Consider the following 144,179-nt stretch of genomic DNA (forward strand, 5'->3'; position numbering starts at 1 on the left):
AAAACAAGAGCTGACTGCAATGCTGAGGACTTGAGGAAATGGGAAAAGAATGCTAAGGCCAAGAAATGGTTTGTGTCTGGACTTGGTCTAGACGAGTATAGTAGAATTCAAAATTGTACCACTGCTAAGGAAATCTGAGACACTTTGCTAGTTTCTCATGAAGGAACACCTCAAGTGAAGAGGTCTAGAGGAACACTGTTGTATTCTCAATATGAGAATTTCACTTTGAAGGAAGGAGAAACCATCTAGGAGATGTATTCAAGGTTCACCACACTGACAAATGAACTTAAGTCTCTTGGAAGGGTTATTCTTGAGTAAGACAAAGTTGAGAAGATTTTGACAAGGGTTCTGCCAGCTCTTGGGAAAGAAAAATCACTGCTACTCAGGAATCAAAGAACATTCTCACTCTTAAGTTGGATGAGCTAATTGGAAATCTCATTGCCTATGAACTTAGAAGGCAAACCATGAAGATGGATGCACCCAAGAAAGAAAGGAGCCTAGCACTCAGAATCATTGAAGGTGTTGATCTAGAGGAAGATGAAATGACCATAATCACAAAGGACTTCAAGAAGTACCTAATGAGAGAAAAGAGTCCTTCAAGAAGTGGAAGCTACAGAAAACCAAGGGTTCTTGAAAAACAAACCAATGAGGGTGTTACAAGTGTGGGAAGATTGATCACCACATCAAAAACTGCCCTCAGTGGAAAATTTAATGGAAGAAGGAAAGAGCTAAATGAAGGAACAAGAAGAAGGAACAGGTTTAACCCAAGAAGAACAAAGGATCAACAAAGGCTATGATTGCTTCCTGGGAGAAAGCTCAGATGAGGACTAAGAGGGTGAAAATGGAGATGTACAAGCACTTATGGAAATTGGAGAATCCTATGAGAAATCTGAGGTAGGTATAATTCATCTCAAAAACAATATTAAATTTTTGTCTAAAGAAAGGTTAACTGAGTTACTCCTCGATTTCATTGATTAATCTGAGGATCTAAATAATGAAAAGGAACAGTTGTCTAAGGAGTGTGTGATTTTGAAAGCTAAATGCAAAAATGTGGAACTTAGGGCCAGTGAAAATGATAGTAAAAATATTGAGTTAAAGAACTAGGTTCATGAATTTGACACCGCTGTCCTAGTGCTAAGATCTGAAAATCTAAAACTGAAATTAGGAATAGGTAAAAAGAAAGCTAATCACACACAACTCACATTAGAAGAAGACCTAGGGAAAATGAAAGACGAGTTGTATAAAAGAGATGAGCAGATAAGAGTCCTTAAGGAAGATCTAAGCAAGGTTAAGCACGAGCTAGACAGAACCTGTAACTGGAATAGGTCCTCCGATGCACTTTCATGACTACACGAATACCATAGTAGCAACAAGAGAGGACTTGGCTATGGGACCCATGCACCTAGGTGGGATCCCAAAAGCAAGTACCTCACACTTCTTGAGAACAAAATTTGCATATATTGTGGTAAAATTGGTCACTATAAAAGTGAATATATTGCAAAAAAAAAAGGCTAGTCAAAAGAATAAATAATTTGTTCAAGGAAAAAATAGGCTACCAGGTTGGGCTAAAAAGAATCTGATTCACCCTTCTGTCTATAGAAAGGGACCCAAACTAGTTTGGGTTCCTAAGACTAACCCCCGATTTCCTTTTGCGGATCCAAGTGAAGGGGAGCATCCAAATATGGTACATGGATAATGGTTGCTCAAAGCATATGACAGGAAGCAATAATCAGTTCCTTTCACTTGAGGACCTCAAAAAAGGAGGTAATGTCTCCTTTGGAAATGGAAAGAAAAGTGAGATCATTGGGGTCGGAAAGGTAGGTAAGACTGATTCTCACTCTAATGAGAATGTTCACTTGATAGATGGACTAAAGTACAGCCTAATCAGTGTATCACAATTGTGTGATAGAGGTAAATTGGTAGCATTCACCTCTACCAAATGTTTTGTCATAAATCTTACCATTGACAAGATTATTTTGCAGGAAAAAAGAGTAAACAATATTTACATTGTAGATATGTCCACTCTCTCATAAAATAAACTCACTTTCTTGAGTGTGTTGGATAATCCCTCCTTTGGCACAAAAGACTTGGACACGCCAGTCTAAGTCAACTCAATAAACTAGTCTCCAAGGACTTGGTGATAGAACTGCCTAAAATTAAGTTCAAGGAAGACAAATTTTGTGAGGCTTGTGCAAGGGGGAAGCAGGTAAGATCCTCTTTGAAAAGCAAGAAAATGTAAGTACTACCAGAATGATGGAACTAATCCATATGTATCTTTGTGGACCAATGAGAACTCTGAGCAGAGGTGGTAAGAGATATGTTATGGTGATTGTTGAAGATTACTCTTTGTTTACTTGAACACTATTTCTGACATCTAAAAATGAACATTCGATATGTTCACTTCCTTTTTTAGAAAAACTCAAAAACAACTACGTACTCAACTTGCATCAATTAGGTCTGATCATGGTACTAAATTTGAAAATGCTAAATTTTCTGAATTTTGTGATGTGCATGGCATAGATCATAACTTTTTTGCACCTAGGACTCCACAACAAAATGGTGTAGTTGAAAGAAAGAATAGGACATTGGAATAAATGGCTAGGACTATGCTTCTTTCTAGTAAACTGCCTCATAGTTTCTGGGCAGAAGCTGTGAACACTGCATGTTACATCATAAATAGGTGCATGACCAGACCTCTTATTAAGAAGATTCCTTATGAGTCACTTAAAGGGATAAAGCTAAATATATCCCATCTTAGGGCATTTAGATGCAAGTTCTTTGTGCACAATAATGGCAAAGACTCTATAGGTAAGTATGATCCCAGAAGTAATGAGGAAGTATTCTTGGGATATTCTTCACATAGTAAAGCTTATAAGATATACAGTAAAAGAACTATGTGTGTAGCAAAAAGTGTATATGTTATTTTTTTAAAACTAACATTCTTTTTGAGAGGCAGGAACAAGATAATGAAGAGATTGGACTGATAAGAAATTCAAATGGTGAAAACCACAGTCCAGCCTTAAGATGCATCATAGGAAGGAACATGTGATGGAACAGGTCCTTCTACCCAAGGAAACATGACAGGGGGAACTGACTAGAGAGAAGCTGATCCTCAAACCTCGAGGGAACCTGTCCATGAACCTATTCCTCAGTAACAAAATCAGGAAGGAACATCCAAAAAAATGGACACTCCTGTTGCAATATCCACGAAATTGGATATAGATGAACCTGGTTCATCTATTGATCAAAAGTTGTATAGGGGAATGATTAGTTCTCTTTTATATCTCACTGCTAGCAAACCTGACATTGTGTGCAGTGTAGGTCTTTGTGCTCGATTTCAGAAAAATCCAAAGGAGTCCCACTTGACTACTGTAAAAAGAATATTGAGATACTTGAAAGTCACCACTGACCTTTGCCTTTGTTATCCAAAAGGTAGTACTTTTAACCTAGTCGAATATGTTGACACTGATTATGCAGGTTTCCTTGTGGATAAAAAGAGCACCTCAGGTATGGCATACTTCCTTGGTTCATGTCTTATGTCATGGGCTACCAAAAATCAAAATTCAGTGGCCCTATCTAGCAATCAGAGTATGTTGTTACTGCTTTATGTTGTGCTCAATTGATGTGGATCAAATAGCAATTATTGGACTTTGGAGTTGATGTTGCTTGCATCCCTATTTTTTGTGATAAAACTAGTGCCATTAGTATGATAAAGAACCCGGGTCATCATAAGAGAACTAAGCACATAGATGTTAGGCATCATTTTTTGAGGGACAACTATGAGAAAGGCTTGATTATTGTGGAGTTTTGTGCTACTGATAAGCAAATTGCTGACAGCTTCACTAAAGTCTTAAGTAGAGATTACTTTGAGAGGAACATGTTGGAATTAGGGATGATTAAGATCACCTAAAAGGACCAGTTCAAGCTTAAATGGAAAAAAAATTGAAACAAATTGGTTAAAAAGTCTGTAAATTGTGTATAATTAGATTAAATCTTGCACAGTCTCATACTTTCAATAGTATGCTCTTATGCCATGTGTTAAAATGACCCATTAATCTCTAATGGTATTTTCTCTATTTTGGCAAATTTAGACTTACATAAGAGAATTATCAGTGAAGAACCTAGTTCATCAGGATAACACTGTATGTTTTCGACACTCTACATAATTTGGAATAATAATATTTGGATCATGAGTAGAGTCCTACCTAAGCCAAAATTTCTTTTGAACTTATCTGTTACAAGTGAACCAATTACGTTCAAGACTCCTGACCGTATTAAACTACCTAGATTCTTTTAAGTTTGCTATTGAGGGGGAAGAAAGTGGTTCTTCCGAAACTGAACAGGTATCTTCTGATTCTAAAGTTTCTCCTGATATAATTTCTGAAGTTGCTGCAAATTTGGAGAATAGATTTGTAGGATCTATAGTAGGTGTTGAGACTACAGAATCTAGAGAAGTTGGTGGTAAAAATGAAAAAGAAAAAAAAAAGAGCAAGGGTGCTAGGAGTAATGTGAGGGGAAATGGGACAAGAGTGGCTGATTCTTCACCCACTCTTGTGAGTTTAACCAAAGACACATGTGCAATGGCTGTTTGGGGAGATGAACCTGGTTCATCTGTAGAGGAAACCCATGCAGTTCTGCTGAAGAAAGTGACTGAAAGCTATAATCCAGCTTCTTGATAGAATTATCAATGGCACCAAAACTCATACCATTCCATATAGCTTCATTCTCACAATTGTGCTTGCACATTTCAATGTACCTATGAAAAAGTGGGAGGCTAGTACAAGCATGGATCATTTTTGGGTTAATACTCTGCTTGCTTGCGATTATGAAGTCAATGTCACTCCTAAAGAATCTAGTTCATCCAAAAGGTACCAATGAATAGCAAGGTCAGAGCCTTGGTGCAATAAAGTGTGGCTAAAGATGCTGAGATTGAAAGGCTGAATAAGAGGTTGGTTGAGGTGGAGACTAAGAAAGATGCTCTCAGAACTGAGCTGGCAAGAGAAAAAGAGAAGAATGATGGCATTCTTCAAGGTATGTTGAAACTCCTTCAAGTCAAAAACCAAGCACATAGTTCTTCCCAGCCTTAAGCTTCCTAGCCTAGTGTAGATTAGCCAGTGATCCAGTTCGAGACTTTTTGTTTCTTTTTCTCATGTTTTTAGTATTTATATTTCTTCTTATGCTTTGTAGTAGAATCTTATCAATCATCAATGAAATTCACTATTTTTGCTCTAACTGTTTGTTTATATTTCTTTGATGGTTAAAATTCTTAGTTTGATCTATGATGATTAATCCATATTTGCATTTGAAGTAGCCCCAGTGGCCATGAGTAAGTTTTAAAATCTGCTTATCTCACATTTTTATGCAACTCTTCGATGATGCCAAAAGGGGAAAAAGTTGTGCTTTAAACAAGTGATGTTTACACTTTGAACAGTGATGTTTATAACCTAATGTACCTGGTCCTTGATAATAAGTGATAAAAAGGAAAAAAAATTCTAACATTGTGTTGATGTTGAGCTGAGTTGAAACAGGGTTTGTCATCATCAAAAAAGGCGAATTTGTTGGCCCAAGTAAAGGTTTGTTTTGAAGATTGACAAAGGAAGCTCACGCATGAACCAGGTCCATCTCTCAGGTTCATAAAAACGAGCAGATATGAGCATGTAGGATGCATGTGAAGGAGATAAGCTTAACTTGGTGTGTTTAATATTTCCTGATTGAAAAGGTTGCATAATTAATAAGGAGAAGGACTCCTTAATCAAAGAGAACACTATCCAAGATAAGGAAGGAGTTAGAAGTTGAAATCAACTAGAACTCTTCCACCTAGGAAGAGTAGCATTAGAACTCTAGTTATTTCTTCATCTACCAACTCTATAAATTGCAGGAGGTTCTCACATTACAGGTGTTGCACAAATGCAGAAGTTAAACACGAATTGAGAGCAAAATAGCAAGGCAATTTTGCAAGCATTTCGTGTGTGATTCAAGTGTGCAAACCTGAAGCTACATGAACCAGATTGAAGAACCAGCTCCATAAAGAGTTTTATGTGTCTTTCTTTATTTCTAGTTCAATTGTAGTAGGCGTTTTTATGTTGTACCCTTCAACTTTATCTAGAAGCAATTGTAATAGGTACCTTGAGTATTCAAGTTAGAGTTAACTTGAAGTTGTCGCAACAGTTAGAGGTTGATTGCTACAACGGGATTAGAGGTAATCCTTAGATTTACAAAGAGTTTTGTAAATACTGCTTTAGCTTAGTGATTTAGTGAAGGGTTTGGAAAAATCCTACTGGGAAGTGGGTCGTGGTTTTTTCACCTTTTGAGCCAAGTGTTTTCCAAGTAAAAATACTTGTGTTCTTTACTTTCTGCATTTATTATTCTACAACAGTAGTATAAGGAACACATAGAAGAACCAGGACCTTCCATAATCAGTTTAAGCGAAAAATTGGTCAACACACAAATCACCCACTCTTGTGTGGTATTGAAGTATAAAACATCAACAAATGATGTGAAATTTTAGAGACCAACTTTTGCCTTTGGATGACAATACTTTGAAGAATCTAAAGAAACAAAAAGTATTTAAAGATGAACTTTATGCACAAAAAATAATTATATTTTCTGATGCATTTTCATATGCTTCTTTCGGCATAATTAATTACTTAGTTATTTTAAAAGTATTTTATTGTTTTGCCATTCCCATGTGTTTGGATTCGTTTTTTCGAATGATGTGTTATCCAACAAGCTAGCTAGTCGGTAAAACTTTTGTCGAAAAATGAGTAAGTTACTTAAAACATAAAATAATATGAAATAAACCACTCTTTTGTAGAAAACGAGAATAGAGATATATAAGCGTCACAGGAAATAGTTATTAATTCATAGTTTAATAGATCTTATAATTATTTATTTTCGACTATGGGGCTTGGGGGATGATTCTCCTGTTCTCTTATGTCACTACTTGCTAGATATATACACGCGAACATGCATAAGCAACATGGGTAGTGATAGATTGATAAGTACTCCTTCATTCTTAAATTGAAGGTCGAGCTCTGCCTGTGAAGTCATGCTCCAATACGAATATTGATTGAGTTGAGGTTGCAGTCTAATTATTACAATTTTATTGTGTTGTTAACATTTTACTAAGGATATTACTACAAACTTGTTTTCTTTGGGAGAGACAACCCCGTCATTTTCAAATTGTCTCCTTTTCATCATTTGAGAATCTTAGATTTAAAGCTCACACATGATAGATGCATCATTTTTTATTCATAATGTGTTATCGTCTTTAGATTCCTATTTCTTTTTTGTTTCTTTGTCGTCTCATTGGATTAAAAAAAAATTCAAGAAATGAACAATATAAAAAGCGGAAGTTACACAATTAATGAATATGTACAGTCAGACCTTTCTATGATAACATCCATATATAATAGTTATTCATTATAAAAGCTGAGTTTTTCTCGGAACCTATTATTATATTATGTTATAATATATGTCCTCTATCACAATACTTCACTATAGCAATAAAAAAAAATTTGGACAAACAAAACTATTATAGAAAGGTTTGACTAGGGGTGTGCATTCGAATCGGTTTATCGATAAATCGAAACGATTATTTGTTATCGAAATCGAAATCAAAAAAATGGAAAAAATCGAAACCTTATTGAAACGATAATGATAAGCATATGTACAAATTGATAATCGATAAGTAATTATCGCTAAGGGTCAAAACCGAATCGATAAATCGAATGCACACCCCTAGTGTAGACACTTGTAAAATGAGTAATTACCTATTTGTGTAGATTAATTAATTTATCACAAATATCGTATAGCTAATCTATAGGGGTATTATCACTTTTAGTCTACGCCAGATATTTGGTAGCAGAAAAAGTGTATAAAATTTATACTATAATTTTTTAATATAACATACAGAATGTATATATATTCCGCTACTATTTTGAAAGCGGCTATACAATATTATTTTCCCTAATCTATATAGAATGCGTCACCGATAAGATATACTAAAAAGACAAAAAAAAATATTACTTTTTTACCCTTATTCTATAATACTCTTTCCTTTATCCTAAGTCCCCAATCCTATTATTTTCTCTACCACATTTAAGGAATGATCATATTTAAAGATCAAGAGAATGAAATTCAAATTAATGGAAAACAGAATTAGCCGTGATGATGTATTTTGTTTTGTTTTGTTTTTTTTTATACCGTTGGAGTGTTGGTGGCATACATTTGATCGCTTACTTTAGTTTTGTTGCATGTGTTTGTTGACACAATTTTTATGTTATAAACGGTGTTCGTCTTATTTTAACTTCTTTTTGTCCATATTAGTTAGGCGCGTTTATAGCGATGTACTTTCCATGGAATCCCGCAAATTTTCTTATTGGTGTAATCGATAACCGAATCGATAAGGCCCCAAAATCGATAAATCGAAATCGAAAAAATCAAAATCTTATTGAAAAGATAACGATAAGCATATGTACAAATTGATAATCGATAAGTAATTATCGATAAGGATCAAAATCGAATCGATAAATCGAATGCACACCCCTAAGTTTGACAGTACTCGTATTCAAGAATGTCGAGAGGCAAAACTCAAACTTATCTTCTACAACAGATTGCAATAACTTATGTGATGGTTTCTTCATAGTCTCACTTACTTGCTTTGTCACTACAGAAGGCAATTTTCTCAGAAGAAACAAAGAGTGAAGGCCCGCAATAAGAGGCAGAGTCAGAATTTAAAGTTTATGGGTTTGGGAATCTAGTACGTTTAGGTTACTGGGTTGTAAATTAATAATTTATACATATTTAATATATTTCATAAGACAAATATAGGATTTGTATTAAAGTTACTAGGTTTGGCCAAACCCGTAACTTATATTCTAGCTCCGCCCCTATGTAACGACCCGACCGGTCGTTTTGAGCTTTTGCACTTTGCTCTCCAGTTCTCGGGCATGACTTGCTCCGTGTAATGTATTATGACTTATGTAAATCGTTGGTTTTGGTTTTCAGGGTAATCAGAATGAATTTAGAAGAACAGTTCTCAGTTTGATGCTTGAAATTTGAAAGGTTTGACCAAGATTTGACTTGTTTGTATATGATCTCGGATCAAAACATTTATGATTTGGTTAGCTCCATTAGGTGATTTGAGACTTAGGAGCGTGATCGGAATGCATTTTGGAAGTCCGTAGAAGGTTTAGGCTTGAATTGGCGAAATTTAGATTTTGGCGTTTTCCGGTTGATAGGTAAAATTTTGATATACGGGTCGGAATGGAATTCCGAAAGTTGCAGTAGCTCCGTTGTATTATTTGTGATGTGTGTGCAAAATTTTAGGTCATTCGGACATGGTTTGATTGGGTTTTTGATCAAAGGCATAGTTTTGAAGTTCTTGGAATTCTTAGGCTTGAATCCGATGCAATTTTGGTGTTTTGATGTTGCTTTGAGCGTTCCGAAGGTTGGAACAAGTTTTAATGAGGTTATGGGATATGTTGTCATGTTTGTTTGAGGTTCCGAGGGCCTCGGGTGAGTTTCGGATGGTCAATCGGACCATTGCATGTTGTTGGGATGCAGAAAATTGTTGATCAGTGTTGCAGAGAAATGGCCTTCGCGTTCACGAAGGGTTAGCTGGTAAAGGCTGGAATTTTAGCCTTCGCATTTGTGAGGAAGGCTCCGCGTTCGCAAAGGGCTGATTGTTTGGGTATCGCATTCGCGCGTGAAGCTCCGCGTTCGCGTAGAGGAAATTGGTCAGCTGACCTTGAGGTGTTTTATTCACCATGTTCGCGAGAGAGGTAACACGATCGCGAAGGGTCAAGCTGAGGAGCCATCACATTCGCGAGTGGCTGGTCGCGATCGCGAAGAGTAATTTTAGTTCAAAGTTATTTTGTGCTTCGCGAACGCGAGGCGTTGACCGCGTTCACGAAGATGGTTTTTGATGCCGGGGCAGAATGTTTAAATAGCCATTATCCGCAATTTTGGGGCTAACTTTCACCATTTTTGGGCGATTTTGGAGCTTTTTGAGATAATTTGAAGAGGGATTCAAGAGATAGCACATGGAGGTAAGATTTTTGAACTCAATACTCGATCCTATGTTGATTCTTACTTGTTTAGTCATGAAAAATGTGGAAATTAAAGCCTAAAAATTGGCGAACTAGGGCTTGAATTTGGAGAGTGTAAATTGGGAATTTGAAGGGGCAATTGAGGTCTGATTTTGATGTTCTTGGTATGTATAGACTTGTGAGAGGATGAGGATTCTATTGATGTAACTTTTATCAGATTTCGAGATGTAGGCCCGGGGGCCGAGTTTGAGCAATTTCAGGATTTTTGATGTAAATTGGATATTTTCGAGTGGGCTTTGTTCCCTTAGCATATTTTAATAGTTATGCATTGATTGTGGTTAGATTTGGAGCATCCGTAGGCCGATTCCTAAGGGCAAATGTATCGCAGGCTAAAGTTTGGACTAGATCGAGGTAAGTAATGATTATAAATACTGTCCTAAGGGTTTGAAACCCCAGATTTCACATCGTTATGCTACTTTGAGGTGATGCACACGCTAGATGACGAGCGTGGAGTCATGCACCCTTGAGGATTGTGACTTGGTCCATCCCGTACAACTGTTAAGTCGCGTATTTGATTTGAAATCTTATGATATTCCATATTTTAGAGATTGATATTATATTTTGGGTTGTACGCCATGTTTGGGGCTTTGTGTCGACCTGTTGAGACCCTTAGGGGAACTTTCATTATTTTTCCTCAATCTATTTGTTTTGAAAGCATATTCTCAATCATGTTTTACCTGTTTATTGTTTAAATATGTTTTTATCACTTTACTTCTTAAAATGTGAAAACTGTTTGGATTGAGTTTCCTGTTTTACTGATGGTCCGAGTGATAGGAGCCTTTGGGCTATAGGAGCCCCTCCGGAGTCTGCACACCCCCAGAGAGCGAAGTCGACTATATATATGGATCGGGCTACACACCGCAGCAATATATGGATCGGACTGTATGTCGCAACGGTTACTATATGGTACCTATTGAGTATGGGTGCTGAGTGTGAGCACTGATTGGTAAGAGTTGAGTCACGAGTGACTGAGAGGCTTGCCCGAGGGGCTATCTATATACATGTACACGAGTGATGCTTGCCTGAGGGGCCTGGTTATGAGCTTAGTGTTTTTCACTCCTCCTTAAAGTGAGTTTCTATCGAATATGTTGATTTAATTATTGCTTTCACTCATCTTTAGACCGAGCCTCTATTGAAAATGTTGAACACATGTTTTAAACAACTTTCATTTAAACTGAAGTTTTAAGTTATGAAATGGGTATGAATTTCTGTTTTGCCGAGAAACTGTATACGAACTATGTTTCGCCCAAGGGGCCGATTATGATTTTCATCACTTTCACTTTATATATATATATATATATATATATATATATATATATATATATATATATATATATATATATATATATATATATATATATATTTAATTAAACTTATATTGAAAAGGTTAGAAAGATAAAAAATTTTAAGGATTTTACTGAAGTAGGAGTTTAATGAAATGATTTGAGTGGTATTCTGATTTGGAAATAGGTTGTAATCACTGTGGTGCTATGACGTGATTGATGCCTTTTCTTACTGCTCAATCTTTATTTACTCTTATTTCTTACTGGGTTGGAGTATTCACATTACTCCCTGCACCTCGTGTGCAGATTCAGGTATTTCGAAACCCCGTAGTGGGTGTTGATTGCTTAGAGGTGGAGTCATCGGAGTTAGCAAGGTGGTTGCACGATGTTCGCAGCACTGCCTTCCTTCCCCTCATTTTCATTACTGTATTTAGAACATTTTTAGACTCTTGTTGTATTCAGACCTTGGTAGATGCTCATGACTAGTGACACCCCGATGTCGGGCTTGTGTAATTATTCTGTATTTTTCTTTTTATTTTTTTAAATTTCATTATGAGGTTATTGATTAATAAATGGTATAAAAGTAACTTTTATAGAATAATGGTTGATTCGGGAGTTGCGTCGACTGGCCTAGTTTCACGATAGGCGCCATTATGACCAGGTCACTTTTTGGGTCGTGACAAATTGGTGTCAGAGCCTAGGTTACATAGGTCTCATGAGTCATGAGCAGGTTTAGTAGAGTCTCGCGGATCATTACAGAGACGTTTGTACTTATCCTCGGGAGGCTGTAGAACCTTTAGAAAAAACTTCACATTCTTGAATTCTTATCGAGCGCCCTTGATTCAGCTTGGAATGTAACTGTTTGAATTCCTTCCATGCATTCATATGCGCGCATGAGCGCTCAGTATCAGATATGCATCGATGGCTTGTGATTCCCTGATCGAGGGCGAGATGTGATCTCTGTGTTGATATTGGGCTAGTCTGGAAGACTTGGGGCCGGATTTTTGCCTATAGTTTGATCCCTGGGCTGTTGATTGCGTGAGCACGTGTTTCTGGATCTATACGTTCTGTGGTATCCCTATTAAGGGAAGTAAGGACTGGATAGCTACGTGATGAGGGTAAAGTGACTACGAGATGTTTTCATATGAATCAAATGAGGCGAGAAGTGTCTGCTTTGGGGTAGCAAGAAATATTAGTTACTTGATTTTCATCTCGATTTGAGGTATAGCCCTGAGTTATGGGCGTATGAATAATCTTTTCATATTTCCTAGCTGGGAGTGAGGTAAATCTCATGTTGCGGTATGAGTTCAGACTCAGGGAGATCAAGCGACTGTGTAATGTCTATGATGGTGGAAGGTATACAGAAATGTTAGTTTGAGACAAGGCAGGTGGGTTACCTCCTGTGGAGTGTTCTGAAGTTGTGTGATCCTTATGTTGTCTGCTAGAAGATCTCATTTACAAGTGAATTATATGTGTTGAAATTTGAATTTGGGTCGCTAAAGAGGGTGGGCATGACTGTTACGAGGGTGAACGCGAGATTTGCAAAAGGTTTAAAGTACTAGATGGTCTGTTTTTCACGAGCCATGAAGTATGGAGTTTAATCTCACTTTGGTACTATGGCAGCAATAGAGTATATGTTTATGAGTTATCATATATGTGTTTTGATCTATGGCTTCGAGCCAAGGAGTCTGCTATTGATTAGTTGACTGCACGGTTATGTGCTATATTAGTACCAGTTGAGGCGTACATAAGAATCGGTTATGGCCTACGGAGTTTGAGATTGAAGATGGCTCGAGTAAAGAAAAATTCTTGACAAAGGTTATAATATGCTTCATAGGTGTGTAAGAATCACGGAATGTCTTGAGTTTTTGTTGGTAAAGGATGCTCGGTGTATAGAGCAGGAAGCTGCTTGGTTGTTTTAGGATGAGGTTACACTCTGCGGTGTCGGAGTGCTATTGAGGCACGGGTTATTTGGTTCGTTTGATCAAGCTAATTGCAGTTTGAGTAGAGTGAATGACTCTCGAGAATGGTTCTAATGTGTCCAAGATTTTACATGGGATAATTGGATATTTTCAAGTTGTATATGTGGCTAGAAACCGAGTTTTCATTGGAGGATGTCAAGACTTGTGGCATTTTTATATCAATTATGGGAGTTTATATATCATTATCAGGAAGGTGAAGGTAATGGCTTGGGATTCGTAGGAAGTCTCTTCAGGGTAGGATTTTGAACGTAGTGCTTTTGGGAATATTTAAGAGAGTATTCGGCGGCTTATGAGACTTAGACGGTGTGGTGTTTTGCTCGAGTCTCATGTGGCGAGTCTGGGCTGAGGATTGTGATATGATAACATGAATAAGTATCAAGACGAAGGTAAATTTAGAGGGACTTGTATACATGGGATAGCTTGGTAGTAGGTCGGCTCAGTAGGGGAAAGGATATGATGAGTTCTCTGGGTACTTATGAGGTAATGGGTTTCTACATGTGTTTCATGACAATTCCCTTGGGTTTAGTGACCTACGTAGCTCGGTTGAGTTAGAATGGTTTAGTCTTGATGATTTAGTGTTGTGCAAATGGAATTCGGAGAGCTCTAGATGGTTTCCACCACAGTTAGAGAGGTATATTTTTCCTATTAGCGTGAGGAGCATGGGATGTATAGTGATTTTCTTCTACATGGGATCAATGGGAAGTTCTTGGTTGGTTGAGTAAGTAGCTGCTGGTAGCTCGGAGTGGTTTGCAAAGTTCTCGTAATTATTATTTGGGTGGTATAGTATATGCGATATATTGTATGGGGTTGAGGTTTGCATGTGTAAGGTCACGGTTCAGTTTTGAAAGAAAGGTCATAAATTCTTAGATAGCATAGGCAGCTTTAGGTGACTAGATAAATGAGATCACTAATTGGTGTGGCTTGATGAAGGTATACATTTCAGAAGGGGCGATGTGTTTGAGTTATGGATGCTTTATTGGTATTGTGGTACTATCTCGTCTGATCGACTGATGATATTCGAGTTTTTTTTGTGGCACAGAAGAATTATGGGTGTACCCCTCATGGGATGATTGAGTATTAGAGGTATGTTGTATATTCGAGCGGCAAAATTAGGATCAGATATGGTAATTCGTGTGTCTTATGGACGTGGAGACTGAAAGTTCTCATAAATAGGTTAACTTGTGGTTGTGGACGGTAAAGATGTGGTCAAGTTAGTCAGATGATAGTATGTACTATGATTCAGTCATTGTGAACTTTCGGAGGGTTATTTATCTGTTGTGGGTGACTAGAGTTGATATGTGGTTCATTGGTAGACCTATATGGATGTGTGTTCTGCATTGAGACGGCTTTATTGACTTCGAGTTGCTATTGGTGAGGGATGTGTTGATTCGGTTGTTATGGAGCTGTTAGTAATCACGGGGATATATGAGTTATCTTCCGTGTTGCGAGACGTTAGGATTTGTTGGTTATAGGCACATGTGGTGCGGTGTTATTGGGGCCTCTCAGTGGAATTCGAGCGGGAAGAGCACTGGGTATCGCTCGGTGGATGGCGTATTGGTTATGTCCTTTCGATTTGTGTGGTGTTATGTAATTGCCTCGCGGTGGTTATGATGATTGCTTTAGTTTAGACATCATATTGCGCACAGTTGTCGATTTTGAGCATAGTAACTTAAGGTGTCTCATGAGTACTAGTGTTTGGATGAGGTCGCGCATTGGAGAGAAGCTATGTGGAAGTATGATCTTGTGGGTTAGATTCGTATGTTCTATTTCTACAATGTGTGGCGGGTTATCAGCCTTGTGTTGTGGTGGTGCTAGTGAGCTTGCGGTACAGCTCTTTCATTTGAGTCACTTTCATGATTTGAGTAAGTTCAGATTATGGCTTATTGGTGTACGGATTGCACAAGTCCTAGCTCTAGTCTGTATTGATGTGAAAATGTCACCAGAGTAGCTGTGTTGGATTAGATGAGATCGTCGGGATCTTTAATGACTGCAAACTGATTTGATTTCAGCATGTTGGAAGGATAACATCGAGGTTCGGTGCAGAAATTTATTATAGTCTTTGCCAAAGGAGAAGTGGCTTCATGAATGGTTGATCTGAGAAAACGGTTATGGCTTACTGCGTGTTTCATTTTTTATTGGCAGCATATGAAAGTGTTGGAATGAGACTTTAGTTGATAAGAGGTTTCCTATCGATATTCGGTTGTTGTGTGCAGTTGTTGTGATTAGAAGTTATCGCTGCAAGCGTTTGAGTTATGTGGTATATCATGTAATTGTACCGAGGTTACGGGTATGGGTTATTATAGCTTGTTCGGGCTTAGTCAGAGTATAGATGTGAGATTTTGATCTTGTGGATGATTTCAGAAGTGGAAATGTGGTTCTAAGGTTCATGGGCTAGGTTGGACTGTGAAATTTCAGTTACATTGTGTTATCGGACCTATACGAGATAGGGTGACGTGGTATCACCCCTGGGTATGTGCATGGTAAGGTTATTCAGCGATTAGTTGGCTTTTGGAACAACTCTGGGCACGTTCGAGGACGAACGTATGTTTAAGTAGGGGAGGATGTAACGACCCGACTAGTCGTTTTGAGCTTTTGCACTTTGCTCGTCAGTTCTCGGGCATGACTTGCTCCGTGCGATGTATTATGACTTATGTAAATTGTTGGTTTTGGTTTTCAGGGTAATCAGAATGAATTTGGAAGAACAGTTCTCAGTTTGAAGCTTGAAATTTGAAAGGTTTGACCAAGATTTGACTTGTTTGAATATGAACTTGGATCGGAATTTTTATGACTTAGTTAGCTCCGTTAGGTGATTTGAGACTTAGGAGCGTGATCGGAATGCATTTTGGAAGTCCGTGGAAGGTTTAGGCTTCAATTGACGAAATTTAGATTTTGGCATTTTCCGGTTGATAGGTGAGATTTTGATATAGGAGTCAGAATGGAATTCTGAAAGTTGCATTAGCTCCGTTGTGTCATTTGTGACGTGTGTACAAAATTTTTAGGTCATTCGGACGTGGTTTGTTTGGGTTTTTGATCAAAAGCGTAATTTGGAAATTCTTAGAATTCTTAGGCTTGAATCCGATGTGATTTTGGTGTTTTAAAGTAGCTTTGAGCGTTCTGAAGGTCGGAACAAGTTTGAATGAGGTTATGGGATATGTTGGCATGTTTGGTTGAGGTATCGAGGGCCTCGGGTGAGTTTCGGGTGGTCAATCGGGCCATTGCATGTTGTTTGGAATTGCAGAAAATTGCTAATCAGTGTTGCAGAGAAATGGCCTTCGTGTTCGAGAAGGGTTAGCTAGTAGAGGCTGGAATTTTAGCCTTCGCGTTCGCGAGGAAGGCTCCGTGTTCGCGAAGAGCTGATTATTTGGGCATCGCGTTCGCGGGTGAAGCTCCGCTTTCGCGTAAAGGAAATTGGCCAGCTGGGCTTGATGCGTTTTATTCATCGCATTCGCGAGAGAGGTAACGCGATCGCGAAGGGTCAAACTGAGGAGCCATCGTGTTCGCAAGTGGGTGGTCGCGATCGCGAAGAGTAATTTTGGGTCAAAGTTATTTTGTGCTTCGCGAACGTGAGGCGTTGACCGCATTCACGAAGAAGGTTTTTTACGCCTGGGCAGAATGTTTAAATAGCCATTGTCCGCGATTTTGGGGCTAACTTTCACCATTTTTGGGACATTTTGGAGCTTTTTGAGAGGATTTAAACAGGGATTCAAGAGATAACACCTGGAGGTAAGATTTTTGAACTCAATACTCGATCCTATGTTGATTCTTACTTGTTTAATCATGAAAAATGTGGAAATTAAAGCCTAAAAATTGGGGAATTAGGGCTTGTATTTGGAGAGTGTAAATTGGGAATTTGAAGGGGCAATTGAGGTCCGATTTTGATGTTCTTGGTATGTATAGACCATGAGAGGATGAGGATTCTGTTGATGTTACTTTTATCAGATTGCGAGACGTAGGACCGGGGGCCGGGTTTGAGCAATTTCAGAATTTTTTATGTAAATTGGATATTTTTGAGTGGGCTTTATTCTCTTAACATATTTTAATAGTTATGCACTGATTGTGGCAAGATTTGGAGCATCCTGAGGCCGATTCCTGAAGGCAAAGGTATCGCGGGCTAGAGTTTGGACCGGATCGAGGTAAGTAATGATTATAAATACTGTCCTAAGGGTTTGAAATCCCAGATTTCACATCGTTCTGCTACTTTGAGGTGATGCACATGCTAGATGACGAGCGTAGAGTCGTGCACCGTTGGGGATTGTGACTTGGTCCGTCCCGTACGACTGTTAAGTCACGTATTTGATTTGAAATCTTATGGTATTCCATATTTTAGAGATTGATATTATATTTTGGATTGTACGTCATGTTTGGGGCCTTGTGTCGAACTGTTGAGACCCTTAGGGGTACATTCACTATTTTTCCTCACTCTATTTGTTTTGAAATCATATCCTCAGTCATGTTTTACCTGTTTATTGTTTAAATATGGTTTTATCACTTTACTTCTTAAAATGTAAAAACTGTTTGGACTGAGTTCCTTGTTTTACTGATGGTCCGAGTGATCATGAGGTTGATGACTGAGATAGACCGAGGGTCTGATTCTGAGGATAATGGTTGAGAGAGGTCGAGGGACTGGTTGTGAGGATTATACATTTATGGATCGGGCTGCACGCCGCAGTGATCCATAAATGTGTGTGAGTGTGTGTGTGTATATATATATATATGGATCGGGCTGCACGCCATAGCGAAATAGTGCTTGGGCTGTAGGAGCCCCTCCGGAGTCTGCACACCCCCAGTGAGCGTAGTCGACTATATATATGGATCGGGCTGCATGCCGCAGCGGTTACTATATGATCGGGTTGTACGCTGCAACGGTTATTATATGGTACCTATTGAGTGTGGGTGCTGAGTGTGAGCGTTGATTGGTAAGAGTTGAGTCACGAATGACTGAGAGACTTGCCCAAGGGGCTATCTATATACATGTATACGAGTGATGCTTGCCTGAGGGGCCTGATTATGAGCTTAGTGTTTTTCACTCCTCCTTAAAGTGAGTTTCTATCGAATATGTTGATTTAATTATTGCTTTCACTCATCTTTAGACCGAGCCTCTATTGAAAATGTTGAACAAATGCTTTAAATAACTTTTATTTAAACTGAAGTTTTAAGTTATGATATGGGTATGAATTTCTGTTTTGCCGAGAGGCTGTATACGAACTATGTTTCGCCCGAGGTGCCGATTATGATTTTTATCACTTTCACTTTATATATGTATTTCATTAAACTTATATTGAAAAGGTTAGAAAGATAATTTTTTTTAAGGATTTTACTGAAGTAGGAGTTTAACGAAATGATTTGAGTGGTATCCTGATTTGGAAACAGGTTGTAATCACTGTGGTGCTATGACGTGGTTGACGCCTTTTCTTACTGCTCAATATTTATTTACTCTTATTACTTACTGGGTTGGAGTACTCACATTACTCCCTGCACCTCGTGTGCAGATTCAGATATTTCGGAACCCGGTAGCGGGTGTTGATATATTGCTCAGAGGCGGAGTCATCAGAGTTAGCAAGGTGGCTGCACGACGTTCGCAGCACTGTTTTCCTTCCCCTCATTTTCATTACTGTAGTTAGTACATTTTTAGACTCTTGTTGTATTCAGACCTTGGTAGATTCTCATGACTAATGACACCCCGATGTCAGGCTTGTGTAATTATTCCGCCTTTTTTTTTTAAATTTCATTATGAGATTATTGATTTATAAATGGTATAAAAATAACTTTTATTGGAAAATGATTAATTCGGAAGTTGCATCGGCTGGCCTAGTTTCACGATAGACGCCATCACTAGTGTTTGATTTTGGGTCGTGACACCCCACCTACAATTGGACCTGATGTTGTTGAGAAGTAATATTAAGAAGCCTAACAATATGCCACTCGGATATATTATAGTTTTACGAGAACATAATGCATTTTGGAGGTCTTTTTTTCTTTTTCCTTTTTTTTGGGCGGGGGGGGGGGGGTTAGCTAGGTTGAAGTTTTTCCCCCAAATTCTGACCTATTTTGTTTTCGAAAAAGGGCCAAATATATCCCTAACCTAATGGAAATGGCTCAAAAAAAATCCCTGTTAATATTTGGGACCGGAAATACCCTCAACGATTTTTTAGGCTCAAGTCTGCCCATGAGATTTAATAGACCGGCCATGGTCAAATTTACACTTTAAAGTTCCACGTGGCACGTTATAAGTGTGCCACGTGTATTAAACATTAAACAAAATTAAAATCCATCTTTAAAAAATACTCAAACCAACCCGCTACCCATAATACTTATAACCCATTTAACTAAAACCTAAAAACGAGCGGTAAGTCAGATTAAACACCCCCTCCCCCCAAACCAATTCCTTCTTCCACATTTTTACTTCTTTAATTAGGTAAATTTTCTTCTTCCTCTTCTTTCTACCAATTTCGTTAATAATAATCTCCCGTTATCTTTGTATAAAAAATTATTCTTTTGGGATAGAATGTCCAAGAATTCGGTTTCCTCTCAAAGCTCAACCCAATCGAGTAGATGTAATTGAGGATAGGTTACGAGTCAATTTACGGCCAAAACTCCTATTAATTTATGGAGTAATTAAGTAATATTTTGCCGAGAAACTTGTAAGTTTGTATTTTAATGTTCTGGATGATTTTACTGAAATTTTATTTTGATAAGGTTGCCTCTTGTGGCTATTGGGAATGGTGCGACGAAGAATTTTCCCCTCTTGTGGCTATTGGGAATGGTGCAACGAAGAATTTTCACAATATGTGGCATTGGGGATCAATAATTTGAGAGTTTCATTGGATGTTGTTCGTCATGAAAGAATAATTTGTAGAAAACGATGTCTAAAATGTGGTGAAATTGTATATATTGGAGAAGAAAGTGTAGAGAATGAAGATTTCCTGCTATTGTCGTGGTGTATATTTGTTGGTGTAGCTGCTAACGTGATGTAATGGTGATTAATAGCTATGTAATGTCCAGATTTAAAGCTATGTAAAACTGCAGATTTAAAGTAATAATTTTTATGTAATACTGCGGATTTGAAGCTAAGTAGTTAGTATGTTAATGGAGGTATCTTAAAATACAAGAGGACTATATCCATTTGTTTTTTACCAAGCTATTTTGGTATGAAATAGACATTTTCGTGCAATGCAAAACTACAAAATAGTTGTGCAGCTATTCTCAACTATCTAAAACTATAAATATATTTTTGTTTAGAACCAGTAAAAGCATTGGCATAACTAATTCATCACAAAGACAACAAAAGATAATCACTTTACATGTCTATTGATATTACATAACATCATGGTACGTAACCAGCAAAATAATTTAACTTCTAATTGTCTTGTACATGGCCCTTTTAGCTTTCAGTTTGCCCGGTAACTAACAACGGCTTCACCTCACTAAACCTTAGCTCTTTCCTTATATTCTTGACAAATATTAATATATGACATTAGGTCGGCATTACACCTTTTCTACATGTGTATTAATTTTTTTATATAAACCAATTGAGGTTCTCGGACCCAAATACCCTCGTAATTAAAAATCAGGTCCACGTTTTCTTGACTTCTTCAGAGCCAGCACATGCAAGCTAAAAAAGAAAGTAAATATGGACCACATCAAAAACATAAAATTAGAAGGACAAGATTGTAGATACCCCAATCCAATAGTTTAATAACCCTAAATTTCTGACAAGACAAATCGACAAGGGACCACAAGTGAAAAAAAATGAGTAAATAACGCCATTAAAATCTTCAACAAACATAAATAAAGTAAAAAAAAAAAAAAGGCGTTAGAAGGACAAGGTTTTAATTTTGTTAACTGTTTAATACACATGACACACTTATAACGTGCTACGTGAAAATTTAAAGTGTAAATTTGACTTTGACTTGTCTGTTAAATCTCATGGACAAACTTGAGCCTAAAAATAACGTTGAGGATATATATATACATTCTGAATGTATATATATACAAAAAAATAATAATAATTTTTGTGTGATAAACCTTTACTCGGATGATAACAGAATGAATTTTTCCCCACAGGCATGGCAACTTTTTTTGTATACTATGAGTGTAACTTCTTGTACTATTTCTGCTATTAATATTTTAATTTTCTTGTCTTTAGTATTTTTATCTTAGGTTTTTTACTTTTGTATTTTTCTAAATTTGTTATGAAAACGTTTTTCTTGAGCCGAGGTTCCATCAGTAACATATCTACCTCACACAAGGTAGGGATAAGGCTGTGTATACCCTACTCTTCCTAGAGCCGATTTGTGGGATCACGCTGGGTATGTAATGGTTGTTGTTGTTGGGTGTAACTTGTTGTAATAACTTGCCTTATTTTCAGGTTGTTATGAATAGTAGTAAGTAATAGGTAAAATGACATTTTATAGCCGTTCTCAAACTAATAGCAAAAAAATATTTTTTTTTTGTATATATATGCATTCTGTATGTTATATATAAACATTATATAAATTTTATATATTTTTTCGACTATCAAATATAAATAATTTCTGACGCGAGTTAAAAGTGATAATACCGCATAGTAATACGTAGTTATGTTATAAGTGACATGATACTACGAACGGATTAGTGCACATTCAATGCGGGACTTTTTCGCGAATTCAGATTTTGTCGTTCCTATGTGGATATTAAATACACCTACCTAATAAAAAGCAAAACAAACAAAAAAAAAGACGACAAAGAAAATTTCTCAATTATTAAATACTCCTACCTAATAAGTGCTCACTCTCTATCAGCTTCTATCATCGGACAACATAAAGAAAAGACTTGAGGAATTTCTCATTGGCCAACAATATTTTGTGTTAAAAGGCCAAAACAAGGTCACATATATATCAGATATTTTCAATTATCTGTATTATATAATACGAATATTTGATTTGATTCCTCTTATAAATTTGCAGGCCAGCTCTGATCATTCAGGAGAAGCAAAAGATCCAACGAAAGAAGACACAGCCAAAACAAAAAAGGTTTTTTTTTTGCAATTTTCTCATTATATGCTAAACATATAAATATATTGTTTGGTCAAGTTTTCTAAAGGCCAAAAGTATTTTTTTATTAATTTAAAAAAACACTTACTTTAGAGAATGAAAGTATTTGGCCAAGTTTATGGCAAATAAATAAGTATGTTTAAGTAGTAACAAATTATTTTTAGTTTCTAAGCAGAAGCGAAAATAGCTTCTCCAAAATAAAGTGTTTTTTTTATTTATTTATTTTGAACAAGATTACCCATATGAAAAATTCAACATTACTAAATTAATTAGTATATAGTAACTTCCTTTTTCATAATTTCGGGCTGCCCTTTTCCTTTTCATAATTTGGCGATTAAAGAGACTTTTTGAATTTATTTGCCAAACACATACTACTAATGAAAGTATTTCTAAAATGATTTATCCAAATACAAGCTACTCCTCTCAAATCACTTCTTTGACAAGCAATTTTGATTAAAAATACTTCTCAAAATAAATTGTTTGACAGCTTAGCCAAACAAGCCACCGATGGATATATTTCGTCTAATAATTTTATTTTGGATTTTAGACTCTTATTCATCGTTATTCATCGCTCGATTTGAGACTTCCTGATGTTTTTTATTTCATAGAACAATTAAGGACACGTTTGACCAAAAGAAAATTTTCACTTTTTCGATTTTTTGTTACTTTTTCAGAATTAGTTAGTGTTTGTCCATACAAATTTCACATTTGATTTGAAGTTGGATTTCGAAATTTTCGAAAATTTAATAATTTCAAAAAACTGTTTTTCAAAATTTTCACTTCAAATCACTCACAAAAATTTAAAAACAACTCCAAATTATATTCATGTCCAAACACAACTATAATTTTCAAATACTATTTTAAAAAATAATTTTACTTTTTTCTGAAATTTTACAATTCTTATGTCCGAAGGCCCACGTAGTTCTTTCAATCCAAAAATTAAAATTTCTAACATGTTATGGCAAGTCATGTAGGACGAGAGTTGATGTGTTTTTTATTTTTTTATTTTTGGGCTTTTCAAATCGAATTCTGCAATGAATTGGATTTAACAATAATACCCGATCATTTTGACTAGTTATTAAAAGAATTTGGTACCAGATCATTTTAACCCGATTTGTCATGTGTAAGAATTGGGGCCTTTGTATTTATACCCGATTTTAGGGTCACAATTGAAGCTATACCTACTTCACAAAAAATTGCAAACCTACCCACTTTACGATTAACTTCAGACTTATCGGGTCTGAAGTTAAAAAAAATAATCTGAAGTGCAAAGATTAAGGTCAATTAAGTCTAAAGTGCAAATTTTACGTTTAAGATGCACTTAAGGCCAAATACGTCTGAAGTGCATACATATTTTCATGCACTTAAGGTTAGAGAGCTCTGAAGTGAAAAAATTGCACTTCATATGCACTTAAGGCCAAATAAGTATAAATTGCAACCAATGGTTTTATGCACTTAAGACCAAATAGATGTGAAGTGCAACCAATGGTTTCATGCACTTAAGGCGAAAAAGTCTAAAGTGAAATATTTGCACTCCAGACTTAAGGCCAAATAGGTCAGTAGTGCAACCAATAGTTTTATATACTTAAGGCCAATAAGTCTGAAGTGAAAAAATTACACTTTAGATGCACTTAAGGCTAAATAGGTCTGAAGTGCCACCTACGTTTTCATATACTTAAGGCCACATAGGCCTGAAGTCTTTGGCCTTAAGTGCATATTTATCACGCCCCGACCTCGGGGAGCGCGACCAGCGCTCAACCGAGATAATCCGACCGAGAAAGCCTGTACAATAACTCCTACCCGAACTCCCCCATGATTAAGGAGAAGATCTATATCATTAGTTAAACAATGAAGAGGATCATGCAAACAACATCAATTCATTAACATTAGTTACACCGCTTTAAGTCTCAAAATACATACACTTACATAGTTTGAAGTGGTACATGTGGTACAAACACAACATTACTAGTTTGACCTTCCCAATGCCAATATACAACCACGCTATGTCTACGAAGCCTTTAATATATACAAAGGAGTATAATGATAGTGTCGACAACAAGGCCTCGGCTATACCTCAAAACTAAATGTACAAGGAGCAAAAGATGTACGATCGCGAAATGAAGTGGGGCTCACCAAATCAGCCGAAAAAAGGGTACACCGCTATCACTGATCAAAGCCACCTGTTGTGGAACCACCTGCATCTATTAAAGATGCAGCGTCCCCGACAAAAGAGGTGTTAGTACATGTCGAATAGTACTAGTATGAAAACCAAACACCCCCTTCAAGGATTGGAGGCACAACATGATATGTCGAATCATGGAAGCAATAAAAAAGCTTAAACAACCGTAAAAACCATAGCAAAATAATTCAAAGCTTTCAAAAATATTTATAAATTTCAAGTTGAGAATCCTCAACATGTCCTGTACCATAATGCCACAACTCTACACAAAGAGGCCCCTCCGCCTCCCTCCAATGTGTGCGGGTAAAGGTGTAATCACATTCACAATATCTATACAAAGCGACCCCACCACCTCACCTCAATGTGTACAGGTGGAGGTATAATTACAATCACAATCTCTACAAAAAGTGGCCCCGCTGCCTCACCCCAATGTGTGCGGGTGGAGGTGTATTCACAATGGCACACTTCAGATTCCCAAAATGATAATAGTTTGTACAAAAGATTTATGTTTCGGTCATTAGCACCTTTGGCCTTAACAAGTGTAAGATCATAAGATTTCATCATATGAGAAATAAGTATTTGATCACATTAATTTCATACAAGATTTTCTTCTTAAGTCAAATAGAAAAATCTTTAACATACGAGGGTTCAGACACGTTATGCAATTTGAGAATCATTTTACTAGCTTGAACATCCCACCTCAATAGTGTTTCAAGTTCGACTACACATGATGGAGTTTTGCAAGGGTTTGGGAATTTCGATACTACAAGAAAAGTTTAGCCTTCATACCTCGAAAGAGCTTTTTGCGGTGTAACAATAGCATCCCGACACTCCTAACGATGCCAATCTATAGAAGAGGAGAGAGTTTACGAGCACGGTTAGAGGAATTCGTATGGCAAGAGCTGCTACAATGACAACCCAATCTTTCATCAACAACTCAACAACAAAAAGTCACCCAAGGTTGTCCAACAACTTTCCCACAACCCTTATTAGCTCATTCATGCGATACATCTACCCTCATTACCCACAACAACAACAACATCCCAGTATAATCCCACCAGTGGGGTCTGGGAGGGTAGTATGTACGCAGACCTTACCCCTAACCCGAAGGGCAGAAAGGCTATTTCCAGGAGACCCTCAGCTCAAGAGAGCAACAAAGAGACAATATATTAGTACTATCAATAGAAATTGGAGAATTTGGAGAATTTAGGAAAGAAATTCTTACCTTTTAGAAACCCTAGCAAGCTCCTTTTGATGGAATTTCAAGGTTTGATCAAAGTAGAGTAGTGAAATCCGTCCTTCCTTTTATCTCTCTATAATAGCTCTCTCATCTCTCTAAAATGTCAGGTAATCCACCAAAAATGATCCCTATGGCTAAATAAAACGAAATGAGGTCGGGTCATAACATTAGAAAAATGAAGCCTTGATGCAGATCTCTACGGTCCGCAAAATGGATCGCATAATGACCCTCCAGAACTGGGCATTTTTGCTTCACTCTACGACAGGTCTGCGGTCCGCAGACCAATTCTGCGGTCGCATAATGCGTCGCAGAACTCCCCTCCGGAAATTTTTATGTTGGATCTGCAATGGATTGTGTGGCCTACAAAATGAATATGCGGATGCATAATGGTCCCTAAATTAGCTCACGTTTCTGCTTCAGTCTACAGCAGCTCTGCGGTCCGCAGATCAGTTTTGCAATTGCAGAATGGGCCATAGAAACGCCATGCACTGTAAAAAAAATTTCTTCAACTCCCCAGCACACTGTTCAACCCAAAAAGTCAGTACCGCGACGAGCTTGCCTCTACAATTATCAACACCTAAGTCTGTCTAGGCACCACAAAATCTCCGGATTTTAGGTAAAATTTTACGGTGCCTTACAAAATTGCCCAAAAATAAAAATTTGTTCTTCGAATTTTAACGATCCAATACACGATTTAACACCCTACTCTAAATGAGAAAAATAAAGTGCTGCAACAGTCCACCACTGTAAAACATCATAAATTACCTTAAAATATGTTCATAAAATACCATATAAAATCACTATAGAAAAATAAGAAGATGAAGAAGAAGAAAGAGGAGAAAAAACCCGAAGGTTTTTAAACTTTGGGTACTACTTAAAAAATTTAAAATGTGGGTAGACGTGCAATTTTAACGTAGGAATTACAGGTCAAGAAAGTTAAGTAAGAGGGATGGCACCAGAGGCGGATCTAGGACTTGAAGGTGGTTGGTGCCACAATTTTCTTTAATGTACACATTGTAATGATTAATATAGAGTTTGTTCGGAACATTTATTCAATTCATTTTTTTAGTTTGTCGGGGTAATTTAAGAAGCATTTTTTATTTACAAATATAAAAATCCAAAATTCCTATCAAGAGCCAAGTTTTCTAATTTTGAAAGGAAAAAAACTAAAAGATTCGAGATTATAAGAAATGCTTATTTTATGGAATTTTTAAATTTTGGAGGTTCTTTTTTGAGTGTTCTTGCTAAAGATCACAGACAAAATAATAAAATAGAGGAAAAAAATATAAAAATAATAAATAACAAATAAAAAATTGGGATTTAGCCAAAAAGGAAAATGACTAGAACAAAAGAAATAAAAAGCACAACGAACATGGAAAGTCAGATATGTTTCAAGATAATTCGAATTTGAATTTTACATATGAGAAGAGAAAAGCTTTCAAAAAGATCTACCTATCATGACACCTTTGTCTAGTTTGCGACTGTTGTGGATTGTAGAATCAAATATTTAACTTAGTCTAATAAAATTTATATATAAATATATAAGAATTTTATCAACCTAGCGAGTGCCATATACCACTCACCCTAAAGGGTGGATCAGGATGGCACACTCTATTGACGTTAACCCAATAAATCACCAAACTCCACTGCTTCATCAAACTACAGAATATGGGGTCTCCCTCCCTCCCTCAGTCTCTCTCTCACTCTATCTCCCTCTTTCTCCCTCAACACGTACAAACAATACCTTTTCGTTTTACTTTATATTTGTGAAAGGGGAACCTTCAAGCAATTGTAAAGTTATCTTTATATGACATGTCACGGGTTCGAGCTGTAGAAGCATCCACTACGATTAATATTAGGGTTGACTGTCTACATCACACTCCTTAGGGTGCGGTCATTTCCCGTACCTGTATGAGCGCGAAATACCTTATGCACTGGAATGCCCTTTTTGTTTTTGTATGTATCAAAAAGAAACAAAGGTAGGAAGTGTTTAGGAATTTGATTTTTTGTTTTTTGATTCGGTTTATAGATATAGCAAACAGATATAATACGTTTTGTTTGATAAATGAAAAACTTAACCAAACGGCCTATGTACACCATCCTTTGTCCTATTGTTATCATGAAGTTTTGCTTATGCTTCCTTTTCAAGCAGTTTCGTAGCCTTTTTGGTCAAGCTGCAAAAATTAACTTTTGAGAAGTGTTTTTTTCAAAAGTATTTTTGGTAAGAAGTAGTTGGTGTTTGGCTAATTAATTAAAAAACACTTCTGAGTAGCAATTAGTGTTTGCGCAAGCTTTTAAAAGTTACTTCTAAGTGTATTTTTCTTTAAAATCTTTTTCAAAAAGTGCTTTTGGAGAGAAGCTATTCTTTTCTGCTACTCCAACACTACTTTTGCTTCTCCTCAAAAGTACTTTTTTTCTTCTAAAAACTTGGCCAAACACTTCAACTGTAAAAAAAAATGCTTTTAGGATTAAAGAAGCTTGGCCAAACAAGCTATCTGTCTCAAACTTTTGTAATTTAGCTTGAAACTCCTATTGCAAAAAATTATGACTCTTTTTCACTAATTATAGTTAGAAGAAGGGAGGAATGCGGATCAATTAATCGAGACAAATCAAATTCTTGATTAAATATATTTAGATTTGTACCATTCATCTACCAAATCTTGTACCATATTTAGAGTAAGTGTGGGGCTAAGTGAATCAAATTCACATGCTTATAAGCTAATGTTGGTTTCTATTGGTCCTTACCATAAGAAGAATTCATAACTATGCCCGATGGAGAATTATAAATTGCGTTACCTACGGCGGTTTCTGAAAACGTGCATTTGTGAATTGGAGAAATTGAAAAATGAGGCGCTAAAGTGTTATGATGATATAGAGGATATTTATAGTGACAACAATACAGGTCAAGTCCATGCCATTATCATGAATTTGTGGGTCTATCAGAAATGACATAATGAACAATAGTGTATGTTTCTCGTTTTTGGCACTTTAGAGCCATAAAACATGAATCCGGGATAATTTTTAATTTTTTGTGTGCTAAATCCACGCCATCATCAAGAATTCGAGAGACGAGCTCCGAATCGCCTAAAATTTTGTGGCCTATAGAAGAAGACATTATTATTACCTACAGTTGCATAGATGGTCAAGTACGTCGAGATTTGTTATTACTAGAAAACCGACTTCCTTTCTTTGTCCTTACTAAGCTTCAAGACATGACTATATATGGATCCAATAGTACCATTCATAAAATTGGTGAAGGAGACCTTTAATTCTTCCCTCCTGAAAATAAGCCCTGCATCCTTTCTTGAGACTGACACTGAAGCCAAAAACATGAAACATTTACTTCAACTAATACACATTTCATGTCACCCTTTGGAGAAGAAAACTAGCCTTACTCTTGAAACCCCTAGTTTTGAAATGGAACAGTTTAGGAAAATCTTATGTTGGAATCCTTTACAAATGCTAACACGCCGAATGCAACAGAGCTTCGCGAAGCTGGAGTTACATTTTTAAAAGTTGGAAAAAGTTATAGAAGATTGGAGGAAGATCACGACCTTGGAGATAACACAAGTTTATTTGACATTAAATTTGAGAATGGAGCTATGACAATTCCTCGTTTTGAAGTCTTTGACTGTACGGAGACCATCCTGAGAAATTAAATCTTATAGTATACGAGCAACAATCATCTGATGTACATCCTAGATAATTCAGTGATTTTTCTATTTTCATGGATTATCTTATCGACTCAGACAAAATTAGGAAAGGGGTTGCGATTTCATATGACTTCTATTACGAAGAAGAATACATGATGTTAGTTCAGCTGCAATTATGTGCCCTGCAATCCCAAGATAACTAGAATCAACTATATAAATCGTCACTATCTATTATGACATGTCAATCCTTTTAATTTGTTTCCATTTCTTAAAATGTATTGTATTTTATTTTTTTATTTTTTGGCAAAAGAGTAGAAGTTAATACAGCTGAAAATTGTAATTACTTTGGGTTGATACAATAACGTCTTAACCCTTATCTCTCTCTCTATTGTAGGAATTGCAGTTTCAAGAAGAATGGCACATCATATTGAGACTACCCAAATGGATCATCAAATTCCACTTCTTGATCAAACTTATGTAAATGAGGTCTCTCTCTCTATCTCTCTCACATCCTACGCTATACATCTTTAATTCAAAAATAATTGAAGTCATATATGGTGTCCGTCACTTTATGCTATCCTTTAAAAGATACTCCTTCGGTCCACAATAAGTGACTTTTTGGCTTTTTATTTTGGTTCAAAATAAGTGTCCTTTTTACATAATCAAGAATAAATTAACTATAGTTTTTTAAATTTTTCCCTATTTACATATCACAATGCTTCACGTTAACAATATGCAAAGTTTAATTAAGGGTAATTCAATCAAAATACTTATTTATTTTCTAAGAGTTTCTATTTTATTAAAGGGTGTGCCAAAATACTTATTTGTTTTTCTTTTTTTTTAGTTGTTGACTTTGATATAACTTAATCTAAGTGAAAAGTTGAGAAAATAAAAAACTAGAATTTTATATGCGTGTAGACTTCTGGAACTCACCCACGCATTTTTTCTTTATTTAAGCATTAATAATTAATAGAATAAGTAAAAAAGAAAAAGAGTAGTAAAAGATGTTTATAAAATTAACTAAACAAAAGAGAATATTAGTAAGGGAAAGTTAGTCATTAATGATTTATATTAATGATAAATGGGTTAAAAATATAGAAAAATCAAAGCGAGAGAGGTAATCGAAATATCGTAAAATACAGGGACGCAAGCGTAATATAGCAAAATGTGAGGAGAAATCTTTTAAATAATTTCAATTGTTATTTTGGACAATTTTCAGTCTTGATTAGAAGAAGATGAGCCTTGGCGTAACTAATAAAGTTGTTGTCATGTGACCAGAAGATCACGGGTTCGAGCCGTGGAAACAACTTCTTGTAGAAATGTAGGGTAAGATTGCGTATGATAGATCCTTGTGGTCTGGCCCTTCCTCCAACCTCGCGCATAGCGGGAGCTTAGTGCATCAGGATCGAAAAACAAGGAGAAAATATTTCTTTTACCATAAACACAATCCTGAACTTCGCTCCATGGAAAAGTACAAACTGTGTTACCTACGATGGTTCCTTCGCAGGAAAGAGGGGATTGATGTGGAAAGTTGCATTAAGGAATTGGAGGATGAAGTATTAAAGTGTTATGACAATATAGAGAACCTTGAAAGTGATGTTGTTGGCAATTTTTCAAAAATATTGTTACTTGATGGTTGTTTTCTAGTTGAATTCATTTGAGAGTGGTGTGGAATGTGTCCAGAAGAAGAAGAAGAAACGATTATCCCCGGAAATTCCATACAAGCTCAAGTACATCGAGATTTATTATTACTAGAAAATCAACTTCCTTTCTTTATCCTCACAAAACTTCATCACATGACTATGGATGAGGAAGATGAAATACTACACAAAAATGGTGGAGACATGTTTACCTGTATTATCGAAGATGACCCCTGCATCATATCTTGAGAGTGAAGGTAATGATATTGCTGCAGAAATCAAACATTTACTTCAACTAGTACACATGTCATGTCACCCTTCCGAGATAAAATGTACTAGCCTAACCCATGAGAATCCTAGTTTGGAAATGGAACAATATTGCAGTAAGAGCTTATGTTGTAATCCTTTGCAAATAATCAGGTCAAAAGATAAGCCAATAGATAAGGACCACCTAACGAGGCATAATGTCATGGCAAATGCAACGGAGCTTTCCGAAGCTGGAGTTAGCTTCGTAAAAGTCGGACATATTTATGACAAGTTGGAGAAAGAAAATTCTGGAGATAACACAAGTTTATTTGATATCAAATTTGAGAATGGGTTAATGAAAATTCCTAGTTTTAGAGTCACTGATGAGACGGAGACTCTTCTACTGAATCTGATAACGTACGAGTGTTACGACCCGAAATTTGCACCTTTGGGGCCGTGATGACGCCTAATATTTCACTGGCTAGGCAAGCCAACGTTAGAGTAATTTTTAAGCCAATTTTAAAATAGTTCAAATAATTAAACCAATTAAACTAAAATGAAACAAAAATAAAGTACGAAGTAGCATAATAACCAGTATATCTAAATACAACCCGGATTTGGAGTCACAAGTACACGAGCTTCTAGAGGTTCTACAAATAGGGTCTGGAATAAATATAACTGTTTGGAATGAAATGAATAGTAAATGAGGAAAGAGGAAGGGGACTTCAAGGTCTGCAGACGCCAGCAGATCTACCTCGAGTCTCCAAATATGCTAATCCGAGCTGATGCACCTCATGTACTGCTGGGATCAATACCAGAATCTGCACAAGAAGTGTAGAGTGTAGTATGAGTACAACCGACCCAATGTACTCCGTAAGTGTCGAGCCTAACCTCGACAAGGTAGTGACGAGGCTATGACATGACACCCACATAATTAAACCTGTACAAATGAAGATATACGTTCAACATAATATCAAATAAAGATTAAATACGTACGATTGGGAGGGAACATGCAAAAGAGGGTACAAGATACAGTAACTACAACAGGTATGACAACATAAGACAGTCAAATAAATCCTCAACCAAAGAATATGGATAAACATAATGAATAAAAACGACACTACATCACCCATCGTGCTTTAATCTCAACCTCACCATAAAACAATAATAATGGAACGACATCACCTTTCGTGCTTTTACTCTCAATCTCTCCATGAAATGACAAATACGACACAACATCACCCTTCGTGCTTTAACTCTCTTCCTCACTATGTATTAATCAGTATAAGAATAAGCAAGAGTAAACCTTTTGTCAATAATGGTTCCAAGATACCAATCCTCAATTTCAAAGAATACTCAACTATCACAATTAAATTCTGTCACGACCCCAGTTCGCCCTCCGTGAACTATCGTGATGGCACCTAGTCTCTACGACTAGGTAAGCCTGATAATGCGGAATAAATTGTCGAAAAGCCATAAAAAACTGAAGGAAAACAATATTTAAATGCCGCTCGAAACATACACACAACTCCTCAATAATCTGACACACAATCCCAAAACCCAGAAACTCACGGATCCATAAGTTGAGAACAACGCTACATAGCTCTAAATCTCTGGAATGTCTAACAAGAACAAAAGTACAGAAGGGCTAATACTAAAATGCAGAAATAGAAGGAGACTTCCAGGTCCGCGAACGCGACATATCTACCTCGAAGTCTCTACAACAATCGCCTCTCTGAAGGATAGTAGGCCTGATCAGCGGTACCTGGATCTGCACATGAAAACACATGCGCAGAAGGGGCATGAGTACACTAAAACGGTACTCAGTAAGTGCCAAGCCTAACCTCGGTTGGGTAGTGACGAGGTAGGTCAGGGCCCTACTGAGATCGAATAAATATAAAGATGATAGGATAAGATAAGCAACACAATTGAGAATCTACAGTAAGAATCTACACAGGATAATAAGAGTATAATAACGGAAAAACAAGGATGAAAGCAAACAACAATGAACGTAACCGGGGATCTCTCAGTATCCCGAGGATCTCTCAGTATCCTCAACTTGTACTAGGGATCTCTTGGTATCCTGAGGATCTCTTGATATCCTCAATATACGCCAGAGATCTCTTGGTATCCCGAGGATCTCTCAGTATCCTCAATATATGCCAGGGATCTCTTGGTATCCCGAGGATCTCTTGGTATCGTCAATTTATGCTAGGGATATCTTGGTATCCTGAGGATCTCTTGGTATCCTCAATATATACCAGGGATTTCTTGGAATCCCGCACCTCAGTCCAGATCATAAATACATACATGGGATCTCCCAGGATGCCGTCCCATAGTCCCAAATTAAAAACACACAAAAGCAACACAAGAATACTCAATTAAATACTAAATTCATACCAAGTAAGCAATTGATTCTAGCCTAACATGCTTCATGTAATGCAATTAAATCAGTTTAAGCAAATAGGTAATTAAGTCAACTAAGCATGCTTTTCTAAACTACAACAGGATGAATTCGCAAGTACAATAAAACAGGAAAAATGAACTCAATTGAAACACTTGAAGGAAAAACCGGATTTGCAACAATTAGCTCAAGTATGCGCTCGTCACCTCGTGTACAAGGCATTTCAATTATCAAATATATCATTTCCTAAGGAGAAGGTCCCCCACACAAGGTTAGATAAGCCACTTACCTCGAACCAGCTCAAAATCAACTCGAAACCACACTTTTGCCACGAGTATCCAATTCCAAATGGCCCAAATCTATTCAATTCAATTGCATATTATAAATAACACTTCAAGTAACTGATTCTACAATTAAAGTCTAAGCTAATACGTGAAATTATGTAAAATGACCAAAATGCCCCTCAGGCCAACATCTCAGAATCTGGTGAAATTAACATTTTCAGAATCCTCGTACTCTCACGAGTCTAACCATATAAACATCTCTCAAATTGGATGTCAAAAACCCATTCAAAACTCAATAATTCGGTCTATGAAGTTTTATAAATTTTTCATTCAAAATCCGAAATTAAAGGAGAAATTCATGCTTAGATTAATGTGTTACAGGCAAAAAGGAGTTTACAATCGTTACCCAATCGAAATCTCTGAAAATCCCTCGAAATCTCGCTCAAATCCGAGCTCTCAAGCTTAAGTTTTGGTAAAAATGGCTAAACCCTCTTTTTTGAAATGTTATATCTACCCAGGTAATTTGTTCAATGCGATCGAAGGAAATCATCTGCGATCGCGAAGAGTAAAATTTAAAGGTTCTAGAAATGGCCTATGTGAATGCAACCTAAGGTTTGCGATCGCAGAAGAGAAAGAAACAGGCTTATGCGATCGCAAACAGGGCCACGCGATCGCGAAGAGGAAAATGAGATGAAGTACCCGCTCCAATTTTCTACTATGCGAACGCGGAAAAACAATTGCAAACGCGAAGAAGGAAAAACTTGACTTCCGCGATCGCGAACCAGATAATGCGATCGCGAACCAGATAATGCGATCAAGTAGAACAAAATTATCCCCCTCTGGAATTACTCTATGCTAACGCGGAGGGATGGATGCGATCGCACTGAAGGAAGGTCTGCAACACCTGAACCTAAATTTTTCTGCAACTCTTTAACAACACAAAATGGCCCGTTGAGCATCCGAAACACACCCGAGGCCCCGGGACCTCAACCAAACCTACGGACATATCCCATAACATCATTCAAACTCATTTAAACCTTGGGAATGCCATAAACAACATCAAAACACCTATTTTTCATTGAATCCAACCTTAAAAATTTTCAAAAACTCTAAAAACACATTTTTGATCAAAAAGTGTATCAAACAGCGTCCGAATGACCTGAAATTTTACACACACATTCCAAATGGCATGACAGAACTACTGCAACTTCCGGAATTCCATTCCGACACTCGAATCAAAATCTCACTATTGGACCGGAAACTTTAAAAATTCAAACTTCGGCATTCAAACCTAAATTAGCTACGGACCTCCAAAATACATTCCGGACACGCTCCTAACCCCGAAATCACCTAACGGAGCTAACGTAACCATCAGATTTCCATTCCGAGTTCATCTTCACACTTTTCTGACTACAGACATCTTTCCAACACTTAAGCTCTCATTTAGGGACTAAGTGTCCCAAAACTCTCCGAAACTCAAAACCGAACATCCCGGCAAATCACATTAGCAGAAATAAACTTAAGGAAAAAGGTTAATAGGGGATCGGGGCATTAATTCTTAAGACGACCGGCTGGGTCGTCACATCCTCCTATACTTAAACATTCGTTCGTCCTCGAACGAGCATAGAGACATACTTGAAGTAGTGAAAAGACGAGGGTAACGGCTGCACATATCTTGCTCGGTCTCCCAGGTCGCCTCCTCGCCCGGCTGGCCCTGCCACTGAACCTTTACCGAAGCAATTTTCTTTGACCTCAGCTTTCTAACCTGCATTTTCAATATTGCCACTAGCTCCTTAACATAGGATAGATCCTTATCCAACTGGACTGAACTGAAATTCAACACGTGCGATGGGTCACCGTGATACCTCTGGAGCATCGAAACATGAAATACCGGATGAACTCCTGCCGGGCTGGGAGGTAAGGCCAGCTCATAAGCGACCTCCCCAACACGCCTCAATATCTCAAAAGGGCCAATAAACCTTGGACTCAACTTCCCTTTCTTCCCAAATCTCATAACACCCTTCATAGGCGAGACCCGAAGCAGAACTGGCTCTCCAACCATATAGGAAACATCACGAACCTTCCGGTCTGCAAAACTCTTCTATTTGGACTAGGCTATACGGAGTCTATCCTAAATCACCTTAACCTTCTCCAAAGCATCCTAAACTACGTGTGCGCCCAATAATCTAGCCTCACCCAGCTCAAACTAACCCACCAGGGATCTACACCGTCTACCATGTAAAGCCTCAAACGGCGCCATCTGAATGTTGGACTGATAGCTGTGGTTGTAAGCAAACTCCGCCAATGGCAAGAACTGATCCCAAGACCCTCCAAATTCAATCACACACACACGGAGCATATCCTCAAGAATATAAATAGTGCACTCGGACTGTCCATCCGTCTGAGGGTGAAATGTTGTACTCAACTCCACCCGAGTACCCAACTCATGCTGAACGGCTCTCTAGAACCATGATATGAATTGGGTACCTCTATCTGAAATGATGGACACTGTAATACCATACAGACGAACAATCTCTCGGATATAAATCTCCGCCAACCGCTCCGAAGAATAAGTAGTGCATACAGGAATAAAATGAGCAGACTTGGTCAGCCGATCCACAATCACCCAAATAGCATCGAACTTCCTCAAAGTCCGTGGGAGTCCAACTACAAAGTCCATGGTGATTTGCTCCCACTTCCACTCCGGAATCTCTATCTGTTGAAGCAACCCACCAGGTCTCTGGTGCTCATACCTCACCTGCTGACAGTTGAGACATCGAGCTACGAATCTAACTATATCTTTCTTCATCCGCCTTTACCAATAGTGCTGTCTCAAATCCTGATACATCTTCGCGGCACCCGGATGGATGGAATACCGCGAACTTTGGGCCTCCTCTAGTATCAACTCTCTAAGCCCATCAACATTAGGTACACAAATTCGACCCTGCATCCTCAATACCCCATCATCGCCAATAGTACATCTCTGGCATCACCATACTGAACCTTGTCCTTGAGGACAAGCAAATGAGGGTCATCATACTGTCGCTCTCTGATACGGTCAAATAAGGAAGACCGAGAAACCAGGCAAGCTAGAACCCAGCTAGGCTCCGAAAGATCCAATCTCACAAACTGGCTAGCTAAGGCCTGAATATCCATCACCATAGGCCTCTTCGATGCTGGTAAATAAGCCAAACTCCGCAAACTCTCCGCTCGGCGACTCAAAGCATCGGCCACCACATTGGACTTGCCTAGGGTGATATAAAATAGTAATTTCATAGTCCTTCAGTAACTCTAACCACCTTCTCTGGCGCAAATTTAGATCCTTTTGCTTGAAAAGTCTTGCAAGCTCCGATCGTCAGTATAAATCTCGTAGGGAACCCCGTATAAGTAATGACGCCAAATCTTCAGGGCGTGAACTATGGAAGCTAACTCAAGGTTATGAACAAGGTAGTTCTTCTCATGTATTTTCAACTGTCTGGATGTGTAGGCAATCACCCTACCATCCTGCATCAACACCGCTCTGAGGCCAACCCTCGAGGCATCACAATAGACCATATAAGACCTCGAACCTGTAGGCAGTATCAAAATTGGGGCTGTGGTCAAAGTTGTATTGAGCTACTGAAATCTCACCTCACACTCCTCCGTCCATTGGATTGGATCACCCTTCTAGGTCAATCTGGTCATGAGGGATGCAGTCGATGAAAACCCCTTCACAAAACGACAGTAGTAGCCAGCCAAACTAAGGAAACTGCAGATCTCGGTAGCTGAGGATGGTCTGGGCCAACTCTGTACGACCTCTATCTTCTTCGAATCCACCTGAATACCCTCACTCGATACCATGTGGCCTAAGAATGCCACTGAATCCAACCAAAACTCACATTTTGAGAACTTAGCATATAACGTCTTCTCTCTCAGAGTCTGAAGCACAGTCCTCAGGTGCTGCTCAGGATCTTTTCGACTCCGGGAATACACCAAAATATCATTAATAAAGACAATGACAAACGAGTCAAGATATGGCCGGAACACACTGTGCATCAAATGCATAAAAGCTGCTGGGGCATTGGTCAGCCCAAATGACATAACAAGGAACTCGTAATGACCATACCGAGTCCTGAAAGCAGTCTTCGAGATATTTGGCTCCCGAATCTTTAACTGATGGTAACCTGAGCGCAAGTCAATCTTAGAAAACACCCGTGCACCCTGAAGCTGGTCAAACAGATCATCAATATGAGGAAAAGGATAACGGTTCTTCACTGTAGCCTTGTTCAACTGACGATAATCAATATACATACGCATAGAACCATCCTTTTTCTTCATAAACAAGACAAGAGCAACCCAAGGTGATACACTGGGCCGAATAAAACCCTTATCAAGCAATTCCTGTAACCGATCCTTCAACTTAGGAGGAGCCATACGATACGGAGGAATAGAAATAGGCTGAGTGCCCGCCAACAGATCAATGCCGAAATCAATATCTCTATCAGGCAGCATGTTTGGGAGATCAGCTGGAAACACATCGGGAAAATCCCGTACTGCTAGGACTGAATCAACTGAAGGGGTATCAATACTGACATCTCTTATATAAGCTAAATATGCGTCACACCCCTTCTTAACCATACGTTGAGCTGTAAGAAAAGAAATAACTCTACTGGGAGTGTGATATAAAGTACCCTTCCACTCAACACGTGGCACACTTGGCATAGCCAACGTCACGATTTTGGTGTGACAATCAAGAATAGCATAATGGGGCGAAAACTAGTCTATGCCCAAGATAATATCAAAATTAACCATGTTGAGTAATAATAGATTGGAGAAACCACTAAGAGAAACCAAAAACGACCGATAAACGAGGTCTACAACAAGAGAATCTCCCACAGAAGTAGAAACATAAACATGGGAACTCAAAGAATCCCGAGATACACCCAAATGCGGAGCAAAATAAGAAGACACATAAGAGTAATTAGAGCCTGAATCGAATAGAACTGATGCATATCTGTGGCAAACCAATATAATACCTATGATGAAAGAATCGGAGGCAACAACCTCGGTACGGGTAGGAATGGCATAGTATCTGGCTTGGCCTCCCCCTCTAGGGAAACCTCTACCTCCCCACCTCCACCTCTAGCTGGATGAGCAAGTGGGGTAGCAACTGGAGCTGTAACCATAGCCTGAGAACTCTGCGGGGCACGTTGTGGCTGAGAAGTCTATGGAGGTGCACCCCTCCTAAGTCTAGGGCAATCCCTCACCACGTGGCGTGTGTTACTATACTCAAAACAAGCTCTGGGAGGACGTGGTGGCTGTGATGAGCTAGCGCCAAGTTTGCTGGACTGACCTCTGAAAGCACACCGCGCAGGAGGTACACTAGAAACTGGAGGTGCATAATAAGGTTCCTAAGGCCTAGGAGGAGCTGGAGTATTGCTGGCTGCTGGAAGAGCTGAATGAACAGGGCGACTCATATAACCCCTACCATGACAACCTGTAGCTGGGGTACGGGCACCAGAATAATGGCCCGCCTCTCGAGACCTCTTGGCCTCCCTCTCCTCTCTCTCCCTAGAATACATACCCTCAATCCTCCTAGCAATGCTCACTACCTGATGATAAGAAATATCCAAATCCAACTCACTAGGCATGCTAGACCTGATGCTGGGATAAGGCCCTCAATAAACCGGTGAACCCTCTTGCGAACAGTAGAAACCAAGGCTCGTGCATGCCTAGCCAAACTAGTGTAACAGACAACATACTGTGAGACAGTCATAGCACCCTAGCACAAATGCTCAAATTCTGCACACCATGCGTCCCTGAGGCTCTGAAGAACATACTCTCTTAGGAACATATCTGAACACTAAGTCCAAGTTAGTGAAGTAGCCTCATTCGGACTATCTAACTCATAGGTGCGCCACCACTCATAGGCGGCTCCTCGAAGCTGGAAGGTAGTGAAGGAAACCCCGCTCGATCCTGATATACCCATGGTACAGAGAATGCGGTAACTCTTATCTAGAAATCCCAGAGCATCCTCCGATGCTAGACCACTAAACTCAGGAGGCTTATACCTCTTGAACCTCTCAAGCCTTAACTGCTCCTGCTTGGAAGCCGCTACCATACCCTCGGGCTGAACTGGCACTGCAAGCGGTATAGGAATAATCTCAGGGACCTGCTCAACATGCACTTGCTGCTCAGGAGTGCGGGCGGCGGGAGTCTGTGCTCCTCCCCCAGCCTGAGATGTGGCTGCAGCAAGGGGAAGCAACCCTGCCTGAGCCAAGGTGGTGTACATGCTCATGAACTGCGCCAAAGTCTCTTGAAAGGCTAGAGTAGTAGTAGCAGTAGGCATATCAGGTGCCTGGACTCTGGCTGGAACTGCTGGTGGTACCTCGGCGGCAGCTTGCGTAGGTGCTCTGGCTGCACCACGTGCGCGTCCTCGGCCTCTACCCTGGCCCTGGCCTCTGACGGCTGCAGTAGGGGGTGCAGGTGCCTGATCGTCTCGGGTAGCATAGGTCCTCACCATCTGTTAGAGAATAGAAGACAAAAGTTTAGAATTGTGATGTCGAAATATCGCACGACAAGGAAATTAAATGAAGTGGAATTTTTCAAACAGTTACATAGCCTCTCGTAGATAAGTACATGTGTCTCCGTACCGATCAGCGAGACTCCAATAAACCGGCTTGTGATCTATGACTCCTATGAACCTAGAGCTCTAATACCAACTTGTCACGACCCCAGTTTGCCCTCCGTGAACTATCGTGATGGCACCTAGTCTCTATGACTAGGTAAGCTAACAATATGGAAAATAACTAAACTTGCGGAATAAACAGTCGAAAAGCCATAAATAACTGAAGGAAAATAATATTTAAATGCTGCTCGGCACATACACACAACTCTTCAATAATCTGACACACTATCCCAAAACCCAGAAACTTACGGATCCACAAGCTGAGAATAACGGTACATAGCTCTAAATCTCTGGAATGTCTAACAAGAACAAAAGTACAGAAGGGCTAATACTAAAATGCAGAAATAGAAGGAGACTCCTAGGTTTGCAAACGCGGCAAATATACCTCGAAGTATCTACAACAATCGCCTCTCTCAAGGATAGTAGGCTTGATCAGCGGTACCTGGATCTGCACATGAAAACACATGCGCAGAAGGGGCATGAGTACACTAAAGCGGTACTCAGTAAGTGCTAAGCCTAACCTCGGTTGGGTAGTGACGAGGTAGGTCAGGGCCCTACTGAGATCGAATAAATATAAAGATGATAGGATAAGATAAGCAGCACAATTGAGAATCTATAGTAAGAATCTACACAGGATAATAAGAGTATAATAACGGAAAAACAGGGATGAAAGCAAACCACAATGAACGTAACCGGGGATCTCTCAGTATCCTCAACTTGTTCTAGGGATCTCTTGGTATCCCGAGGTTATCTTGGTATCTTTAATATACGCCAGGGATCTCTTGGTATCCCGAGGATCTCTCGGTATCCTCAATATATGCCAGGGATCTCTTGGTATCGTCAATTTATGCCAGGGATCTCTTGGTATCCCGAGAATCTCTTGGTATCCTCAATATATGCCAGAGATTTCTTGGTATCCCGCACCTCAGTCCAGATCATAAATACGTACAAAGGATCTCCCGGGATGCCGTCCCATAGTCCCAAATTAAAAACACACAAAAGCAACACAAGAATACTCAATTAAATACTAAATTCATACCAAGTAAACAATTGATTCTAGCTTAACATGCTTCACGTAATGCAATTAAATCAGTTTAAGTAAATAGGCAATTAAGTTAACTAAACATGCTTTTCTAAACTACAACAGGCTGAATTCGCAAGTAGAATAAAATAGGAAAAAGGAACTCAATTGAAATACTTGAAGGAAAAACCAGATCTGAAGTACGCGCTTGTTACCTCATGTACAAGGCATTTTAATTATCAAATATATCATATCCTAAGGGAAAGGTCCCCCGCATAAGGTTAGACAAGCCACTTACCTCGAACCAACTCAAAATCAACTCGAAACCACACTTTTGCCACGAGTATCTGACTCCAAATGGCCCAAATTTATTCAATTCAATTTTATATTGTAAATAACACTTCAAGTAACTGATTCTACAATTAAATTCTAAGCTAATATGCGAAATTATGTAAAATGACAAAAATGCCCCTCAGGCCAACGTCTCGGAATCGGGTGAAATTAATATTTTCAGAATCCTCATACTCTCACAAGTCTAACCATATAAAAATCTCTCAAATCGGATGTCAAAAACCCATTAAAAACTCAATAATTCGGTCTATGAAGTTTTATAAATTTTTCATTGAAAATCCAAAATTAAAGGAGGAATTAACGCTTAGATTAATGGGTTACAAGTAAAAAGGAGTTTAGAATCGTTACCCAATCGGAATCTCCGAAAATCCCTCGAAATCTCGCTCAAATTCGAGCTCTCAGGCTTAAGTTTTGGTAAAAATGGCTAAACCCTCATTCTTTGAAATGTTATATCTGCCCAGGTAATTTGTTCAATGCGATCGCAGGAAATCGTCCGCGATCGCGAAGAGTAAAATTTAAAGGTTCCAAAAATGGCCTATGCGAATGTAGCCTAAGGCATGCGGTCATAAAATTTAAAGAAACAGGCTTATGCGATCGCGAAGAGGAAAAGCGATGAAGTACCAGCTCCAATTTTCTGCTATGCGAATGCGGAAAAACAATTGCGAATGCGAAGAAGGAAAAGTTTGACTTCCGCAATCACGAACCAGATAATGCGATCGCGTAGAAAAAATCATCCCCCTCCAGAATTACTCTTTGTGAACACGGAGGGATGGATGCAATCGCAGTGAAGGAAGGTCTGCAACACCTGAACCTCAAATTTTCTGCAACTCTTTAACAACACAAAATGGCATGTTGAGCATCCGAAACATACCCGAGGCCCCCAGGACCTCAACCAAACCTACAGACATATCCCATATCATCATTCAAACTCATTACAACCTTGGGAATGCCATAAACAACATCAAAACATCTATTTTTCATTGAATCCAACCTTAAAAGTTTCCAAAAACTCTAAAAACATATTTTCGATCAAAAGGTCTATCAAACCTCGTCCAAATGACCTGAAATTTTACACACACATCCCAAATGACATGATGGAACTACTGCAACTTACGGAATTCCATTTCGACCCTCAGATCAAAATCTCACTATCGGATCGAAAACTTCAAAAATTCAAACTTCGGCATTTCAAGCCTAAATTAGCTACGGACCTCCAAAACACATTCCGGACACGCTCCTAACCACAAAATCACCTGACGCAGCTAACAGAACCATCAGATTTCCATTCTGAGGCCGTCTTCGTACTGTTCTGACTACGGACAGCTTTCCACCACTTAAGCTCTCATTATGGGACTAAGTGTTCCAAAACTCTCCGAAACTCAAAACCAAACATCCCGGCAAATCACATTAGCAGAAATAAACTTGGGAAAAACAGTTAATAGGGGATCGAGACGTTAATTCTTAAGACGACCGGCTGGGTCGTCACAAATTCATAAATGCGAAAAGAATGATCAAATAAGGAATAAACTAATCTAAGCATGGATATCATAAGTAAAGAAGGCAATAAATTACAAGCTACAAGTTCCACCCACATGCTTTAACCCAACAACAATGCATAATTACTTCTTATCTCGCATATACGTTGTACCTAAACATTTAAACATGTAGCAATTAGGCAAGCAAGTCCTAATCCCTCAAGTCAAGGTTAACCACGATACTTACCTTGCTCCGAAATCGACTCAAAGTCCAACCACGACCTTGCCTTTCGAACCAACCAAATCTAGGAATTTATTAACCAAATGATTCAACATAAGCCTTAAGAACTATCCATGAATAAAAGAGGTTCAATTTAAGTCATTATTAAAAAAGTTAACAAAAGTCAAACCCAGGTCCGCTTGGTCAAAACTCAAAATTAAGACCAAAACCTGATTACTCAATCACCTCCGAGCCCGGTTATGTAATTTATTTCAAAATCCGACCTCAATTCGAGGTCTAATCTAATTTTACAAAAATCCCTAATTCTATCCAAATCTCCAATTTTTACCATGAAAATCCAAGATTTAAGGTTGAAATCTTATGAAATGTAAGGGGTAATTGAAAGGAGGTAGGTTAAAGTCACTTACCAATGAATCGAGGAAGAAAATCTCTTGGAAAAATCGCCTCTAAGGTTTTTAGGGTTGAGAATTTAAAAGAATGAGCTAAGATCCTATATTTCCCTTCTTAAGTCTAGGCGCAGATGTCGCAATTGCGACCTGGGGTTCGCAATTGCAAACCCCGCAAATGCGAAGTCTTCACACTTCTTCTTCCATCTCAATTGCGATGGTTTTTTCGCAAATGTGAACATGGACTTCTCGCAACTACGACCATTTTGATCGCAAATGTGAACTATGTTGACCCAGCCCCACTTCGCAATTGTGAAGTAATTGTTCGCAATTGCGAACCTGACAGAGGCACTATAACAACGCAAATGCGAAACCAGACCTCGCAAATGCAAGGTCTGAGGCCTGCACCAGAAATAGATTTGCACCGGCTATTTTCTTAAGTCCAAAACCACTCCGAAGCCTATTCAAAACTCACCCGAGCTCTCGGCGTTCCAAATCAAATATGCAAACAAGTCCAAAATCATTATATGAACTTGCTCACACGATCAAAATACCTAAATAACACCTACAACTACGAATCAGACACTAAAAGGAATGAATTTTTCAAAAAAAAAAACTTAAGAACTTCCATTTAAACAACTGGATGTCCGAATCACATCAAATCAACTCCGTTTTACACCAAATTTTGTAAAAAAGTTGTAAATACAGTAAAGAACCTATACCAAGCTCCGGAACAAAAATTCGGATCCGGTAGCAATAAAGTCAAACTTTGATCAAATTAAATTCTTTAAACCTTTAAACTTTAAATTTTTGACAAAATGCGATAAGTCGAGTTAGGGACCTCCGAATTCAATTCTGAACATACGCCCAAGTTCTAAATTACGATACGGACCCACGAAACAGTAAAAATACGGATCCTGATCCGTTTGCTCGAAACATTGACCGGAGTCAACTCAAATAAAATTTTACGGCACAAATTCATATTTTTATCAGTTTTTTACATAAAAGCCTTCCGAAAAAAGACACAGACTGTGCACACAAACCGAGAAAGGATAAAGGAACTATTTGAGGTTTCTAAATACAAAAGTAATGTTTAAAACTCTAGATGACCTATTGGGTCATCACAACGAGCAACAGTCGTCTAATGTACATACTAGATATTTCAGTGATTTTGTAATTTTCATGGATTATCTTATCGACTCGGAGAAAGATGTGAATTTATTTTGCCACAAAGGAATTATCAGGAATAGGATACGGGAGGACAAAGAAATAGCTACCCTTTTTAACAAGACCGGGAAAGGTGTCATCGTTTCATCTGAGAACTTCTATTACAAAGAAGAATGCAGAAAATTAGTTCAGCATTGTGAATAACCATGGAACCTAATGAAGGCAAGTTTGAGGCGCAATATTGGAAAACTAATTCAAAGTTATAGTAGAAAACTTTAATTATTTAGGATTTAGTTTATTTAATTCATTCTCAATAGGATTTGTAGTCAGAATTAATATAAGAATATGCTTTCCTATTTCTAGTTAACATAGGTTTCATACTATTATAAATAATGGTATTACTTGTTTATTTTAATACGTGGATATTTGTGAGAATCATAGAGAGCTTTCAGATATTTAATAACAACATATTTTACTTCATATTGGTATCGGATTTTCTACGATCTTGGGAGAGAATCAAGTAGTTTTCGCTGCCGACGGACGGCACTAGCCTATGTGTGTCGCCCGTCTGGCCAAACATTATATTGACAAACCCTGACCAATGATTATATTGGCAAAAGCTGAGTCAATGATACATGTATGGAAAACAACCATGCTAAGAAGCATTGAGCAAAAAGATTGCAAGCATAAACATGTGCAAGCAAATATGGCACACGAGGAAGAGGCTCTTCTAAGAAATTAGATAAATGGCCAAGAAAAAATAAAATTGATTGTTGGTGATAAAGTGCATCAACGGGAGTTGGAGACAAGTGCTTCAACAAAATTGGATGTTAACGACAAAGTGCTTCAATAAAATTAGGTGTTGGTGGCAAAGTGTATCAACGGGCATTCGAGACAAGTGCTTCTACAAAATTGGGTGTTGGTGACAAAGTGCATCAACGGGATTGAAGATAGGTGCTTCAACAAAATTGAGTGTTGGTAACAGAGTGCATCAATGGGAATTGAAGACAGGTGCTTCAACAAAATCGGGTGTTAGTGACAAAGTTCATCTACGGGAGTTGGAGACAGGTGCTTCAACAAAATCGGGTGTTGGTGACAAAGTGTATCTACGGGAGTTGGGGACATGTGCTTCAACAAAATTGATTGTTGTTGACAAAGTGAATCAACGGGAATTGAAGACAGGTGCTTCAACAAAATTGGTTGTTGGCGGCAAAGTACATTAGCGAGGGATTGAGACATGTGCTTCAGCAAAAGTAGAAGTTGAAGAGACGTGCTTCAACACACAACATACAACTTTGAATTACGGGAGAATGTTGGAAAACTAATTTAAAGTTGTAGTAGAAAACCTTAATTGTTTAGGATTTAGTTTATTTAATTTATGTCTCAATGACATTTGTAGTCATAATTAATATAAGAATATTTTTCTATTTCTAGTTAAAATATGTTTCGTACTATTATAAATAGAAGTATTACTAGCTTATTTAATGCGTGGAGATTTGTGAGAATTGTAGAGAGCTTTCAGAGAGTTATAATAAAATATTTTTCTTCACACAATTATTTTAATAGTCCGTGGGTAGGAGCTTCAGCTATGGGAGCTGTCATACTCCTCATACTCACAGCTATGCAGATTGTTCTAGCCAGTGGTGGAGCCAGAATTTTCTTTAAGGGGTGTAAAAATATATAAAAGTAAATATACCAGGAAATTAAGGGGAGTCAAAACATAAATACATATAATTTATTTTTTTACTTACCTACACAGTGTATTTTTCCCGCGAAGGGGTGTCATTTGACACCCCTTCCTATAAGGTGGCTCCGCCACTGATTCTAGCTTTCACATGTGATGTTTAAATAGTCATTGTTCTAATTATACACAATGGTTGTTTGATTTTGTTAATCCTTTCAGTCTGGTTTTCCTTACTATTATTTGTGTATCCAATCCAAGTTTAAAATGTCTTCTACATATACTATGAGGAGTCTTCTAAATCATCAGGTGTACAAATTAAATGGAGGTGGAATGAATAATGAAAATTAACCTAACAAGTTTTTCAAGTTGGAAGTAATCTACAAGAAAGGGCTATTTTACATCTAGTCAATGTCTCAAGGGAATCCACTCTTCCCATCTCTTTTTGTTTTAGGGGCAGAGGTGCTTTTCAAACTCCTCCACAAATTAAAGGACAATGACAACTTCATACGTACCCTTTAGCATGAATACGACCTACATCACAATTAGTCATTTGGTTTATGCAAATAAGAGAGTGATTTTCACCGGAGGCAATAATAACTCTGATCCATCAAACTTATTGTTTAACCAAAAAATAGATTTATCGGTCAAAGTCTAAATTTAGAAGAAAACGGGTTACTAATAAGCAAATTTTATTTCACTTTCCCAATATTATTTATGAAAAAAATAAGAAGAATGGTAAAGAAAATATACTGAAAGAAATAAAGAAAATATTGATGAACAATTTATAAAATCAAGGTTGAGAACTTCGATAAAGCAGAGAAGTAAATAGTATATTTCAATAGTACTTGGAATCTATCTTTACAAATAAAATTCGGTGTCCTTATATAGGAGTTTACAATCGTAACGTTTTCCTCATATAATTTGGGTTTATTATGGGCATTAATTGTAGTGATTAACTAGTATCTCATGTAATTGTAAATGTCGTATTTATTGCTATAAATGCCTTATAACTGTTCTGATTCCCCTTCCTTATTTACTTTTGTTTCATGTATCTTCCATTCTTTTGGTTTTTATTCATTCCGTCCTTGCCTTTTCTTGGGAACTGTAAGGCCCGGTTCTCTTCTATGTACTGTCTCGTGGGTGTTTCTCTTGTGTCTTCCTCTCTCAATTAATTCTATTATTGAGAAAGCCACTTGTCATTGTATCACTGCTCCACGCGTCGTGCTTTGTCAGCATACTGACATTCCACGTGTAATGCTCTTTTTCCACCAATATAGATAGTCCTTCCACTTTCTGAATATTCTCTATTGAATATTCGAGAAGTGGAAGCTTTTATGGTGGAAATTCTTTGCCGCCGTATTTCAAATATAATCATGTCTCCTTCAGAACCGATGCGACGTACATCACATCTATTTAATGCTCATTCATGTGGCTTCTAACGATTGGTTCTGCAGTTTCTCAACACTTTTTAAGGTGTGGCCGCGTCAGTCACGAAGTGACAGTTCCATTATGACGCTTCATAATGACTATCTTTAATAATGGTCATGTCTCTTTATAAATAATCCATTCTTGTTTGATTTCTTGGAATCCTTCCTCTTCCATATTCATTACCTTCTTGTTGCTTTACATTTTTCTGCGTCTTTCTTCTGTATTTCTTTGAACAATCATGTCTTCTCCAGATCCCCGTAAGGTGGTAATTGTTGACGAATTTGTTCCTTCTAATGCTCCTACAAGAAGTTGGAGGGGTGGTAGACTTCGTAGTCTTGGTTTAATATCTAACCGTGGTTCCTCCTCTCAAAGTAGTACTACCCAACCTTCTTCCTCTAAGCCTAGGGCTCCTTTAACCCCTATATATTCTTCCAAAAATAGAGACTCAACTGATCATGTACGTGAACCTACAGTTGCAGAGATTGTTCCTCAAGAATTTTATTTTTCAACTGATCGTGAATCCATGAGAAATCAAGTTTCCTCTATAGCTTCCCTTAATCCTGCTGACCTTTATAAAATCTTAATTACTACTGGTCTTATTTTCTCGGTTCGAAGAGAATGTAATTGGAAACCAGATTTCCCAATCTTAGTTCTCAGTTCCAACCAGAGAATTACTTCATACCAAGCTGGTTATTCCTTTGTTTACACTTACCCCTTTACTTTAGGGTTTAAACCACCCATCGACCCAGTAATCGTTGAATTCTGTCGTTATTTCAACGCGTGTCTTGGACAAATTGACCCTATTGTTTGGAGGGCTGCTGCATGCCTTCGTTATTTATCAGATCTAGCTTCTATGCCTTTTTCTTTCCGATACTCACTTCATCTTTACTCTCCTAAACTGTTTCGTGAAGGAGTTTTTTCTCTTGTGGCTAGAAGTAAGAGAGTATTGGTTTGCCCTGAAGATGATAGAGACCGTAGCTCGTATGCCCATTTTGTTGTTGTTCCCACTAGTGCTCTAGTAGGTGAAGAAAATATGCCTTTTCCAGAAAAATAAAGTTTTGACACGTAAAATTTCCCCTTTTCTTTTCTTCTTTCTTTTTCTTAAAAATAAAATAAAACCTCATGTGATCATGTGCTTTCTTTTTCAGCAACCATAAAAGTTTTTGAGGAGATTCCCAAATTCTGTGCTTGGGTAGACAAACCGCTAACTGTTGCCCCTATGGAGAAAAGATCTTAGAAATACCTTTCACAGAGATTTGGCTAGAAAGCGAAGAAGCACGACACTTTTTATCTTTACTGTACCTTCCTTTTTCTTCCTTGTTTATTCAAGAATTTCTCATTTTTCCCTTTTTTTTATTAGGGTTTCCCATTCGTGACATCAGTCCCGCATCTATTCCCTCAACCAGGCTTTCCAAGAATCTTGCTCAGGAAAGAATTTTAAGTGTTTCTTCTTCTAAAAGGAAAGCTGATGGAACCCGTGGCTCTGAGGGCGAAGAAGAGACAGAGGAGGGTTCTTTAGTGTGAAGACCACGAGTCAGGAGACTCGTAATTTCTGATGATGAAGCCACTCCTTCTCATGACCCTCCAACTAGTTCAGTCCCTTTTAGACTCTTGGATGAGTCAGAGAGTGCTCCTGTGGTGGTTTCTAATGATGATGTTGTTGATCCTCCCCTAAGTTCTATTGATAGATTGTTTGTGCCCCAAAATCTGAGGAGTGCGACCGGTGCTCAACCGAGTAAACTCGATTGAGCAAGCCTGTTATGTTCCATTCTACCCAAACCAACTCATTATAAAATAGGATATGGACTCCATTAATCAGATTTAGTAAGTATTTCATTAACAACTTAAATCAAAATTATCAAGTATTACTAGTTGTATAAATCTTTTCCAAACATCAATATTTCTACTTTAATTCCCAATACCAAACACCACTCACAACCTGACTACGGAGCCTCTAAATATAATTGAAGAATAATATGGAAATGCCGGTAACAAGGCTCCGGATATACCTCTAAATACAAAGTACATGACAAACAATGGTACGTTACCCCGAAATGAAGTGGGGCTCACCAAATCAGCTGAAAGGAAGATGCGTCACTAGCTGTGACCAACACTGCCTGCTATGGAACCACCTACATCCATTTAAAGATATAGCGCCCTCGGTAAAAAGGACGTTAGTGCCATCGAATAGCACTAATATGTATAACTAAACACCATCTAGTTAGAAAGAACTATCATACAAGAGCAAATAAATCATAAACACCTTCTCATTAGAAAGAACTATCAAATAAGAATAAAGGAATCATAAAGGTCAATCAAAAGCTTTAACAATCATCACATCATCAAATCGAAGAATCATATGACTTTCACATAATTGTTAGAAAGAACTTTCATACAATAATAAGGAAATCACAAGTACAACTCAAACACTTTAAATGATCACAAAATCATTAAATAAAAGAATCATGCCATTTTCACATCATTTTCCCATAGTTTTAGGTTGGGGCACTTGATATTGTTCATCATCATTCATAATACCACCGCTTTCTTGAGCGGAGTCCAATCACGACCCGATTAGCTAGGTTGCCTCATTTGAGACAAATACCTCAATCATAATCTCATTTTTCCTTTTTCCTGAATTCATTCACAATACCACCACTATCTTGAGCAGAGTCTGATCTCGGACCAATCGGCTAGGCCGTCTTGCCAAGGTGTTGTTCCCTTCTCCTTAATCATCTCATTTAAATCTTTATTTCACATATATCAATTCATAGGCACTTGGAGCCACAATTATCACATCATACTTGGCACTAAGCTACATTTCATAACTCAATCTTTTCTTCCCCACATTTCACATCATTTCCACATATTTCACATCAATATCAATCTTAACAACAAGCCATTCAATTCAAGATGTCAAGTATACATGAGAGGAATCATGAATCATGGGCATATACAATGTTTTAGAAATCATACACCTCAAGTTTATTAACAATGGAACTTTAAACACAACTAATTCTCCCAAAAAGGAGGGGACACACCAAACTACAATAAAAACACACATCAAAGGCATAAACAAGCAATTACACTAATTGTTCTTGAATTACTCTTTTCTAACCATGACAATATACAATTTCAACATCGAAGTATGTAATAAATTGGATCATATTGGATGTACTCATAAGGCAAAACATTATCTCGAATAGCCACTTATGGCATAAATTGTGTACAAAGCCTTTAGGGCACATTATTATTGAAGTCATTTATGGAAAGCAAAGTCGAGGCTCATTTTATAATCTGTTTCATATTTTCTCATGTCATAGGCATCACTAGGTACAATTATAATTCAAGTTCTCGGCACATTGGCCACACTCTATTTCCCAAATTCATTTGATTACTTCAAACATCTCTATAAATAGAGGGTTTCACATAGTTTGGCATAATATATGCAGCTCAAATCTCAATTTAAGGTCTTAGCATATCAATACATGATTCATTTTCCTTGCACCTTTTTTAAGTTACCAAGAATAGCACATTGATCATATTGGAATGCATCTTTCACAAATATAGGGTCACAACACCAATACATGTAAAGTATCAATCAAAGCAAGAATCCAAAGTTCAGTATTACCACATTTACACAAGCATCAATAGAGCTCAATTTCTAAAAGACGGGGTTTTAGCCATACATACCTTGTCTAAGCTTTCCTTAAGTTACTACAACATTCCATAAATTCTAGCAATCCCAATATACTTTGAGACATAACAAAATTGAACACAAATTAGGAAGGTATCCATGGTTTCAGCTCAGTTGAGCAATTTATCAAATACTAGTTGAGCATCTTGATTTCAAATCTGTTTTACAAGGTTTCCTTCATTCCCTAACCCAATCTTTACTTATTTATGTTCAATAATCTTCCCATAAATCTAATTTGTACATGCATGTATACACAATACTAATACACCCAAGAATCATACCTCAATAACCCATCTTATACCTTAAACTCGAAATTAAAGTCTAATGTATAGAAACCTACCTCTTAGATGAAGAACATGTGATTGGGTTCTTTGATTTTTGAAGACTTGAGCAAGATTTGGATGATTATGAAGCTAGACCTATCCTTTCTCTCTCTATATGCTCTCATTTCTCTCTAAAATTAGTAAGAAATGATCCCAAAATGAACCCTAAAGCCTATATATTGAAATGGGGTCGGGTTATATAAATAGGAATATTAACCCTCCGAAGTCGGGTCTGCGAGCGCATAATGGACCGCAGAACGGGTATGCTGGCCGCAAACGTGTCGCAAAACTCAGTGTCCAAAATTGGGCTACACTGGTCCAGTTTGTGACCAGATTTGCGATCGCAAATCGAGTATGCGGAGCGCATAATGGTTTTTGCGATCGCATATCTGACACAAGATCGCATTTTTCCAGCATATGGTAATTTGATCATAACTTTGTGTAGGAATGTCCAAATGACGAACGGTTTGAAGCGTCAGAAACTAGACTCGAAGAACTTTCATTTATCATAACATAAAACCTTACACATATTTAGATATGCTCGTTCAAAGTGGGTACTTGTGCAAACTCATTTGAAATCTTAGCCTATTACGAAATTTTCCAATTTGACTTGGACTTAGGCCTTTTCTTGGGCCCCAAATTACTTGCCAAAAGTCTTGTACACTTATTTACCAAGTAAAATTGATGTTCACCATGTTAATAGCACATAAAATATTATAATTAGCCTACGTGGCACCACGAAATCCTAGTTTATTTAGCGAAATATTTTCGGGGCCTTACAGTTTGCTCATGGCTTTGAGGGTGATGAAGAATCTGGGCCTGTTTTCAAGGATTTACCTCTTGCTACCCTTCCAGCTTCAGTTTCCATTACCCCCCCTCCCTCCCCGTTGTCTTTACCTGTTGCTTCTCCTACTGTTACACCCATGGTTGTGTCCACTTCGTCTGCTATTCCTGTAGTTGCTTCCCACGTGGAGACTAGACCCTCTAGCAGTGGGATAGCAATGAAAAGAGTTGTTGTTGAGGTTACCGAAGATGTGAGTTTACTAAGAAAATCGGGTCAAGCTGATGTATGGAATGTCTAAAACTGGAGAAAGAAGTTCTGGCGGACGAAAAGAATGCTTTGAAACAACAAATGAAGATGATTGCTACTGAATTAGCAGTTGAAAAAGCTTCTTCTACCCAAGTTGAAAAGGACAAAGATATACTTGAATCTTCTTTCGCTGAATAGCTTTCCAAGGCAACTGAGGAGATAAGGAGTTTGAAGGAACTCCTTAATCAAAAAGAGGTTTATGCGGGAGAATTGGTTCAAACACTTACTCAAGCTCAAGATGATCTCTGTACCTCTACCAATAAGATTTAGTTCTTGGAAAGTTATTTTTCTCCTTTCAAGATAGCTTATGATGCCTCTGAAGCAAAAAAATAAGAGTAAACATCTGAAATTGACCAGCGGGAATAGGATTATGAGACTCTCGAGGATAAGTTGTCATTGGATGTGAGCTGGGCTTTTTTAAACACTCGTATTAAGACTCTAATGGAAGCTAGCCAAGAGGGTTTTGATCTTGATGCTGAGACTACTAAGGCTAAAGAACCAATTGATAAAACTCAGCAATGTTAAAGCTTTTCTTCACCTAAAGATCCCGCAGGTGATGGAAATGGATTCACTCCCGGTGAGGCTGATATTCATGCCTCTTCTTCTCAAGTTAATCCTTCTTCTCCCATTGGTGATGCTCCCATGGATGATGCTCCTTAGTTTTTTGTTTGTTCAACTTTTTGGAAGTTTGTTGTTTTTTGGGAAGGTTGTTTTTTTGGTTACCCCTATCTTGTTTTTGGGTTTATTGACAAACGATTACCTCTGTTTTTCCCTAAAGTTTAATATATGTGTTTCGGTTACTTTTACCGTTTAATTTGCTCTTTGATACTTGACCTTTTATTTTGCTCTTTGATATTTGAGATTTTTCCCTTGCATTTAAAAATGCTTTAATAATCCGTGACTTTGATAAACATGGGTTTTAATAAAAGAGGGCCCTTTTATGTAAACGACACTGATGAAGATGATGTCTCATCTTCATATTGGAGTAAATATATGAAAGTCGAAATAGATAAAAAAGGAAACAATTTGAGTAAGTTTCATGCTTTGAAATGACAAATAAATTTCGTACATGATTTTCTCTATTATACGTACAACACTTTCACAACTACTTTCTTTGTAGCAGATTTTTAGATACAAAATCAGGTTTATTATCCCGTGACTAGATTTTAGCCTTATCCTAAAAACTCGTAGAAACTTGGAACGTATCTTGTATTATTCTTGTGAGTTCGTACATTCTCAAGGTTGCTTCAAGATTTTTTATTCAGGCTTGATTTTTGGCTCTTTTGCCTCTTTGTCTATATGTATAGTCCCCCCAATATTAGAGCTTTGAAGTATGAAATCTCGAACACTGGATTGCTCCTTCTTTTTGGTCCATTCCTTGAAAAGGAAAATACACACGGGACTTGGATATATATGTTTAAATGATGACTGCTTAACCATTTCTTTCCATCAGAAAAGTTGCAACCTAGATCGGGAATAATTCAGTATTCCGCCTGTCTTTCGGGTCTAATATTATCATTTGATACGGGCTAGCTTTTTACCTATCATCTAAAATTGTTAGTAAAATTTGAAAGAACAAAATAAAATTATATCTGAGTGATAGGTGACCATGGGTACTTCTTTTGTCTGGAAGTAATACTTCTTCAAATGAACAACGTTCCAATTTGATGGTAGTATGCTTCCATCCATGGTCTCCAACTCATATGCTCCCTTTTCAGCTATGCCTCGAACCCTATAAGGGCCTTCCCAATTTGGACTTAACTTTCCTGCATTAGTCACTTTCGTTGATCGAAACACCTTTTTGAGGACGAAGCCCCCAACCTTGAAGTACCTCAGATTTGCTTTCCTATTGTAATATCGCTCAATCATCGGTTTTTGAGCCACCATCCTTATTAGTGCTACTTCTATCATTTTCTCTACTAAATCCAAATTTGTTTGCATTTCTTTTTCATTTGATTCCTCCATAGCATGTGTGTAACTCATACTTGGTTCACCTATTACTACTATAATTAAGGCTTCAGTGCCATATACGAGTGAAAATGGAGTCTCGCCCGTACTTGTTTTGCTGTTGTTCGATAAGCCCATAATACCCCTGGTAACACTTTCGGCCAATTGCCTTTTGATTTTTCTAGTCTCTTCTTCAAGTTATTAGTAATAACTTTATTCATTGACTCAGATTTCCCATTGGCTACAGGATGGTATGGCGCAGATGTAATCCTTTTAATCTGCCAACTCTGAACGAACTCTATGATTTTCATGCCTATGAATTGTGGGCCATTGTCACATACAATTTCCTTTGGAACTCCAAAACGACAGAAAATGTTTCGCCAAATAAAGTCCCTGACCTCTTTTTCTAGCACTTATTTAAAGGTTCCTGCTTCTACCCATTTTTAAAATAAATCCATTAAAACTAGTAGAAATCGTACCTTTCCTTTAGCTTGAGGTAATGGGCCTACGATATCCATGCCCTACTTCATGAAAGGCCCTGGCGAGATAGATGAATGTAACAATTCTTCTAGGCGATGCGTGTTATTGGCATATCGTTGACATTTATTGCACTTGGCTACAAAGTTTTCTGCTTCCTCCTCCATTTTTGGCCAATAGTATCCCGCTCTTATTAAAGTCTTCGCCAATGATCTTCCCCCAGTATGATTGCCGCAATGCCCCTCATGTAATTCCTCATCACATATTCTGTTTGTGAGGGACCAAGACATCGTGTTAAAGGTCTACCAAACATCTTTAGGTATAACTTCTCGCGAATTAAGCAATACCAGGCAGCTTTTTGGCGAAGTACCTGTGACTTCTTCTTGTCTTCGAGTAAGATTCCGTACTGCAAAAAGTTAACAAACTCGTTCCTCAAATCCCAAGTTAAATTGTTAAAATTTACCTCGTTCTTGTCTTGGTCAAGTGCCGAATGAAAAAAATGTATTACAATAGCGTTTTCTACATTTGTTATCTCCGTAACAGACGTGAGATTGGCCAACACATCTATTTTTTCATTCTCCTCCCTGGGTATTTGAACAGCTTTCCATGATTGAAATTGTCTGACTAGTTCTCGTACCTTTTTCAGGTATTGTTGTATTCATGCCTCTCTTGCTATGTAAGTCCCCTGCATTTGGTTAACTGCTAGCTGAGAGTCACTTTTGATTACAATCTGTTACGTGCCAAGCTTTGGTTCTGGTTCCAGACCTGCAATCACAGCTTCATACTCTGCTTCATTGTTAGTGATGGGATAACATTTTATTGCTTGCCTTATGACTTCCCCTGAAGGTAGAATTAAAACAATACCTAGGCCCGCGCCTTTAACATTCGAGGAACCATACATAAACAAAATCCAAGTCCCTAGATTAGATACGGAAAATACTTGTAATTCCTTTTCTGCTTGTGGAATTAAATTCGTGCTAAAATCTGCTACAAAATCTGCTAATACCTGAGATTTTATCGCAGTTCTAGGCTAATATATAATATCATACTCACTAAGTTCTATTGCCAACTTAGCTAACCTACCAGATAGTTCTTGTTTATGCCATATATTCCTCAGGGGGAAGCAGTTATTACAGAGATAGGATGACATTGAAAATAAGGTCTCAACTTTCTAGATTCCATAATTAATGCTAAAGCAAGCTTATCTAGATGAGGATATCGTGTCTCATTATCTAACAAAGATTTACTAATATAATATATTGGAAATTGTTTACCTTTATCCTCTCGTACCAACACCGCACTTACAACCACTTCTGACACAGCAAGGTAGATAAGTAACCTTTCTCCGTCCTTTGGTTTGGCCAGCAAAGGCAGATTTGACAAATACGTTTTTAGGTCCTTGAGGGCTTGTTGGCATTCATCAGTCCATTCAAATTCATTCTGCTTTTTCAATACTGAAAAGAGCTTAAAACGTTTTTCTGATGACTTTGAAATAAATCTCCCCAGGGCTGTTATTCTTCATGTTAATCTTTGAACTTCTTTTTTGCTTGTGAGTACATCCGGTATTTCCTCAATAGCTTTGATTTGTGTAGGGTTTACTTCAACTCCCATGTTAGAACTTGCTATAACTGGTAGCTGCTTCCAACGTGGAGACTAGACCCTGTAGCGGCAGGATAACAATGAAAAGAGTTGTTGTTAAAGTTACTGAAGATGTAAGTTTAGTAAGAAAATCGGGTCAAGCTGATGTATGGAAGGTCTACAACTGGAGAAAGAAGTTCTGGCGGAAGAAAAGAATGCTTTGAAACAACAAATGAAGATGATTGCTACTGAATTAGCAGTTGTAAAAGCTTCTTCTACCGAAGTTGAAAAGGACAAAGATATACTTGAATCTTCTTTCGCTGAATAGCTTTCCAAGGCAACTGAGGAGATATGGAGTTTGAAGGAACTCCTTAATCAAAAAGAGGTTTATGCGGGAGAATTGGTTCAAACACTTACTCAAGCTCAAGATGATCTTCGTACCTCTACCAATATGATTTAGTTCATGGAAAGTTATTTTTCTCCTTTGAAGACAACTTATGATTCCTTTGAAGAAGAAAAAAAAGAGTTGAGAGCTGAGATTGACCAGTGAGAAAAGGATTATGAGAATATCGAGAATAAATTGTCATTGGATGTGAGCTGGACTTTTTTAAACACTCGTATTGAGACACTAATGAAAGCTAGCCAGGACGGTTTTGATCTTGATGCTGAGATTACTAAGGTTAAAGAAGCAATTGATAAACTCAGCAACGTTAAAGCTTTCCTTCACCTAAAGATCCCGCAAGTGATGGAAATGGACTCATTCCTGGTTAGGCTGATGTTCATGCCTCTTCTTCTCAAGTTAATCCTTCTTCTCCCATTGGTGATGTTCACGTGGATAATGCTCATTAGTTTTTTGTTTGATCAACTTTTTGGAAGTTTGTTGTTTTTTGGGAAGGTTGTTTTTTTTGGTTACCCCTATCTTGTTGGGGGTTTTAATGACAAACGAATACTTCTGTTTTTTCCCAAAGTTTAATATATGTGTTTCTATTACTTTTACCGTTTACTTTGCTCTTTGATACTTGACCTTTTGTTTTTCTCTTTGATATTTGAGCTTTTTCCCTTGCATTTAAAATAGCTTTAATAGTCCATGACTTTGATAAACATGGGTTTTAATAAAAGAGGGCCATTTTATGTAAATGACACTGATGAAGATAACGACTCATCTTCATGTTAGTCTAAATATATGAAAGTCGAAATAGATGAAAAAGGAAACAATTTATGGAAGTTTCATGCTTTGAACTGACAAATAAATTTCGTACATGATTTTCTCTATTATTCGTACAACACTTTCACAACTACTTTCTTTGTAGCAGATTTTTTGATACAAATTCAGGTTTATTATCCCGTGACTAAATGTTAGCCTTAACCTAAAAACTCGTAGAAACTTGGAAAGTATCTTGTATTCTTCTTGCGAGTTCACACATTCTCAAGGTTGCTTCAAGGTGTTTGATTCAGGCTTGATTTTAGGCTCTTTTGCTTCTTTGTCTATATGTATAATCCCCCAGTGTTAGATCTTTGAAGTATGAAGTCTCGAACGCTGGATTGCTCCTTCTTTTTTGGCCCATTCCTTGAAAAGAAAAATACACACGGGACTCGGATATATACGTTTAGATGATGACTGCTTAACCATTTCTTTCCATCAGAAAAGTTGAAACCTAGACGGGGAATAATTTAGTATTCCGCGTGTCTTTCGGGTCTAATATTATCATTTGGTACTAGATAGCTTTTTGTCTATCATCTAAAATTGTTAGTAAAATTTAAAAGAACAAAATAAAATTATATCTGAGTGATAGCTGACCATGGGCGCTTCTTTTGTCTAGAAGTAATACTTCTTCAAATGAACAATGTTCCAATTTGATGGTAGTATGCTTCCATCCATGGTCTCCAACTCATATGCTCCCTTTCAAGCAATGCCTCGAACCCTATAAGGGCCTTCCCAATTTGGACTTAACTTTCCCGCATTAGTCGCTTTCGTTGATCGAAACACCTTTTTGAGGACGAAGCCCCCAATCTTAAAGTACCTTAGATTTGCTTTCCTATTGTAATATCGCTCAATCATCGGTTTTTGAGTGGCCATCCTTATTAGCGCTACTTCTCTCCTTTCCTCTACTAAATCCAGATTCGTTTGCATTTCTTTTTCATTTGATTCCTCAATAGCATGTGTGTATGTCATACTTGGTTCACCTATTTCTACTGGAATTAAGGCTTTAGTGCCATAGACGAGTGAAAATGGAGTCTCACTCGTACTCGTTTTTGTTGTTGTTCGATAAGCCCATAATACCCCTGGTATCACTTCCGGCCACTTGCCTTTTGATTCTTCTAGTCTCTTCTTCAAGTTATTAATAATAACTTTATTCGTTGACTCAGCTTTCCCATTGGCTACAGGATGGTATGGCACAGATGTAATCCGTTTAATCTGCCAACTCTGAAAGAACTCTATGATTTTCATGCTTATGAATTGTGGGCCATTGTCACACACGATTTCCTTTGGAACTCCAAAACGACAGATAATGTTTCGCCAAATAAAGTCCCTGGCCACTTTTCCTAGCACCTGTTTGAAGGTTCCTGCTTTTACCAATTTTAAAAAATAATCTGTTAAAACTAGTAGAAATTGGACCTACGATATCCATGCCCCACTTCATGAAAAGCCATGGCGAGATAGATGAATGTAACAATTCTGCTGGGCGATGCATGTTATTGGCATATCATTGACATTTATCGCACTTGGCTACAAAGTTTTCTGTTTCCCCCTCCATTTTTTGCCAATAGTATCCCGCTCTTATTAAAGTCTTCAGCAAAGATCTTCCCCCAGCATGATTGTCGCAGTAACCCTCATGTACTTCCCTTATCACATATTCTGTTTGTGAGGGACCAAGACACCATGCTAAAGGTCCACCAAACATCTTTCGGTATAAGTTCTCGCGAATTAAGCAATACCGAGCGGCTTTTTGGCGAAGTACTTTTGACTTCTTCTTATCTTCAGGTAAGATTCCGTACTGTAAAAAGTTAACAAACTCGTTCCTCTAATCTCAAGTTAATTTGTTAAAATTTACCTCGTTCTTGTCTTGGTCAAGTGCCGAATGAAACAAATGTATTACAATAGCGTTTTCTACATTTATTATCTCCGTAACAGATGTGAGATTGGCCAACGCATCTGCTTCTGCATTCTTCTCCCTGGGTATTTGAACAACTTTCCACGATTGAAATTGTCTGACTAGTTCTCGTACCTTTTTCAGGTATTGTTGCATTCGTGCCTCTCTTGCTATGTAAGTCCCCTGCATTTGGTTAACTACTAGCTGTGAGTCACTTTTGATTACAATCTTTTATATGCCAAGCTCTCGTGCTAGTTCCAGACTTACAATCACAGCTTCGTACTCTGCTTCATTGTTAGTGATGGGATAACATTTTATTGCTTGCCTTATGACTTCCCCTGAAGGTAAAATTAAAACAATACTTAGGCCCGTACCTTTAACATTCGAGGAACCATACGTAAACAAAATCCAATTCCCCGGATTAGATTCGGTAAATACTTATAATTCCTTTTCTGCTTGAGGAATTAAATTCGTTGTAAAATCTGCTACGAAATCTAATAAGACCTAAGGTTTTATCGTGGTTCTAGGCTGATATATAATATCATACTCACTAAGTTCTATTACCGACTTAGCTAACCTACCAGATAATTCTTGTTTATGCAATATATTCCTCAGGGGGGAAGCAATTATTACAGAGATAAGATGACACTGAAAATAAGGTCTCAATTTTCTAGATGCCATAATTAATGCTAAAGCAAGCTTTTCTAGATGAGGATATCACGTCTCCATTATCTAACAAAGATTTACTAATATAATATATTGGAAATTGTTTACCTTTATCCTCTCGTACCAACACCGCACTTACAACCACTTCTGACACAGCAAGGTAGATAAGTAACCTTTCTCCGTCCTTTGGTTTGGCCAGCAAAGGCAGATTTGACAAATACGTTTTTAGGTCCTTGAGGGCTTGTTGGCATTCATCAGTCCATTCAAATTCATTCTGCTTTTTCAATACTGAAAAGAGCTTAAAACGTTTTTCTGATGACTTTGAAATAAATCTCCCCAGGGCTGTTATTCTCCCTGTTAATCTCTGCACTTCTTTTTTTCTTGTGAGTACATCCGGTATTTCCTCAATAGCTTTGATATATGCAAGGTTTACTTCAATTTACCTATTAGAAACAAGAAACCTAAAAACTTACCTGAAGCTAAGTCAAAAGCATTTTTTTCTGGATTTAGCTTCATATTGTATTTGTAGAGAATCCGGAAAGTGTCTGACAAATGTTGAAAATTATCTCCTACGTGTGCTGATTTGACTAGCATATCATCAATGTAGACTTCCATAGTCTTTCCCAGCTGTTCTTAAAACATTTTAGTTACGAATCGTTGGTACGTGGGTCCAATATTTTTTAGACTAAGGGGCATGACTTTGTAACAATAAGTCCCCCTGTTTGTTATAAACGAAGTTTTCTCTTCATCTATAGGATCCATCCTTATCTTGTTGTATCCGGAGTATGCATCTAAAAGACTTAATAGCTCATGTCCTATGGTAGAATAAATTAGTTGATCTATGTGTGGCAAAGGGAATGAATCTTTTGGACAAACTTTATTCAAATCCGTATAATCTACACAAACTCGCCATTTCCAATTCTTTCTTGGAACTACCACAATATTAGCTAGTCAGTTGGGATATTTTACCTCTCAAATTTTTAAAAGCTTTTGTACCTCATCTTGGATTACTTGATTTTTGAAGGATCCCTGCTTCCTCTTCTTTTGCTTGACAGGTAGATATGATGGGTCCTCATTTAGTTTATGGGTCATCACCTCTGATGGTATACCTGTCATATCTGAATGCAACCAAGCAAAGCAATCCGCGTTATCATTAAAAGTTCAATCAACTTACCTTTCATTTTTGTGCTCAGATTCTCTCCGATGTAAACTTTTCTGTCTGGCCAGTGTATAAATAGCACCACCGCTTTGAGTTTTTTGGTAGTTGACTTAATGTTTTCATTTTCTTCTGGCTCTTGAATAACATCGGGTATTGAATCAACATCAGTTTGTGTTGGAATGCCTTCAGTTGAGGTTTGTACCACAACATCCTCAACTGAATTCTATAACTGCTATTTCTTGCCTGCAACATCGTTTACCATGCTGGTATCCCCCACTGAATTGATACTTCTAGAAGCTTGTTGATCTCTACGGATTTGACGAATTCCCCAGTGTGAGGGAAATTTGATAACTTGATGCAATGTGGACGGTACAACATCCATATCGTGAATTCATAGTCTTCCTAGGATTATATTATAAACCATATCTGCATCTATCACCTGAAACTTTGTGTCCTTGATAACTCCTTCTGCAAATGTAGCAAGTACTACTTCCCCTTTTGTGATAACACTTGAATTATCAAATTTAGACAAAGACCATGCCTTTGGTATCATTTTGTTGTTAGTTTGCATTTCATTCACCACTCTTAGTAAAATGATATTCATGGAACTACCTGAGTCAATCAAAACTCGTTTTACGTTAGTATTATGTACAAGTAAAGATATTACCTGTGCGTCCTTATGAGGAATCATCAAGTTGTAAGCATCTTCATCATCAAATGTTATACTCTCTTCTTCCAAGGTTTGGCGTATTCGTTTCCCATTAGTGGCTGTGATTTTTGATGTCTTCTTTGCAGCTGTATAAGTCACACCATTGACTTCGTCTCCCTCGGTTATTACATTAATTGTTCTTTTTGGAGATGGGGGTTTTTGGGGGTTGTTGTTTGTTCTTCATATATGATTGTCTACCTTTCTCGATGAACAGGTCAGTTGGATAACCTTGCTTCAACAAATGCTCGATCTCTCCTTTTAGTAACCTGCAATGTGCTGCTCTATGGCCATGATCGTTGTGAAATTCACACCAGTAATCTGGATTTCTTTTGCTCGGGCCTGACCTCATTTCTTTAGGCCACCATAACTTATCTCCCATACCTCTTAAAATAGCCACCAACTCGGAGGTACTGACATTAAAACTGTAGTCCTCGCATGTGTGTTGGAATTGTCTCCTCGTGCATCCCGTTCCTTTCTGAATCTAGATGAAGAACCCGCATCTTTTTGTCTTGATCTCGATTCAGATCGTAAGTTTTTCTGTTAGGACCGAGAATCTCGACGTTCAGGACCCATGTAAGGCTTGTACATGTTTTCCCGGCTCTTTTATCTAATTCTGAACGTCTTGACCTTGCTCTCTCATCAACCCTTGGCAGTGCAATCGTATCTTCTTTTATCCACAGCTTCGTGTTATATCTGTTATACACGTCATTCCAAGTTGTTGGTGGAAATTTTCGCAAACTTTTCTTAAGTCTCCTCGTGGCTTCTGGATTTTTCTCATTTAAATTGCTTGTGAACGCCATGGTTGCCCAATTGTCAGGTACTCGTGGTAACATCATCCTCTCTCATTGGAATCTATCCACGAACATTATGTCTTCCATCTTTTTTTAAGTTTTTGAGCTCCTGAGTGTGCTTTTATAAATGAATCTGCAAGCTCAGCAAAAGAATCAATAGAGTTTTCAGGTAAGAGAGAATACCACGTTAATGCTCTTTTCGTGAGTGTTTCACCAAATTTTTTAACCAAAACTGACTCGATTTCCTGCTTGGTTAAGTCATTGCCTTTCACGGTAGTTGTAAACACAGTTACGTGATCTCGAGGGTTAGTTGTTCCATTATATTTTGGAATGTTAGACATTTTAAACTTCTTAGGAATAGGCAAAGGTGGTGCACTTGGCTTCTAGGGCTGTTGTGAATATTTATCAATATCTACTCCTTTAATCACGGGAGCTACACCAAGTATTTGTTCTATGCGATCATTCTTTCAGCTGTTTTTGCAAAGTTAATACCAAACTTTATAAATCAAAGTTATTTGGTGTACTTGACCTTCCATCACGAGATTAATTGGGAGTTCCTCCGGTTCCGGAATTGGTGAGCCCCGAGTATGGGTTTTCTAGGGTCGCGGTATTGTTCGAAGGAGGAGTTTCCGGCGTAGTTGGCAATCCCCTAACAAAGGCTTGAAGAGCACTGTTCACGTGTTCCACGATCAATTGTTTTAAAGCGTCTTGTTCAATAGTTTGCTCGTCCCCTTGATGATCATTCACATGTAACGTTGATCTTTCAGGTGACCCCTCACGGGACTGTTGAGGAGCTCCTTGCGGAGAAGGGAGTGGTGGAGTTGCTCCCTCCTGTAAGTTTAACTAGTTATTTTCGTTGACAATTAACATGGTTGGTTGTCAGAAAGAAAATTTGGAAAGTGAAAAGATTATCAGTTTTCCGGTAACAGAACCAATTTGTTTAACCAAAAAATAGATTTATCGGTCAAAGTCTAAATTTAGAAGAAAACGAGTTACTGATAACCAAGTTTTATTTCACTTTTCCAATGTTAATTAGGAAAAAATAATATGAATGGTAAAGAAAATATACTGAAAGATACAAAAATAAATTGATGGACAATTTATAAAATGAAGGTTGAGAACTTCGATAAAGCAGAGAAGTAAAGAGCATATTTCACTAGTACTTGGAATCTGTCTTTACAAATAAAATTCGGTGTCCTCGTATAGGAGTTTACAATCATAACGGTTTTCTCATATAATTTGGGTTTATTATGGGCATTAATTGTATTTATTGCCTATTACCTCAGGTAATTGTAACTGGCGCATTTATTGCTATAAATGCCTTATAACTGTTCCGATTCCCCTTCCTTCTTTACTTCTGTTTCGTGTATCTTCCCTTCTTTTAGTTTTTATTCATTCCTTCCTTGATCTTTCTTTGCTTGGTTCTTCTATGCACTGTCTCGTGGGTGTTTCTCCCATGCCTTCCTCTCTCAATTAATTCTATTATTGAGAACGCCACTTGTCATTGCATCACTGCTCCACGCGTCGTGCTTTGTCAGTATACTAACATTTCATGTGTAATGCTCTTTTTCCACCGATACATTTATGATGGAGTAAGTGAGTAGATATCAAAGTGTATTTGGAAAATTGCAAAAAATAGGACACCATAAGGTGTGGTTTTTATCTTAACTTAAAGGTCAAAAGTTAAAAGTTTTCCCCATGGTTAAGTAACTTGCACCAAAGGAAGAGGGTAAATTTTACTGTGGTCATTCAAGTTAAGTTTTGTTATACAAAAGTCACTTTTTTTTGTAACATTAAAATCGTCTTTCTAAAACCTAATTAACAAAAATATAAAAGTGGCCGGAAGATGCTATTTTTGGCCTGAAACTGACGTGGCTATCCTAATTTGATAAATAAAAAAGATTAATTTGTGTTAAGAAATTAAGATAGCCATGTTACTTTTCTGGGCAAAAATGGCATCTTACGACATTATTATATTTGTGTTAACTAGGCTTTAGAAAGATGATTTTTATGTTCCAAAAAAAGAGAAAAGTGACTTTTATATTACAAAGCTTAACTTGAATGATTATCAATGGAATTTACACTTCAAAATCAGCTCCTTTCAAAGCCATATGTAAACTTATGGGCAGAAAGTCAACAATGAGAAAGGTTTTTCATGAGTTAGGTGATTTTATTATATCTAACTTTCGGTGCAGAGAATTATTCAATAGATATGTTAATAGGAATTAGGATACAAGAGATATCTAGTGAATTAATCAATATGTGCTCGAGCTAATGTTGGGAATAAACCCCATAAAAATAGTATTCACGGTATTAGTGATAAACGCAGAACACTAAGTTATGGTTAAATCAGCTAGAATAGAAATGCAGCAATAATGACACCAAGATTTTACGTGGAAACCCTTCTGAATAAGGGAAAAAACCACGGCCAAGAAGAGCAACTGATATCACTATAGCGAGGAATTTTACACTGTGTAGTAACGAGTAAAAAATACTCCTAAGACTACTACACCTTCAAAAGAAATAAACACTCTTTTGCTTTTTCCACCTCACTACAGTATCTCTCACACTCTATTTTTCTTCACAAACTATTTTCTTATAGTTTATGGAATACCTTGCTCTCTCTTTTCTCTCTTTGTTGGTGTGTCGAAATAAGAGTTAAAGCTCTCCTTTTATAGCCAAAACCTCACTCTCTAAAGCCTACAATATTTGACAATTTACACACTTTTTTCACAATTTCAACAAGGTTGTCTACCAAACCAAACCAAGTCAATAAATCTGGCTACCAAATTATACAAATTCAACAAGGTTGGCTACCAAACCAAACCAAGTCAACAAAATTGGCTACCAAATCATTTGAATGAGATGGACACCATATCAATCTCCCCCTCCAGTCTCATTCATCTAGAGGAGGTAGCACTGTCTTCTAGTTTGAGTGCATGCCGACAAGTTATTTGCATAGCTCGAACTTGTCTCTTGGTACCACCTTGGTCAACATATCTGCAGGATTTTCACTCGTGTGAATCTTTTTGACTTGTAGTGATTCGTTCTCCACTTGCTCACGAATCCAATGATATCTGACGTCAATGTGTTTTGTTCTCGCATGGTACATGGAGTTTTTGCTCAGGTCTATTGCACTCTGACTGTCGCAATAGACGACATACTCCATCTGTCGTATTCCAAGTTCTTGAAGAAATCTCTTGAGCCATATCATCTCTTTGCCAGCTTCAGTAGCCGCAATATATTCCGCTTCAGTTGTAGATAGTGCGACATACTTCTGCAACTTCGACTACCATGATATAACTCCCTCTGAAAAAGTAAACAAATATCCAGTAGTGGATTTTCTGTTATCAAGGTCACCTGCCATATCAGAATCTGTATAGCCCTTCAAAATTGGATTTGATCCTCCAAAACATAAGCATTCATGTGAGCTTCATCTTAGATACCTGAGTATCCACTTTACAGCTTCCCAATGCTCTTTTCTTGGATTTTTGAGAAATCTGCTAACAACACCGACTGCATGAGCAATATCCGGTCGAGTGCATACCATTGCATACATCAAACTTCCGACGGTAGAGGAATAAGGAATATTGGCCATTCTCTCTTTTTCCTCCGTTGTTGTTGGACACATCTTCTTGCTCAACTTCAGATGACCAGGAAGGGGTGTGTGAACCAACTTAGCACTTTTCATATTGAAGCGCTCCAGTACACGTTTTATGTACTTCTCCTGTGACAAGTAAAGCTTTCTTTCGTTTCTCAAACGAGTAATTCTCATGCCCAAAATCTGCTTAGCATGACCCAAGTCTTTCATTGCAAAAGACTTATTCAGCTGTTTCTTCAACTCGTCTATCTTAGAAGCATTCCTGCCTAAAATCAACATATCATCCACATATAGCAAGAGGATGATAAAATCGTCATCAGAAAATCTTTGTACAAACACATAATGATCTGACGAAGTCTTCTTGTAGCCTTGCTCCCCCATAACAGACTCAAACTTCTTGTACCACTGTCTCGGAGCTTGCTTCAATCCATATAGACTCTTCTTAAGTTTGCATACAAGATTTTCTTTACCTTTTGCCTTGAAGCCTTCAGGTTGTTCCATATAAATCTCCTCTTCTAAGTCACCGTGAAGAAAATCAGTCTTCACATCCATTTGCTCAATCTCCAAATCAAGACTAGCAGTCAAACCAAGAACTGTCCGAATGGAGGACATTTTCACGATAGGAGAAAATATTTCGTCAAAGTCAATACCTTTCCTTCGACCAAATCCCTTGACAACGAATCTAGCTTTGTATCTGGGCTTCAAACTATGTTCTTCAGCTTTAACTTTGAATACCCACTTGTTCTTCAAAGCTCTCATGCCCTTAGGCAATTTCACCAACTCATAAGTATGGTTCTCATGCAGAGATTTCATCTCATCTTGCATGGCTTCAATCCATTGATCCTTGTGCTCATCTTCTATGGCCTCCGCATAATATTCAGGTTCTCCCCCATCAGTGAGTAATACATACTAATTGGGTGAATAACGGGAGGAAGGAGTACGAGGTCTAGAGGACCTCCTGAGTGGAATATCTAGCTCGTCCACAGCTTTGTGAGTAGGAACATCTACCTCATCAACATTAGCATTATTATCACTACCACCATCAATATGCTGATTTGGATTATGGTTCTGGGCATCACCATCATCATTGAGCCCACCAGCGTCATCCCCATTTGTATGAGGAACTTGATCAAGATTAGCTAAACCTTCAGAACTTGAAGATTTTAACTTCTCCGCTTTGTTAATATCTTCAATAGTTTGATCCTCCACGAAGATAACATCACGGCTTCTTACGACCTTCTTCTCAATTGGATCATATAGCCTGTAACCAAACTCATCAAGGCCATAACCAATGAAGAATCACTGCCTTGTCTTGGTAGTTAATTTTGACCTCTCATCTTTAGGCACATGGACAAAAGCTTTGCAACCAAACACTTTCAAGTGGTCATAGGAAAAATCCTTGCCATACCAAACTTTGTTTGGAACATCACTTTGCAAAGCAACTGTAGGGGATAGATTAATAACATGAGCGGCGGTCAACAAAGCCTCACCCCAAAAGGAATTCGGCAACTTTGCTTCAGAAAGCAAACATCTGACTCTTTCCATCAAATTCCTGTTCATCATTTCTGCTAAACCATTAAGCTGAGGAGTCTTAGGAGGAGTCTTCTGGTGTCTAATACCCTGTTCCTTGCAGTATTCGTCAAACGGTCCACAATATTCACCACCGTTATCAGTACAAATACACTTCAACTTCTTTCCAGTTTCTCTTTCAACTGAAGCCTGAAACTGCTTAAAGACACCCAACACTTGGTCTTTAGTCTTCAAGATGTATACCTAAAGTTTCCTTGAACAATCATCAATAAAGGTAGCAAAATAAAGTGCACCACCCAAAGTTCTTGTCTTCATTGGACCACATAAATCTGAATGCACCAACTCAAGCAACTCTGTCTTGCTTGAAGGAGGATGAGACTGGAAAGAAACTTTTTTTTGTTTCCCAGCCAAGCAGTGCTCACATTTTTCTAATTTTGCACTTTCAAAATTTGACAACAATTTCTTCTTGGCCAGAACATTTAGTCCTTTCTCGCTAATGTGGCTAATCCTCTTATGCCATAACGTTGAAGAGTTATGGCTCTCAACGGCATTCACCATATCAACACAGGTAGAGGCCGTAGTCCAGTATAGACCACGACGCTTTTCCCCACGAGCCACAATCATGGAGCCCTTAGTGAGCTTCCACTTTCCAGCACCATTAGTACAGACATATCCCTCATCATCCAAAACACCAATAGAGATCAAGTGCAAACGAACATCAGGTGCATGCTTTACATTGTTTAAAACTATTTTAGTTCCAATACTAGTTTCCAAACAAATCGTTCCAACATCAGCCACCCTAGATACAGTCTCATTACCCATACTCAAAGTTCCAAAGTCACCCTGAGTATAGGATGAGAAAAATTCCTTCCTTGATGTCACATGAGATGTGGCACCACTGTCCACAACCCAGCTTGACTCATCACAAGCAATATTTATCAGATCCGCATCAAGGACTGTAACAAGATCTTCTGTAGTGACGGTGTCCACATGATTACCATCTTCTTTATTTTCTTCCTTGTCTCTATTCTCCTTTTTCAAAATCTGGCAGAACTTCTTTGTGTGCCCTTTCTTCCCGCAATGATAGCACTCAATATCTTTAAGTCTGCTTCTGGATTTGCTTCTATTATGTTCTCTATTTTGAGAACCCCGATTCTTGATTCTCCACCTGGAGTCAGTCACCAAGACATCTGATGAGGAGGAACCCTGATATTTTCTTCTCATCTCTTCGTTTAGAAGGTTGCTCTTGGCAAGATCCATAGAGATCACACCATCCGGAGCAGAATTTGATAATGAAGTTCTAAGAATTTCTCAAGAATATTGTAGGGAACCAAGTAGAAACAAGCCTTGAATTTCTTCATCAAATTTAATGCCCATAGCAGATAACTGGTTCATGATCCCCTGAAAATTATTCAGATGAACTGTCATCGCGGAACCATCATGGTATTTTAAACCCAACATCTGCTTTATCATAAACATCTTGTTGTTTCTAGTTTTCCGACCATACAAACTTTCAAGGTGCTCCTATAGAGTCTGAGCATATGTCTCCCCAGAAATATGGTTCAAAATATTATCGTCAACCCACTGTCTAATAAAGCCGCAAACCTGCCTGTGTAACAGATTCCACTCTTCATCTGATTTATTATCAGGCTTTACTATGGCGAAGACAGGTTGATGAAATTTTTTGATATAAAGCAAATCTTCCACTTTGCCCTTCCAAATGGCATAATTTGTGCCATTCAAAGTAACAATTCTACTAGTGTTGGCTTCCATCGTTTATCACAAATACAAATATTATTTATTAGGAGACCAAAGTAATTCTTTTCTGATGTGGAAGTTCAGACTGTACTGCAACCACAAAGCATACTCAGACAGAACCTTGGCTCTGATACCACTTGTTGGGAATAAACCCCGTAAAAATAGTATTCACAGTATGAGTGATAAACGCAGAACACTAAGTTATGGTTAAATCAACAAGAATAGAAATGCAGCAATAATGACACCAAGATTTTACGTGGAAACCCTTCTGAATAAGGGAAAAAATCACGGCCAAGAAGAGCAATTGATATCACTATAGCGAGGAATTTTACACTGTGTAGTAACGAGTAAAAAATACTCCTAAGACCACTACACCCACAAAAGAAATAAACACTCTTTTACTTTTTCCACCTCACTACAATATCTCTCACACTCTATTTTTCTTCACAAACTATTTTCTTATAGTTTATGGAATATCTTGCTCTCTCTTTTCTCTCTTTGTTGGTGTGTCGAAATGAGAGTTAAAACTCTCATTTTATAGTCAAAACCTCACTCTCTAAAGCCTACAATATTTGATAATTTACACACCATTTTCACAATTTCAACAAGGTTGGTTGCCAAACCAAACAAAGTCAATAAAATTGGCTACCAAATTATACAAATTCAACAAGGTTGGCTACCAAGTCAACAAAATTGGCTACCAAATCATTTGAATGAGATGGACACCATATCAGCTGATGTAAATAATTTAATTTAAGATTTTTTTGGTTAATTAGATTGGATCTAGACATCAACTTAAAGTGTCTTTAGGTTTTCACATTTCTGCCAAGTTTCATTCTTTGGGGTTTTGACCTAATCCCCTATGATTTTGGGAGAATCAGCCAAATTGAAGTGGTAACTCTCTGCATTTCCCGTTCTATATGATTAACACAAGAAACTAATTACATTCTTAAGTAATTAAAGCCATTACGATTTTAAATACTCCATTTTATACAGTCTACACTTCGTTGATATGTATGGTTTTTTTGTAAGCTTCCAGAAAATTAATAAACATATAAGGATGTTATATCATGGAGTTTTTATATTTATTTATCACTCTATATGTAACATACTACTAAAGGAATACTTACTCCCTTATACTTCCATTTTCTTAAGGAGTACTCTCTCTTTTTCACGATAAGAATATAAGCATATTAATTAAAATGTAAGCACAAATTATAAGACGTGAATATCATGGCTTATATGTTCTCAATTGATATTAAAAGTGTACTTTACTGATCTTTTTAATTCTTTCAATTTATGAATTAAAATTATTAACCACCTCTATCTCTCTTTTTATTATTGGACTTACAGTCTGAAGAAAGTTATCCAAAATCAGGGATGGCAAACAATACTGAGAATGTTCCACTAGATCAAATTGCACTGCCTGATCAAAATCCTTTAACAGAAGCTACAGAAGATGAGGTATATCTCTTTCTATTCATCTATTTGTCACTCACGAAACAAATACTACTTAAATTGATGATAAAAGATTAATTTCATGTGCGTATATCTTTAATAACTGTGATTATTTTGTTCTTTATTATGTCGGGATAAATGATAAAGAACTTTAAAAAGTTAGAAAAGATATGACAAGTTTTTGTTCCGGCATCTTTTTCTTTCAGTGTTTTATTATCAATTAGGAGTAACTATTTATTTAATTAAAGTAACTTTTTAATCTTTCTACTACTTTAAGAATAACATTATTGATGTGACCAAAACAGTTATGAATAGATTAAAAAAAAAAAAGTACCCCTGTCCCAGTTATGAGAGTCAAATTTCTTACCTTTGACCATCTTTAAATATTTATAAGTAAATTTATATAATTCAAAACTACATAACAAGTACTATAAGTTACAAGAATTAACAATTCAAAATATAAAGGTATATGAAAAAGTCGTAGTTAAAGAACAACTCATTTCCGATTCTTTTGATAAATTGACTAACTATTTTCTCTATTCACTGCTTAATATTTAGCGAGTACTTAAGTTATTTAAAAAAAAAATTGAAAAATTACACTCTTTATCGGAAGCGAAAAAGAGCATTTTTGTTTTGTATGGTCGTCATTTAGTAGTAGCAATGTATGTGAAAAAAGAGAGAAATTGTGACCTTTTTACCACTAATTAAGATACAGGAGGTGAGGAAACTGGACCATTTAATCAGGATAAAGGAAACAAGTGGTCAAGATCAATTGGCGTTACAAACTAAGAAATTTGCAAATCAAATCTTTCAAAGATTTAAGGATTTGAACAATGCATCTATCAAATCCAGTACCATATTCAAAGTAAATATGGGGCTAAGAAAATCAAATTCAGATGCTTATACACCAATGTTGATCTGCATTGGTCCTTACCATAAAAAGAATCCTAAACTTGACTCCATGGAAAAGTATAAATTGTTGTACCTACAACGGTTTCTCCAACGGAAAGACGGGATTGATGTGGAAAGTTGCATTAGTGAAATTGAGAAACTAAAAGATGAAGCACTAAAGTGTTATGATGATAACCTTTACAGTGATATTGTTGTCAAATTTTCACAAATGTTGTTGCTTGATGGTTGTTTTGTGGTGGAGTTTATTCGAGAGCGTTGTGAAGTCGAGCCACCAAGAAAAGAATCCAACGAAATTATCAACTTGGAATGGATGATAATTCAAGTATGTAGAGATATGGTGTTACTAGAAAACCAACTGCCTTTCTTTGTTCTCACCATGCTACATGACATGACAAAGCAACATACAGAAAAAAGCTTATTGTATATGGTGAGAGAGACATTACTTAATATTTTCCCAATGGTGACATTTAAAACCGCATCAGAAATTGACAATTTTAATGCAGAGGGAATCGACCATTTACTAGATGCAGTACACAAGTTTTGTCGCCCATCACATGATGAAAAAACTAGCGAAACCAATAATAGTGACAGCAGGGGAAACGAATGTTGCAAGATAAGTTTGTGCGGGAACGTTTTACAATTAACCAGGTCAAAAGAAATCCTTGGTTTCTGGGATTGCTATCATATTCCAAGTGCAACGGAGCTTTATAATGCTGGAGTTAGCTTCTCAAAAATAGGAACAGTGGCGGAAGATTCGAAGGATAAAACAACTTTATTCGATATCAACTTCGAAAAGGGTTTAATGAAAATCCCTTGTTTCACAATCGAGGATACTATGGAGAGCTTCATGAGAAATTTAATAGCTTATGAGCAACACTCTTCTCATGTATATCCTTATTTTTCGAATTATGCTCATATAATGACTCAACTTATTGGCTCACATAAAGATGTGAATCTCCTTCGCCAAAATAAAATCATCCTTAAAGATCTAGGAGATGACAAAGAAGTGGCCACCATCTTCAAGGAACTTTCAAGTGGAGTGAGAGTCACTGACTTCTATTACAAAGAACAATGCAGCAAATTGGTCAACATTGCGAGAAGCCATGGAGTCAAATGATGGCAAGTTTGAGGCACAATTATTTTCAGAGTCCTTGGGCTGGAACTTCAACTATGGCAGCCATCACACTTCTCATACTCACAGTTATACAAACAGTTCTAGCTTTCAAAGGTGAGGTTAAGTAGTCATTCTTGTTATTATATACAAATGTTGACTCAATGTCTCTGTATCCTAATGTTTTCTGTTGCCGGATCAAATAAGAAGAATCTTATGTCATTTTGACTTACGTTCCAATGACGTAATTTTTATTTTCAAAATATAAATTTAACCTTAAATATAGTGTTGTATTTGTACTTTTATTTCCTAGTACTTTAGTCGACTTTAGAAGAAAATGCAAATCTAATGCTACAAATGAACTTAAGAAAAATTGCGTTAGCTAAATATGATGATTTCATTTGGATTAAAAATCCTTGCATTACAACAAATTAAAAATAAGGGTGTGTTTGGTACGAAGGAAAATATTTTCCTGTAAAATGAATGATTTTATCACTTAATTTCCGTTGTTTGGTTGGTGGGTGAAAAACTTTTTCCGAAAAATATTTTCCTTCGTACCAAACACACCCTAAGAGTGCGTATGTTTCGCACATGGATCGCACATCTTTGCAACGCACATTTCCCTTGTCATGTACCTATGCTTTACTCTATGATAATTATCAAAATGCAAAGCTTTCTCTTACTTTTGCTAAACTTATGAAAGTAGGTTGCATCACAAAGCAAGTCTGCCTAGGGTGTGCATTCGATTTATCGATTCGATTTTGACCCTTATCGATAATTACTTATCGATTATCGATTTGTACATATGCTTATCGTTATTGTTTCAATAAGGTTTCGATTTTTTCGATTTCGATTTATCGATTTTTGGGGCTTATCGATTCGGTTATCGATTACACCAATAAGAAAATTTACGGAATTCCACGGAAAGTATATCGCTACAAACACACCTAACTAATATGGACAAAAGGAAGCTAAAATAAGAAGAGCACCGTTTATAACATAAAAATTGTGTCAACAAGCACATGCAACGAAACTAAAGTAAGGGATCAAATGTATGCTACCAACACTCCAACGGTATAAACAAACAAAAAATCAAAATACATCATCACGGCTAATTCTGTTTTCCATTAATTTGAACTTCATTCCCTTGAGCTTTAAATATGATCATTCCGTAAATGTGGAAGAGGAAATAATAGGGTTAGGGACTTAGGGTAAAGGAAAGGGTATTATAGAATAAGGGTAAAAAAAATTAAAAACGTTTTAAAAAAATTTTAAAAAAAATTTACTGTAACTTATCGGTTTATCGATAAACCGATAATCGAAAATGAAAAAATCGAAATCGAAATCGATAAATCGATAAGGAAAATTTTGAAATCGAAATCGATAAATCGATAAACCGATAACAAATAATCGATTCGAATGCAGACCCCTAAGTCTGCCAACTCAAAAGTTGAAAACACCACATGTGCACACAAATTTTGATCACAAAATAAGGCAGCATGAGATTAGTTTACTGTAATTACTGTAATTGACCAGACAACTAAAAGAAAGACATTTTCCAAAAACTTTTCAGCAAGAGAATGGATTACTAAAATCATGAGACCAGCGTTCAAATTTCAGCAAAAGTAAGAAAATATTAGGTGATCTTTTTTCAACTGCCCAAGCTTTGATGGCAGAGTTAAATTAATGTATGTGCTAGTGGAAGGCCCCGGAGTCAAGGTGTACACAAACTTCCCCGAACACCACTGTTATAATGGATTGCAAGCAAAGGGAAAAAACAAAGAAAAGAAAGGGGAGGTTGTGCGTGTACAGTACTTTGATATTTGACAATTTCAAATGTCAAACAACAGAAGGATTATCAAAGACATTGAAACTTTTGAAAATTAGCAGACACTACAAGTTCCTGACAAACTTTTCTATTTGGTACAAAAGAAAACTCTAAAAAAGCACACGAACTTCTTTTATGGCTGTTTCTGATGACCCATAGCTAACTCATGGTACAACAATTAGTTAAAAATAAAGATTCATCAACTTCTACCAAACCCTATATATATAGTGCTACAATGTCACAACCCAAAATCCACCTAGTCGTGATGACACCTAACCCAACCCGCTAGGTAAGCCAATAAAGAAGTAATCCAATTTAATGAGATTTATTAAGAGAAGAAAAGATAATACAACTGCTTTTATACAAGAAATTTCCCAAGGACTAGTAGTACAAATCATGAGTTTCTAAGATTTAGATTTTTACAAGACTGAACTGAAATAATTACAACATTTGTTTGAAATGTAAATGACCAGAATTCAATGTAATGCTACCAAGGACAAATGATAGCCAAAACTGGAATGCAGGTACATCTTCAGATCCAGCTCCCACCATAAGCAACAACATTAGCATCCAACATCTGCACGCAAGGAGCAGAAGTGTTGTACGAGTACAACCGATCCCATGTACTCAATAAATAATAAATCTAACCTTAGGTTGAAAGTAGAGACGAGCTGAGACAAGGGTTAGAGTCCAACTCCAATAACTAGCAGCAATTTATGATAATATAATAAAGATGGTACAAGCAATAACTTAGCTCATCCATAGTTACGGGAAGTAGGCATGCTTTTCAAGTTTAGTAGTTAAACTCAGTGTAAGTAAGATAGATCAATTCTGAATGATATGAGGAATATAACCTCTCTATATCTACATGCCAATGTACATGTTGTATGTGATGCACCACAGTGGAAGCCCCGTGTACTCACACTCTCATAATACTCAATCACTCAGTACTGCATATGGCCAATCCAGCTCAGGGAAGATCCATCCCATATATATATATATCACCTAACAGTCAGTCACTCAGTATTGTATAAGGTCAATCCATCCCAGGGAAAATCCATCCCCAAATATAAATGATTCGGGCAAGATCTATGCCTAGGGAAGATCCATCCCTCATACAAATCAACTGTGCTCACTGTGGGGGTTGCAAACTCCAGAAGGGCTCATTCAGCCCGAGCGCTATAATAATCCAGATCTAGGCATAAATAAATAAAACATGTTGCGATGTTCAACCCGATCACATAAATATCACTCATAATCAGGCTCTCGGCCTCACTCAGTCATCAATCTCTTGAGTCTCTCGAGCTCACAACACTCATGCTAAGCAGCCCAAAATCAATGATATGAGATGTGACAATATATAATAACAAATACTGAGATATAATATGTAATGATGAATGCAACTGAGTACATAACGACAATTAAGCAAATAACTCAACAGCTAAGAAGGACCACTGTGGGTCCAAATAGTAACAGCATTTAGCCTAAACATGATTTCTAGTATAAATTATAGTCAAGTGCTCTAACACATAGAGTACAGTAAAAATGTTCAAATAAGATAGCTACACAGTTCCTTGGAATCGACTAAATCATAGTTCACATGGTGCACGCCACACGTCCATCACCTACCATGCGTGTCACCTCAACATCAATTACATAAAACATAATTCGGGGTTGCATACCCTTAGCACCAAGTTTAGAAGTGTTACTTACCCCGAGCACGCGTGTACCTACCTTTGAACGACTTGAAACTAGCCAAAAACAACTCAAATACATCAAATAATGCCAAAAGAAACAAACCTAATCGATAAAGGTTTAATCTTTAATCAAAATCCCAAAATTGACCAAAAAGTCAAACCAATGCTCGCGCCTCGTAACCCAATAAAACTCATAAAATTCGATAACCCATTTAATTATAAGTCCAACCATACCAGTTTCACCCAAATCCCACTTCGAATCGATGCACAAAACTTAAAAATTCACTTTATAAAACTTTGGATAAAACCCCCCAATTTTCTCTTTAAAATTCACAATCCAATTATCAAAAATGAAGATAGATTCATAAAATATAACCAAAACCGAGTAGAGAACACTTACTGCAATTCATATGGCCAAAATCGCCTAAACATTGCCCAAATCCGAGCTCCCCAACTCAAAATATGATCAAATGAACAAACCTTCGATATTACATATTTTTGTCATGTTGTTCAGCCTCGTTTCATGTGTCAAACGATCCTGAAACTCACTTTCGATGCCTCCAATGGATGTTTTGTGAAATGTCAGTCTAGTTAGGCTTTTGAATCACTCCATTTGACCTTATAGTGAAGGAGATATGTTGGTTTCAATATTTGGAAATAGTGCAGATTTTTAAATACGAAGTCAGAGGTAATTTCATAATTAATCTGAAAAATCTGGCAATCTAATTCTCAGTAAAATGACCATAAACTCCTTATACGATGTCCAAATTCGGTGATTCTTTTTGCTATGACTCCGTAATTATGATATGAATCTAATGCTTCAGTACAAACAGAAATTGTAGCTAATTTGCTTAATTTTGTACCATTTGTACTTGAAGAAACGACATTGAAACATAAAAAATGAGCGCAACACAACCCAAACCTATCTGAAACTCACCCGAGTGCCTCGGGACTCCGTCCGAACATACCAACAAGTCCCATAAAATAATATGGACCTACTCGAGGCCTCAAATCACGCATAACAACATCGAAATGACGAATCGCACCTCTAATCAAACTTAATGAACTTTTCCAAACTTTCATATTTCAGTTTTCGCCAATTAGTGCCGAATCATTCTAGAAATATCCAATTGCAAATTCGGGCATACGCCCGAGTTGAAAATCACCATCCGGACCTAACAAAACCATCAAAACTCCAATCCGAGGTCATATGCTAAAACGCAAATCTGGTCAACTCTTCCAACTTAAAGCTTCAATCATGAAGTTCATTCTTCCAAATCAATTCCGAACAACCTGAAAACTAAAATCGACAATTCACACAAGTCATAATACATCATGCGGAGATACTTGTGCCGTCAAACTACCGAGCAAAGTACAAATACTCAAAATGATCGGTCGGGCCATTATATCCTCCCCCACTTAAACATACGTTCGTCTTCGAACGTGCCAAGAGTCGAACAAAAGCCATCAAATCACCGTGTAACTAGTCGTGATACCAACTCGTCATGACTCAAAACCCAACTAGTCGTGATGACACCTAACCCAACCCTCTAGGTAAGCCAATAAACAATTATCCAATTTAATAAGATTTATTAAGAAAAGAAAAGATAATACAACTGCTTTTATACAAGGAATTTTCCAAGGACTGGTAGTACAAATCATGTGTTTCTAAGATTTAAATTTTTACAAGACTGAACTGAAATAATTACAACATCTGTTTGAAATGTAAATGAACAGAATTCAATCTAATGCTACCAAGGACAAATGATAGCCAAAACTGGAACACAGGTACATCTTCAGATCCAGCTCCCACAGTACGCAACAACATTAGCATCCAACATCTGCACGTAAGGAGCAGTAGTGTTGTACGAGTACAACCGACCCCATGTACTCAATACATAACAAATCTAACCTTAGGTTGAAAGTAGAGACGAGCTGAGACAAGGGTTAGAGTCCAACTCCAATAACTAGCAGCAATTTATGATAATATAATAAAGATGGTACAAGCAATAACTTAGCTCATCCATAGTTACGGGAAGTAGGCATGCTTTTAAAGTTCAACAGTTAAACTCAATATAAGTAAGATAGATCAATTATGAATGATATGAGGAATATAACCTCTTTATATCTACATGCCAATGTACATGTTGTATTGTGATGCACCACACTAGAAACCACGTGTACTACACTCTCAGAATACTAAATCACTCAGTACTGCATATGGTCAATCCAGCCCAGGGAAGATCCATCCCAAATATATATATCAACTGACAGTCAGTCACTCAGTACTGTATAAGGCCAATCCAGCCCAGGGAAAATCCATTCTCAAATATAAATGATTCGGGCAAGATCTATGTCCATGGAAGATCCATCCCTCATACAAATCAATTGTGCTCACTGTGGGGGTTGCAAACTCCATAAGGGCTCATTTAGCCCGAGCGCTATAATAATCCAGATGTAGGCATAAATAAAACATGCTACGACATTCAGCCCGATCACATAAGTATCACTCATAATCAGGCCCTCGGCCTCACTCAGTCATCAATCTCTCGAGTCTCTCGAGGTCACAACATTTATGCTAAGCAGCCCAAAATCTATGATATGAGATGTGACAATATATAATAACAACGACTGAGATATAATATGTAATGATGAACGCGACTGGGTACATAACGACAATTAAGAAAATAACTCTGAACAGTTAAGAAGGACCACTATGGGTACAAATAGTATTAGCATATAGTCTAAACATGATTTCTAGCATAAATTATAGCTCAAGTGCTCTAACACATAGTGTATAGTAAAAATGTTAAAAAATGATAGCTACACAGTTCCATGGAATCGACTAAATCACAGTTCACATGGTGCACGCCACACGCCCATTACCTACCATGCGTGTCACCTCAACATAAATCACATAATACGTAATTTGGGTTTTAATACCCTCAACACCAAGTTTAGAAGTGTTACTTACCTCGAACAAGCCAAATACAATACCGAGCAACCCAAACAATGCTCCAAAGATGCCATCATGCGTGTACCGACCTCCGAACGGCTTGAAACTTGCCAAAAACAACTCAAATACATCAAATAATGCCAAAAGAAACAAACCTAATTGATAAAGGTTGAATCTTTAATCAAAATCCCAAAATCAACCTAAAATTCATACCCAGGCTCACACCTCATAACCTGATAAAACTCACCAAATTCGATAACCCATTTAATTACAAGTCCAACCATACTAGTTTTACCCAAATTCTACTCCAAATCGATGCTCAAAACTCAAAAATTCACTCTTTAAAATTCACAATCCAATTATAAAAAATGAAGAGAGATTCACAAAATATAAACACAATCGAGTAAAGAACACTTACCGCAATTCATATGGCAAAAATCGCCTAAAACATTGCCCAAATCCGAGCCCCAAATCAAAATATGATCAAATGAACAAACCTTCGATATTACATACTTTTGCCCTGTTGTTCTGCCTCATTTCATGTGTTAAACGATCCTGAAACTCGCTTTTGATGCCTCCAATAGATTTCTTGTGAAATTTCAGTCTAGTTAGGCTTTTGAACCACTTTATTTGACCTTATAGTGAAGGAGATATGTTGGTTTCAATATTTGAAAATAGTGCAGAATTTTAAATACGAAGTCAGTGGCAATTTCGTAATTAATCTGAAAAATATAGCAACCTAATTTTTAGTAAAATAACCTTAAACTCTTCATACGATGTCCAAATTCGATGATTCTTTTTGCTATGGCTCTGTAATTACGATACGGATCTAATAATTCAGTAAAAACATAAATTGTAGCTCATTTGCTAAATGTGGTACCATTTATGCATGAAGAAACGACATTGAAACATAAAAAACGAGCGCAACACAACCCAAACCTATCCGAAACTCACCCGAGTCCCTCGGGACTCTGTCTAAACATACCAACAAGTCCCATAAAATAATACGGACCTACTCAAGGCCTCAAATCATGCATAACAATATTGAAACAATGAATTGCACCTCAAATCAAACTTAATGAACTTTTCCAAACTTTCAAATTTCAATTTTCGCCAATTAGTGCCGAATCCTTCTAAAAATATCCAATTGAAAATTCGGGCATATACCTGAGTTAAAAATCATCATCCGGACCTAACAAAAGCATCAAAACTCTAGTCCGAGGTCATATGCTAAAAAATCAAATCTGGTAAACTCTTCCAACTTAAAGCTTCAATCATGAAGTTCATTCTTCGAAATCAATTCCGAACAACCTGAAAACTAAAATCGATAATTCACACAAGTCATAATACATCATGCGGAGATACTTGTGCCCTCAAACTACTGAGGAAAGTGCAAATGCTCAAAACGATCGGTCGGGTCGTTATATCCTCCCCCACTTAAACATACGTTCGTCCTCAAACATGCCAAGAGTCCTCCCAAAGCCATCAAATCACCATGCAACTAGTCGTGATACCAACTCATTACGATCCAAAATCCAACTAGTCGTGGTGACACCTAACCCAACCCGCTAGGAAGCCAATAAACAACTATCCAATTTAATGAGATTTATTAAAAGAAGGAAAGATAATACAACTGTTTTTATACAAGGAATTTCCCAAGGACTGGTAGTACAAATCATGAGTTTCTAAGATTTAGATTTTTACAAGACTGAACTGAAATAATTACAATATTTGTTTGAAATGTAAATGAACAGAATTCGAATCTAATGCTACCAAGGACAAATAATAGCCATAACTAGAACACAAGTACATCTTCATAACCAACTCACACTGTACGCTGCAACATTAACATCCTACATCTGCACACAAGGTGTACAATTGTAGTATGAGTACAACCGACCCCATGTACTCAATAAGTAACAAACCTAACCTTAGGTTAAAATTAGTGACGAGCTGGGGCAAGGGTCAAAGCCCAACTCCAATAACAAGCAACAATTTATGATAATATAATAAAGATGGTACAAGAAATAACTCAACTCGTCCATAGTTACGGAAAATAGGCATGCTTTTCACGTTCAACAATTAAACTCAATACAAGTAAGATAGATCAATTCTAAATGATATGAGGAATATGACCTCTCTATATCTACATGCCAATGTAAATGATGTATGTGATGCATCACACTGGAAGCCTCATGTACTCATACTCTCAGGATACTCAATCACTCAGTATTGTATATGGTCAATCCAACCGATGGAAGATATAAACTGAGAGTCAGTCACTCAGTACTATATTAGGCTAATCCAGCCCAGGGAAGATCCATCCCAAATATATATAGCAGTTGATAGTTATTCACTTAGTAATTTATAAGGCTAATCGAGCCTAGGGAACATCCATCCCCATATATAAATAGTTCGACTAAGATCCATGCCCAGGGAAGATCCATCCCTCAATATAAATCAACTGCGCTCAATGTGGGGGTGCAGACTCTAAAGGAGCTCTTTTAGCCCAAGCGCTATAATAAGCCAGATCCAAGCATAAATAAATAAAACATGCTGCATGAAGCCCGATCCCATAAATATCACTGACCCTCGGCCTCACTCAGTCATCAATCTCTCGAGTCTCTCAGGCTCACAACACTCATGCTAAGCAGCCCAAAATCAATGATATGAGATGTGACAATATATAATAACAAAGACTGAGATATAATGTGTAATGATGAATGCGACTGAGTATATAACAACAATTAAGAAAATAACCCAACAAGTAAGAACAACCACTGTGGGTCCGAATAGTACTAGCATATAGCCTAAACATGATTTCTAGCATAAATTACAACTCAAGTACTCTAACACATAGAGTACTATAAAAATGTTCAGATAAGATAGCTACACAATTCAATGGAATCGACTAAATCACAATATCTAATAATGTATGCCACACGCCCGTCACCTAGAATGCACGTCATCTCAACATCAATAACATAACACGTAATTCAGGGCTTCATACCCTCAGCACGAAGTTTAGAAGTGTTACTTACCTCGAATAAGACAAATACAATACCGAGCAACCCAAATAATGCTCCAAAGATGCCATCAAACGCGTACCGACCTTCGAACAACTTGAAACTGGCCAAAACCAACTCAAATATATCAAATAATGCCAAAGTAAACAAACCTAATCGATAAAGGTTGAATCTTTAATCAAAATCCTAAAATTGATAGAAAAGTCAAACCTAGGCCCGCGAATCAGAACTAGACAAAACTCACAAAATCTGGCAACCCATTCAATTAGGAGTCCAACCATACTAGTTTCACCCAAATTCGACTCTGAATCGATGCTCGAAACCCAAAAAATCACTTTATGAAACTTGTCGTGCCCCCTTTTTCTCGAGCGAAATTGGGTTTATGACATTTGGGAGGACAACTCATTCCCTTTCTGGGTATTTAGGTTTTGAATTGAAGAGTCGCCACCTAATGATTAAGGTATATTTGGACACCAAGAGGGTTTGATTTGAGTAACCAGAGATCGGGTAAGGGCTTGAAATTATCCCAAGGGGAAGGTGTTAGGCACCCCTCAAGATCTACTAGTGTAGTTCCCGGCCAGACTACTGTTGTGAATTTAGGTGCAAATAACATGTAGGCAAATAAAACTTCAAATAAGCGGAGATTTTCACATAATGGTTACAAACAAAAATTGGAAAGAATTAAAAGGAAGCTGATTTTCTAAAGAGAAATAGTTTGAAATCTTTAGAAAAAACAAAGAAACAAAGGAAAAAGGGTCCTAGGTTTATTAATAATATGGATCACCCCACACAACATCCGGTAATTACTCCTCAGTGAGGGGCTACACGAGACATTATTGCGTGGTCATCATATCCATATCTACCCTTCCCCACCCCGTTAAGGTATTAAGCACGGAATGGTCTCGTTTATGTATTGCATGTTGTTACCCGTCCCAATCCTATCAGTCCCGGAGACATTTATGTCTACTAATCCTAAGGAGGAGGGATATTAGGCTTATCTGTAGTTTCAAAGTCAAAATTCTAAGGCGACATACAAAAAACATGTATAGCAAGTCGGGGGAAAGCACATAACAAGTAAAAGGCTCAGATATACCTCCTTGAACAAAGAAAGCACATAATTAGCATGACTTTCATATACTGTTTATGGTATGATTAAAAAGGTATTAAAGACGAGTGAGAGGAAATTATTGAGACAGTTTCAACTTATCACATAACTCAGATAAGAAGTCCGAGTCAGGCCTGCCTGCTGGTTGTAGTTAATAGCACATATTCAGTTTACAGTTATTACCCTAAGGCTTGCCTAAGTGTTTGGACAAAGGTCCTATAGGCGTATCTAGTGAATTCAGAAAGCAATAATAATAAACTGGATACATATAGGTTAAAAAAGGGTTGTCATATTATTAAAGAAAGCAAGTTTTTATGAAGGTCGTGAGTTTTGCAAATGATGATCCTTGTTATTATTGGTTTAGCTCTAGACATGAATGAAGCGATTCAGATTTGATTAATAATTTCTATAGACATGCTTTCTATGCGTAGTTGGTCAAAAACCTTATAGACATGGTAAAAGTGCAGAAACCTTATAGGGATGATATCTAGGTACTGAATTTTATTTAAGACCTATGAACATGATTTCTAGATGAAAATGGATACACAAGATTCAGAAGGACCTATAGGCATATTTTCTATATGCATATGCAGAATTCAAATTTTCGGATACTTATGGACACGATTTATATATGAGAGAATGAAGAATTCAGAATTACCTATATGCATGGCATCTATGTGAGAGTGCAGAATTCAGAAATACTTATAGGCATGGTATCTATGTGAGAATGCAGAATTCAAAAATACCTATAGGCATAGTATCTATGTGAGAATGCGGAATTCTGAAATACCTATAGGCATGGTATCTATGTTAGAGTTGTAGAATTCAAAATGGCCTATAGGCATGGCATCTACCCTTTGCATACATAATTACCTGACCCTTTCACTAGCCATCCCCAAGAGTTTATTACAAATTATTACAGCCCAGAATAAAGTAAAATACATTAGAAAAATATAAATAAAAGTACAACCAAAGGAGAGCCTGATTCAGATTTCCTTTCTGAAATATGAGGTAAACCAACTTCATGAGATCAAGATCCAAAGCCTTTATCCCATTTGAGCGTGTCAAAGTTCCCTAAGAGCCTCAAAAAGGACTCCGAGAAATGCTCACACCCAAATGTATTGCCAGATTAGGACAAGTGCAGTGTGGAAGGGCCAATCCTCAAGTGTCCATGTTTGGAGGGATCTCAAAGGGTCCCAAGGCAAGGCTCACAAGAGAGGGGCAGACCTTAAAGACTAAGAGAGTGTGCAAGTGCAGAACTAGAATTCTAAAAGTGGGGAAAAAGAGAGGGAAATAGCTACAGATAAGTACACATAAGGGGGGTTCAGGAGATTGTAAAGAGCCTATTGTTTAGGCCAGGACAGACTTTAGTCTTGACCAGCAATGGAGAGTTCTAACACACCTATAAGTTTGTCGGAACAGATACTGTTAGAGGTTAGGATCCCAGAGGATCAAGTTTAATTCATGGAAAATAATCTGCATATTGCCATGCCTCAAACCATAGCATGATCACATAGGGGGGCAAGGGTTTGGGATTCATAATAGAACAAACAGAAAAGAAATCAGTAGTGTTGAACCACACAGAAGAAGTAAACAGATAGGGATACAAGAGTAGGAAATAAACACATTGTTGTGATACTGAAACCTTAAATCAGGGCATACCAGTTTCAAAGAAACAAATAGAGAAAAGCAATAGGTCTTGTAAACAGGCCACAATACATATAATAAGAGAGAATACTATTGCGTGTAAGTGTAAGTTTAGAAAGACTATGAATGCGTGATCTTGTGTCAATGAAAGAGTTAGGTATTTATAGTGTGGAAAACATGCAGAAATAAGGTAAGAAAACAGTTAAGGAACTGAATATCAATTAAGAATCAATCACACAAGACTTCCTTTAATGAAGCAATTCAGATTCAAACGGTAAAAGTATTTAAGGGAAGAAATCAAATAATCATCTTGTGCAAAGCATGCAATTAGGGGTAAATACATAAGAAGTTACTTAAGGGCAGAATTTTGAAATACATGGGTACATAAATAAGGTAAGAAAAATCAATTAGTAGCCAGTAAATCAAGGATAAGAGATTTTGTAATCACTGGTCCTTGAATGAACCAAGTCAGAAAAGCTAGGAAATTTTTTAACTTAAGTCAAGTCACAGGGAAATCAGCAAACAAGGAAAGAAATCAATCAAACCTATACAGAAGGAAGTCTGAACTAATCACAAATTTGAAAGCCATTTTAGAGGGAAGTTCAGCACATATAAAGAGTATACAAACATGCTAAGCTGAAAGAAAATGTCGTGTCATTGCAAAATCAATAGATAATAGACTACAGGAGCATGGTAGTCACATAGGTTAGAAATGTAGAAGAGAAGTAGCATTTAGTAGCATACAAAATATCCAGTGTAAAAGACCTTAGAAGAGTTTAGTGGAAAATCAGAATTGCTTAAAGAGACAGAGGTTGAAACAAAGATTTCGAGACTCAGTTTAAGAAACAAATTCAGAAACTCGAAATAGTTAGGGTTTCTGAAATCAGACGGTTTTAAAGATGAAGAACAAACATATCACATAGCCAATGTTCTCAAACTCGGATGAACCCCAAATTCTTGGGTTTTACCATCAATCGAGTGCCGAGATGAGAGGACAAGTAATCAAGAAAAAGATACTAGTCGAAAACAAGTTCAAAGGTTTCAAAAGGGAACTGGGACTTTCGACATGCTTTTTTCAGTAACAGAAACTCATGAGAAACATAGTAAAAGAGTAACATGCGAATCACAATAGAAGAGGCTAATAAGAAACATATTAGAAGAGGCTAATAAGAAACATAGTAGAAGAAGACTGATCAGAACACAATAAGAGAAATATATAAAGAAACATGGTAGAAGAAACTAATTAAGAACACAATGGAAGAAACTTAATAAGAAACTCACAGATAACACAGTAGAAGAAACATAGTAAAAAAACACAAAAGAAAAAGAAAATCAAAGAAGCCTCTAAATAACTCAAAAACCTTATATCGGAAAAATAAAGGGTTTTGAAAACATAGCATTGAAAGAAATATCAAGAAATTGTTTAAAAACATAGGGAAAGCATGGATCTGGAACAGATCCAAAGAGATCAGAAAAATATCAAAAGCTAGGGTTTCAGAGGAACCCAAACGGTGAGAAATGCCTGGATCGAAGAAGGAGGAATCGAAGCTAGGCTCGAAACAAACATAGCTTGCCAGAGCAAGGCTGGAGATGGCCATAAAACTTGAATCAACGAGGCCTGGAGGAAGCTTCTTCGTGGTCAGGCCATGGAACCTCAGCAAACAAGCGTGTATGCACCATGAAAGGTTGGTAGGTGGTGAGACCACCATAGGTTCAGGCAAGGACATGGCCAGAGAAGATGGTTGAGACTCATCGGAGAGGAGGGGGAGGGGAAAGTTCTAGAGAGAACCAGAGATAGAGAGATAGAGAGAGTTGGTTGAGTGAAAAAATGAGAGGGGTTTGGGGGATCGTTTGGTTAAAAAAGGTACGGGTAAATAGGGGCTATTGATCTTAGAGATCAACGGCCAGGATGAGATGGGTAGGTGGGCTTCTAGGTTTTGGATATGGGTTAAAGGGTGTGGGTCAGGTTTTAATTTGAAATTGGGCTGGGAATTGGGGTCCTGATTTGGGCTACAATTGAAAGCCAATTTGGCTATATTTTAAATAGCCAGTTTTCCTTATTTAATTTATAAAAAATAGTAAATAATTCCTAGAAATAAATTTAAAGCACTAAGATAATTTATAATATATAATTAAAAATTTAAAAATATAATATCCCATTTTATAAACATGAGACGAACTTAAACCTAAAAATGACTAATATTGCAATTATGCAATTATATCCTTAAAAATACCACTAAATTTGTAAAAAATGTGTGAAACATACCTTAGCCATATTTTAATATAAACATGAGACTCCAATAAGTAAATCACCAAAAAATAATTTTGGGGACAATTATTGGGTTTTTCTGGATGAAATAGAGTAGTAAATTGACTTAAAAATCTATTGAAAATTAAGAAAAATAATAGGACCTTGGGACATACTTATATATGCATATACATGCTATTTTAAAAGATATTTTGCATATAAAAAGTAAGAGGAAAAATTGGGTATCAACATCTACCCCTCTTTACTCGGGAAAGATGAAAGAGTTGTCGAGTAAAGATATGATGGCCAATTTTGACCGAACGAAAGGGTTCGAGGAGACTTACGCCATACTATGGTTTTTTAGCTACCAACATATCTTTGGTTTTACAGGAATCAGACCATATGTAGTTCAGGATCCGTCGGCGGAGTAGGCCGATGGAGACTTTCAAGAACAAATGCAATATTCGGGTTGAGGTGGATGGCTGAAATCTGATAGTGATGTAGGAACTGGAGGGGGATCGCTCCTGCTGAGATGGCCGTTGCTCGTCGGTTTACCAGAAAATAAAAAATACAAGCATATATTGTGTGTAAAATTAAACATGATGCAAATTTCCGTCGGACCATGAATGTTTGTCCTCAGATGGTTAGGATGGCGTCCTCAGACCATGATGACCTGGTCTATGAAGCATATAATAAAGGATTCGCAGGCCATGAAATGATGCTCTCGGGATATGAGAATGATACCTCTGAACCATGATGCCTTTGAATAATGATATGCAAAAGATTAGAAAAAAGGGGGTCCTCAGGCCATGGCATGGTGTTCTTGGTCTATGAAAATGGTGCCTCCGAACGATGACGTTTTTGGAAAATTTGGCGATCTTTCAGCCCATGAAATGCAATAAGTGGCAATCATTCAGCCTATAAGATGCAGAGGTGGCGATCTTTCAGCCATGCAAATGTAGAGGTGGTGATCTTTCAGCTATGCAATGCAGAAGTGGCGATCTTTCAGCCCATGAGATGCAGATGTGGCAATCTTTCAGCCATGGTATTGTAAATAAGGTGGCGGTCTTTCAGCCAATGCAAATGTAAATAAGGTGGCGATCCTTTGTCCAATGCAGATGTAAATAAGATGGTGATCTTTCAGCCATGCAAATGTAAATAAGGTGGCGATCTTTCAGCCATACAGATGTAAATAAGGTGGCGATCTTTTAGCCAATGCAAATGTAAATAAGGTGGCGATCTTTCAGCCAATACAAATGTAAATAAGGTGGCGATCTTTCAGCCAATGCAAATGTAAATAGTGTGGCGATCTTTCAGCCGATGCAAATGTAAAAAAGGTGGCAATCTTTCAGCCATGCAGATGGAGGAAGAGCTTAACCTCAGAAGGCAGAATAATAGCCTTATGCAATGTAGAAATGCAGATAGAGACAAAGCTTAGTCTCGGAAGGTAGAATGGTAGCCTTATGCAATGCAGAAATGCAGATGGAGACAGAGCTTAGTCTCAGAAGGCAGAATGGTAGCCTTATGCAATACAGAAATACAGATGGAGATAGAGCTTAGTCTTGGAAGGCAAAATGGTAGCCTTATGCGATGCAAGAAAAATGCAGATGGAGGTAGAGCTTAACCTCGGAAGGCAGAATGGTAGCCTTATGTAATGCAACAATGTAGATGGAGACAAAGCTTAGTCTTAGAAGATAGAATGTTAGCCTTATGCAGGAAGTAAAAAGACAAATAATAATAGAATTTTCTTAGCTGATAGCGGATTGCGATATTGCGGCTGCTGGAGATACTGTGTCTGTTGGGGACACTGCATGCGGATAGTAGCTATGAGTAAGTGCAACGGTTCTGAGAGTTGTATTTCTGAGCAATGTGAGTCTTGTGAATATATAGCATGTCGGATGCTTTCACAATCCAAATGTCTGTATCCAAAGAAAAATCGTGAGTTTTATAGAGGGGAGGTTAGTTCGTATGCCTGTTGGCTTTGCTTAACCTTCTCGACTCTGATCTTGTGATACTGTACATATCATTGGGGTAGTGTTGCTAAACAGAGCAATTTTTGTACAGGATGATTTAGTAAAATATATAACATATTTACATAATCGAGAATATTTTTCTTTAGATGAACCAATGATTGAGACGTGGTTCAAGACATTGCAACCTTTCTTGTTATAGAATTTTAAGGGTCCTCCTCAATATTCTGCCCCAGTTTACTGGGTTGATGCTTCTGACGGCTGTTTGCGATGACTAGCTGAAATTGCTTCGGAATTTTGAGGGTCTACCCCAGTTTCCAATTGCGGGGGAAATAAAAGTTTTGTTGAATTGTGACCGAACCCATAGGGTTTCCTACATATCCCCTCTTAAATGGGAATCAAGTCAGGTGTAGTTCTAATTACATCACAAAGGAAAGCATAAAGATTACACATAGTAGCGCTTGACTGCATCTGAATTGATCGGCTTTGGCCAAACTTCTCTATCCATTTCCGCAAGTATAAGAGATCCTCCTATTAGAACCTAGTGAACCATGTACAGACCCTGCCAGTTGGGAGAGAATTTCCCTTTGGCTTCATCTTGATGCAGGAAAATTTTCTTTAACACCAGCTGCCCCGGTGTGAAATGTCTTGGCTTGACTCTTTTGTTGAAGGCTCTGGACATTCTCTTTTGATAAAGTTGACCATGGCACACTGCATTCATCCTCTTTCCATCTATGAGGGCTAGCTACTCATAACGATGTTTCACCCACTCTGTGTCGTCGAGCTCAGCTTCCTGTATGATCATTAGGTACGGAATTTCTATCTCGGCGGGAATGACTGCTTCTGTACCATAAACCAGCATATAGGGGGTTGCTCCTGTCGATGTACAGATTGTGGTGCGATATCCTAGTAAAGCAAATGATAGCTTTTCGTTCCACTGCTTATGCTTCTCTATCATTTTCCTTTGTATCTTCTTGATATTCTTATTGGCAGCTTCTACAGCTCCGTTCATCTAAGGTATGTAGGCTGTAGAATTCTTGTGTTTGATCTTGAAGGTTTCACACATGGATTTCATCAGGTCACTGTTGAGGTGGAACCATTATCAGTGATGATTGACTATAGAATCCCTAACCGACAAACAATACAGTAGCGGACGAAGTCTGCCACAACTTTCTTAGTCACTACTTTGTAAGATGCTGCTTCGACCTATTTGGTGAAATAGTCGATTGCTACTAGGATAAACATGTGCCCGTTGGAGGCGGCATGCTCGATTGGTCTAATAAAATCCATTCCCCAGGCAGTGAACGACCACTGTGAGCTTGTTGTAGTAAGCTCATTTGGGGGTACCTTGATCATGTCTGCATGTATCTGGTAGCGGTGGAATTTTCAGACATATCGGATGCAGTCTGTCTCCATAGTCATCAAAAAGTAACCAACTCGGAGTATCTTCCTTGCTAAGACAAAGCCATTCATATGTGGACCGCAGGTCCCAGCGTGAATTTCCTCTAGTAGCCTGGATGCTTCCTTTGCGTCGACGCACCTTAGTAATCCCAAATCCGGAGTCCTCTTATACAAGATTCCTCCGCTGTGAAAGAAATTGTTAGACAGCCTTTGAAGTGTACGCTTCTAAGTAGTGTTCGCAAGTTTTGGGTATTCTCTTTTTGCCAAATATTCCTTGATACCATGAAACCAAGGCCTTCCATTTGCTTCTTCTTCAACATGAGCACAGTAAGCTGGCTGATCATAGATCTTTACCAGAATAGGATCAATGAAGTTCTTGTCTGGATGCTATATCATGGATGATAGGGTAGACAATGCATCGGCAAACTCATTCTAGACTCTGGGAACATGCTGGAACTCTATCTTTGTGAACCTCTTTCTCAATTCCTGTACATGATGCAAATAAGGAAGTATCTTGGAGTTCTTGGTCGCCCATTCTTCTCGTACATGATGTATAAGTAAGTCTAAATTTCCAATCACTAGCAAATCTTGAATGTTCATATCGTTAGCCATTTTGAGACCTAGGATGCAGGCTTCATACTCAGCCATATTGTTGGTGCACAGAAATCTGAGTTTGGCGGATACCGAATAATGCTGACCGGTTTCTGATATTAGGACTTCTCCTATGCTGACTCCTTTGAAATTTACTGCTCCGTCGAAAAACATTCTCCAACCTTCATAGGATTCTGCAATATCTTCTCCTATGAATGATACTTCTTCGTCGGAAAATACGTTTTTAGGGGTTCATATTCTCTATGTACGGGGTTTTCAGCAAGTTGATCTGCTAGTGCCTGTCCCTTGATTGCCTTCTGAGTTACGTAGACAATGTCAAATTCACTCAACAAGATTTGCCACTTGGCTAGCTTTCCAGTGGGCATGGGCTTCTGGAATATGTACTTCAAAGGATCCATCCTTGATATGAGATATATAGTATAGGCATAGAAGTAGTGCCTCAGTTTCTGAGCTGCACAAGTTAAAGCACAATAAGTGCTCTCTAGCAGAGAATACCGGGCCTCGTACGAGGTGAACTTCTTACTTAGGTAATAGATGGCCTGCTCCTTCCTCGCTATTTCATCATGTAGAGTAATAGAGGTCTACCTGGCTCGGGCGGGACCAAGACTGGTGGTGTTGACAGTACTCCTTGATTCTGTCGAAGGCCCATTGGCAGTCATCAGTCCATTTGGTAGCGGCCTCCTTCTTCAACATCTTAAAGATCGGCTCACAGATAACTGTAGATTGCGCTATGAACCGGTTGATATAGTTAAGTCTCCCCAAGAAACTCATCACGTCCCTCTTGTTCTTTGGCGGTGGCAACTCCTGAATAGCTTTGACTTTTTATGGATCCAGTTCTATTCCTCGAAGACTTACAATGAACCCAAATAGTTTTCCGGTAGGAACCCCAAATGCACATTTTGTGGGATTCAGTTTTAGGTTGTACCTTCTCAGTCAATTGAAGAACTTCCTCAAATCTTCCATGTGATTAGTGGCTTTCTTGGACTTGATGATAACATCGTCTACATATACTTCGATCTCCTTGTGTATAATATTATGGAAAATGGTGGTCATGGCCCTCATGTAGGTGGCCCCAATATTCTTTAATCCAAACGACATCATCTTGTAATAGTACATCCCCTACGGCGTAGTGAAAGCCATTTTCTCAGCATCTTCTTCATCCATCCAGATCTGATGATACCCCGCAAAACAATCTACAAATGACTGCAACTCATGCTTGGCGCAATTGTCGATCAGGATGTGTATGTTTGGCAAGGGGAAGTCGTATTTTGGACTAGCCCGGTTGAGATCCCGGTAGTCGGCACAGACTTTGACCTTCCCATCCTTATTTGGTACTGGCACAATGTTGGCTAACCACGTAGGATATTCTACTACCTTGAGAACCTTGGTTTTAACCTTCTTAGTAACTTCTTCTTTGATTTTCAAACACATATCATGCTTGAACTTTCCGAGTTTTTGCTTTACCGGTGGACATGTCGGGTCAGTTAGCAGTTTGTGTACCACAATAGATATACTCAGATCAGTCATGTCATCATACAACCAGGCAAATATGTCCTCATATTCCTTTAGAAATTTTGTGTACTCTTCCTTTTTTGACGGTGAAAAATGAACGATGATTCGTGTTTCTTTGACGTTCTCTGCATCTCCCAGTTAACAATCTCGGTCTCGTCTAGGTTGGACTTAGGTTTGTTCTCAAAATTCTCAACTTTCTTAACAATATCTTCCGGTATTTCATCTTCCTCTTAATCTGTGTCCGTTTGTTGCGTTGCTCGTTGCATGTCATAATCATTGGTTTATCAAGATAAGTAATAATAATATTGTATAAGTAAAGTAATAACAGAAAATAATAAGAGTAAGATTTATAGGGAAAATTGAAATGCTTTGAAAAATTCCATAACTGTTTTGAACATTGAAGATCTTATTGTGAAATTTAAAAATGTGAACGGAAAGTCAACTAGTAAAAATGAAAGATAGTGCATAATACTTGTTCATCCTTGCTACTCCTAGGCTTTCTAGGCTCTGGTGGTTCTGATGTTCCAGTTGTTGAGGCATGCTCCTCTGCTCACTGTCTGTATGGAAGGACCTTCCTCCTCCTCCTCCTCGAAAACAACACAACAATACATATCATTGTCTTCCAGGAACAAATTCCCTACTGCTGCCAGTGCTTCCTCTTCTTCTGACACATAGATAACGTCGGCTAGCTGGAAAGTCTGCTTCAAATGTGGTATCGGCTGCTCCAGTGGATAGTAAGGGCCGCACCATAGTGGCGACCAGTTGTTAAATTCCTCCCAAGTGTACTCATATCCCAGACCGAAGGTGATGCCATGTTTCTTTAGTTTGATAAGCTTGGCGATTCCTTGGATGTTCTTGCCAAGTCCCTTGCCAGGTTTGTATCCGCTCCAGTTCAATATGCTCTTAATTTTATCATCCCACCATTTGTCCTTGTCGACGGCGTTGACTCACTCAATGTGGTGATAGGTCTTCCCGCCTATCTTTCTTCTGCCCCCGATTGCTGGGATAGTCTGGTGACTGTATATGGGATTGCTACCGTCGCCGTGAATGATCACCTCTTGGTGGTTCCACTCAAATTTCACCGCCTGATGCAGTGTTGACGCTACGGCCCCAGCGGCATGAATCCACGGTCGTCCCAACAACAAGTTGTAAGATGTCGACACATCTATTACTTCAAATTTAACATCAAACCAAGTAGGACCTCATTTGCAAACACAGGCTGATTTCGCCAATGGTGGACCTTTAGGAGCCGTCAAAAGCTTTGACGTTGATGGTACTATCCTTGATCTCATGCAGCCCCTTTCCCAACATCCTAAGAGTTACCAGCGGACAAATGTTGAGGCAGGACCCTTCATTAATTAGGATTCTGGTGATAAAATAATCTTCGTATTGCACGGTGATATACAACGCTTTGTTGTGACTCAACCCTTCTGATGGTATCTCACCTTCATGTAAAATGATCTTATGACTTTCCAATACATGCCCTAGCATGTTTGCCATCTCTTCTCCAGTGATGTTGCTTGGTACATATGCCTCACTCAGTATCTTTAATAGAGCATTCTTGTGTGCCTCAGAATTTTATAGCAAAGCAAGTATGGAGATCTGCGCCGGTGTTTTGTTCAGCTGGTCGGTGACTGAGTATTCCTTGGCCTATACCTTTCTCCAAATATTGTCTGGACCTATCTCAATGATGGGAGACCGATTGGAGGATTGTTTGCTTGACTCAACTAGGTGTTCCAAGGTATAAACCCTACCAATTCTTATCATACCCTGTGCGACAACAGTTTCCTCGAACCTAACCTTGCCTTTCCTCCTTGCCTCAGCTGTATAGTCCCATGGTATAGCCTTTGTGTGGAATGGCATCACGGCTGACATTGCTACTAGGATTGGCGTGGCTATCTCCACCCCGAACGGAGTATGTCCCTTGGGTAGTAAAACTGCAACTTCAAATGGTGTATGTGTATTTGCTGGTGACATAAATTCAACCTCAATCGGTGTTGGTGTCTTTGCAGAGGATGGTGCTTCAAACTCAAGTGGCATGGACATATTTACCTCGGCATCCCCATAAGGCTGAATTTGGACTATAATCGAATTACGGGTGACTATTGGCTTCTTTGGATCATCGCCTTCTGTGATCAAACCGATCGATCCCTTAGGGTCCCAATCATCCTCTATTTCAATTATGTGAATGCCTCCACCCTTATAGTCTGGCAGAGGGTTGTTGCAGATATTTGGAGCGGGTTCCTTTGCCATAATAATTTTGTTGTCAATCAGAGCCTGGATCTTGTCCTTCAGGGAGCGACATTCGTCGATGGTGTGTCCTTTCATGCTGGAATGGTATGCACAGAATTTGTTTAGATTAACCCACTGAGAAGGGTTCTCAAGAGTCATAGTAGGGATAGGGGTGACATAACCAGCAACTTTGAGTCTCTCGTACAACTGGTCAATGGGTTTGGAAATGGATGTATACTGATTAGGAGGTTTACAGTCAAAATTTGGTCGAGGTCTAGGGAATTTTTGGTGTGTAAGAGGTGATTGATGGTGGGATGGTTGAGTATTGTAGGCTTGGTAAACATGTGCGGGTTGGGAATATCTGGGTGAAGTAGGTTGATATATGGGAGGTGGAGGTGATTGATAAGTGGGTGGTGGAGTTTGGTAAGAGGGTAAGGGATCATGGTAATTTGGAGTAGGCTGATATGTGAGTGGAGTCATTGGATAGGTTCGGTCTTTGATGGGAGATTTGGTTCTCTGTCCCACCATTACGGCTCCTACGTCCCTTTTCTTGGACGCACCACCAGACTGTAAGACCTTATTTGTAGCTTGCAGGGACTCAAGGTTCGCAACCATACCACTTTTGATGCTTTCTTCAATCCTTTCACCCAGCTTGATAATGTCGTAGAATTTTTGGCTCTCAATCATCATCAGCCTTTCATAATACTGCGGGCCCTAAGCCTGGACGAAAAGCTTGTTCATTTGTTCCTCCTCTAAAGAAGGCCTGACCTTAGCAGCTTCTGATCTCCAACGAGTGGCATACTCGCAGAATGTTTCCATGGGCTTTTTCTTTAGGTTTTGGATGTAGCACACATTTGGTGCATTTTCTGTGTCGAACCTGAACCTGTTCATAAAGATGGACGCCGTACTCACCCAGTTCGACCATTTCTTCGGGTCTTGGCTAATGTACCAAGACAAAACATCTCCTTTCAAACTCCTCATAAAAAGTTTCATGCAGATCATTTCGTCCTTTCCTACTCCGACTAACTTGTCGGAGTATATTCTTAAATGAACTGTTGGATCCCCTGTGCCATCAAACATATCAAACTTAAGAGGTTTGTACCCCTCGGGTAGTTCGGCATCGGGTTATATGTAAAGATCTTCGTAGTTCAACCCTTCAATCCCTTTATTTCCTTCGACGCCCTGAATTCGACTGGTCAACTTCTTAAGTTCTTCAGCTAGGTTCCTGATGAGTGAGTCTTTATCATCAGACTCGGGTGCGCTTGAAATAGGTTGGGTGGAGTGTGGTACGGTTTCCACATTGATGGGGGTGTTATGATGAGCGTGGAAATGGTCATTTGTGGAGTTCAACGGTTCTGGGATGAGCAGTAGAGTATTGTTGGAGGTATGGAAAGTGTTGCAATGGTGGTTAGGAGCGGGATGGTTTTGTGTTTTTGGGATATTAATATCTGGATTGGTGAGGGAAAATGACAAATTCGGCAGATTCTGAACTTGATCAAGTTCTTCCTGGAATTTCAACAGTTTCTGCTCGAGTTGGGACGCACTTTCTTTAGAAACCTGAGTACCATGAGTGACCTCTACCCGTTCAGTTGAGTTTTTCTTTCTGCTGTTGTTCTAATCTTCCATCTTCCCTTTGTTCTTGCTTCTGATAGGACTAAGAGGAGGAGTGGGTGGAGGGCCGCTGGATCTCGTTGAATAAGATGATGTTTCCAGAGTGCACGAACTAACCTTTGGGGAAGGGAATAAATAAATCAAAAGTAAAAACAAAAAGGTAACAAGTCAGTATGGATTATTAGAAAAATTTTGCGATATTTAAACACATAGTGCAAGAATGTAAATCGTGTCTTATTTGGGAACCTCTTTGTGCCCGATGTAAGCCTAGCGACAAGTTGATTTGGAGAATTTAAAATGCTAAATGCCTCATTTTATTGATAAAAAGTAGACGAATCCCAAATCGATCCTAAATAACAGGAAATAGAGTCACTAATGCCCATCAACTTTATTACATTTCTTAAAGCAAAAGAAAAACTCCTATCTATTTGGTCCCGGAAGGACCTTTTCCAGACTCGGCATCTTTGGCTCCATCAAACAGCTTCACCAACTAGCGAAGTCCCAGTAAGAGATAGGCTCTGGCCAAGTGTCCACCCTCGTTTCCTTCAGTATTCTGGCAATTCTCGATTCTTTTGAGAAATTTCCTTTCCAGCTCTACTAAACCCCGCTCCAAGTATCCCAGTCGCTTGTTGGCACTGACAGCCATGTCTTTTCACTCTTCAATCAACTTTTGGTGGGCTTCTTGTATCTCACGGTGCTCGCTTTCACATTCCCAAATCCTCTTATGCAGTTGATTGTATTTAACCTGCGCCTCCACCTTTTCATCTATGATTCTGTAATCTCGAACAAACCCGGGTTGATCCAGACCATTATGATTATCCTCAAGCCAGCCTGAATAGTATGGGTTGCAACCAACATGGTATCTGTCTGGTTCGATAGTATCTCTTCCCATGATGATCTTGCAATGCCACATATGCTGAGCTTGGCACTTATAAGGACTGTCATCAGCTTGGAAGTCAGCCCGGAAGTGACTCATCTTGTCGGCCCTTGGTATAACCTGCTTCCTACCAGCCTGTCTCGAAACTCGGAGAGGGACATATGGGTAGGTCCCTCTCAGACCGATTAATATCAGAAACGGCGCATCCCTGGATCGTACGATGAACTCCTCAGTAGGGAACCACTCGAACATCCATTGTACCCGGTCCTCGGTAAGGTTATCAAATAACTCTATCCATCCTTTGGCATCTTCCGGCTGGGCGAACATGTTGGGAATATAGTTCATTCACTTCAGATGATGGAAGGCGATATGATCGTCCCAGTCTCTTCACTGAATTTCCTGTCGGTATCCACCCCTTTGGAGATGCTCCATGAGCCAGAGCTGAAGTAGCAAATTGTAGCCCTCGAAGCGTTCGGCTCCTCGTTGACACTTCTCCAAGGCTCAGTATATCTCCGCAATAATCATGGGCACAATGCTGAATGGTTGCCCGCCAATTCCCTCCATTAGAGTTTTGGTTACCATAGATAGACTGGTGTGGATCCTTGCTTTTTTCATTGGAAAAACTATCATCCTCAAGAAGCAAAACATGAAGACAAAGACCTTTCGGTGAATATGCCCCAATGATGTGAGGGCGAACTCGTCAGGATAAGTACGGTAAGATTTGATGTGACCATACCTCTCGTGCAAATAATCAAAGGGAATATACGACTCTTTCAAGCATGTCAAGTCTAGATTCTTCTTTAGACCCATCATTTTGAAGAAACCTCTTCCCTTGCAGTTTTTCGGCATTAACAAACCCGAAGTTTCCCATGGTATACCAGCTAATCCTCCTATTTCTTCTAGCAAGGATGCCATTTCAATGTCCCCAAAGCGGAATCAGCCCTCTCACAATCCCAGAACAGAGTAGCAGCTTCTATGATCTTGTTGTTAGGTTGGATTTCCAGGAGAGAAAGTAGATTTCCTAGGTATTTCCAGACAAGAGTCTAATCACTGGAATGAAGATCCTTCCACCAGCTTAGCAATTTTCGGTGTATGTTGGTGACCATGCCAAATCTGGGGACTCCATGCCGCATATGTCTGCAAGAAAAGGGTTAGGCCCTTACCGTTACTAGACTTGACTATTAAATATCAATAATTGGCATAAAAACATCTAGTTCTCCAAATAAATGCACAAAACGTTGCAATATTCGTTTGGGTTTTGGGGAAACCCAGTGGACTTTGGACAAGGCTATCTTAAAGAATCATTATGCGGACAACATAACTGGCTCGGCTAGGTTTGACCATGATGCATGCATAGTTAAACAAAGTAAGGTCTCTATAGGGTTTTAGACAGGTACCGTTGAGCGGACAACTCAAGGGGTAAAGGCACAGAACCGTCGACTACACCGTTGATCGACTGGTTTTACCACAAATACGCATTTTTCGAATTTAAAGAGGTGATAATATGGGAAGAGAGCAACCACTCATTATAAGCGTTGCTGTGGTTATATGATGTTGAGTATGATTATGAAACAATTAAAGCAGGCTGTGACATATTTGCACGTTAGGAAAGCAGTAAATACAATAGTTTTTTCATAATTTAAAGCAGTAGTAAAGGAAAGAAGTAAAGGAAAGTAATAAGGGAAAGAAAAAAAGACAAGTCAGTTTTGCAATCGAAAAGAAAAATTGAATGCTTGAAAGGAATAAACAGTTAATTGCGCATAAAGAAGCATAGTCGCCACGCTAATAATAGTCTGAAATGGTAAAAGCCTAAGAATCCCCAGCAGAGTTGTCACGCTGTCGCGCCCCTTTTTTCTCGAGCGAAATCGGGTTTATGACATTTGGGAGGACAACTCATTCCCTTTCTAGGAATTTAGGTTTTGGATTTAAGAGTCGCTACCTAATGATTAAGGTGCATTAGGACACCAAGAGGGTTTGATTTGAGTAACCAAAGATTGGGTAAGGTCCTGAAATTATCCCAAAGGGAAGGTGTTAGGCACCCCTCAGGATCCACTAGTATGGTTCCCGACTAGACTATTGTTGTGAATTTAGGTTCAAATAACATGTAGGCAAATAAAATTTCAAATAAGAGGGGATTTTTACATAATAGTTACAAAAAAAAATTGGAAAGAATTAAAAGGAAGCTGATTTTCTTAAGAGAAATAGTTTGAACTCTTCAGAATAGACAAAGAAACAAAGGAAAAGGGGTCCTAGGTTTATTGATAAATATGGATAATCCCATACAACATACGGTAATCACTCCTCAGTGAGGGGCTACATGAGACGTTATCGCGTGGTCGTCATATCAATATCTACCCTTCCCCACCCCGTTACGGTATTAAGCACGAAATGGTCTCGTTTATTTATTGCATGATGTTACCCATCCCAATCCTATCAGTCCCGGAGGCATTTAGGACTACTAATCCTAAAGAGTAGGGATATTAGTCTTATATGTAGTTTCAAAGGCAAAATTCTAAGGCGATATACAAAAAAACATGTATAGCAAGTCGGGGGAAAGTACATAACAAGTAAAAGGCTCAGATATACCTCCTTGAACAAAAAAGCACATAATTAGCATGACTTTCATATACTATTTATGATCTGATTAAAAAGGTATTAAAGACGAGTGAGAGGAAATTGTTGAGACAATTTCAGATTATCACATAACTCGGATAAGAAATCCGAGTCAGGCCTGCATGCTGGTTGTAGTTAATAGCACAGATTCAGTTTACAGTTATCACCCTAGGCTTGCCTAAGTGTTTGGATAAAGGTCTTATAGGTATGGAATCTACTGAATTCAGAAAGTAATAATAATAAACTGGATACGTATAGGTTAAAAAGGGTTGTCAAATTATTAAAGAAAGCAAGTTTTTACGAAGGTCATGAGTTCTGCAAATGATGATCCTTGTTATTACTGTTTTAGATCTAGACGTGAATGAAGCGATTCTGATTGGATTAATAATTCCTATAGACATGATTTCTACGTGTAGTTGGTCAGAAACCTTAGAGACATGGTAAAAGTGCAGAAACCTTATAGGGATGATATCTAGGTGCTGAATTTTGTTTAAGACCTATGAACATGATTTCTAGATGAAAATGGACACACAAGATTCAGAAGGACCTATAGGCATATTTTCTATATGCAGAATTTAGATTTCCGGATACTTATGGACACGATTTCTATATGAGAGAATGCGAAATTCAGAAATACCTATATGCATGGTATCTATATGAGAGTGCAGAATTTAGAAATATCTATAGGCATGGTATCTATGTGAGAATGTAGAATTCAGAAATACCTATAGGCATGGTATCTATGTGAGAATGCGAAATTCAGAAATACACATAGGCATGGTATCTATGTGAGAGTTGCAGAATTCAGAATGACCAATAGGCATGGCATCTACCCATTGCATACATAGTTACCCGCCCCTTTCACTAGCCATCTCCAAGAGTTTATTTCAAATTATTACAACCCAGAATAAAGTAAAATACATTAGAAAAATGTAAATAACAGTACAATCAAAGGAGTGCCTGATTCAGATTTCTTGTCTGGAATATGAGCTAAACCAACTTCATGAGATCAAGATCCAAAGCCTTTATCCCATTTGAGTGTGTCAAAGTTCCCTAAGAGCCTCAAAAAGGACTCTGGCAATGCTCACACCCAAAATGTATTACCAGATAAGGACAAGTGTAGTGTGGAAGGGCCAGCCCTCAAGTGTCCAAGTTCAGAGGGAGCTCAAAGGGTCCCAAAGAAAGGCTCACAAGAGAGGGGAAGACCTTAAAGACTAAGAGAGTGTGCAAGTACAGAAACAGAATTCTAAAAGGGGGAAAAGGAGAGGGAAATAGCTACAGATAAGTACACATAAGGGGGGATTCATGGGGGTAAGAAGATTGTAAAGAGTCTATTGTTTAGGCCAGGACAGACTTTAGGTGTTCCCAGCAATGGAGAGTGCTAACACACCTATAAGCCTGTCAGAACACACACTATTAGAGGCTAGGATCCCAGGGGATCAAGTTTCATTCATGGACAATAATTTGCAGTATTGCCATGCCTCAAACCATAGCATGAACACATAGGGGGTAGAGGTTTGGGATTCATAATAGAACAAATAGAAAAGAAATCAGTAGTGTTGAATTATACAGAAGTAGTAAGCAGACATGGATACAAGAGCAGGAAATAAACATGTTGTTGTGATGCTATAACCTTAAATCAAGACATAACAGTTTCAAAGAAACAAATAGAGAAAAGCAGTAGGTCTTGTAAACAGGCCATAGTGCATACAATAAGAGTGAATACCATTGCGTGTAAGTGTAAGTTTAGAAAGACTATGAATGCGTGATCTTGTGTCAATGAAAGAGTCAGGTATTTATAGTGTAAAAAAACAGGCAAAAATAAGGTAAGAAAATCGTTAAGGAACTGAATATCAATTAAGAATCAATCACACAAGACTTCCTTTAATCAAGGAATTTAGATTCAAACGGTAAAAGTATTTAAGGGAAGAAATCAAATAATTATCTTGTGCAAATCATGCAATTAGGGGTAAATACATAAGAAGTTACTTAAGGGCAGAATTTTGAAATACACGTTTACATAAATAAGGTAAGAAAAATCAATTAGTAGCCAGTAAATCAAGGATCAGAGATTTTGTAATCACTGGTCCATGAATGAACTAAGTCAGAAAAGCTGAGAAAAGTTTTAACTTAAGTCGAGTCACAGGGAAATCAGCAAACAAGGAAAGAAATCAATCAAACCTATACAGAAGAAAGTCTGAACTAATCACAAATTTGAAAGCCATTTTAGAGAGAAGTTCAGCACATATAAAGAGCATACAAACATGCTAAGCTGAAAGAAAATGTCGTGTCATTGCAAAATCAGTAGATAATAGACTACAGGAGCATTGTAGTCACATAGGTTAGAAATGTAGAAGAGAAGTAGCATTTAGTAGCATACAAAAGATACAGTGTAAAAGACCTTAGAAGAGTTTAATGGAAAATCAGAAATGCTTAAAGAGACAGAGATTGAAACAAAGATTTCGAGACTCAGTTTGAGAAACAAATTAAGAAACTTGAAATAGTTAGGGTTTCTTAAAGCAGACGGTTTTAAAGATAAAGAACAAATATATCACATATCCAATGTTCTCAAACTCGGATGAACCCAAATTCTAGGGTTTTACCATCAATCGAGTGCCGAGATGAGAGGACAAGTAATCAAGAAAAAGATACTAGTCAAAAACAAGTTCAAAGGTATCAGAAGGGAACTGGGACCTTCGACATGCTTTTTTCAGTAACAGAAACTCATGAGAAACATAGTAAAAGAGTAACATGTGAATCACAATAGAAGAGCTCAAAGAAACATATTATAAGAAGCTAATAAGAAATATAGTAGAAGAAGACTAATCAGAACACAGTAGGAGAAACATATAAAGAAACATGGTAGAAGAAACTAATTAAGAACACAATGGAAGAAACTTAATAAGAAACTCATAGAGAACACAGTAGAAGAAACGTAGTAAAACAAACATAAAAGAAAAAGAAAATCAGAGAAGCCTCTAAATAATTCAGAAACCCTAGATCGGTAAAATAAAGTGTTTTGAAAACATAGCTTTGAAAGAAATATCAAAAACCGTTTGACCAAATGAACAAACTCTCGATATTAAATATTTTTGCCTAACTGTTCTGCCTCGTGTGCTAAACGATCCCCAAATTGGTGATCTACACCTTTGCCCATACAGAGCTTCGTACGGTGCCATCTTGATACTAGAATGGTAGGTTATTATTAGCAAGATCACTGAGAGGTATGTGATCATCCCAATTACTTTTAACATCAAGGACATATCCTCAACTATTTGAACAATGCGCTTTGCCTGGCCTTCTTTCTGAGGATAAAAAAACGTGTTCCTAATCATTTCTGAAAAGACTTCTAAAAGTTCATTTTAAACTAAGCACCACAATCCGAAATGACGGACAACGCAGTACCATGCACGATTTCTTGAATGTACAACTTGGTATAATTTTCTACTGAATCTGTAGTTTTTTACTGGCAAGAAGTGTACTGACTTGGTAAGTCGATTTACAATCATTCAATCAAATCATGCTTTCAAGATGAGAAAGATAATCCTGTTATAACCTCCATATTTACCATCTCCACTCAAAATATGTGTATTATATGATAAAACACTAGGCTTTCTGTTGCTCGACTTTCACTTGCTGACAATTCAGACAATTGGCCGCAAAGTCTGCGACGTTCTTTTTCATGTTGTTCAACCAATAAATCTCCTAGGTCATGATGCATATTTGGGGAACCTGTATGGAAAGAATACATGGAATTATGGGTTTCTAACATGACCTTCCCTCTTTAAGTCCATCTATGTCTAGAACACACAATCTGTCTTGGTACCTCAAAGTACCATCATCTCCCCCTTATTCAAAAGCCATCGTTTTATACTTCCCACACTTGATTATCTTCTTAAGCACTTCCTGAAGACACTTATAGCATTGTTGCGAGCTAAGTCTTTGACTTGTATTCAAAAATTAGAGTCTCGGGCAATGCCACTACCCTCATAACACATAAATAGGCATGGTTTGACAACCTTTCTGTGACCCCTTCGTCATCAATAACTAAGCTCGGTGATCATTCTAATAACTTTGCGTTTCTTACACGTGCTAGACATAATCCTTGTGGTAATTATACAAGTTTCCCTCATTACCGAACTGATTTTCTTTTTCATATTCCATGCTAACTATTCGGGTTTCAAATCACTAACTGGAATTACAAAAAAAAATTCGCATCACCCCTTCGACCAAAGATCTTATACTTGCGGATCCTTCTCTTTTTGTTGGGATCCAAATAGCTTTCCTTATTTTCTGCAATTCTTTGCACTCTACGTCAATAACGACTCATCTTCCAAGTTACTTCTGAGCTAGGAAAAAAAACTAAATTATTCACATAATAGAAAGCTAATGTATTCACAACTATTATACACAATCTTAATAATTTAACTCTGCTCATGCCATCAGTCTTGGAGAAACCACATTATGATAATTCCTAAAGGCTATTCTTCTGTAGTTGGCTCTCTTACTGCCTAGCTAAATTTTTTTTCCACTATCGTTGTACTTCGGGTTTAACTTAAACTCTTTAGGTTATAACACGTGTTTGATATTTCAAGCTGTCATCCAGATACACTACCATACACATCTGATAATTAACTTCATGTACCATCCGGTTAGTCTTGGGTCTTAATCCCTAAAATATGCGAAGATTTCGCTATAATCATTGTTACTTACATTTTCCTTGATAACCTATATGCATCACTGTATACTCACAAGTCACCAAAAATTTTGATACACTGAAAATGGATATTTGGTAACCATATAACTGAATACTGATACTGAATAACCATAAACTTGCTAACTAAAAGACTGTATAATTGAAAACTGAGGTAAACTTATAACCATAAGACATCATAACTGATTTTGTACTTTCTGATAAGGTTATGCTTTAATCTGTACTGCTATCAATTGCATCCCACTTTTAACGTCTTCTGAAGTCTCATATTTACCAACCTGTACTCCATAATTATACCCTAATGAGCAATTATCCTCTCTAGGACCTTAGGTTTCTCCTGCGCGTCACTTGGGCATCCAATACATTTGGAATTCGATAGGAAGAGAAGGTTAACTATTGCTCTAAGCTTCATGTCACAATCTAGAGTAGAAAGAAGTGAGACAATCCTGAATGTCTTGGTAGTTAGCTATTTATATGAGTGGCCGGTACATACATATAAAGGAAACTCCACTAGATACGGCTTCATATACTCCCTATGACTCTTGAACCTAGGGCTCTGATACCAAGCTTTGTCACGCCCTGAACCTGATCCTGGATGTAACACGGCACCCGGTGCCTGACTACATGTGATAGAGTGAACTAACTGGCTGGATGAATCAACATGTGGTATCATAACATACTGAATGCGGAAGATAAACTAACACATGCTGATAAACTGAAAGTCTGTATGATATAAATCTAAGTGCAGAAATACTAATACAATTCTGAAACATATTTGTAGCCAACATAGCTTAATATGAAAAGCCTGTGACTCTGTCTAACTGTTACTCTAGTCTATGAAGCCTCTATTGAAGTACTGAAAATACTAGCTATCTGCAAATACTAAAAGGCTATAAAGTAATAATAATGCCCCGAAAGAACTGGGGATCACGAAATAGCTGGTACGAGAATCCTAGCGCTCTGCATCGTCGACGTGTAAATCATTACCTGCAGTGTGAGATGCAGGCCCCGGGAAAAAGGAGTGTTAGTACATTTGAATCATACTGGTATGTAAAGCAACTGAAAGAAAGAATTATAAATGCTGAAACTGAAACTAAACTGATAACTGAGAATTTATAATTGGTAACTGAAAGGATGTAAGGATATGAATACTCCCTCTTCTGAATGATGAACAACCTGTTTATCTAAATATTAAACTGCGGCCTCAAGCCCAATATATATATATATATGCACAAACTATGGCCTCGAGCCTAAATATACGTATACATAACTGCGACCTCAGGTCCAAAATACATAAAGCATAAAGTGCGACCTCAGTCCCAAAGATACATAAAGCATAAATTGCGGCCTCAGGCCCAAATACAAGTGTTCAACATTCAGTGATTTAAAATCAGGAACTGAGAATCATACTGCAATATATGATAGTGAAATATTGAATCACACTGAGTTACATGATACTGGAATACTGGATCACCCTGAGTTACATAATCCTGGAAGGCTGAATGGGACGACTGAGACATGTATTCTTGAAATGATTATGAACACTGAAACTTCAACTGTTTATGGCATACTGAGTAATCTATACTAAGACTCGGGAGCATCAAACCCAAGTCTATATTAAATACACACTGAGCTCACAACGTTTAGAATAAAAGTGGTAAACGAGTTATGAAGCTAGAGAATAGAAGTTCTAAAACTATTCAAGGAACTAGGCTTAACTATATTTTAGAGACAATTGGTAATGTCGTAAAAGAAACGTGGTGTAGGGAGAATCATTAAAATTCCCAAACATAGAGAGTTAGCCTCGCATACCTTAACTTCCTGCTATTGAGCGCAATAAAATGTTTGTCAACCCTTTCAACTTTAATCTATAGCAATACAAGTCAAAGGGATTCCATATTAGCTATGATGCTCATGTTTTGGTCACTTAGCATTTTATCAAACACTTGGTGAAAATAAAGCTTCATAGTCCTTATTAATGGTGTCTCTACACCCAACAACATATTCTCTTGTTCCTAGATAAATTCTAAAGTCTCAAATGATTATAATCAACATTATTCTTCATCACCCATAAGGTAAACAACACCCTTAACCAATAATCAACAATCAACACCCCAATCCCAATCGTTCATGATTTTCTATCAAACCCATCAACTCATATCTCATGAACTAGGGTTTATAATCATTACACAAATGCTATAATCAATTAGAGGGTGAAGACATTACCTTTTTGGAGTTCAAACCCTTTGAAATCGAGTTCTAGGATTCCTTCTCTCAACAGTGATGTCACAATCGAATATCAAATAATATGGAGGGTTTACCCATGTTAATAAGATGTTGGGAAATTGAAATTAAATTAGAATCACCATTAAAACTTACCTTGGGTGGTGGATGGACCCTTAAGGAGTTAGGTTTTTATTTTGGGGCTGTGGGCGATGAAATATAGCTTTAAAACGTCCCCTCACTAGCGTGCCCGTGCATCTGGAGACCTGACCGCGCTAAACGGCAGTAACACTGCCTCAAAATTAGTGCGGCCGCGCTACCAGCGTGCATATCGCATACTGTTCTGTAAAACGTGCATAACATTTTTTACAGAGATCCGTTTGGGCTCCATAATATATCTTTGGAAAGCTATTTCAAAGGCCTACAATTTCCATGCTTTGAGTATTCCCAAATCCCTTATTAATTTTCACTAAAATCTGCTGGAATACGAACCTTCCGCAAACTTAGTCGATTTTGTCAAATCTTATGCACCTCACTTTCCATCTTGATTTTGATACAACTATTTTCCCCCATAATCATCCCGATGGTACTTCACATGTTCAAAATATATCCTTAATACTCCTTTAACTCATTCATACCTAAGCCGAATTCTTACGGGGTGTTACACGAAACTCGCTTTTGATGCCTTCAATGGACTCCTTAAAATTTCAGTCAAGCTAGGCTTTTGAATCACTCCGTTTGACCTTATAATTAAGGAGATATGTTTGTTTCAATATTAGGAAATAATGCAGATTTTTAAATACGAAGTCAATGACAATTTCGTAATTAATCTGAAAAATCTAACAATCCAATTCTTAGTAAAATGACCATAAACTCCTCATACGATGTTTAAATTCGACGATTCTTTTTGCTATGGCTCCGTAATTATGATAAGTATCTAATACTTCAATAAAAATAGAAATTGGAGATCATTTGCGTAATATGGTACCTTTTATGCTTGAAGAAATGACGTCGAAACATAAAGACGAGCGCAATACAACCCAAACTTATCCGATGCTCACCCGAGCCCCTGGGGATCCCGTCCGAATATACGAAAAAGTCCCATAAAATAACACTCGAGGCCTCAAATCACGCATAAGAATATCGAAACGACGAATCGCACCTCAAATCAAATTTGATGAATTTTTCGAAACCTTCAAATATTAATTTTCGTCAATTAGTGTCGAATCCTTCTAGAAATATCCAATTGCAAATCCGGGCATACGCCCAAGTAGAAAATCACCATCCGGATCTAACAGAACCATTAAAACTCCAATCTGAGATCAAATGCTAAAAAGTCAAACTTGGTCAACTCTTCCAACTTAAAGCTTCAATCATGAAGTTCATTATTCGAAATCGATTCCGAACAACCTGAAAACCAAAATCGATGATTCACACAAGTCATAATACATCATGCGGAGATACTCGTACATTCAAACTATCGAGTGAAGTGAATGCTCAAAACAAACGATTGGGTCGTTACATACAAGGATTGTTCTTAAACCATCAACCAAAGACTTATTTCTCACCGACCTTCACAATACAGTAGTCCTCTTCAAAATCAGAAGTCACAATGAAGAACTTACTTAGTGTACATGTGGTGGGTGGTATTCCCATGAGTTCCGCAGTATGCTCATTTGAAAGGCAGCCAAAAAGACTACTGTCCATATCTGCTCGCCAAGACCGTATTCATCCATCTGCAACTTCAAAGAACTTGTCTAAAATAAAGCAAAATGAGTAATTCCCCTGTTATTTCAGTATTTAAAAATAGTACTATTAATGAATGAAGGGATCACTAAGAAGGATATATTGAATGTGTAGGAAAATATGTGATTGGTAAGATGAACAAACTTGGAGAAAGGATGGATTATCTTGCACAAGGCATCCGTGAGCATGGTAAGGCACTTTAATTGATTGTGATGTCATTAATGTTTCAACTTTAATTGTGCAGTGAGCCTAAGCCCGAAGCTAACAGAAATTGTGAAGGGAAAATTGAGCCTTGGATAAAAATTCTTCAAGTAGGAGGGTTGGAGAGAATATTCAAGCAGAAGTTTAATGTTAGTGATGATGAAAAGCTATTGAAGGTTTCTCAAAGTTATTTATCAACGAGAGTAAAAGCACGAAGGGTGATGCCGTGCAATTTTTATATTATTGGTTTATCTGTCTTCATTGGTTGATGATTTATTTGGCTATTATGTAATGTCATACCTATCGTAGTTATCATATCTTTCCCTTTTTTGCATGTCCCCTCCCAGTTTGTACGTTGTTAATCTCAGTTATTGCTACCACTACGTATATATACTTGTACAGGTTCATTTACGTAGGTGTCCTATCATAACCTTGTCACTATCTCGTCGAGCATATATAGGCTTGACACTTACAGAGTACATTGGATCGGTTGTACTCATATTATACTTCTGCACTTCTGGTGCAAATTTTGGTATTGGTCCCAGCGGTGCGTGAGGTGAGTCAACTCGGATCATTGCATACAGAGACTTAAGGTAGATCTGATGGCATCCGCAGACCTTGAAGTCCCCTTCCTCTTCCCTCTTTTACTGTTCATTTCCTTCGAAACAACTGTATTTATTTTAGACTCTGTTTATAGAACTTCTAGTTGCTCATCTACTCATGACTCCGGATCTTTGGGAGTAGATAATCATATAACTTGTGTTGGTACTATATTAGATTGGGTTTCTACTTCTCGTTAGTTATCATCATTTTGTTTAAACTGTTAAAAAAATTGGCTATTTAACTATCTCACATCGACTTGCCTAGCAAGTGGATATTAGGCGCCATCACGGCCCCGAGGTTGGGATTATGGGTCGTGACAATAATAAGCCAAAGTGCATGTATTGGGACTTGCCTTCGAACATTTAAAAATACGAAAAAGGGCCTAAAGTGCCCCTGAAGTATCGAATTTGGTACAATAATACCCTCCTTCCACCTTTTCGAATAAAAATGCTCCTACCGTTTAACTTTTGGCTCAGTCATGCTTCTATTTCTAACAACGTTTCATTTTTTTTTAAAAAAACTTTCTTTTAATCCACATGTAATGTTTTTAATGGCTGAACTTAAAGACCGGTCCTAATACACTAACCCACCCGTAACCCGCCCCCCTTTGATTAGGAACTACTAACACTAGATCAACCAACGCTAATAACCAAAGCAAACACTATTACCGCTACTATCAAAACACTAATTTTCTCATTTCCTTTACTTAACTACTCATCAAACATCTACACAAATGACCAAAACAACAACTACTTGAAATTAAAAAAGTAGAAATATGCAGAATCTTGAAATACTTCATCAACATTTGCCACCAGCTTCTCAATTCATCATCTTGACGGTGGCAAAAAATACAAAAGTAGCCCATGACCATAGCAGTAATTTTCTCAATCGATTCACTTTTAATTCCAAATTGGAACCTTTCTCTTCCAGGCAGATACTTTGTTCAAATCTGCAACTTTGCTATAAACCATATCATTCATAGCTTGCTTCAACTTGTTCCTTTCTTGACGAAGGGAACCCAATGAAATTTTTTGATTAAGGATAAATATTGACACATGAAGTAGAAATTGTTCATCACGCCATTCCCAATAATGACAACCATTCTTCTCAAAATAACAACATTTATAGAATCTACGACCGCTATTTATAAGTGTCGTAGCAGTAAAATAGTTGGCAATAATCTGCAATAACATATAGGGGAATCACCTTGGCTAAGAGAAGAAGAAGAAAGAGTAAGACATATGAAGCTAAAGGAAGAATAGTTATTAATGCAAATTTCAAAAAAAAGATACAAAATTGGGAGGTAGGAGATGGGAGATGAAGAATTTGAAGAACCCGAATGAAAAGAGGAAGAAGAAGAGTTGTTGCGTCTTTAAAAAACTGGGTGTTTGGATTAAAACGAATTAAAGGAAAGCGGGTCGGTAATGGGGCGGGTTACGAGTGGGTTAGTGTATTGCGGCTGGCCTTTAAGTTCAACCAATAAAAATATTACATGTGGATTAAAAAAAGTTTAAAAAAATAATAAGTTGTTAGAAATAGGGGCATGGCTGAGCCAAAAAGTTAAATGGTAAGTGCATATTTATTTGAAAAGGTGGAAGGAAAGCATTATTGTACCAAACTCGATACTTCAGGCCCGTTTACGTTAAAAATATTACATCACTTGGGCAACCATATATATCATATAACTCTGTTATCGCTCAGAGATATTCTCTAACTTAAGACATTCAACTTAAAGAACTATTACATGATAAATCCTTCAAGATAGATGATAAACCACAGATGTTTTATTACTTCATAAAATAATTTAGTACTGTAAGTAATAATGAACCAGCTAGATGGATATACTTTATGTATGACTATGAACCATCCAATATGAATGAAATAAATACTTGAGTTGTAGCTATATGGAAAACATTGGTCAAGTATGATATGTATACTAGTAGTTGTGAGTGTTACTGTGTTAAAACAAAAATCAGAAAACAAAACTGTTAGAAGAATAAAGAAATCTAGAAAACAATAAAGAATCAGAAATATTCCGAGTCCACAATTTTCTTGTGCGTCCTTAAGTAATTTTAACCCCCTCACACGTTGCCAAGGTAATGGATTAAATCGTCCCAGGATAAAGCGGAATAAACCTTCCTGCAACAGTGGAAATACAAACTGCAGAATACCAACGAACGCAAAGAACGGAGCAAAATCGCACTTACGAATTTGAGAAAGAGAGACTGCGAACTAGGATGCAGTGTATTCAGAAAGAAGTTCTGGAGTGTTTTTCGTGTGTAGAAAATGGAGCCTTGCCTCAGAATTTATAGGCAATTATCAGAAGAGGTGTCTGAAAAGGTGCATTTTCAGAAGAATATGCTGCCTGCCGCGGTTCTACCGCGACCGCGGCAGAACCGCGGTCAGAGAGGCTCTCTGAATCTGCCTGTCGCGGTTCCACCGCGGTCGCAATAGAACCGCAGCCAGAGAGACCCTCTGAATCTTCAGCAGGATTCTGGCGTATTTTCAACAGTGATTTGGCATTTAATTAATAATTAAATAAATTTTGTCCAAAAAATAATCTTATCGATCGATCATTTGACAAATCCAAATCCAAATCAAAAGCCGAGCCGAGCGAGCGACGACGACGAGGGTGCGAGGGTTCATTCTCTTCAACTCCTTTTAAGAGCTTTAAGAAGTGATTCTATATATAAGCACACAAATGTGGTTATCCATCACCGATGAGGGACAAAGTGCAAGACAAAAGTTCACTTCTTCAAATTTTTCATTTCCCTCCATTTCCAATTCACACTTCTTCTACTTTAAAGCCCAATTGCTTAAAGTCCAACAATCCCCCACATGAATGGGAATGGCTGTATCAAGAAAGATCATAGATGAAAGCTATGTGATTTTGCAAGTAAGGATTAATTGCATCTGGATAAGTAGGTTTCCCTTTGAACTTTCCGTAGTGAACATATGTCGGATATACTCGGTCAATCGGTAGATTTGATATCTTTGAACCGTCGAACTTTAGTGTATACCTAGACAACCATATGTCACACAACCAACCCTTAACCGTCTTTTGGTTCTCACTGTTGTGTTCGTTTTAGCCATGAACACCGCCTGGTCTCATAAGTGCGTAGAGAATTGGCCTTACAGAATTCTCCTTGAAGCGGCTTACACTTCACACTTACGTAGGTGATTCCTAAAGGTGTAATCCTTTAGATTGACACTATTTGATAGATACCTCATCAAACTTTGGTAATCATTAAAGAACATGTAAAGTTCTATCCTTGTTACTAAACATTGTCTTCATCAGGAGAATGGACCAATGATTTTATTTTGACAATGTTGAACCGGTCAATCACAACTTTGTTTGAGCTCCTTGAACCTAGATCTCGGAACATCCAAAATTCTAGGTAGAGTTACCGCCAGGTTGACTTGTCCTTGGCCATAGTCCCATTTCCTTAGATGATTTCTCAACTCCCTCTCTAGTTAAGCCTTTTGTAAGCGTATCCGCCGCATTATCCTTTGATCTTACATAATCAATAGTGATAATTCCACTAGAAAGTAGTTGTCTAATGGTGTTATGTCTTCGTCGTATATGACGAGACTTTCCGTTGTACATAACGCTCCCTGCCCGTCCTATGCAGCCTCACTATCACAATGTATGCAAATAGGAGCCAAAGGCTTTGGCCAGAACGGAATGTCTTCTAAGAAATTTCGAAGCCATTCAGCTTCTTCACCGACTTTATCCAAAGTTATAAACTCTGATTCCAATGTAGAACAAGCGATACACGTCTGTTTGGAAGATTTCCAAGATACTGCTCCTCCACCAACAGTAAAAACATATCCACTTGTGGACTTTGTTTCTGTTGAGCCGGTTATCCAATTTGCATCACTATATCCTTCGATAACCGTAGGATATTTATTGTAGTGCAAAGCGTAGTCTTGGGTATACTCCAAGTATCCCAGAACTCGTTTCATTGCCACCCAGTGATGTTTGTTGGGATTACTTGTGAATCGACTAAGTTTACTTATTGCACAAGCTATATCAGGTCGTGTACAGTTCATGATGTACATTAAGCTTCCCAACACACGATGATACTCCAATTGAGACGTACTTTCACCTTTATTCTTTATAAGATGATGGTTTAAGTCAATTGGAGTTCTTGCACTTCTAAATTCCAAGTGTTTGAATTTTTCCAGTACCATTTTCACGTAATGTGACTGAGACAAAGCTAGACCTTGAGGAGTCCTTTGGATTTTAATTCCTAGAATTACATCGGCAACTCCTAAGTCTTTCATATCAAACTTACTAGCAAGCATACGTTTAGTAGCTTGAATGTCGGCAATGTCTTTGCTCATTATTAGCATATCATCAATATATAAGCAAACAATGACTATATGATTTGGAACGTTCTTAATGTAAACACATTTACCACATTCATTAATCTTAAAACCATTTGACAACATTGTTTGGTCAAATTTCGCATGCTATTGCTTGGGTGCTTGTTTTAGTCCATAAAGGGACTTGACAAGTCTACACACCTTCTTTTATTTTTCCGGAACCACAAACCCTTCAGGTTGGTTCATGTAAATTTCTTCCTCAAGATCACCATTTAAGAATGTTGTTTTTACATCCATTTGATGGATTTGAATACCATACAAGGTGGCTAACGCTATTAGCATCCGAATGTATGTAATTCTTGTTACCGGCGAGTATGTGTCAAAATAGTCAAGACCTTCTCGTTGTCTAAATCCTTTGACAACAAGTCTTGGCTTGTATTTGTCAATAGTATTATCGTCCTTCATTTTCTTCTTGAAAATCTATTTAGAACCCAACGTTTTGTTACCTGGAGGAAGATCAACCAATTCCCAGGTATGGTTGCTCAATATGGATTCTATTTCACTATTGATAGCTTATTTCCAATATTGTGCTTCTGAGGAAGACATTGCTTCCTTGAAGGTACGAGGCTCATTTTCTAACAGAAAAGTCAGAAAATCTGGACCGAATGAAGTAGATATCCTTTGACGTTTACTTCTTCTTGGATTTTCTTCATTAGGCATACCATCTGTTATTTCCTCCCAAGGTCATTTTGACTTTTGGCAGGTCACTTCACTTTCCTTTTTATACGGATAAATAGTTTCAAAGAATTCAGCATTATCTGATTCTATTATCATATTAATGTGAATCTCAGGATTTTCTGATTTATGAACCAGAAAACGATATGCCTTGCTATTGGTTACATATCCAATAAACACACAATCAACCGTTTTTGGACCTATCTTAACCCTTTTAGGTTTAGGAACTTGTACCTTAGCTAAACACCCCCACACTTTGAAGTATTTCAAGCTAGGCTTCCTTCCTTTCCACTTTTCATAAGGAATGGACTGTGTTTTACTATGAGGTACACGGTTGATTATCCGGTTAGCTGTAAGTATAGCTTCCCCCCACAAGTTCTGTGGTAAGCCAGAACTTATTAGCAATGCATTCATCATCTCCTTCAACGTTCTATTCTTCCTCTCCGCAATTCCATTAGATTGTGGAGAGTAAGGGGCAGTTGTTTGGTGAATAATGCCATTTTCCAAACAAATTTCTTCAAAAGGAGATTCATATTCGCCACCCCTATCACTTCTTATCATTTTGATCTTTTTGTTTAGTTGCGTTTCAACTTCACTCTTGTATTGCTTGAAAGCACCAATTGCCTCATCTTTACTATTAAGTAAATAAACATAGCAGTATCTCGTGTTATCGTCAATAAAAGTAATAAAATACTTTTTCCCACCGCGAGATGGTATTGACTTCATGTCGCAAATATCTGTGTGAATTAAGTCTAAAGGACTTGAATTCCTTTGAACTGACTTATAAGGATGCTTAGTATACTTTGATTCCACACATATTTGACAATTGGAATTAATGCATTCAAATTTTGGAAATACTTCTAGATTTATCATCTCCCGCAATGTTTTGAAGTTTACATGACCTAAACGCGAATGCCATAAAGTGTTTGACTCAAGTAAGTAAGAAGAAACATTCACTTTATTGATAGGAACTGCTATTACATTTAGCTTAAAAAGGCCCTCATTTAGTTAACTTTTTCCTACATATACATCGTTCTTACTTAGTACAACACTATTAGAAACAAAAATACATTTGAATCCATTCTTGACAAGAAGTGAGGTAGACACAAGATTCTTGCGAATTTCTGGAACATGGAGGACTTGGTTTAGAGTCACTATTTTTTCTGATGTCATCTTCAACGCAATCTTGCCAACTCCTTCAATTTTGGCTGTAGATGAATTTCCCATGAAGATTGTCTCATCGGGTCTTGCGGGGGCATAAGAAGAAAATAACTCCTTGTTAGCACAAACATGGCGGGTGGCTCCAGAATCTATCCACCATTCTTTTGGATTTCCTACCAAGTTGCATTCAGACAACATGGCACATAAGTCCTCCATTTCATCTTCAACCATGTTAGCTTGATTCTTTTTTTTCTTATCATTCTTTGGCGCACGACAATTCATGGCCTTATGCCCAGATTTTCCACAGTTGTGGCAATTACCGTTGAACTTTTTCTTGCTTGGGTAATTCTTTGGTCCAGAAGCCTTCTTCCTCTTCTTATTTTGTGGCGCCTCCTCAACAACGTTTGCCCCCATTATTGTCGAGTTTCCACGTGACTTCTTTTCAGCATTTTTGTTGTCTTCTTCTATCCTCAAACGAACAATCAAGTCTTCTGTGTCATCTCCTTCCGCTTGTGTTTAAGATAGTTCTTAAAATCCTTCCACAACGGAGGTAACTTCTCAATGAAAGCAGCGACTTAAAAGGCCTCATTTACGACCATACATTCAATAACAAATTCATAATTAATAATAAGATAAATCTTATTAATAAAATTATTGATTCTAGTCATACCTTCAGCAAGGAGGTCATGCACAATGACTTGTAATTCTTGGACTTGAGTTTTGACTGACCTAGTGTCAATCATCTTGAAATCCAAAAACCTTGCAGCCACGAACTTCTTAAGTCCGACATCCTCAGTCTTGTACTTCTTCTCAAGCGCATTCCATAACGCTTTTGAAGTTTCCATGACACTATAGACATTGTACAAGCCATCTTCCAAACAACTCAATATGTAGTTTTTGCACAAGAAATCAGAATGTTTCCATGCTTCAGTTACAACAAGTCGTTCATCATCCGGAGTATTTTCAGCCATGACCGGAGGATCCTCCTTGATGAAACGTTGCAAACTCAACGTAGTAAGATAGAAGAGCATCTTCATTTGCCAGCGTTTGAAGTCAACACCGGAAAACTTTCCGGATTTTTCTGCCGGTGCCATAGCATGAGCAGGAGTAGAACGGCTTGACGAGGCAGCATCACTCGTAACAGTAGCAACCGTTCCCGCAACACTTCCATTAGTTTGGTTTTCATTCGTCATATTTTTGTAAAGTTGAAAACAATACAGAACTTGTTAAATCAGTGAAGTTTTGATATCTTCAAACTGAATACCAAACCAACCATACAACACGTAACAATGGTGAAGTTTTTATATACTTCAAACCCGTACGTTTATTATTCCGGTAAAGTTTTAATGTACTTTAAACCGGACAGAAACAATTATAGGAGTAGAAAGCAACAAGGCTTTAGTCTCCAACAAAGTATAAAGAAAACAGTTTAATAATCAACACAGAAACGTTAGTATTAAATTTCCTTAAGCTTGTGAGCGTTACTGTGTTAAAAGAAAATCAGAAAACAAAATTGTTAGAAGAATAAAGAAATCTAGAAAACAATAAAGAATTAGAAATATTCCGAGTCCACAATTTTCTTGTGCGTCCTTAAGGATATTTAACCCCCTCACACGTTGCCAAGGTAATGGATTAAATCCTCCCAGGATAAAGCGGAATAAACCTTCCTGCAACAGTGGCAATACAAACTGCAGGATACCAACGAACTCAAAGAATGGAGCAAAATCACACATACGAATTTGAGAGAGAGAGACTGCGAATTAGGATGCAATGTATTCAGAAAGAAAGAAGTTCTGGAGTATTTTTCGTGTGTAGAAAATGGAGTCTTGCCTCAAAATTTATAGGCAATTATCAGAAGAGGTGTCTGGAAAGGTGCATTTTCAGAAGAATACGCTGCCTGCAGAGACCGCGGCAGAACTGCGGTCACAGAGGCTCTCTGAATCTGTCTGTCGCGATTCCACCGCGGTCGCGGTAGAACCGCGGCCAGAGAGACCCTCTGAATCTTCAGCAAGATTCTGGCGTATTTTCAGCAGTGATTTGGCATTTAATTAATTATTAAATAATTAAATAAATTTTGTCCAAAAAATAATCTTATCGATCGATCCAAAGCCGAGCCGAGCGAGCAACGACGATGACGGCGCGAGGGTTCATTCTCTTCAACTCCTTTTAAGAGCTTTAAGAAGTTATTCTATATATAAGCACACAAATGTGGTTGTCCCTCACCGATGAGGGACAAAGTGCAAGACAAAAGTTCACTTCTTCAAATTTTCCATTTTCCCTTCATTTTATTTTCCACCATTTCCAATTCACACTTCTTCTACTTTAAAGCCCAATTGCTTAAAGTCCAACAGTAGTACTAATAGAACTAGAAGAAAACAAGATTTGACGACTATGACCAAAAGACATTTATATTGCCATTTATTAATCCTTCCAATGTATTTAAGTAAGCACAAAAATTATATACTTAGGAACATACCTTGAAATGATGAACCACTAACCAAAAAAAAATAATCCATAGAACATTGTCCCACTGTCCATAAGAAATCCAACAGGCTTACGCATTGGAAGCTACAGTGTTACTTGGCTATGATAATACAAAAACAAATCAACTTTGCTGCGATACATTTCCTAAAAGTTGAGAAGGATTGTCGCATAGAACAATCAGAGTGTTGATAACGTCTTAAGAAATTAAGCTCAAAATAACAATATAAACCAACAAAATAGACAAGAGATGTAATGGGGGAAAGAGAGAGAACTTTCTTATTTCATCAAGTGTTTTTCATATATTTCCAAGTGTGTTCAAGAGTCTACAATATCACTTCTCATCCTCTATTTATAGTATTATATAGAGGTATATAAAAGGATGTCATAAACATGTCATTAAGCATTTAGATCATAAATAAAGATCATGGAGAGGTTATAGAGGTATGAGAGTTACGATCATAAGTATTGAAGTAGTGGAAGTTATGAAAATTATGAAGAAGAGTAATGGGTGTTACTCAATTTAGGAATTATGGACATCCACCATATTCTAATGTTTCATAACACAGATTTTTATTTCATATTTTTAACCTCCTGCTGGTCGTAACTAAATTTGAGATGTTGTCATGCTCATCTCAATCATTTTTTACCCTAATGATGGAAGTATTGGGCAGCATCAAAGCTTAAGCGTTAGATGTGGCAAATAGTATATTGACTTTGGGAATGTTGACTGCGACTGTGGCTTTGCAATAATTAGGTGACCTTTATGGTCTAAGTATCTTGGACAATCATTTATTTTGTGGCTAATATAATGATACATTGACTTGTCTAATTCAAGTAATTGTTCTCTATTTAGCCTCTTCGGTAAATTTCCAGAATTCTCCCTTCGATGCTTGCAATTCCTTGCTTGATGGTAATTATAAAAGCATTGTTTTCCTCTAACAACATTGATAACTTTTCTTTCTTCTCCCTCTCTCTCTAGGTCTTCAAATTTTCACAGTTTTATCTTTCTGCCTTTTGTTAGATCTATTGATTCAATATTCATGAGAAATGTTCTCAGGCTCAAAGCCGCTATTCCTTAACTCATGGTTTGTAATACTATTGCCCCATTATCATGGAGTTAACTGTATTTTAGAATGTATATTTTGTTCTTGGATTTTTCATCTATGTTTCTCTTCTTAAAGCTATCAAATACAAGTCTAATATTAAAACTTTTATACATGCGTATGATATTTATGAATGCATAGAAAATAGCATTGGTTCATTCTCTTTGTTATAACAGACTAGGTTCTCATGGTGGCCTTCAATTCGTGGTTAGTTTCGGCTTTTTGTTAATTTCTTTAGTGTTTTTGGGCTTATTATGTCAGTATTTTTTGCCTGATTTGAATTTCTCTTCAAGAAGTGGAATAGGGGACTCGATATCTCATCATGCCACTTAATTATCTCATTCCAAATATGAGGAAGATATCAGTGGAATTGAAGGCAACAATTCAAGAAAAAATATGGCAGTTCATGGCTAATTACTTTGAGTATTGCAAGATTTGCTCCCAAACAAACACGAAAAGTATATGTGGTCGACAAGCAATATAGGATTGTAAGTCCAGATATTGTACCGACAAGGACTTATGATTAACTATTTACTAAATTAAACTAAGACAATTAATCTTTTCAAGCGAATCCTAAAGTATGAATATTTAATAAAAACTAATCTAGATTAGTAAATTAAGAGATTAAAGGAAACAAGTTTGGAATATTGGAGACCGATTCAACAACAACCCTGTATAATCCCACTTAGTAGAGTCTGGGGAGGGTAGTGTGTACGCAGACCTTATCCCTACCCAGGGGTAGAGAGGCGGCTTCCAAATAACTCATGTCATCCTTCCTTCCAAGGACTTCCCACATTGCTCTTGGGGAGACTCGAACTTATAACCTTTTGGTTGGAAGTGGAGGTTGCTTACCATCAGAGCAACTCCTCTTGTCTGGGGTGGAGACCGATTCAATGAGAGACAATATTCTAGAGTTATGGGTTAGCGAACAATCATGTTGAGTTTTTCACCTAAGTCTTCTAATTAATTTATCTGGTTTGTTGATTGATAGGGTTAATATTGCTTGTGGCCTTCTCCCGAAGTACTACTCGCATATTCAAGCTACCCTAACGCCTATATTCCTATATATGGAATTAGGATTAACAAGAACGCATTTATAATTCCCGTATAATAACGAAGCAAGACGATTAGGTATATTCCTATCCTAACTGCAAATCCGTCCCCGATGCTCGAGTTCAAGATCTTGCCCTATTCAATCTTATTTGCAATCAAAACATTTCTCTCCCGAGTTCAATCATAGATTCGTAGATAGTATTCAATTGGTGCTCAAGCAATCAAATAATTAAGCGCAAGATTGAATAAATAAACCAATATGATAAAATAATAAGAACAATTCAAGCTTCAAACTACAATATTCATGTAGCACCCAAAACTCTAGAACTAATAAACTATGAAATTAAAGGAAGAGAAGAGAAGAAAAACAAGTTAGAAGCCTCCTCCAAGTGTGGGTTGTGTTCCCGTCCGTGAATTCTCCTTCAGAGTATAATAGTTCCCCTCCAAATTAAGTTTAGAACTCCTTTTATACGAGTTGAAGCCATATAGGACCGAAATAACCTTGTCCCGAACGAAGTTGGAAAAATCACATCACCTAGCGTCCAGGCCAGCGTGAGCTGGCCGTGGCGCTGAAAGCAGTGAGCGATTTCACGTTCCGTCTTTCAATTCTTGCGCTGCCAGGTACGTTTTTCTTTGCCTTCTTTTGTTCGCTTTGAATTCCATTTCCTTGTGTTGCACTTTGGGGACAAAACCCAAAGGGTGTCCCCCTTTTTTTTATTCTTCTAACTTTCTTTTTTTTTCTTCCGTATTTTATTTAATTTTGCGTCAAATCTCTTTCTCTTCCTACTACATTATTCTTATACAGTTAAAATATAATATTAAGCATAAAGTAATATAATTAATACAAAATAATGGGTAAATATATGCATTTTTAGCCGAATATCACAATCCCACACTTAAACTTTTGCTCGTCCTCGAGTAAGCATTAGAACCACTCTCAATAAATCAAGCCTAGAAAGACTACCACTTCGGTTGATACTAACAGTTAGGCCCTATAGCAACTCAAATCATCAGACATACATTTCCTCATCATTGTGCAAGATATATAAGTCATAAACAAACAAACAACAAACTTCTAGCCTTCTAACCTCAGAGAGGGACTCTAACTTATCAAATTTAAGCTAACTCACCTACTTTGTCAAAGAAGCTAATAAAATCACCTATCTATCATGAAACAAGTGTCCTCACAAGAATAAATAGTGCATACACTCAAATCAAAGAATGAATATAATTTAAGGACTTAGCATCAAAGAACAACCCTCACACTCACAACGAATTCACATGTATGCTCAAAGAATCTTAAGTTGGCTCATTATGTGCATCTCTACTAATTAAGTATGCTCGAATATAATCAAATATGACTTAACGGGTTGTAATATTGGCTAAGGGACGGGTAGGAGAAATATATAATAGTGACTTATACTTCCCGAAGCACTTTGCACTTTTAGACTTCATCACCCATCATTTTCTACTCTTCACTTTATTTTTCAGTCCTCTCTTTATCTATTATTTCACAAGTATTTCCCTCATATTAAGAACGTTTTTTTTTTCAAAGGATTTTTTTTTTTTAATTCTCACTTTTTTTTTTCATGCCACATCTTTTCAAGAGAACCTTTTCATTACTTTTCTCTATCGTTGATCACCATTTTTTACCTAATCATCCCTTTCTTCACATTTATCAATTAATATCATAGTCTAAGCAACATGCTCAAGGAAGCAGGGTGCAAAAAATAGGGATTCAACAAAAGGATTAAGGCAAAAATACAGCTTCCAAACAAAAGGCTACAGGTTCAAAGGGCTAACTAGCGGTACAATATCCGAAAAGCCTAAAATTCACAAGACATATCAAAGAAAGCCTATTATTATCTTCTAGATAGAGCAACACTTTTATTTCGCTTCAATAACATGCAGGGCAAGTTCTAGACTAAGATGCAAAACATGGAATAAACAAGAAATGTTCACCACACATGGCACAAGTATCACTCAAGACAGATCAATTTTACTCTAAAACAGACAGGATCATAGCGAACAACAAAATAAGAATAAGTTACATACAGAGTCACAACCCTGAGCTTAAGTGTCAAAAACTCTGCTATTTTATTTATTACTCAAGCACTCAGAGAAAAGTACTACTCAAGCTCAGGCCTAAATATGGTAGTAGCAAACATGTCACAAAGCTTTTTCTTCTCCCTCTTTTACTACTCCTAAAAAAATCTAATCCTAAAAATAAAAATAAAAATTTACCCGGTTCAAGTGACATCCTCAGGAAAAGAATCGATGCACAAAGAAAAATCAAGGGGGATTATTATCTAACTATAACTAACTAGAAAAGAAAAGAAAAGAAAATATTTTTCTATTTTTTTTTATTTTCGTTTTCTTTTTTTAGTTTTTTTTTAACAAACATCACTACACTAAGAAAGAATATTACAGCTAAGCTAAGATAGCACATAAAATCACTCAAACAATCTTCTCACCCCACACTTAAAATTGTGCAATGTCCTCAATGCAAATTGTAAAAAACAAGAGGGTAAAAGAGACTCTCTGGTAGGCCAAAGACCGAAGAATTAACTGCTCACGGGATACTCAGACCACTCCAGATTGTTATCCTTTGTGCGGGCAACCCACACTTTGTTTTAATCCCCTGCTCGATTTTTCACACGCCTAATAGCTTTATTCCATGCTGCTAATCCTACAAAATACAAAAACAACACTACAACGATAACACAATAAAAGAAAACAAAAATCAAAAGAACAAAAAAATAGAATTGGGTTGCCTCCCAACAAGTGCCTTATTTGTAATTGTAGCACAACTTACACTACTTAATCACTTTTCCTTCTACTTTGAGGATATGAATTGCGCCCTCAATTTTGCATCAATTTTTCCGTCACGTTCATGGGGCGGTGGTGTGAAAATAAAGGAACCAAGCAATAGATATCGCCTCTTACACCTCTTGGCCCTTAGGTGAGGAATGTCGTTTTATCTCCTTGGTATCACAAATTTCAGAATATAAGCACTTTGTTCCCCATTCATTGACTCGTCCATAGGCTCGAATGGATCAATTCTCGTGTCACCAACCAAGCACAACATTAAAAAATGGTTAGAATGAGGTCCAATGCGCTCCAACCCTAGAATCGCTTCGCTTTTGACATCCTCACTTTTGCACACTTCGTCAACCTTGGCATTATTAATAATATTTTAGTCGAGTAGTTGGAATTCCTTTTTTCTGCTCCATAAGCTCGCCAGTATCTATAAAGTTGGTTGTGGGGCATCAAACGCCTCTAACCTTTTATTTAATTGAGCCTGCATGTGTCAGGGATATCCGAGCCAAATTGTTCTATCTCCTGCCAGAACTCAGTTCTTTCGTCTATCAGTTGTTCTTCCATATTTGAAAGATTATTACGTAGAACCCCATGAAATTTTACCAGTTGAGCTTGTTCCTCTAACCAATATTGGCTCACGATATCTGCTTCTTCAAAGTTATCTTCTTATGGGAACTTGCCCTCTTCGTCGAGTTGAGGTTCTTCCTAAAAATTGGCCATTAATTTGTCCTTTCTAGCCTGCAGTCCTTTGATCTCTAAGGAAATCTTTTTGTAAATTTCATCTTGTTGCTTGGCTACTTGCCTCATTACATCTTGTTGCTCGGCTACATGGCTCATTATGTCCATAATACGAGCAACGCATTCCATATCCTCCACTTTATTGCTCATAAAAATTATTAGAAACATCATAATAAGAGCTCTAAGAAGGATAATAAGAATTAGGACAACCATCCCAATGGCCACCTTGACCACCACACAAATTACAATATTCCACTCATAAGATTGAGATTCACAATTTTGCCATAAGTGTGGTCCTCCACAATATGGACAAGGATCACCATAATAAGAATAATCAATATTCGACCAATTCTCATTCCAAGATGTAATGTAAACAAAGATAAGAAAATATTAAATTAAACTAAAAATAAAAAAACTTGAATAGACAAAAGGCAAAAAATCTAATCTAGTAGAATAGTTAAATTCTAAGTCCACGGCATCGGAGCCAAAAATTTGTTGCCCCAAAAAGCACACGCAAGTATACATGGTCGACAAGTAATATAGGATTGTAAGTCCAGATATTGTACCCACAAGGACTTATGATTAACTATTTACTTAATTAAACTAAGGCAATTAATCTATTCAAGCGAATCCTAAAGTATGAATATTTAACAAAAACTAATCTAGAGTAATAAACTAAGAGATTAAAGGAAACAAGTTTGGAATATTAGAGACCGATTCAATGAGAGACAATATTCTACAGCTATGGGTTAGCTAACAATCTCGTTGAGTTTTTCACTTAAATCTTCTAATTAATTTATCTGATTTATTGATTGACAAAATTAATATTGCTCGTAGCCTTCTCCCGAAGTATTACTCGCCTATTCAAGCTAACCTAACGCCTATATTCCTATGGAATTAGGATTACCAAGAACGCATTTATATTCCCGTACAATAACCAATCAAGGCGATTAGGTATATTCCTATTCTAACCACAAATTTGTTCCCGATGCTCGCACTACAACATTTTAGGCCTTTAACCACACTCAAAATGTGTGGCCTAAGCTTTAGAAAGTGTGGCATTTGATCAAAAGCCACACTTTTTGACCTAAGGCAACGCTTTTCAGGGGGTGGCCTAAGCAAGCGTAACCTTTGCCCTAAGGAAACGCTTTTCATGAGGCAAAGGCCACGCTTTACAATAGCCATGTTTTTTATGTCCTGTAGCTACACTTTTGAAGCGTGCTCATCGTCAACTTATAAGCAACCCTTCCCAAGCGTTGCTCCAATAGCCATAAATAATTATTTAGCACTAGCCACTAGTACATAGTAGTCAACTTCTACATAAAATAGTCTCAAACGCTTTTTGAGAAATATCCTTCTAGACATAAAAAAGGTAATAGAGAGACATAAACAAATATTAAAGGAAATTAGAAGGGGATAAGATATTTCATTAGCAAGAAGTCAATCATCTTCTTTATCATGCTAACTAAGTTTATAAGCATTACCAGTTTCTTTACATGTATAAAAATAAGTATATCAATTTTTCCCAAAAACAGTAATTAAAAAAACTCCAAAAAAGCTTCTGCCTTCAAGGATCATTTCGGCAAAGTAGTAGATGTCCATCGATTTAACGACAACGACTGAGACTTCTGCTTTACAGACTTTCAATCGTGATCTTATTAGACTAAATTTTTGATATTTTTTAATATACTTTCGATCACTGACTGAAAGTCACTAAGTTTTTAAGGAGTTAACACGTCAAATTTTGTCGTTACTAGCAGACATATCTATGTCAATAGTGGTGCCCCAGCTGCGCTCAAATCCTGGATCCGCCTCTGTTTGTACAAGACAATAATTTGTTTGATTTCACAAATATGTAGGTAAGATGCTTTTCGCTTCGCCTTATGAATGTCCTCAAAGACGATAAAACTAAGTAATAAGAAGGCATAAACTTTTAGGTGGTATGAAATATTTTTCTAATTTCTAGGTGGTATGAAGCATAAAACATTCTAATGAAGTTGAACATATGTTATAATGGAGTACTGATTTTAGAGAAAATAACTGGTGGATAAAATCATAGTTTCGGCTTCAACAGTAGTATATGTTTTAGAATTCTACGAGCAAGAAGCTTGAAAAATAAAGCAATTGTTTAATTGGATAGAAAAATTACCAGATATTTGCTTAAGTAACCTTATAAAGTGCATTTCTCTGCTTTGTGTTCTCAACTAAGTTCTGCCAATGTATGTCTCTTTTCATGTAGTTATGAACCAACAACCTAAATACCAAGGGAAAGTCCAAATCACATCACACTAAAAGTCACAAGTAAGCTTCCTAAATGCATTAATGAATAACCATAAGTCAGATGAATACCTAGTACATGAGAAAGATTTCAGTATGCTAAATATGGATGATGAATCCAAAATCAAAAAGAATTAACTAACTTTGTATGGGTTGTAATACTAACAATATTTAATATATAATATTTTTTTTAAGTATAAAAATACTTGGCAAAGTCCAAAAATCTTTATGTTCCTTATGGAACGCATTAGTCTTACTTTCATTCAAGGTATCTTGAAACAGAAAGTTTCAACAAACTCAATCTTTGCACAAAAATCTATAAATATCAAACCCATAATTTATATATCAACTGGCTAGATCGGCATCCAATTAGATTGATCATAAATTATTTACTAGTAGTTATTTTAATGAAGTAATAGCCATTACTTATTTTTTGCCAATATTTACACGTCCAATAGGAGATATTTTGCAAGGATGAACTAAGTAGAATTTGCAATAGGCAGTGAATCTGCAAATATCTATTTTATCAATAGATTGACAAAATGCAGGTAAAAAATGAAATATCTACATAATAAACCTAATAACAGAATTTAGATTATATTAGTAACATTCTCAAGCATAGAGAAACAAAAGGAACCTAACCATATAAGTTAGATTCCTACCGTAAGGTTATTAGTTAGATCAAAGATTTTAAGTGTTGCACAATAGAAATATCAGCAACTTGATTCACAAAGTATAATATTAACACTGCTCTTGATAACAATGGATGGCAATTCACTTTTTGGATAGATACAATATGGAGTTTCATGGAAGCATTCCAGTACAAAAAACAATGTAGATGATAGCAACTATAAGGTAATATCACAAAACCACATAAATAATAACTATCTAACTGTCACCATGACAAAACAAGAACTCGCTGATAAATCAATGCATACCTGATTTTTTACATAACGATACCATATTCATACCTATAAAAAAATAATATTATATTCATATTAATCCAATATAAAACCTTTTAGTAGTGAGCAAGCATATATCCAAAGGAAAGGAAAAGGATAAAACACAAACACAAACTGATCATGTCACATTTTTTTAAAGAAATAAGCTTTGAGCTTAAACCATAGAATTCTCAGTAATAATGCACACAAATTCAATCAAGAGGAAAATTGGAAGGAGCATCGACTTCATCAAAAGGAAAGCAATCAATATCGCATATGCCATGTAGCTTTTAATAGCAGATATGATGTTTAGTTAAGCTAAAGAAGTCTCATGAGATTATGAAAAGAACATTATGGAGATATTTTTTGGCTATTGCGGAAGCCAAAAATGCACATCCTATGTTAGATTACTTTTTAAAAAAATTCTTACCACCCCATTCCATCTCCCTTAAATCTACGGAATCCAATAATACACACAAGCGAATTGATGTTTCTTTTGTACAAAATCAAACTCTCACCTATCTCCCTCTAGAGACGAATTTTCAAGTCTTTCATCACTGTCGTTGATGGTCAGATCTACTTATCTCGCCCTTGCATAAACTGTCAAAAATTGAACACACTTCAATATTAGGACGTGGGTTGGTTTATAAGGCGTACAAGAAATTGAACGCAAACTAATTTCTTTCGTAATATGACAAAAAATTATGATAGAAACCTGAAAATATTAGGGGAAAATAAGCACGAGAAGCCCTTAAACAATCATTCAAGTGCAACAAGGGTTTTTTATTTCACAACTTCAAATCCATTAAGATTTAGAGTGCAACACTAAAACTCCGTACCAAAATTATATTTAGTTCTAAGTAAAGAAATTAAACACAAAAAAAGTAATAGTAAAGAGAGATTAATCAAAGTGGGTTTGACAAAATCAGCACATACAAGTATGGAAGCAGAGTTATCGATTTTCGTAAAGGAACAAAAGGTGCAGACAAATCGATGGCGGCACTTGACTGGGTGCTGCAGAGGAAGTGTCGCCGAAGGAGCCAACACAAGTTGAGTCAGTGCAAGACCATCTCAATTAGTTTCATTGCCGAAACTCCATCTTTTGTTCTGAATAGACTTGGTCGTTGTAAGCGGGTGGAGGAGTCGGAGTACACGGAAAGGGATTGGGAAATTTCAAAGGAGGAATATTTTAGAGGTTTCTTCAGAACTGGGGGGAATATTTCACTTAAGAGAAATAATTGGGGGAAATATTTGTGGGAATTTTATTGAAAGGTTTACAATTCACTTATAAAGAGCTAGTTTTAGGATGAATAAACCGAACCTTTTAAAAGAGTTGCCATATTTGTGAGCAAGTGTTGTCAAATATTTTATAATTTAACAACACTTAAAAAGCGTAGGCTTTGTAGTTAAAAAGAACACTTTACAAGTGTTGCCTAAATTGTGTAGCCTAAAACTCTCAGCAAAGGCCACCCCTTAAAAGCGTGCCCACAAATACTTTTGGCAACGCTTTTCAAGAGTTGTCTAAAATTAGTATGGTCGTAGGCCAAAGTTGTTGTAGTGTCGAGTTCAAGATCTTGCTCTATTCAATCTTATTTGCAATCTAAAATTCTCTCTTCCGAGTTCAATCAAAAATTCGTAGAAAGTATTCAATTGGTGATCAAACAATCAAATAATTAAGCGCAAGATTGAATAAATAAACTGATATGATAAAATAATAAGAACAATTCAAGTTTCAAACTACAATGTTTATGTAGCACCCAAAACTTTAGAACTAATAAACTATGAGATTAAAGGAAGAGAAGAGAGGAAAAACTAGTTAGAAGCCTTCTCCAAGTCCCGTCCGTGAATTCTCCTTCAAAGTATGTTAGTTCCCCTCCAAATTAAGTTTAGAACTCCTTTTATACGAGTTGAGGCCGTGTAGGACCGAAACAACCTTGTCCCGAACGAAGTTAGAAAAATCACGTCACCTAGCGTCCAGGCCAGCGCCTCACGCTAGCCGTGGCGCTGAAAGCAGTAAGCGATTTCACGTTCCGTCTTTCAATTCTTGAGCTGCCAGGTACGTTTTTCTTTTGCCTTGTTTTTTTTCTTTGAATTCCATTTCTTTGTCTTCCACTTGGGGACAAAACCAAAGGGTGTCCCCTTTTTTTTTATACTTACAATTTTCTTTCTTTTTCTTCCGCATTTTATTCAATTTTATTTCAAATCTATTTATTTTCCTACCGCTTTATTCCTATACAGTTAAAATATAATATTAAGCATAAAATAATATATTTAACACTCAAAAAACGATTAAAAATACTAGAACGTGAGGCAACAATTGGTGAATATATGCATTTTTGGCTGAATATCACTTTCCATTTGGTTTATATGTATATTCTTCTATATCATCAAGCTAAAATTTCTGACAACTAAGAATATGTTATTTGTACTCAGTCCAGCACTAAATCATGTACTTCTTCATCTCTACTTAATTTTTGGTTGATTTTTCGGGCATTATGAAAGTTTGCTATTAACTGATCACGAAAGTAAATATTAGTTTACATCTCAAATTTATTGTCAAGTAGATATTAGTTAACATCTCAAATTGATATCATGGTTGATGTCAAGTTTGCTATTGACATCTCAAGTTTATTGGTGAAAAGAAAAGATACATTAAATAGGAAGAAACAAGTACAAAAGAAAACGGTAAAATTGTTAAGGAAAGATAACACTATGAAACTTTGTTTTCTAAAATACCAAATTTCAAAACTTTGTTTTCGAACCGGATGGAGTGGTTTTTAAATTATAAAAGGAGAATCAAAATACCTAATGCAAACAATTTTTTATTCGACGTCCCAAAGTGTGTTTTGGGATTCAAGTACTACAGTTAACACATTAAATTTCATTTGAGTTTTTTTCTTTTTTGGAATATGTTAAGTATATTTAGAAGATATATGAAAAATAAAGAAAATCCACGTTCTTTATTAACTTCTCAAATTGTAATAACTAACCAAAGCAATCACTTTCTAAATTTATTAAAGTTTTTATTGATCGCGTGAAGCGCGACTAATTCACTGGTTAAATATGAATTGAATTGGATAATTTATCCATTTTTGCATTATCCATTTTTGACCCACCCATATTCGACCTGACACGACCATTTGCCACCGCTACTTGTGGGGTTAAAAAGAATTTTTCTCAAGCTGAGAGAAAAAAACCACTTCAAGGTGGTTGAATTTATTGGACAGAAAAAGAAATACAAAATCATAAAGTCACTTTATGTTGATGTCTAGATCCAATCTAATCAACCAAAAAAAAAAAATCTTACAAAGACATAGGGATTAAATTGTTTAGATCAGTACGTTGGTGCACATATTGATTAATTCACCAGATATGTTGTATCCTATCATCATATGTATTGAGTGATTCTCTACACCAAAAGTTAGATATAATAAAGTCACATAACTCATGAAAAACTTTCTCATTGTTGACTTTCTTCTCATAAGTTTACATATGGCCTTGAAAGGAGCTGGCTTTAAAAGGTAAATTTTACTGATAACCATTCAAGTTAAGCTTTGTAATATAAAAGTCATTTTTCCTTTGTTTGTAATATAAAAATCATCTTTCTAGAGCCATATTAACACAAATATAACAATGGTCCAAAGATCCTTTTTTTTTTTGCCCGGAAAGGTAACATGGCTATCTTAATTTCTCAATAAAAAGGGTTAATTTCACAGTAGTCCCGCCAGATTTCGCCTCATAACACTGGCTTCTTGTGATGACCCGATAGATCATCTTATAATTTAAAACTAAATTCATTGTTCCGAGGCCTTTAAAACCTCATTTTATCCCTTCTCGATTTGCATGCGCAGTCCAGGCGTATTTCCGGAAAGTTTTTATGTTGAAAGTTGATGAAAATAATAATTGTTGTCTTTAAAAGTTGATTTAGTTGACTTCGGTCAACGTTTTGAATAAACTGATCTGGACTTGTATTTTGACAGTCCTGATGGGTCTATATCGAATTATAGGACCTGGGCGTATGCCCGAAATCGAATTCTGAGGTTCCTAGCTCGAGATATGAATTTTTGATGAAAATTAAAAGTCTGAAAATTAAATGGTTTTAAGAATTTAGTTAATGTTTGATCTTGTTGGTATCAGGCCCGTATTTTGGTTCCGGAACCCGGTACAAGTCCATTATGATATTTTAGACTTATCCGTGAAATTTGGTGAAAAACGGAGTTGGTTTGACGTGATTCGACGTCCGGTTGTAAAAATAGGAATTTTGAAGTGTTTTTGGGAAATTCATGTGATTTGGTGTTAAATTCATAGTTCTAGGTGTTATTTTGGCGATTTGATCACACGAGCAAGTTCGTACGATGTTTTTACACTTGTGTGCATGTTTGGTTTGGAGCCCCGATGGCTCGGGTGAGTTTTCGGATAGGCCACGGAGTGAATTGTAACTTAGAAAAAATTGCTAGTGTTCTTCAGTCTTGTAGCAGGCCTTAGACCTCGCAAATGAGAGGTCAAGCTTCGCATTTGCGACCACTGTTTTGTTTGCATTTGCGAGCTTCTCATCGTAAATGCGAAGATAAGCTGGGCCAGCCTATGTGAAAATCCATGTTCGTGGCGTATAGGTGAGATGACGAGTACCTATGTGCCGCCAACTTACCGAAGGACATTGCTTCAGTGAAAGAGCAGTGGAGAGGTCGGCCCATGGAGGAGGCTACCTGGGAGACCGAGTGGGAGACGCGGAGCAGATATCCTCACCTATTTGAGGCTTCGGGCATGTTTCTTGACTAGTTCGAGGATGAACGTTTATTTAAGAGGGGGATGATGTAACGACCCGGTCGGTCGTTTCATGAGTTACCGCTCTGTTTCCCCCATTTCTGCTTCTTTATATATTGTTCAGCTGTATTTCATCGCATCATGTTGGTTAGTTTGGGTTCAGAGTGGTTTTGTAGAGAAATGAGACACTTAGTCTCTTAAGTTGGCCTTTTGTTGGAAAAGTCAACCAGAAGTTGACTTGTGAGTAAATGATCTCGGAACTTGGGTGATTTGGGACTTAGGAGCATGATCGGAATGTATTTTGGAGGTCCGGAGTAGATTTATGCTTGAATTGGCGAAATTGGAATTTTGGCATTTTCCGTTTGATAGTGAAAATTTTGATACAGGAATTGGAATGGATTTTTTGAAAATTGGAGTAGGTCCGTGGTGTCATTTGTGATGTGTGTGCAAAATTTCAAATCATTCAGATGAGGTTTGATAGACTTTTTGATGGAAAGCAGAATTTGGAAGTTTTAGGATCCTTAGGCTTGAATCCGAGGGTGATTTGGTGTTCCGACATTGTTTTAAGTGTTCCGGGGGTTGGAACAAGTTTAAATAATGTTATGTGACTTGTTGGCAAGTTTGGTTGAGGTCCCGAAGGCCTCAGGATTGTTTTGGATGGTTGATGGAAGAGTTGGAGCTTGAGTGTAGCTGCAGAATTTCTGCTCTTGTTGTTTCCGCACCTACAGATTGAGGACCGCAGGTGCGACACCACATATGTGTAGAGGAGGCCGCATAAGCGGATTTGGGTCAGCGGGAGCTTGGCCGCAAATGCGGTGTGTTGTCTTGACCGCAGGTGCGATCCGCAGAAGCGTGGTTTAGGCCGCAGGTGCGGAATCCCTGGGCCAGAACCTATATAAGGTTTCCTTTGCGATTTTCAGCTTTGTTTCACCATTTTTAAGTCCGGTTGAGAGCTTTTTTGGGAGATTTTGAAGAAAGAATTCAAGGGAACTTCGTGGAGATAAGATTCTTGGAACTAAAACTCGTTTCTATGGTGATATTTTACGGATTAAACATGGAATTTATGTGATTAGAGGTGAAAAATTTGGAAAGTTAGGGCTTGAAATTGGAGATTTTGATTTGGGGATTTGAGGGGTCATTTGTGGTCGGATTTTTATGTATTTAGTATGTATGAACTCATGAGAGTGTAATGATTCTAGTTTGTGATTTTTATCGAAATTCGAGATGTGGGCCCGAGGGTCGCATTTGGTCAATTTCGTTATTTTTTTTGTAAATTGGTTATTTTCGAGTGAGCTTTGTTCCCTTAGCATATTTTGATGGTATGAATATGATTTTGGTTAGATTTGGAGCATTTGGAGGCCGAGTCGAGGGGGAAAGATATCGCGGGCTAGAGTTTGGACCGGATTGAGGTAAGTAATGATTGTACATGTTGTCCTAAGGGTATGAAACCCCGAATTTCACATCGTTATGCTACTTTGAGGTGACGCACACGCTAGATGACAAGCGTGGGGTCATGCATCGTTGGGGATTTTGGAAATTGTTACCATGTTTAGGGTTGAATGTCATATTTGGGCCTCGTGCCAACTGTTTTGGACCCTTAGGGGCTTTTTACTGCTACTTCTAACTGTTTTGACTTAATATCTGTACTCATTCACATTGTATTCTACTGTTTTCATGACTCAGCCGTATTTTACTTCATTTTGATATTTTGGGTTGAGCATCATGTTTTACTGTTGCCTGAGTGGCTTGAGAGATTTCTGACTGAGTGAGGCCGATGGCCTGTATTGTGAGGACATTATGGGATCAGGTTGCGCACCGCAGCATGTGTACTAATTTGTGATGTGTGAGAGGCCGATGGCTTGATTTGTTATTCTACGAGATGGCTTGTGATAGTGCTTTGGCTGTAGGATCCCCTTCAGAGTCTGAACACCCCTAGTGAGCGCGGGTACCCAGTGTGAGAGATGTGATATTCCCCGAGGGGTTGTTGTTTCTTGTTGTTGCTCGAGGGGCTGATTACGAGTGGTTGTGAGGTAGCCTGAGGGGCTGGATCTGTTGATATTTTTGCCCGAGGGGCAGTTGTGGTACCTGTTTTGCCCGAGGGGCTATTTATGTTTCTATCCTTTTACTTACTATTTTCATCACTCGTTTGAAACTATTAAAAGTTTTTTAAAAAGGGTTTTGCGCAGCTTGTTATATTTCACCTCTGCTTCAGCAACCTCGTCTATGACCCTATTCCCTGGACCAACCCTTGGCTCGAAGATTACCGCTATGTTATCATCCAACCATGAGGGGTAGAAGTAAGAGTGACCCGCATGATATCGGTCTGGCTCGATAGTATCCTTTTCCACAATAATCTTCAAAGTCTACATATGTTGTGCTTCATTCTTATATGGGATGGCGTCACCCTGAAAATCAGCTATGAAGTGACTCATCTTTGCAACTCGTGGTATGACTTGTCTTCTGCCTGCCTGTCTCATAACCCTGAGGGGAGCATAAGGGTATATGCCCCTTAACCCAATCAACACCAAGTGTGGGACATCCCTGGATCTGATGATGAACTCGTCGGTGGGGAAACACACAAACATCCATTGAACCTGGTCCTCAGTCAAATTGTTGAAGAACTTTACCCATCCCACAACGTCCTCCGGTTGAGCAAACATGTCTGGGACATAGGTCGCTCTTTTGGGATGATGGAAGCCTATGTGATCATTCCACGACCTTCATGAAAATTCCTATCGGTATTGACCCTTTTGGAGATGTTCTAGCAGCCAAACTTGCAACAACAAATTGCAACCCTTGAAGAATATGAACCCCTTATGACAACGTTCCAGGGCCCGGTATATGTCTGCAATGATCATAGGGACAATGGTGTATGTCTGTCCCTCGATCCCGTCCATTAAAGTTTTGGCCACCATGGCCAGCCTAGTATGGATTCTATCCCATTGGATTGGGAATACCAGCATGCCCAAGAAACACACAATGAACACAAAGGCCCTACGATGAATCCATCCTAAGGGTGTCTAATGGGTGGGCCGGGCTAGGTAAGAAAAATTAGTAATTGTACGGGTTGGGTCTTACCGGGTTTAACGGGTTCGGGTTCATCTGGATAAAAAATAAAACATAAGGGTTACGGGTACAAGGGGCTGGGCCAGGCGAGGTTAGTGTAATTTTTAATTTTTTTTGTATTTTGTATAACTATTGTAAGTTATATTAATATAAAATATAAATATAAAGAATACAATGAAGATGGGAAAACATTGCACTTATAAATTGCAAGTGCTACAATTATTTCAAAATTCAAACTTACAAAATGAAAGGTTTACATTTAACAACAAGTAAATTAACCAAAAAAGAGTAAATTCAAAGGTTTTGCATTGCCTTAGTAAGTTCGTCATAATCAATATGAACTCAGTGGCCTTCTTCTAGAGTGTTAAATTCGGATAGGTTACCATGTGTTAATATATCTCCAAGTTCCTCGTCTTCTAGGCTATCAACATCTTTACGTCCTTGATTTCTTCGTTCCAAGCTAATACAATCTCTGAAACATACTAAAACTTCCAAAGCATTGATTCCCAATGACTGACGGGCGTCTCCAAGTTGTTGTCTTGCTTGTCTAAATGCACTCTTTGATGAAACAATTGAAATTGGCACATTCAGCACGTCCCGGGCCACAGCGAAAAGAACAGGAAATTGCTTTCCATTCTCATGCCACCATCCCAACGGTGAAAATTCCTTTGTGTGAGGCTCTTTTTGCTTCTGCAAGTATAATTGAAGTTCACCAATATTCCTGCTACTGGTTTGAGTGTTAGAAAATGTAAAAATATTAAAACTATCAAGGCCTTCATCATCATCCACAGTAGTAGAAGTGGTGCAATGCATAGTGGGATTAACATTGCCTACATTAAGAGCAGCATCATCAATTACATTTGCATAATAATTATATAATTGTTGTAAAGAATCATTTAACTTGTTCATACAAGCATATAAATCTGGGGTTTCAGTTGGTCCAATCTCCATATAAGTATATAAAACAATCATTATATATAGGTATATAAAGCATTCATTAATTGTTGATAATCAGACATTTTAATAAAATGATTTAAAACAGCACCAATTAAGTAAATTAGAGAAATTGGAAAGAAATATTTTTTGAATTTTGCTTGCATTTGTTCAATAACATCCCTATATTTTTCTTTCTTCTTAAATTCAAAGAGTGGAAAAGAAATTTCAACTCTATGTACTAAAGCCATAGTAACAGTAGAGTAATATGCTCCAGAAAACTCAACAGTAGCTATATAAAATTTATGTAAAAATTTAACATCATTAATGACCTCCCAAGTAGTAGTTGTTATGGATACAGTTTGGATCATTATAATACCTATTAGCAACTTCAACTATTGGAAATCTATATTTGTAGCAACATTTTAAAAATATATATGTATAATTCCATCTAGTAACAATTTCGTCTGGCATGAATCTGGGTTTAAGGTTATACTCGTTACAATTATTCTTAGATTCCCTAATGCTCTCGCGCCCCCCTTTTCCTCGCGGAGTCCGAGTCTCGATATTTATTGGGAACAACTCATTTCCTTTTGCGAATTGGGCATTTGAAGAGTCGCCACCTAACGGATTAAGGTGCATTAGGGCATCTAGAGCAATTAACTCATACAACTAGTTTGTATTACCAGAGATTAGGGCAAGGGCTCGAAATAACCTTGAGGGGAAGGTGTTAAGCACCCCTCGAGATCCACAACGGTGGGTCCGACCGAACTCAGTTATGTGAATTAGTCATTTAATAGGTAAGCAGTCTAAGCACACATTTGCAAATAAAGGAAGTGTAGGTAGTTTAAGCACATATATGTATAGAAGTTTAGGCAGTTTAAGCACATATATGTAAATAAAAGAAGGGAAGGCCTAAGTTGGTTAGCCTATAGGATCAATCTGTACAACCCCGATAATCCTCCTCAACTAGAGGGGCTACACGTGACATTAGCGCATAGGTCATCATATGCTTTTACTACCCATTACCCCCTCTTAGCGGTTATATAAGCAATTTTTAATTAACGACCTCTAAGCGTGCTTTTACTCGTCCCTTCCTTGTGGTCCTGGTGATGTTTAGGACCTCTAGACTTAGGCAGTTCTAGACAATCCAAATGTGTTTAAAATGGTAAAATCTAAGCGACAACAAATAACACATAGAACTGTCAAATATGGAAGCAATTGAGGGGGCTCATATTTACCTCTACACATAAACAAATAAGTAGCACGTCTTAAACACAGATTTCAGGTATTTTCAGAGAAGTCCTAGAACAGGGTATCTAAATAAGCATCACAAACATAGAATATGCAGCATTGTTTTAAAGCGAGGTGATATAAACCTAATCAGTTTGCCTACTGATTTTAAAGCCTATTAAATCCGGACAGTTTTACAAAAAAACAGAATATAATTTCACAGTTTTGGCCTATTAATTACCTAAGGCTTGCCTAGGCGTGGGTCTATGCGCAATCATAATTCTTGGAACTCATCAAAACGACTTGAAGTTATTCAGTCCTATAGGCATGCTGATCTAGGCGATTAATGTTACTCAAGGTAATTTCATGCTTATTTATACTAGAACATGATATCTATGCATTAGGGCTGTCTTTAAACCTTTTTATAGACAGTAATTCAAACGGATGCAAATACAGCCTTAAAGTAGGATTTCTAATGCACAGAGAGGGATGATCATTTTATTAAGTGTGATTACAGCAATAGCTTAATGACAGGATTTCCAGGTGATGACAACTTATGCAGAATCAGAAATGAAGTGATGAACTATAACATGTTTTCTAATATGCAGAGGCAGTAAATGTAAATATACTAAGGCATGATTTCTAATGCAAATGACACAAACCTATGACATGTTTCATAGCATATAGACCTAAAGCATGATTCCTATTGCAGATAAGCACAACATAATCCTAAAGCATGATTTCTATTGCAAATTATCATAATATAAACCTAAAGCATGATTTCTACCTAGTTTTCCCATAAAAACCATATAGGAACCCTCCTCTTTTACTAATTACCCCAATATCCATTTACAAAGAGTATTATTATAGACCAGGATTGAGTAAATTATACAAATAAATGAAGCTATATTATAGGGAGCTTGAATCAGGCCCAAAGTAAACCTGGGAATGCCAGGCCTTCAATACAGTCTCAGAAGCCAAGAATCTCATAGAAAATACTGTGTCCTGGTGTGTCAGAGTTCCCTAAAGACCTCAGGAATCCTGAGCAATGCTCACACCAGGACCTTTTCTCAAATGGGGATTGGTTATGTGTAGTGTGGAAGGTCCAACTCTGGTGTTCCAGAGTTCGGAGGAATCTCAAGGATCCCTAAGCAGTGCATACATCAGAGGGGTAGAACCTAATAGTCTAAGAGTAAAGTGAGAGTGCTTGACATAGTTTTGAAAGACTTAATAAAATAGTGTAGAGATAACTTTAGTAGGGAAAATGTTTTTAGAAATGGAAAATAGTTTTAAGAAGATGCTAGGAGTGACAACAGTTTTTAGAAGAATACTAAGAGTAGAAGAACAGTTTTAAAATCAGTTCTGAGGAGAGCAAATTCAGCAAATAACCAATTAATCATAGAATACCCAGATTCACAGACACTTAACAAGAAAATTTACAAACAGGGGTGAAAGGGATAGAGTTCACATTACGGGGCATATGAACAGGGTACAGGGGAAGCATATAGACAACAAATACACAGAACACTTAGGAGTCCTAACAAGTTAGCCATGTTAACCGGCAGATAAGACATAAGGTTAGGATGCAACAAAATCATGTTAAAGACAAGGGGTGTATTGGACAAAATTGGACATACAATTAGGGTCAATTGAATGCGTTAAGAGACTAAGTAACTAACATGATCACACTAGTTAAGAGTAAATAGGGACTAAGTAAACATGCTGGACAAGTATCAAATAACCAAGTGAAGTTTAGACATGCTGATTACATATTGAACAAGAGAAGACACAATTTTAGACATGCTGAATAGAGCAATAAGCAGGGAAACAAATTGAATACATAGCCAATTGAACTAGTGCATGAATGGAACACATAGAGTCTGAGTTTCAAAATTTAACTAGAGACATACCGTTAAAGAAGAAAGTATAGAATGTAAGCAGGTGTAATTCCAATGTCTAGCCTTGGCTTTCAGCCGTCTAGACCAATAGTTATCACAAGTAGCAGAGAAAGAAGAGAGAGTTTGAGTGTGACTATGTGTTCTGAACTTATTGTTCGTGTCTCGAGAGGTAGAATAAGAGTGTATATATAGCAGTTTAAGAGTAGCACAAATATGGTAAAGAATCAAAAATCAGTCAATTAAGGGCAATCATAGGGTTGCAGAATCAATTAACATAAGGAAGTCCGGACTAGACCCCCTCTAATTAGAGGTAATTGTTAATGGTAACAACAAGAGAGTTAATTAAGGCAAGAATCCCAATCATACCAAATAAAGGATCAGTAAAAATCATAGAATCATGTGGACGAGTAGTGAAGGCAAGTGTGACCAATTAGAATTACAAATAAGGAAACAAACAAGATCTGTGCACACAAATTTAACAGGGCAAAAATAATAATTAGTAAGAAACTTCAAAAAATACTGGCTTTACCCAAAGAATCAACCAAATTTCATAAATTAAACTAAATAAGACCTCACAAAAGTATAGAACTTAGCCGGAAAAATAGGTTTGAAGCTTAACAAGTAAGAAATGTTTCAGTCCAAAAGATAGAGTAAATTACTACGATTGGTAACACGGAAAGACCCAATATCGAAGCAAAGATTGGAAAAATCAGTATATCACATAGAATCAACTAGGGTTTGAACACTCATGCAAAAATTAGTCGAGGTGAAGAAGAAATAATTTACTAGACATTAATAACCTAGAAAAATCTTTGAAGTTTGAGAAAAGTTATTAAAAAGCGAGATAATCAATTAAAGTAAGGGTTTTTTAGAGAAAAACATTTGATAATACCCAAATCATCTTAGATCTATGAAGATCTAAGAAGAGTCGACAACAATGAACTAGGGTTTTTCAGAAAAATAGCACAGATGAGAGAATAGGTCAAGACCCCATAGATTCGTAACAAAATAAAGAGAAGTTCTTACTGGCAGTCGAACAATGGCCTGAGACAGGCTAATAAACAAAGGTTCAAACTAGAACCATCTAGGTTCTTTGAGATATTCTCGAGGATCCAAGAAATCAAAGAGCCATGGCGTGTAGAAGGCCAACACTGGCTGGAGAAGCCATGGAAGCTTCATAAGGAAAAGGTTTGCGCCGGTAACGGCGTGTTAGAACTAGAGTTAGGTCGAGAGAGTTTTGAGATAACAGGGAGATGATGATGGCGTGTTAGGGAGAGAATGAGAGGGTTTGGGGGGAGGGGTCATTTAGGAAAGAGGGTTGTGGACCATTGATCAAAATGATCAACGGTCAGGATTGGACAGGTTATTTGGTCGGGCAGGTGTAACTTTAGGCCTAAGGGAATTTGGGCTGATTTTAGAAGGGTTATTTGGGCTGGTTTGATGGGTTAAATCCGGAAAATATTGGGAATCAAATAGGGCTATTTGTTAAATACCCAAACAATTTATAAAAAATATTTTATAAAATAATTAACAGATAATAAAAATAATTTTCATGCATAGAAATGTTTTAAATCAATTATTACATATTTAGGAAATACAATGAGCCATTTTATGTTAAAATAATGTGATAATGTATACATGGGCTATAACTGCAAAGCTATTGCAATTGTAACCAAAAAAGTGTAAATCTGGCCATTTGTGAAATAATTTTTACTTAATATGACTATAAATAGCAATATTAAATCATTAAATGCTATAAAGTCATTTGTGATGCAATTTTGTAATTATTCATATAAATATAATATTAGGATAAATTAATTTTAAAAATATAGAAATTATGGAAAAATATTAATTGATGCTAATGCACAGTTTTAAAGGTATATATGCATTTAAAATATTATAGGAAAAAATTAGGTATCAACAGCTGCCCCTCTTTACCCCGAAAGGATGAAAGAGTTATCGGATAAAGATATGATGACCAATTTCGACCGAGCGAGATGGTCTGAGAGATTTAGGCCGCCTCTGATTTCTGAGCTGCCTATATATCCCTGATTTTATAGGAATCAGGTCGTGTGTAGTTCTGGATTCATCGGCAGAATATACCAATAAAATCATTGCAAGAACGGACGCGAGATTTCGGGATAGATGAAAAAATGGTTGTGGTGAGCGGTCAAGTTTAAGATAGTCGAAGGAATCAGAATGGGATTACTCCTATTGGGATGACGGTTGCTTATCGGGTCACCTACATATAAAGAGATGCTATGAGCATATACTGGTGCAGAAAATTAAAACATGATGCAAACTCCCTTCGGACCATGAGAGTTGTCTTTGGACAATGGAGGATGACGTCCTTAGACCATGATGTCCTGGGCCATGATTTGTTCAGTGATGGATTCGCAGGCCATGAAATGATGTCCTCGGGACATGAAAATGGTGCCTCCGAACCATGACGCCTTTGAATAATGATATGCAAATTTGAGAGATCCTCAAGCCATGACATGGTGTCTTCCAGCTATAAGGATGATGACTTTAGACCATGCTGACTTTGGACAAGTTGGCGATATTTTAGCCCATGAGATGCGATAATATGATGATAGAATCAGCAAGACAAGGCTTAGTCTTGTGAGGTTGAGGGAAGAGCTTAGCTCGAAAGAAGAGCAAAGTAGATAGTGCCATAGAGACAGTGCTTAGTCTCGACAAAAAATGCAAATTGGAGGCAGAGCTTAGCCTCGTGCAGATATGGAGATAGAGCATAGTCTCATGCGGGATGTGGGACAGGGCTTAGTCCCATGCAAGCGAAGGCAGAGCTTAGCCTTATGCAGATATGGAGGTAGGGCTTAGCCTCATGCAAGTATGGAGGTAGAGCTTATCCTCATGCAAATGCGAGACATGGCTTAGTCCCATGCAGATGAAGGCAGAGATTAGCCTTATGTAGATGGGGAGGTAGGGCTTAACCTCATGTAGGGAGAAGGCAGTGCTTAGCCTTATGCAAAATGGAGGCAGGGCTTAGTCTCATGCAAGATTCAGGATATGGATTAGTCCCATGCAAATGGAAGGCGAAGCTTAGCCTTATGTAGATAGGGAAGCAAGGCTTAGCCACATGCAGATGGAGACAGAGCTTAGTCTCATGCAAGATGCTTGACAAGGCTTAGTCCCATGCTAATGGAAGGCAGTGCTTAGCCTTATACAAATATGGAGGGAGGGCTTAGCCTCATGCAGGGGGAAGGCAATGCTTATGTAACGACCCGACCGATCGTTTTGAGCTCTAGCACGTCGTTCAGCAGTTTGAAGCCATGAGCAACTTTCAGGTATTATGATTTGTATGCGGGGTCGAAATTGAATTTCGAGAAGTTCAGAGTCGATTTGTAAAGAGAATTCTCATTTCGGAAGCTTTAAGTTGAAAGAATTGACTAAGATTAGATTTTTAAGTAAACGACCTTAGAATCGG

The 144,179-nt window shown here is 37.5% G+C and overlaps 1 long non-coding RNA gene and 1 pseudogene across 2 annotated transcripts; one reads left to right on the plus strand and one right to left on the minus strand.

The window, feature by feature from the left end:
- Nucleotides 1-22,101: 22,101 nt before the first annotated feature.
- On the plus strand, nucleotides 22,102-74,747 carry LOC107794705 (UPF0481 protein At3g47200-like; annotated as a pseudogene).
- A 48,850-nt stretch (nucleotides 74,748-123,597) lies between these two features.
- On the minus strand, nucleotides 123,598-130,274 carry LOC107821883 (uncharacterized). Of its 2 annotated transcripts, XR_001656261.2 has the most exons (5): nucleotides 129,774-130,274; nucleotides 129,356-129,437; nucleotides 128,835-128,867; nucleotides 127,769-127,873; nucleotides 123,598-127,433 (listed from the first exon to the last, which is right to left on the minus strand). It is a non-coding gene; the product is annotated as an uncharacterized LOC107821883 (long non-coding RNA). The 2 variants fall into 2 exon arrangements; XR_012700359.1 differs by lacking the exon at nucleotides 128,835-128,867 and having other exon boundaries at nucleotides 129,774-130,269.
- Between the last annotated feature and the right edge of the window lie 13,905 nt (nucleotides 130,275-144,179).

Source organism: Nicotiana tabacum, chromosome 16, assembly GCF_000715075.1.
Source record: "Nicotiana tabacum cultivar K326 chromosome 16, ASM71507v2, whole genome shotgun sequence".
Classification (NCBI taxonomy): Eukaryota; Viridiplantae; Streptophyta; class Magnoliopsida; order Solanales; family Solanaceae; genus Nicotiana; species Nicotiana tabacum.